Here is a 121,896-nt window from a genome sequence, read left to right as displayed (position 1 = left end):
TTTGATACATTGTATTTTACAAATGGTCCTTTTTGAAACATTTTATTTGACAAATGGTCGTATTTGCTACATTGCCTTTTATGAATGATTCTATTTGCTACATTGCATCTGACAAATGGACGTATTTCCTACATTGTATTTTACAAATGGTTCTATTTGCTATATTGCATTTCATAAATGGTAATATTGGCTAAATTGTATTTCATAAATGGTCCTATTTGCTACATTGTATTTTACAAATGGTCCTCTTTGCTATAATCTCTTTTACAAGTTGTTCTATTTGCTACATTGCCATTTACAAATACCGTATTCGACCCAATAAGCGCCCATGTCCCTATAAGCGCCCCTCCCCCTTTTTGAGGCCTCGATTTCAGTACATTAAACAAGTGAGTATAGTTCAAAGTTTGCATTTATGTTGTATTTTGTTCGAAGTGAGACTTTAACTTGAGAAACATGAACTCAACAAAAAATTCACTTACAAACAATTTTATTGCATCCCAATAGAATTTTCCAACAAAACAAAAAGAAATGAAAGATGTATGCCTTTGGCAAGCAAAAAATGAATATACAACAATTTCCTCACATATATATCTATGTAGTAATAAATGCATTGTATTAAAAACAAAAACAAAATCATTTAAAAGGATGATAATTTTGCTTTGAGCAATAGTTATTCTTTCATTGTATGAAACATTTAATAGTTATAATTTATAAGACTCTGTGTTAAACATATAACAGAATTTCTACATTTAACATACATCCACCACAAACAAACAGTCACATCTGCCTAAAATTCACACGATTCACCAGAAAATCTGTACAATAATCATTAGTATCAGCAATCTGAAGCAGTTAATTCTTAGATGTAGAAGTAAAATGATGGTTAGTCTGACGAAGACCACTACATGCATTGACGAATGAAAATCATTAGCACCTTGAATATTCCATTTATGATTTCACAATATACAAGTTAGGCATTATCCACTGTTACTAATAAATGGTGATCATTTCAAATGACTGTCACAAGATAATCACATGACTATCACATGACCAACAGAAAAGATTAATCGAACAAATCAGAAAGAATGAAAATCACAAAAACTCCTTTTGTCTTGCAAAGTTTCAATGAAATCCTTCAATTAAATTAATATTTTATTATTGTACATTTGTTATTTGATAAAATTCATTTGAATCATCTTATCTTATTTGGTATCTGTACACCCTTAGATCTATACTATAAACAGTACCATATAAAAAGGATTTTTAATAATCCCCTAACAGGTATGTCCTTAGGAGCAGGATAAATTAATAATAAGCTCGATATCAAAGATGCATACAAACACCCAAAACATGTAATTTATCAAGTATTAGTTATCAAATCAAGGGAAATAACTCTAACAAAAAGTTAAACAAGATTTACATTTCTTCTGAAGACAATCCATGTTTTTTGTAGTGTACTGATAAAAATATTTTTTAAGTCCGACAGACACATGCTGTAAAAATATGTTCCATTAAAGGAAGCTTTCTATCTTAATTAAAAAAGTACTTTGTCTCTGTTAACAAATTTCCCAAAACTTTTCATTGACTTTTTCCTACCCAGCCAAAAAATGTGACCTGTTCACATATAAAGTATTAAAACTAAATTCATAGCATCATCTAAAAACTTTTATCCATACAAATGTCTATTTACACAACTCTAATTTCAGGTGAAAAACATCAACAAATAAATTGGCCCGATCTCTGACCCTCGACCTCAAGGTCACAAGTTTAAGGCCCATTACATTTGGGAGCAGTTGACAATTACTGGCCATAATTCAATTGTTTTTTTATGGGAACTCTGGACTTTCCTTCAACACCAAAATTTTCAATCCTTTCATGGTAACGACCATTGAAATAGATAATAAAACACAAACGAACTCAACAACACAAAAGATCAGTTATTTTGGACTAGTCTGACATCAAGTCGATTTCCTTACTTCTGAGACCATCTACATGACTGAATGTAAAGTTCATACAATTCCAAGGGAGAAGAGATGTTGAATAATTAGAGATTTTGTGTAATTACTAGATTTGATGTATTTAATCAATTAAAGGTTCCATAGTAATGAGCAATGTTTATATTTAAGTGTCTAAAACATAATTTCCATACTGTGTCTAAAACCAGTGTTGTACGGGTACGTGATATATAAATCACTGCTAAAATAAATTTAATGCACCCATAAAAGTGGTCTTTCTATTGCACTAGAATTGAACCAGCTAATAAAAGTGGACTCTTTTAAGACCATTTTTTTTCTAATAGAGGCAAGATTTAGTAAGTAACACACAATTCTGTCTTTGTCTATTACAGGATTAACTCCCTTGTGGGTTGGTCTCCATTGTGATGTCATTCATAAATTTATAAGTTATTTTTAACTCAGATATGTCCTTGCGTCATCATTTTGTGAGCAAAAATTTATGTTGTTTTCATTGAAATTTTTAATTTTATACTCAGAAAAACATAACAGAACAATCAATAGCTACCCACAAGGGCAGATATCACTGTAATATGCAAATACATACCGGCGGTAATAAAGGGCAGATAACTCTACCATGCAAATACAGAATAGTCCTTGCTCCTAATCATATTAAAACCTAGATTTAATATATTCAACTCCCATAAAGAATTACAAACAATCAACAATCACTCCAAAGTTTCCCCCGATATTACACATCGCCTGGATGGGGGAAATTTAACAGTATGTTAAAAACTACATCTAGTAAGACTTAATTCAACATTTCAAACCTGATCAAGCCTCACAGATATTTAATATATCTTCTGAGAATTAAAAACAAACAATTGTTCTAATTCATAAACTCTGAATATAATATGATTTCTATTTAAAAACAAATAACAATGATCTCACAAACATACACCGGTTTTTTCTTTTTTTTTATCGTGTCGTCGTACAATATAATCTTGGCCTCTTAACAAATACAGTCATATGCTCACAGACAATATTTCAACACTACACAGACTAAAAAAACAAGATCTGATCTGAATGACCATGCAGTAGTTTAAATTTCTTTTTTTTCGTTGACTACTTTCACATAAAAAAATGGAAATTACATAAAAATGTGTTCATGCGCTTGTCCATATATTGGTATTTATAGCTTATGAACACCAGAAATGGCACTCTACTTGTAAATTCAGCTCACAGCTACAAAAAAAGCCTGTTTTAGCACCTTATAATTTTAATGTTTTCTTTCATTTAAAATAAAATTGCTATCATGAGTGTTTGTACAACATGCGTACCTATCAAACAATAATGAAATGTAGGAAAAAAAGGCTCGACGATTGCCAACTTACTGTCATTATGACTCTTTAACAATAAAATGAATAAATCTAACATACGTTGTATGTTAAATATTTCATCTTGATTTCACTAAACAAGACTGAATATGTCTGGTACAATTCAAAAGGATATTACAAGCTGCCAATAACATGAAACTCTGATAATGAATTAGCAATATTTTGATAGAAAACAGATATAAATCAAAGTTTTAAAAAAAATCATAGATCATTTTTGCTGAACCTAATGTATATCAAATGAATAGTTTTGATGTTAACTGGAAATGCTTTGTTCGTATTTTTTCCTTAATGTGTGTATGTCTCAATCCTGTCGTCTTCACAATCAAAGACAGATAAAAAAAAAACCAACAACAAACAAACATTATATTTCTTTGAATTTGCTCTTAAATATTTTTTTTAGAATGGTTTCCATTTGTTTTCTAAAATATTTTTTCAGACTTAAAGCTAATTTTGTATTTTTTTTTCTTCTTTTATTTCAAAAACAGCTTTTGTTTATTTTTTATGTTTCTGTATACGGAAAAAAGAAAACTTTGACTTCATGAGTTAATTCCCTTTGGCCATAAATCCTTTATCGGGTTCATAATAAAATTCATTTTCTTCAGAGGTTACAGTTTATTTGCCTTAAAGAGATTTTATTTAGGTCATTACCTCAAACTCTCCCTTTACAAACATATAGATGACAGAATTGGCATTTTATTGCCCCAGAAAACCTTCATCTGTGGCAGTTAACCTTGTCCCATTTTGCTAATGAAATTTTCTGACACAAATAGGATACACTCTCCTCATGCTAAATAGGAAAAAAAGTTCCAAAAGCGAGTCTCAATAATCATAAAATTATCTCCAGCAGCTGGGTTAACATTGGACCTGTCTTTTAACCTCATTTCTAATCAAGAATTATGTCTTTTACAATAATTAGTAAGATTACACACTTAAATCAATTTTACAAAAACATGGATCGATCCCCTCCTACAAAGTGATACTTTAGAAAAATCTTCACTAAACAGAAATATTTAGAACTCAGTCATTTTTGCATGTTTTCATCAAATTATATGGTACTTTAAAAGATTCAATTATTAACCTTTAAATTACACAAATCAAAATTATGTCAAATAATAATTAATGTTAAAAAAGTTTTTTGATTGATTCAGCCTTGTATCAACCTAGCTCTATTCTATGAGAATAAAAAATTACGTTAGTTTTCAGTAAAGCGATTAGCTACTCATCAGAAAAATTTTCAGTATACAGGCAAATCCCCTACATAGGACACCCCGTATATAGGACACCTGTCTATAATGAACATTTTGCTATGTCCTTTTGGTGTCCTTTATAGACAGGTTTGACTGTAATGGGAGTTGATAGTACTACAAAGCTACAATGACAGGTTCCATACATACACACAGAGGAAATATTAAAGTGAACATGGCCACGTTGTAAGTGATTGGAATGAGGAAATGGAGCGTCATTTGATGACTGAATGGGTGGGTGACGAAACAAAACACAACAAGCACTACCTGTCGTAACCCTCACAAACAACAGGATTTGTCGTAACGCACTCACATGCACGCACACAACGCCTATAAAATGTCAATCTCAATTTTCAAAGGATATTGTATACAATCTTAAAACAATATGTCTGAATTTTCATTCATTCGTTGGACTGTAGACAATAAAATAAAAACAACAGATCTTTGATGATCAAGGAATCAAACGATGTGAATTTTTTTTACAGAAGTATTCTTTCAGTAAAGATGTTTACCATGTATCCCTATATACATGTGGATGTTGTACAGTACAGGAGTATACTTTCACAAGTTGTGTGTACCCCAAGAATGAGGCAGTAGAGGTGTGCTTACAGGAGCATACTTTCAGTAGAGATATACCTACTATTATGTAATGAGTATACTCTCAATAGAGATATACACTACTGGTATGATGTAATACAGGAGTATACTTTCAGTATAGATGTATACAACTATTATGCAGTAATACAGGAGTGTACTTTCAGTAGAGATGTATACTACTATTATGCAATAGAGGAGTATACTTTCAGTAGTGATGTATACTACTATTATGTAATATAGGAGTATACTTTCAGTAGTGATGTATACTACTATTATTCAGTAATACAGGAGTATACTTTCAGTATAGGTGTGCAGTATTAGTGCAAACATGGACTTTCTAATTCAGGAATATCAGTATACTTCCAGTACAGGTGTAAACAGTAATACCCTTAGTATGATATAATACAGGAGTATACTTTCAGTACAGTTGTATCAGGAACTACCCCTAGTATGATGTGATAAAGGAGTATACATTCAGTTGCAACATATACCATGTGAATGATGCTATGCATATGAAGACATACTTTCACCCAACCCCAACCCCTTCAGTCTATAACAGACATCTGAGATATATTCCAAGTGGAAGTATGATATCAATTTTGATTCCCAAAACTTGCTTACATTCTAGAAAATGATTTTCCACTTGTTTTGATTTTTTTGATTACATCATCTTCTTTCCACAACAGAATTTCTCATGTAAATATAGGCATACAAGCTCTATGCATAACACGATCATTTGATTCATTATAATTTCAAACATGTTCTAAATCTCAGATTCATGCTAATAACTTGTTTTTGATGCTATTCAAGTACATATCTCATAAAGATTTGAAACAGTATAATACAGAAGTATTTTTACAGAAATCAGTTTGTGCTGAGTATTTATATATAGTTCCAGTATAGACAGGTATTTACTTATCTCTATTGAGTATGTATATATATATGTGAGTGTGTTCTCAGCATACAATTAACTGCAAGCAATCTCTACTGAGAGTAATCAAGCATGGGAGTATACTTTCAGCATATTACCGTGTGTATATCTCTACTGAAAATATTGAGTTGAAACAACATATGTTCAGTATATTAGGTTTATGAAGCATACTTTCAGCATGATACTAATTTTTGTAAAACAGCATATATTCAGCTGTAAACTAGTGCACACATCTCTAATGAGTTGTCACTTGTCTATAAAACTGACTGAAGTATGGTAGTATACTTTCAGTATACAGTAACCTACACAACCATATATACTACTAATGTTACTCCAGTATAAGTAGTATACATGCAGTATATATGTCCTATTATAAGACAATTACTAGTATCAGAGTATATTCCAGTATGCATTTAAACCATGTTCAACATGATTGTGCTTTGACATTTTTTCATACAATTATAAAAATCAAAAGAGATATAATATTTACACAATGACACTAATCTATCTATTGGGGTGAGACACCAATAAATCCACAGGAAAATAATCTATCTCCTAATTTTGGCAGTGTCCATCATCTGGTTACACATATACACAAATAGCACATAATTCAACAGGAATTTATCCAATATAAAATTCTTCACAATAGCACATAGCCCAGGAATAAATCCCATAAAGATATTTATAATCCTTCACAACACAAAATAAATTCCAATTTGAAATTCATAGGCTACAAATATTGAGCTCATTTAACTTCACACAGTAATCCGACGTTTTATGTTTAGTGAAAACTCAATATCATTCACATTTGATACAAATTTTACTAAAGAGATCACCTTACCATCGAGTCAGGAAAGATAATCCACATAGAATTAATCCACAGAAAGATGCTTCCCTTAGAAAATAGAAAGTCGTAATTTTCACTCAAGTTGAGTAATTTCCATGATCACACAACAATTACCTCCCTTGCCTTGTATGTTAGATATGCAAAAGTAATCTCCATTGTCTGGTAAGTAGAAACGATGAAGAGATTATCTAATGAGAGTAATGTCCCTTTGATTAGTGAAGTTCATTACGTCGAATGTTTTTGCCTGCTTGGCTCCTCGTCACCCTATCCCATACAAAGGGAAGCTGATGTCGCGCTTCAGCTCTGTTCTTAATTCCATCACATTTTAACTTTACCATCATCTTGGAATGTTTATCATCTGTTCCGTCCATTTCTGAACCGATGTCACTCTCTCCAACTTCGTTTGAGGAGATTTCCATCATATTAGACGTCTCCGAGTCGTAACTATTACTTGAGTAAGCACTAGGACTATTGACACTGCCCGGGCTCTTAGCACTAGACACAAAATCAGAACTAAGTTTTAATTGTTTGTTTGTGGTTGTAGTATCAGCAGACGACACATTATGTTTTCGTTTATTTCGATGTGAACTGAATTTTTTGTGCATGTAGCTAACATTATCCATAGAATAATCACACGATTTTTCATCACTGTTATCGAGCAGTGATCCGGACTCACTGCTGATTTGACGCTCCGTACTACTTTCGGGACTTTTTGTAATGTTACTATTATGCATCTTTGTATCCGTGATGTCAGAGTTATTCTTGGTATCGTTTTCTATGGAACTGTTTGTTGATACTTGTTTTTTCAAGACGGGCATCTGTCGGTCCTCATACGATTCTGATACTTTTGCATCCTGTATAGACTGGGGCTCACAACTACTATCAGGACTAACACTCATTGTGGCCGACTCTGCTGCAACTTTTTGGACAACAGACGGTGTTGATGACTTTATTTGAATGGTGTCTTGGCCATCGCTGTGACTACTATTGTTGTCTTGTTGTGTTTTTGTTTTGTCTGGATGAACATTTGATATATGATCTTGGAGAAAGGAACTTGTAGCGAACGGGATGTTACAGAACTTACAAACAGTGTTCATGTCCGCTCCAGCTTCCCCGCTTGAGGAGCTCAGATCACGACTGGATGAAACTTGGTCTGAAAACGAGACTTGAGCTTCATTAGCAGGGCATAGTGGTTGAGGAATCTTTGGCTGACCATGTTGCCGACAATGGCGCTTAAACAAACCGAAGTCGTTTAATTGGAATGTTTGTCCGCATTCTGGACATTCCATACGCTTACACTCCGTTGGACTTTGTGAACTATCATTTTTGATGTTATCTCGCGAACTTTCACTACCTTGACCCGACTCGATTTTAGATGTATTTTGATCGCTAGACTGTAGATTGTCTTTAACTTCTATTGGTTTCACATTGTTGTTATGTGGAGACGGGTTATCATTACCAGGCTCTGAGCTGGATGAATTGGAATCTCGGAAAGACATTCTGCTGCTTTTGTAATTGGCATTACCAGTTTCAAAGGGAGCATTTTGGGAAGATGGTTGTATGGCAGTGTTTTGGGAGTGAGGTCCAGTGACGAAAATTGCCGGCGGTCTGGGTGGCACCGGTGCTACCGACGCTGGCTCCATAGGGTGTCGTGGAGGTACTTGTTGTGGAGAGGCTGCCTGCTGCTGTATATTGTACGGGCCCACCTGTGGTGGTGCGTTCATTGTTCGTTTAGTGGCAGATATTGTCTGCACAATGGTGTGTTCAGCACGGGGCTCAAATCCATGCTGGTTTCGGAAATGTTTGCGGAATCCGTATGGACTACCATATGTCTGACCACACAGTCTGCAGATGAGATACAATATATCATTGGGCGAGTGATTACCAATGATGTTCTGGATTGGTTCATGTTTGGAAACGTTTGAACGTTTAGAACCTTGTCGTGATTGTTCGTCATTAGGCGAGGCCGTCTCCTGTCGGTTTGGTTGGACATATGGGGGTTCTGACGGTTGTGCTTGAGATACCGATGACTGATGTTGCTGCTGCTGAAGATTTGGTGAGGAATGCTGAGGATTATGATGATTTGGTTGCGAGTACGGAGACTGCTGCGAGTATGGAGTTTGCTGTGTTGGGTTACTAAGATGACTAACGTTTGGATGAGGTGGATGGGATGGATGAGGTTGATGGCGTGAGGGGGCGCCCCCTTGCATTGGGTAATGTTGTGACTTGGATTGATGAAGATGTTGGAAGTTCTGCGAAGATTGCTGTGGTCCACCGTGCAACTGTGACGAGGAAGTTCCAGTTTCTGGCTGCTGTGACACATGATGACCCCTAGGAGACAGCTCTGGCGCCCTTGGAGACTGGCTTGAGCCCTGGTATGGTCCCTGGGCATAAATTGCTGGCATCAGTGGTGGCGGTAGTTTACTGGCATTAGGGGCTACGGTCATCGGGTAAGCCCTGTCTCTGTGGTGGGGACTGTGATCAGGATGACTGTTAGCAGTATAGGAAGGGTTGGGGGCTTGTTCTAGGCCTCTAACCTGCTGAGGGAATGCTCGTTTGGGGCTTAAATGCTCCACAGAATGAGGACTTGGCTGGGGAGGATAGCTTCCCCCTTCAGAGCCCCTTCCTGGTGGCTTACGTTCCCGAATCAGTCTTTGAACACTGCTTTCTAGTTGGTGTAGAAACGTGTTACGTGATGGTGAATTGAATTTTGTATCGTTAGCTGCACTATAAGGAACACTAGTACGAAGACTACCTCGCTCACGTTCACGTGATTCCTGGTTGTCATCATACACAGATGGTGATTTTTGAGTTTTACAGGTCAGATCTAGGGGCTGATCTCCAGTAGGTTTCACTTCCTCTTTCTTCTTGACAGACAGGTCAAGGACTGGTGTTACCTCCTTGGGTTTGGACGGTGGCTCACCATGAGGACCATAGTGATTGTCATGGCTTTGGATCTCTCCTGGTTCTTTTCCCCAGGAGTTGTCTCCCCTGTTGGGGCCATCCCTTTTATGATGTGGAGGAAGTTGATGTGGATGATATGGATGAGGATGTTGAGCAGGAGGATATGGTAAAGGACTAGTTTGTTGTTGTATTTTCTGTTGGGGCATCGGTGAGAACTGTCCCGCAACAGATGGCGGTAATTGTTGTTTCAGTTCCCGCTCTGACGCTTTCCACATGCTTGGACTTCCACCTTGTGGGGACACCTGCTGAGGCATAGCACCAGGAGAATGCTGTGCCATCATGCGGCTGTATTCTCGCGGGGAAGATATAGGAGGATTTGAAGGATATAACTGTGGCATTTTGAATGGATGCTGCTGCTGCTGTTGGTGCTGCTGTGATTGATAGTAAGTTAGTGGTGGAGTAGGGCCGAGAGCCATTGCTGAAGAGATTTTAGGGTTGCCATTTTTGTCCTGTGGTTTTGCCACATGTGGAGACATCTGGTGGTCTGCCATTGGTGGCCGCATTGAAGCAGCCTGTGAATGGTAGGGCGACCCACTGGATATATGGCCAGGTTTAAGAGAGGCATATTCCGCAGAGAGTGGCGGGTATCCATCCTTTTGGTCGGGTTTACGAACTGGCTGCAGATCACAGGATGTACATTGACAATCACGCAATGATATTTGATGTCCGTTTGCTCCATGGTGGTGATGCGGATGGTGATTGTGGGATCCCGACATTAGGGGATGGCCACTGACATGTGTAGTGTTGTCTCTTAATGATACAGGTGCATGATGGGATACATGATCTCGAAGCATTGGATGGCCAATGTGATTGGCAGACTCCCGCGAAGACTGTGGGAGGCCTAGGTGATGCCCACCCTCACGGTGTGTTGCATGGTGGGAAGAGTGGCCATACATCTGGCGTGAGTCGGGTGACAACTTATTTGGCACTTGAGAAGGTGCTGAAGGAGAAGGTTGACGTGGCGAAGGTTGCTGGGGAATTGGTTGTCGTGGTGACAACTGTCGAGGTAAACTCGGAGAATGCATCATGCCAGAGTAGGGATAGTGAGAGTTGTTTGGATATTGTGGAGAAGATGGCATCATTTCCTTTGGAGGCCTATTTGGAAGTCCTGGGCCAACAGACATAGGTGCACCTGACATGGGTCCACCTGACATGGGTCCACCTGACATAGGTGCACCTGACATGGGTCCACCTGACATAGGTGCACCTGACATAGGTGCACCTGACATGGGTCCACCTGACATGGGCCCACCTGACATGGGTCCACTGTGGAATGGATGATTTGGCCTGGGTATATACGGCATACACGACTTATCTACAGGATAAGGTAGATGGGGTCGCATGTGGCGCTCTTGTGGATATCCAGGACCATAACTATGTGGTGGTTCCTGAATATCCTTCCATTCCCCTTCCCGACTTGACCTCTCTGCCATTTTACGTCCTAAGTTTGCTACAGTTTCCTGTACATGTGGTTGAAGTCTTTCCATACCTTGCATCAAAGCTTTGTTCATTTGTTCTGAGTGTCGAGCATTATCTGTACCACTATAACCTGTTTTACTTTCGGTGTCGGGTCCGATCTCACTCGGTCGTCGCAGACCACTATGTGCACTGGGACCACTATGAGCCAAATGATTGTGACCTTGGTCCTGATTAGTACTAGTTTTCTCAGCCTCACTTATCTCCCCTTTTGAAGAACTCTCCTTAGAGGGAGATAAAAGTTTGTTCACTACCTTTGTTTGGTCTATAACTGTATCAACCATTTCCTGTGCATTAAATCCATTAGAATCTACACTTTTTCCTTGGTTTGGTTGGCAGTTCTCAACCTTTGTCTCAGACTCTGAAAACTGACTTTCATCCATTTGGTTTTTACTTCGTTCACTACTGTCTGACATTTCCTTTTCATCCTTTTTCATACTACTGTTGTAACTTTTTTCTAAAACTCTTTCAATATGGTCCTTTAAGCACACTAACTTGCGTTTAGATATACTCATATCCTCAACAGTACTTGATTGGCGCTGCTGGGTTTTAGCACTAGAATCACCAAGTTCTGGTGGCGATGGGTAGTGTTCTTTGTCTGCCAAATTTATTTGAGGAGGTGGTGATTTCACACGCTTGATAGAATGATCGCTGACATCAAGAATATTTGTCTTTTCACCAACATGGTCTTTATTTAAATCCGGCAGAGAATTATTCAACACCTTCTCAATCAACGTCTGAAAGGTTGTCACATTACTATTTTGACTAGAATCTACAGAAAGGCTTTTCTTTTTGTTGCTGTCTCCAGCCTCCTCTGTTTTGATATCTCCTTTACTTGGAGGAGAGACTTTTTCACACATACTTTTGGATTCTTTTGTTGGTTGTTCTTCTGCCTTAATCTCGGGGTGCTCCTTATTTACGGCTGTAGCGGTGTCGTTGTTACTCTTCACTGATAATCCACTGTCGCTTTTCGCCTGAACAACCTCCGATATTTTCCGAACGAATGACCTTGGCGGGTCTATAGCCACACACTTTTCATTTGCTAATGTCTTCATACTAATTTCTGAATTATTATGCTTTTGTTCCTCAGAACGAGCCTCCACATCAGAATCATTTGAAGCATCATTGTCATCTCTTCCGAGAAGATAATTTTCTATTAAGTTGTCAATCTTGTCTTTCATACAGGGGCCGCCGTCAGCTGTACCAGATGCAGTGGTGCCGTCATCACTACTTCTAGCTCTGTCGGGCACACATGCATTGGTTCGTTCTTTCGTTGGCCCACAAGAGTTGCCTCCCTTAGCCACTGCTGCCCCTATCCCCTCATCTTCCATTGAAAATTGCTGCCCCATGGGTGCTGCAGACTCTATTGCAGGAGACAGCATCTGGAACATACAAAAGATTGGATTTGTGAGTAACAAGGGAAAGATAATGAAAGGTAAATTCAAGGAATTCGATAACAGCAGGCATGGATAAGTGTATCAATTGTTATACACATAAACTCATTCACCCCGAAGACACATTTAGACTCTTCTAAATCAAAGACTTGACTAGTCCATTATGAAATTTCAGGGGTGAATGAGTTAATTGTTAGTAAATTATTGGTTTATCGCCTACATAACTCTACTATTAATATATTTTGCCTTACCAACTAAAGTCCATATTCTTTTGGCATTGCATTAAATGATAAATTACAATCTGTCAATCAAACTATTTTTGTATTTGCATTTGTGTGCTGTTTATGCTCTGACAATGAATTTGCATATGTGTGCATGTGCAGACAGATGTGTTGCGTAATACCAACTGGTGATCTGGCAGTTAGGTTCAAATAGGTTATGGTGGGGACCTACGCTAAAAAATAAATAACTCTGAAAAACTAAGAAACTAAAATCCTGTGAAACAGATGTGTTCCAGACAAAACTAAATAATAAAGTAGGTATTCTATTTGGTCCCTCACTTTCTTAGCTTGTGCCAAGATTTATACAATCACTCTATTTTCTGTTTCTTATCTAGTAACAGACCATATCCTTGAACAAAATTATCATTCTCATTAAGATAAGATAGAGTGGGGTGGGGGGGTAGGGGGGAGGGGTTAATTTTCACTTTATTGTCATTTGTAATGCAAAGTTTATGTCAAACACCGTCTTTTCTAGAGCCCATTGCCCTGAAATGGTAAACATTAATTCGTGTTTGATGTTAAAAATCAAGCCAAGTCAAAGTAGCTAACCTATAAAAATTGGTTGTTAGTGCTAAAACAGATAATCCAGGAAAAAAGTGTCACAGAACGATACTATAGAGAACACTGACAGAGGAAGACAGAATTGATGGCCTTCGTATTTTAAAGAAGAATTATTCCTGAGAGTACTTATACAATAAGTAACCTTGAGAAAACCTTGTGGCGCTATCTCAAATATCACGAAAACTAGGTCTAGGGGGACACTTTAAAACATCAAATTCAAACTAGCATACCATATTCGACCCAATAAGCGCCCAGGGCGCTTAAAAAATTGAAGCAACTCAGGGGGCGCTTAATAGAGACAATTCTGGACTTGCCTTTCATAAAAATATTCTACAAAGTAATAAATAAATCAATTTGTAAAAGAAATTGGTAAGAAAAGCTTTCATATTTTCAGTTTGCATTTAATTCAAAGTAAGTGAAATTGAAGTCTAATAAACTTATTTTCAGTTTGCATTTAATTCAAAGTAAGTGAAATTGAAGTCTAATAAAAGGGGAGGGGCGCTTATAGGGATGGGGGCGCTTATTGGTTCGAATACAGTACATAATCTTGAACTGTCTTTCATAATCCACCATGGAGAATATTGAAAATTGTACATGATTTTTATTGCCCTCTTCAAAAACAATATCTTAAAACTAAATATTTATATCAAGTATGTGTTTACATTTAAAAAAACAGCAAAAACATCAAATTAAAACATGTAATAATACTGTGACAAGTGTACGTTAGTCATTTAATTGATGTTATAAGGAAGAATTTTATTTTTAAGTTATCACTCCACTTATCTCCCAAACGAAGAAAAAAAGATCATGCATTTTGAAAATATATGCAATGTTTTCCCTTTGCAGGTGTGAACGAAATATTGGGAATTTAGAGAAATGGATGCGACAAGGTATTTGGAATTTAGAGGAATTAGATGCAACAAGGTATTGGGAATTTGGAGGAATGAATGGGACAAGGTATTGGGAATTTAGAGGAAAAGACCTGATGAAATATTGGGAATTCGGAAATGTGATATGTTCCTGCCCCAGGGGTAGGGAAGCGGTTTAGGTACATCACATTCCTGGCCCAGGGGTAGGGAAGCAGTTTAGGTTCAAGTTTGGTGAATATAAACATTTTCAACACATGTCTTATTTAAATGTTATAGTTATAAAGCTAAGAGTTGAATTATGACCGTACGAAACACTGCAGTGATTTATGTGAATTTTATTTAACAGGATTCTTAACACATCATGCTAGTTATAAATATTTTACAAGGTGACATTGGAGCTACCAAAACAAAATGTCTTCCTAAAATAACCCTGGTTACTAAACACCATAACAAGTCTGCTCTAGTTCTCAAAACACACATTTTACAAGAGCTGACAAATACAACTTGAATGTGCAGTTTAAAAAAAATTCAAAACATTTAAATAGCATGAAATGTAATCAGACATGTTTGTGACAGATATATATCTGTGAACCCTCATTTCCTTACTAGATCCTATCAGCTGTAAGTCTTATGATTCACACACATGACACAGCTTTATACATAATTCATCATTTCCCTTACTACACCTAATATTACTGTAACTTTTTATAATATCAAGTTTTCTAAAACACGATATCATGGTAAACTAAGAAAGCATCACAGTTTACCTGTGAATAGGGTATCGTCTCCTAACGATATTACAATGAAGCTACAACCCTACATATACAGCCATCAAGGTGTGCTAACACGTTACATTAATTACATAATAATGTCGATCTGCCTACCTTCATCTTCAATGAAAGCCTTTCTACCGACCTCGAATCACGTCCCACATGTTTTCATACTTTATGGCGTGGATGATACACGACATATTAAAATCAGCCGTCTATTTACATACTCTTAAAACTTGCATTGTCAGGGCTATATATATACACACACAATACCGCCAATAGTGAATTGTCAACATCCTGTCTGAAAACACAGACTCCTTGCTGAATAATCTCAAAGTAATCCCCTTACACAATTTATTCGTAGGAACCCTGCATTAGGGTTAAGGTCACACAACTGTCCAATTAGAGTCACTGACCACTGAGTTAAGTACACCTGAGTCCAGTTCTAACAAAACAACAATGACAAAAATATACCTACAGTCCATAAAGCCACGTGGTCCCTATAAACTGTTGCTGGTGTATCAATATAACTGCCGGTTTTAGTCACGTTTTTGAATGAAAAACTGATTATCCCACAATATACATGTAATTATAGCGGATATGAAATGGATATAAAATGATGATTTACACATTTCCTAGTTCATACAATCTCTAAAACACGATCACTGTAAACTAACCATTCTTTGTGTGTGTGAAGAGCTTCAACAAGGGGACGAACTCCGACCATTCAAGAGTAGGAACCACATTCATGGGTAGCTTTCAATGGAATGATTTGTGAATGGGGGAACATAATCCACCGCTATTTATCCCTTTGTTATATTTACAAGCTTTGGTATTGACTGAATCATCATAAAAACCAGAAACATGTCAAGCTTCACTGGCAAAACACAACCATGAAATTTCATGCTTGAGAGAAGATTTCATTATTGCATTTTTTCTATTTTTTTTTACATAGGCCTTATCTTATCAAACACATCACGGTTGTAATAACATAGCAAGTGATTAGAACATTTTTGTGATTAATTATATCATTTTTATTCCATCAAGCTGACTAGGCTTCCTGAAGTCTCTTCCTGCTTGTAATACTTAATCCCACACTTTAGCACTTGACAAAGGTCGAGGTCACAGTTGCCCAATTTCCCGCCATATCTGCGTTTACCTAGCTTATCGGTCACCAATCCATACGACCGCCCAGTTACACGTTCAGGTGAAGGCACAATTGTTTTTACTGTCACCCTAAATTCTGTCAATTACTTCTGACAAAAGCTATCTTCCTGTATACTCAGCCATTTTTCTTGATAAACCATTTTAGCGAGAGATGAAAATTTCCTCATTATTTCTTCATGTGTATGAAATATTTCAACACTTGTGGTTTTATTTCCTGTTTTTCTTTTTAAATTGTTCCTTTAAATATGTGTCAAATTCCAGGTCTAGAGATATCTGTAGGACACAAGCCCCTGTCTCCATATATAATGGTGTTAGGACAAAATAATAACACTATATTTCACCCACATAACCACCCCTCACCCACTCCCCCCCCACCCCCACCCCACCCACATAACCAAACCCATCCCACCCCCACCCCACTCCCCACCTTCCTCCACTCCCCCCGCCTTTCATAGTGGAGGAAAACACATGACATGACTTTCTTACATATTGTTGATGAGCATGATCTCTTAATCACTTAGCTAATTCACCCTGATGGCACATTTAGACTCTTCTAAATCAAAGACTAGACCAGTCCATTATGAAATTTCAGGGGTGAATGAGTTAATTGTCCGAGTATCAACATTTACAAGAATCATTTCTATCAAACATCCTGAAGTTAACAAGTATCAACATTTACAAGAATCATTTCTATCAGATATCCTGAAGTTATCACATACAAGTTGATCAACAGGCATTTAAGAATGAGAGGTTGAAGAAATGGAAGAGAGTCAGAGTACCAGGAGAACAAATCATCAACTTATGGTCAATACCATACAACTGCTGAACCTCAGTGTTTCAAACCTCAGAGACATGAGGTAGGTGGCAGATCACAGGTAATTATGTCGGAATACCTTAGCAACTCAGCCATCACATTTTAGGCACAGTAATACTTAAGATTATAAAACCCATTAGTATCAAAACATGCTTTTTTTTAACCTTGTGAACCTGAAAAAACTCATTTAACATAAATACATGTTTATGTTTATGGAGAAAAAAATAATAACTATCAGTAAATTTATCTATTTGAATATGTCCTTAAACCATTTCTGAATCACATTCTAATCTAGGTATAATTTACAAACAGGTAAAGTACTCAATCAAAGTGGTTTTTTTATCCTTTACTACTAAAAGGTAACGTAAACAGGATCTTCAAGTTAAGAGCCACATATTTATTCTGGGTAAACTATCAATACTGTAATATATACAGTAATCTGTCATGCTTTAAGTAATACTGTTTTACAGAACAATAAATAGAAATGTTTAACTCCTATTTGCATATCACAGAGTAATCTGCCCTTGTGAGTAGATATTGATTGTGACACTTTGTGTTTGCAATGAGAAACATCATACGTGACGTGGTTCTCACTTCTAAAACAAAGGACCGCCAATAATGGATACCTACCTGCAAGGGAGATAACTCTATAACATACAGAATTTTAATTATCATACCTGGACAAGCGGCAAACATTGATTTAAATGGAATTTTCTTATTAATGTATAATATTACATTTGTCTAGTGCTGATAAGGTTCTAAAAAGAAACCTTATAAAAGAAAAGTTGGTGCCAGACTGTCGGACAGCCGGTCGCTCAAAAGATGGCATGCTATACCGTATAAGGTCACATGGTACATAAAAACGTTTGTGATTCTTGTATAAAAATAATGAATATCACATTTATCTATGTAATAAAACTTTAAAATCAATTACTAATCAAACATGGATTTATGTATAACTATATATGGGTGATAGAACCAGGTGTTTCTAGGCAGCAAGTGTTCTCTGCTTCATCAATAGCACTGGGCCCAGTTTCAAGAATACGATAATTATTATGGGGAATTTAAGTGAAGGAGTTCCTAAAAATTGAGGAATATTTGTAAAACTTGTCGTAAAAATCTTAAAAGGTGACTAGGAACCATTTCACATAGTAATGATGCATTAAACAATGTGTGGATAGGACATTTTTTTGACTCCTGTGACCTGTGACCTTGATAAAAACCAAGGTCATTCAATAGAGCAAACAATTTTCAGCTTTGCTCCCAGCATGCTACCTGCCTGATATCAGATCTCTGGGCTTATTAGCTTATGAGAGGTCAGTCTGTCGAATAGCCGACCACTCAAAAATGCTGTGCTATGGTATAAGCGGACTTGGTTATTGGGAAGGTGAGCTGATATAACACAATACTTACATCGAGGAATGTCACATTTCCAATGTACAATGCTGACTCTCAAGGTTTTTAGTTTATATGTACTGACAGATACGCAGTCTGTTCCAAGCATCTCGATCCACATGTACTAACATGACAACAAAGTTAATTCCACGTTTGACACATTGAATTGACACATAAATATACACTGTTAGATAAGAGCCACAGAGTTCACTTGGATCTCCATAACAAGAAAATGAACTGCATACTTAGTAGACATTTTCGTAACATGTAGCAGCATGGAGATTAACCTCAACTTTGCCCTAAAGATATTACAAAGTACAAAGTATACCACACTCAAAACCACACTTTTCCCTCAAGCTAGGCGGGTATTTTTCCCCTCGAAGCTAAGCTGTTTTTTTCCCCTGGCAGCTACTTGAACTAGGCTGGTTTTTTTCTTTTAATTCAGTATCGCCTATGGGATATCTAACCTATACTGACTTTTGAAATACAAACTAATTCAAAATGAAAATCACAGTTTTTTTTAAAAAAAAAACTAGGATAATTGTCCTTTAATTTACATCCATGCATATATAGATCCATAAACAAATTTTGCAATTGTGACCTAAATAAAGGTCAAGGCCAATCATTTGGAAAAAGGGACACTGTCCCTTCATCCCTATATGCTTAAGGCCCAACATCTGGTCAGCGCATCTCACAGTTATTGAATAAAAGCTGAAACTGTTACTTGTTTAGAGCTGCAAAATTGCTTTCAAAAGATTGTTATAACTATGACATCTTGATTTTTTCTTTTTAAGGAAATAGCATCTTTCACACTAACTGCTATGATAAGAAGCATCTGATTAACCAGATTTATTGAAACATGATGTATCCCTTTTGACCCGGATACCAATTTAAACTCATCCAGTTCTAAAACGGGAACAGTCCATGATGAAAATCAGGGGTGTACAGTTCAAAGTATATATTCTGATATTAAATATGTAAATTCTAAAAAGGATTAGAAATTTTTTTAATTTTTTTTTTTAAATTTTGAATTTGATGAAACTTTTTCTATTTAAGAAGAATGCAACTTCCGAAGAAAACTTTAAATCTTTAGAGAGTAAGTCTATAAACTCCAATATGAACTCCTATGGGATTTGTTCCAGAACAAAAGTACCATATTGACCCTGTCATTATGACTGAAGAGTACTCAACTGTTAAAGTTCCCATATTATGTAACTATTAGTCTGTTTTTCTTTGTTCTTTTTACCTTACAGGTAAACACTACAAAATCTATATAAAGTAGTTTTATATTCATGAAACCATTACACCTGTGTTTTTTGTGTCTTTGTATTTCATATTTCACACACAAACACAGAACAAAATCTATAAATATGTTCAATACTCCTCTTTGAACATAATATTTCACACAAAATCACAACACAATCTATATATAAGTAGTTTCTGTAAGTGTGGTATACAATTATCTGTAATGGTTTTTTTAATGTTTGAATATAAAATGTTTTCCTAGTTGATAATCATCACACCTTGAAGCCCTGACCCATAAGTCAACCGTTAACCTCCGACACTCATAGCATTTCGCGCTGTCTACAAAAGCTAATAACCTCATCATGACCTTTATTACCTTGCTTAAAATACACACCTATTTATCAAATCTTCTTGATTGAATACTCCAAAAATACATTATGTATACAAAGGCTTTGTAGATAGAGTGACATCAATTACATAGGATTTTACAATTTGCCTACCAATCTAATAACGCCATTTAATCGCAAACTTGCTTCCGCTAATCTCAATGACATTTGCACATATTTTAAGTTGAAGGTTGCTGAGTTTTGGCGAAATTTACACTTATTTATTTTTAATACCTGCCAAACCGTTGATACTATCAAATAAACAAAATAAGTATGTTACCTTAAACAAACGTAAGTATCAGTAGATTTCAGATAACTTGTGATGTATTTTATTGGTAAAAATTATAAATTCTTATATTCTTGAATTCTATTTTTTACAATACATTTCATTTTTTATATGCCATTCCTAAAGATTAAGTTTTTTTTTTTATTATTTGAATGATCAACATAAGGCCATACACCATTGCTTTATTTCAAATAGGAGTTGCTACAACTTTCCACATATGTGATTTGATCACACGTTTAAATTTGAACTGACCCGAGTTTATTTTTGAAGTTTCAAATGCTCTTTTAGAAAAACAGACATCAAAGCAGTATATTTTGGCTAAAAAATGTATACCTGCCTTTAACAGAACTATACTCCTTAATACATCTACGGCCATAATTAAGACCGATCTTGTTTCATCGAGTTTCCCACTGATAAATGTAATAACGATTACATCCAACGGCATTTAAGACAATGCCCATCTATTGTCTTGTTATTGGCGGTGACTGACCAATTAGTCAGCCTCATGCCGCTAATAGACTGGGGGAGTCTCCTGAAGTCTCATTAAACTGCGAACAAATCAGAAGGAATCTGAATATCAGAGGTTACGACCCGGTGCTAAAAAATGGACAGATGTTCATCTAGGATAACTTTCTCTTTCCTTTGGCATTTGCATTTACTGGGCTCTTAAGATGTTGATGGATATTTGGAAAATAAATGCCGTGACGATTTAAAACGTATGAGAATGATGTTAAAACTGAACATTTCTCGCTTGTCTCAGTGCTCCACTGCAGTGGCAATTTTCCTAGAAAACTACAATTTTTAATCTTTTTACTACCAAATAGATTTCATTTATCATTAATCTTGTTTTACTCAGATATTGTTTTTAAACTTTTAGAATGGATTTCAAGGATGGAGCTAGGGTAAGTGCTTTATAGATCTGATAATCTCCCCTCCAAAATTATCAACAGCTGGTGTGTTGCTTTTGTGTGAAATATGCTATGTTTTAACACATATTCATTGCTGCACAGTCTCAACTCTTGTAGTTCTCTTTTTGTTACTGTAGATGAACATCGTGGCATCGTGACAGTGAACAATACTGCAAACATTATTACATCGCAAGATAATACTATTGCAATATTTTAACTTTTTGCAGCATGCTCTAAAAACAGCACTAGATAAAGTACTAAAATGACAAGTGTACAACAAATAGCAGTATGATTGCAGCATGCTTCTCTGTAGATGAGTATTGGAGCCTCAAAGACAGTGACAATAACAGAAGGCAGCTTCGCAGTATGTATTGGATATCAAAGACAGTTATGAACTCGCAGGCCATGCTCTTGTAATTAGTTATTGCACTATGTATGCAAGACAGGTATGATTGCAGCATGCTCTTGCAGTTGATTGAATGCTCTAAAACACAGTTATGATTGCTGCATGCTCTAGATAAAGTACATGTCAAAAAACGTATGATTGCAGCATGGCATTGCGTAGTCCTCTGGATGTCAACAACAGTATGAATGCGCATGCTATTGCAATGTATTGAATGTCAAACAAGTATGATTGCAGCATGTGCTCTTGTAGTAGTATTGGATGTTAAAAGAAGGACAGTAGTAATTGAATAACAGAAGGCCCATTAGTACTGTATGTCAGTAGTATTGGATAGATCAAAGACAGTATTGGATGTTAAACACAGATGATTGCAGCATGCTCTTGCAGTAGTATTGGATGTCAAACACAGTATGATTGCAGCATGCTCTTGCAAGTAGTATTGGATGTCAAAGACAGTATGATTGCAGCATGCTCTTGCTAGTAGTATTGGATGTCAAAACACAGTATGATTGCAGCATGCTCTTGTAGTAGTATTGGATGTAAAAAGACAGTATGAATGCAGCAGGCTCTTGCAATAGTATGGATGTCAAAGACAGTATGATTGAGCATGCTATTGCAATAGTATTGGATGTCAAACAGTACGATTGCAGCATACTCAGTATGATTGCAGCATGCTCTTGTAGTAGTATTGGATGTCAAAGACAGTATGAATGCAGCATGCTCTTGCAGTAGTATTGGATGTCAAAGACAGTATGATTGCAGCATGCTCTTGCAATAGTATTGGATGTCAAAGACAGTACGATTGCAGCATGCTACGCAGTAGTATGGATTGTCAAAGACAGTATGAATTGCAGCATGCTCTTGCAGTAGTATTGGATGTCAAAGACAGTATGATTTGCAGCATGCAAGACAGTACATGAATTGCAGCATGCTCTTGCATAACAGCAAGGCCCTCAGTGGTATTGGAGGACAAAGACAGTACAATAACAGAAGGCCCTCGCAGTAGTATTGGTATGAAAAAGACAGTACAATAGAAGGCCCTCACAGTAGTATGACAAAGACAGTACAATAACAGAAGGCCCTCGCAGTAGTATTGGATGACAATGACAGTACGATAACAGAAGGCCCTTGCAGTAGTATTGGATGACAAAGACAGTACAATAACAGAAGGCCCTTGCAGTAGTATTGGATGACAAAGACAGTACAATAACAGAAGGCCCTTGCAGTAGTATTGGATGACAAAGACAGTACATTAACAGAAGGCCCTCACAGTAGTATTGGATGACAAAGACAGTACATTAACAGAAGGCCCTCACAGTAGTATTGGATGACAAAGACAGTACAATAACAGAAGGCCCTCGCAGTAGTATTGGATGACAAAGACAGTACAATAACAGAAGGCCCTCACAGTAGTATTGGATGACAAAGACAGTACAATAACAGAAGGCCCTCGCAGTAGTATTGGATGACAAAGACAGTACAATAACAGAAGGCCCTTGCAGTAGTATTGGATGACAAAGACAGTACAATAACAGAAGGCCCTCGCAGTAGTATTGGATGACAAAGACAGTACAATAACAGAAGGCCCTCCAGTAGTATTGGATGACAAAGACAGTACAATAACAGAAGGCCCTCACAGTAGTATTGGATGACAAAGACAGTACAATAACAGAAGGCCCTCGCAGTAGTATTGGATGACAAAGACAGTACAATAACAGAAGGCCCTCGCAGTAGTATTGGATGACAAAGACAGTACAATAACAGAAGGCCCTCACAGTAGTATTGGATGACAAAGACAGTACAATAACAGAAGGCCCTCACAGTAGTATTGGATGACAAAGACAGTACATTAACAGAAGGCCCTCACAGTAGTATTGGATGACAAAGACAGTACAATAACAGAAGGCCCTCGCAGTAGTATTGGATGACAATGACAGTACGATAACAGAAGGCCCTTGCAGTAGTATTGGATGACAAAGACAGTACAATAACAGAAGGCCCTCACAGTAGTATTGGATGACAAAGACAGTACAATAACAGAAGGCCCTCACAGTAGTATTGGATGACAAAGACAGTACAATAACAGAAGGCCCTCACAGTAGTATTGGATGACAAAGACAGTACAATAACAGAAGGCCCTCACAGTAGTATTGGATGACAAAGACAGTACATTAACAGAAGGCCCACACAGTAGTATTGGATGACAAAGACAGTACATTAACAGAAGGCCCTCACAGTAGTATTGGATGACAAAGACAGTACAATAACAGAAGGCCCTCACAGTAGTATTGGATGACAAAGACAGTACAATAACAGAAGGCCCTCACAGTAGTATTGGATGACAAAGACAGTACAATAACAGAAGGCCCTCCAGTAGTATTGGATGACAAAGACAGTACAATAACAGAAGGCCCTCACAGTAGTATTGGATGACAAAGACAGTACAATAAAGAAGGCCCTCAGTTATTGGATGACCAGACTAACAGAAGGCCCTCACAGTAGTATTGGATTCTGATTGACTAGTTTATCATTGTACATTTATGTCCAGCTACAACTATACCCATTGTTTGAAAGAGGTAATGTTTTTGATTGAAATCAATGACCTTTTATGAGAACATATGACATTCATGAGCTTTTCATGCATTTTTTATTATCAAATTAATCAATGTGACATCTATGAATTGAATTACAAGACATTCAATCCAAAACAAAATGTCATTGTCTTGTTGCACTTCCTTCAAAATGTCTTGTTTTCATTTCATATTCATAAACATTTACAATTTGGCACCATGCAATGCCGCTCTATAACCTGACCTTTTTGATTGAGTGCGGCTTAAATAAACATTCGTGTCTCTGTTCAATCAACAAACAAAAAGGCACAAAGACCTTTAGATTTCCTGTGGAACAGTTTTTGTTTCCAATACATTTTTATAATACAGCTTATTGAATGAAAACCGGATCTATGGACAATTACATGTTGTTTACCAGTTTAAATGTTGATTGTCTATTGACATGTTATCCAGTAACGACATCATGATCATAACAAAGACATCGCCAGACTCACAATGACTGCATTGTGTCCTTAGGTATTTGGTTTCCACTTTGAAATTGGAGTACAAAACTGGCAAACAAAGCATCTGACTGACTCTGGTCATTAAAAGAGTCTGAACGACCTTGATGCACGAACAACTTTAGACAAAAATAATTCTTAAATACCTGAGGCTATGCATTTATACATACAAATTGGTGACCTTAACTACAAGGCTGATATTGAAGGAAATCAACAGGCATAGAAATATATGACAAATCTAATACACAGTGTAAAGTACATGTTCAAGTATATTTGGGTCTAAGTTTGTGGCCTATACCACTATAACGGATAATAGCACGCATAATTTAGTGGCTATAGGTTGCTTGGTCATACCACCCTATACTTCCACTTCCTGTTTGCAAGCCACCACACACCATAGCACACCTCTATAAAGTAGACTGAATTGGTATATTTCGTATCATCATATTTATCAAAATCTGATTATAGTTTTAAATATCAGCATTGTTTGCTAAGATATGCATCATATTACCAAGGTAAAAAATCTCAATTAAATTAGATAAGATTTAGATAAACTTTGTCAAAAATTAGACTTTAACACATATTATCAAAATCTACCAAGACCTTTTCACTACAAAAATACTTGGAATTGTTCAAATGTTTTTAAAAAAAACTTAGTTCATATGTTCTGATGAATGCCAATATTAACTGAATCCTGTTTCAGTACAAATCATAAAGGCGTATCTTCCAGTCTTAATTGGGTCAAACTGAAGCCATGAACATTTTACTGGATTAGAGATAATTGGCCATCTTTTACCATGTTGGTATCCGTATAAGCATGGATGATTTTATTACCCAAATCAATATATATCCTGCTATGCTTCAGTCGCTTCAAAGGAGGCGACACTCACAAATGTTATTCAGAAAGTCATACACCAGTTCAGGTTCATTTTAATTGATAATGTTATATTTTTTTTTAAAAAGGTAAATTTGTGTTGCTATATTGGGTAGCAAATATTTATGTGTATATAAAGAACTCTTCCCACATCAAATTCTGGTAAGTAACCAGATGTCAATGACAAAGCAGTTTGAGAATGTTTTTTTTTGAAACAGATCTCTGTATGTGTAAATGTAAAGCAAAGAACAAATTCTGCATTATAAACATGGAGGTCTACACACCACCTAATGTTTTGATTTAGGAAACAACACAGAGAAACCTGAACACATGCAAAATAAAAACACTTCATATATGTAAGTATATCAAAATTCACCAGGATATCAATCTATGAAAACAAACCAAGGCAAATATCTAACAAAACCATCAGATCATGTCGGACTAAAAACTAATACAGCTTTCATTAGCTTTAAAAAGTTTTCACTTTGTTACCTCAATATGAATTGAAAAAAAAAATGTTTTTAATTAAAGATGCTCCACCGCTGACAAATGGTATTTTTTCACTATCAAAAACAGCAGCAGACGATTTAATATTTTTCTTCAGTTATAAAAGTTACTTACTTTACACCATTGCCACTCGTTGAAAAGTTTGAGCTTCTAATTTTACTTCAAGTTTGAAATATTGAAAATAATTAATTGCATCCCGAAAAAATTTTGTTGCACTATATCCTTAGTTGTCGATGGGCTGTAAAACCCAAACAAACAAACAAACAATCCTATATTGAATGATGTAGTGGTTGCGCATGCACCAAAGGCAATATAAATTATTTTCTATTATATTTTGTGTTAAATAGAGATATATATATACACGATTAAACACCAATTATTGTTCAAATTATGAATATCATTTATGCTCTGTCGGCGGTGAAGCATCTTTAATACATGATATAGAAATTGGTCAAATGGCACACAGCATAACTCCCAATGACATTCAGCAAAATTCCCAATGACATTCAGCATCGGTCCCAATGACATTTGGCATAAGTCCCAATGACATTCAGCATAAGTTCCAATTACATTCGGCATAAGTCCCAATAACATACATCATAAGCCCCTTGGACATACAACATAAACTCCTAATCAGCAAACTTGGCCAAGTCATTGATGCTTTTAACAGATGTGACAAAGTTTAAATAAATTCCATGGACATTTAAGCAATAACAGAAATATTCTTAATAAGTAATGGTCTATCTTTGAGTTTACAAAGATTTGATGATAATATTTTCATTTGACCTTTCAATTTTCCATTAAGGCCAATCATGCAACAACCCCCTCACACTCATACATATATCTCACGATTACTATCATGCACAAGTTAATAATAAATTTTATGTTTCTAGCTAATCAATAATGAATTAGGAACAAGAGAGAATCCATCACAGAAATTTGTTCCACATGGACGACTGGGAAAATAAATCCACGCTCTTCATACAAAATAGATGTTTCTTACTAAGACACAGGTGTGACACGTACAGGTACTTAATTAAATAGACATACCGTATTTTCCCTAATGAGGGCGCCAGCGCGGGTAAATGGCTGAGGGGGAGGGGGGCGGAGGCGTCATTATTTGAGACCATTTTTAGATGTTTTTTTCTGAAACAGACTATAGTCATCTTGCGTTTTGTTTCGTATTTTTCTGAAACTTACTATAACCAACTTACGTTTTGAAGTGAAGTAAGTATTGAAATTACATAATAATGAAGAAATGTATGCACCAGAAGTATTAAACATTGGTAACAGATGTCTATTTCACAGAATTTTTGCATTTCATGCTAGCCTGTTTGTTTACCTTGCGTACACAAAATGGCGGACGGTGCTTTCGATCGCTACTTTCGCTTTGTGGCAGATGGGAAATACCGACAAAAACACACTATAAAATGCTTATAAATGATAGTATTCCTGTTATTTAGGAATCTTTATCAAAAATTTACAGTAAGTATTCATAAAACCTGTCTAGACATCGCTAAAATGTTGTTGCCAGTTAGTCTTCATCCATACACGTGTGTGGGGTATTCAAGTGACACATTTTATTTAGAACATGGCGTTCTCGCTATTTCTATGTGTAAATACTTGGCAAAGATGTGCTAAGTTGTCCAATGCAATAAATTTAGTGTTTATACAAGCTGATTGGATATCTGTTAAGCATCAGATTGATGTGAAACTGTATTTCACTAGCATCTGCAAAGACAAACTGTCACAATCTGGCACAAAAATTGTATAAAATTAGTTGATTTTTTTCAGCAAAAAACGTGGGGGCGCCCTTATTAGAGGGGGCGCTCTTAATAGGGAAAATATGGTATGTATTACTGATGTGTAAAATTAACAGAAGACATCGTTGTCTGCCACAAAGGGCTCGGTCTTTCTGATTGGGTGATTATAGCTTAAGGTTCTCATCCTCATTCAAAACCACTGCCTCATGGAGAATTGGAAGGGAGACTTTGTAGCTATCCTTTTCCATTGAAAAACTTTCTACAAATTGTCAACCAGAGGGATCTTGGTGCCCACCAAAGATTGATCTATGTCTGACATATGTCAGATGGATCTATTTTATACTTTTCCAGCTTCAACAACTATCATAATCCAAAATAGCGGCCTGTCGTCCATCTTGTTGACCGATCGGTCCCCAAATGCGCAATGCACAACTTGGGCCCAACGAGAACCTACATAAGGGATTTGTGACAAAGCCTTGCTGTACTTTCTGAGAAATAGTGGTAACAAACTTCAACTATCAAAACTCAAGATGGCGACCGGTCAGCCATCTTGTTGACTGATCAGACCCAAAGGTCAGTATGCACAACTAGGGCCCAAGGGGAACCTACATGTGTTATTTGAGACAACCCCTTCAGTATTTTCTGACAAGTAGTGGTGAAAATGTTTTACTACCAAAATCCAAGATGGCAGTCTGGCTGCCATCTTGCTGACTGATTGGTTCCAAAATGCAATATGCACAACTAGGGCCCAAGGGGAACCTACATATGGAATTTGAGAATGATCCCTTCAGTACTTTCTGAGAAATAGGGATAAAAAACTTTAACTATCAAAATCCAAGATGGCTGCCTGGCAGCCATTTAAGGCAGCCATTTTGTTGACCAATTTGTCCCAAAATGCAATGATGATGGTGGGTGAATAAATATGGGTTACATTATCAAATATTCAGTATAGACAGAGAAAACATTATCAGATGTCCAGTATAGACAGAGAAAACATTATCAAATGTTCAGTATAGACAGAGATAACATTATCAATGTCCAGTATAAACAGAGATAACATTATCAAATGTCCAGTATAGACAGAGATAACATTATCAAATGTTCAGTATAGACAGAGATAACATTATCAATGTTCAGTATAGACAGAGATAACATTATCAAATGTTCAGTATAGACAGAGATAACATTATCAAATGTTCAGTATAGACAGTGATAACATTATCAAATGTTCAGTATAGACAGAGATAACATTATCAAATGTAGTTTGATAGAATCAGTATAGACAGAGATAACATTATCAAATATTCAGTATAGACAGAGATAACATTATCAAATGTTCAGTATAGACAGAGATAACATTATCAAATGTTCAGTATAGACAGAGATAACATTATCAAATGTTCAGTATAGACAGAGATAACATTATCAAATGTTCAGTATAGACAGAGATAACATTATCAATGTCCAGTATAGACAGAGATAACATTATCAAATGTTCAGTATAGACAGAGATAACATTATCAAATGTTCAGTATAGACAGAGATAACATTATCAAATGTTCAGTATAGACAGAGATAACATTATCAATGTTCAGTATAGACAGAGATAACATTATCAATGTTCAGTATAGACAGAGATAACATTATCAAATGTTCAGTATAGACAGAGATAACATTATCAAATGTTCAGTATAGACAGAGATAACATTATCAAATGTTCAGTATAGACAGTGATAACATTATCAAATGTTCAGTATAGACAGAGATAACATTATCAATGTTCAGTATAGACAGAGAAACATTATCAATGTTCAGTATAGACAGAGATAACATTATCAATGTTCAGTATAGACAGAGATAACATTATCAAATGTTCAGTATAGACAGAGATAACATTATCAAATGTCAGTATAGACAGAGATAACATTATCAATGTTCAGTATAGACAGAGATAACATTATCAAATGTTCAGTATAGACAGAGATAACATTATCAATGTTCAGTATAGACAGAGATAACATTATCAATGTTCAGTATAGACAGAGATAACATTATCAAATGTTCAGTATAGACAGAGATAACATTATCAAATGTTCAGTATAGACAGAGATAACATTATCAATGTCCAGTATAGACAGAGATAACATTATCAAATGTTCAGTATAGACAGAGATAACATTATCAAATGTTCAGTATAGACAGTGATAACATTATCAAATGTTCAGTATAGACAGAGATAACATTATCAAATGTTCAGTATAGACAGAGATAACATTATCAATGTTCAGTATAGACAGAGATAACATTATCAATGTTCAGTATAGACAGAGATAACATTATCAAATGTTCAGTATAGACAGAGATAACATTATCAAATGTTCAGTATAGACAGAGATAACATTATCAAATGTTCAGTATAGACAGAGATAACATTATCAATGTTCAGTATAGACAGAGATAACATTATCAAATGTTCAGTATAGACAGAGATAACATTATCAATGTCCAGTATAGACAGAGATAACATTATCAAATGTTCAGTATAGACAGAGATAACATTATCAATGTTCAGTATAGACAGAGATAACATTATCAAATGTTCAGTATAGACAGAGATAACATTATCAAATGTTCAGTATAGACAGAGATAACATTATCAATGTTCAGTATAGACAGAGATAACATTATCAATGTTCAGTATAGACAGAGATAACATTATCAAATGTCCAGTATAGACAGAGATAACATTATCAATGTTCAGTATAGACAGAGATAACATTATCAATGTTCAGTAAGACAGAGTATAGTCAGTATAGAGATAACATTATCAAATGTTCAGTATAGACAGAGACAGAGATAACATTATCAATGTTCAGTATAGACAGAGATAACATTATCAAATGTTCAGTATAGACAGAGATAACATTATCAAATGTTCAGTATAGACAGAGATAACATTATCAATGTTCAGTATAGACAGAGATAACATTATCAATGTTCAGTATAGACAGAGATAACATTATCAATGTTCAGTATAGACAGAGATAACATTATCAATGTTCAGTATAGACAGAGATAACATTATCAAATGTTCAGTATAGACAGAGATAACATTATCAATGTCCAGTATAGACAGAGATAACATTATCAAATGTTCAGTATAGACAGAGATAACATTATCAAATGTTCAGTATAGACAGAGATAACATTATCAATGTTCAGTATAGACAGAGATAACATTATCAAATGTTCAGTATAGACAGAGATAACATTATCAATGTCCAGTATAGACAGAGATAACATTATCAATGTCCAGTATAGACAGAGATAACATTATCAATGTTCAGTATAGACAGTGATAACATTATCAAATGTTCAGTGTATAGACAGAGATAACATTATCAATGTCCAGTATAGACAGAGATAACATTATCAATGTTCAGTATAGACAGAGATAACATTATCAATGTTCAGTATAGACAGAGATAACATTATCAATGTCAGTATAGACAGAGATAACATTATCAATGTTCAGTATAGACAGAGATAACATTATCAATGTTCAGTATAGACAGAGATAACATTATCAATGTTCAGTATAGACAGAGATAACATTATCAAATGTTCAGTATAGACAGAGATAACATTATCAATGTCCAGTATAGACAGAGATAACATTATCAATGTTCAGTATAGACAGAGATAACATTATCAAATGTTCAGTATAGACAGAGATAACATTATCAATGTTCAGTATAGACAGAGATAACATTATCAATGTTCAGTATAGACAGAGATAACATTATCAATGTTCAGTATAGACAGAGATAACATTATCAAATGTTCAGTATAGACAGAGATAACATTATCAATGTTCAGTATAGACAGAGATAACATTATCAAATGTTCAGTATAGACAGAGATAACATTATCAAATGTTCAGTATAGACAGAGATAACATTATCAATGTTCAGTATAGACAGAGATAACATTATCAATGTTCAGTATAGACAGAGATAACATTATCAAATGTTCAGTATAGACAGAGATAACATTATCAAATGTTCAGTATAGACAGAGATAACATTATCAAATGTTCAGTATAGACAGAGATAACATTATCAATGAGTACTCAGTATAGACAGAGATAACATTATCAAATGTTCAGTATAGACAGAGATAACATTATCAAATGTTCAGTATAGACAGAGATAACATTATCAATGTTCAGTATAGACAGAGATAACATTATCAAATGTTCAGTATAGACAGAGATAACATTATCAAATGTCCAGTATAGACAGAGATAACATTATCAATGTTCAGTATAGACAGAGATAACATTATCAAATGTTCAGTATAGACAGAGATAACATTATCAATGTTCAGTATAGACAGAGATAACATTCAATGTTCAGTATAGACAGAGATAACATTATCAATGTTCAGTATAGACAGAGATAACATTATCAAATGTCCAGTATAGACAGAGATAACATTATCAATGTTCAGTATAGACAGAGATAACATTATCAAATGTTCAGTATAGACAGAGATAACATTATCAAATGTCCAGTATAGACAGAGATAACATTATCAATGTTCAGTATAGACAGAGATAACATTATCAAATGTTCAGTATAGACAGAGATAACATTATCAAATGTTCAGTATAGACAGAGATAACATTATCAATGTTCAGTATAGACAGAGATAACATTATCAATGTTCAGTATAGACAGAGATAACATTATCAAATGTTCAGTATAGACAGAGATAACATTATCAATGTTCAGTATAGACAGAGATAACATTATCAATGTTCAGTATAGACAGAGATAACATTATCAAATGTTCAGTATAGACAGAGATAACATTATCAAATGTTCAGTATAGACAGAGATAACATTATCAATGTTCAGTATAGACAGAGATAACATTATCAAATGTCCAGTATAGACAGAGATAACATTATCAAATGTTCAGTATAGACAGAGATAACATTATCAATGTTCAGTATAGACAGAGATAACATTATCAAATGTTCAGTATAGACAGAGATAACATTATCAAATGTTCAGTATAGACAGAGATAACATTATCAATGTTCAGTATAGACAGAGATAACATTATCAAATGTTCAGTATAGACAGAGATAACATTATCAATGTTCAGTATAGACAGAGATAACATTATCAAATGTTCAGTATAGACAGAGATAACATTATCAAATGTTCAGTATAGACAGAGATAACATTATCAAATGTTCAGTATAGACAGAGATAACATTATCAAATGTTCAGTATAGACAGAGATAACATTATCAAATGTTAACATCAATGTTCAGTATAGACAGAGATAACATTATCAATGTTCAGTATAGACAGAGATAACATTATCAATGTTCAGTATAGACAGAGATAACATTATCAATGTTCAGTATAGACAGAGATAACATTATCAAATGTTCAGTATAGACAGAGATAACATTATCAATGTTCAGTATAGACAGAGATAACATTATCAAATGTTCAGTATAGACAGAGATAACATTATCAATGTTCAGTATAGACAGAGATAACATTATCAATGTTCAGTATAGACAGAGATAACATTATCAAATGTTCAGTATAGACAGAGATAACATTATCAATGTTCAGTATAGACAGAGATAACATTATCAATGTTCAGTATAGACAGAGATAACATTATCAAATGTTCAGTATAGACAGAGATAACATTATCAATGTTCAGTATAGACAGAGATAACATTATCAAATGTTCAGTATAGACAGAGATAACATTATCAAATGTTCAGTATAGACAGAGATAACATTATCAATGTTCAGTATAGACAGAGATAACATTATCAAATGTTCAGTATAGACAGAGATAACATTATCAATGTTCAGTATAGACAGAGATAACATTATCAAATGTTCAGTATAGACAGAGATAACATTATCAATGTTCAGTATAGACAGAGATAACATTATCAAATGTCAAGTAACATTATCAATGTCAGTATAGACAGAGATAACATTATCAATGTTCAGTATAGACAGAGATAACATTATCAAATGTTCAGTATAGACAGAGATAACATTATCAATGTCCAGTATAGACAGAGATAACATTATCAAATGTTCAGTATAGACAGAGATAACATTATCAAATGTTCAGTATAGACAGAGATAACATTATCAAATGTTCAGTATAGACAGAGATAACATTATCAATGTTCAGTATAGACAGAGATAACATTATCAAATGTAGACAGAGATAACATTATCAAATGTTCAGTATAGACAGAGATAACATTATCAATGTTCAGTATAGACAGAGATAACATTATCAAATGTTCAGTATAGACAGAGATAACATTATCAAATGTCCAGTATAGACAGAGATAACATTATCAATGTTCAGTATAGACAGAGATAACATTATCAAATGTTCAGTATAGACAGAGATAACATTATCAATGTTCAGTATAGACAGAGATAACATTATCAAATGTCCAGTATAGACAGAGATAACATTATCAAATGTCCAGTATAGACAGAGATAACATTATCAAATGTTCAGTATAGACAGAGATAACATTATCAATGTCCAGTATAGACAGAGATAACATTATCAATGTTCAGTATAGACAGAGATAACATTATCAATGTTCAGTATAGACAGAGATAACATTATCAAATGTTCCAGTATAGACAGAGATAACATTATCAATGTTCAGTATAGACAGAGATAACATTATCAATGTCCAGTATAGACAGAGATAACATTATCAATGTTCAGTATAGACAGAGATAACATTATCAATGTCCAGTATAGACAGAGATAACATTATCAAATGTTCAGTATAGACAGAGATAACATTATCAAATGTTCAGTATAGACAGAGATAACATTATCAAATGTCCAGTATAGACAGAGATAACATTATCAATGTCCAGTATAGACAGAGATAACATTATCAAATGTCCAGTATAGACAGAGATAACATTATCAAATGTCCAGTATAGACAGAGATAACATTATCAATGTTCAGTATAGACAGAGATAACATTATCAATGTCCAGTATAGACAGAGATAACATTATCAATGTTCAGTATAGACAGAGATAACATTATCAAATGTCCAGTATAGACAGAGATAACATTATCAAATGTCCAGTATAGACAGAGATAACATTATCAAATGTCCAGTATAGACAGAGATAACATTATCAAATGTCCAGTATAGACAGAGATAACATTATCAAATGTCCAGTATAGACAGAGATAACATTATCAATGTCCAGTATAGACAGATATCAATGTCAGTATAGACAGAGATAACATTATCAAATGTTCAGTATAGACAGAGATAACATTATCAATGTTCAGTATAGACAGAGATAACATTATCAATGTCCAGTATAGACAGAGATAACATTATCAATGTCCAGTATAGACAGAGATAACATTATCAATGTTCAGTATAGACAGAGATAACATTATCAATGTTCAGTATAGACAGAGATAACATTATCAATGTCCAGTATAGACAGAGATAACATTATCAATGTCCAGTATAGACAGAGATAACATTATCAAATGTTCAGTATAGACAGAGATAACATTATCAAATGTCCAGTATAGACAGAGATAACATTATCAAATGTTCAGTATAGACAGAGATAACATTATCAATGTTCAGTATAGACAGAGATAACATTATCAAATGTCAGTATAGACAGAGATAACATTATCAATGTCCAGTATAGACAGAGATAACATTATCAAATGTTCAGTATAGACAGAGATAACATTATCAATGTCCAGTATAGACAGAGATAACATTATCAAATGTCCAGTATAGACAGAGATAACATTATCAATGTCCAGTATAGACAGAGATAACATTATCAAATGTTCAGTATAGACAGAGATAACATTATCAATGTCCAGTATAGACAGAGATAACATTATCAATGTTCAGTATAGACAGAGATAACATTATCAATGTTCAGTATAGACAGAGATAACATTATCAATGTTCAGTATAGACAGAGATAACATTATCAATGTCCAGTATAGACAGAGATAACATTATCAAATGTCAGTATAGACAGAGATAACATTATCAATGTCAATGTCAGTATAGACAGAGATAACATTATCAATGTTCAGTATAGACAGAGATAACATTATCAATGTTCAGTATAGACAGAGATAACATTATCAATGTCCAGTATAGACAGAGATAACATTATCAATGTCCAGTATAGACAGAGATAACATTATCAATGTTCAGTATAGACAGAGATAACATTATCAATGTCAGTATAGACAGAGATAACATTATCAATGTTCAGTATAGACAGGGGGCATATTATCAATGTTCAGTATAGATAGGGATAACATGTTATCAATGTCAGTATAATAGAGACCAATCAAGTCATATAGATCAATGTTCAGTATATATACAGGAGTCATATCATCAATGTTCAATACAGGAAGAGACCATATTATCAATCAATGTTCAATATAGACAGGGGCCATATTATCAAATGTTCCATATAGGCAGGGGTCGCATTAACAAATGTTCAGTATTGACAGGGGCCACATTATTTACTAATGTTAAGCTCTGTTTCAACAAAATTACACAGTATGTATTCAGAGGAGATCATTCTTGATTCAACTTGCAGCGTTGTTTTTTTTTTGCAGGAAACCAGGGAATGATCCTGTTCAGAAAATTGATGTTGTCACCACGGAGACGGCTCATCAGTGCCTCAGCTAGCAGAGGCATGCGGGGAGATAGATTATTTTTCTTAACTAGGGCAGCTAATGAGACAAAATAAATTACAAAACCATCTTTCTCCAGGTCACGATTTTCTCTCACAAAGCCACACATTATATATCATAATCAAGACAACAAATTCTATTTTCATTTCAAAATTGTGCAGTGCCATTATTTTAATACTTGTTTACAAAGAATACAATGGTTTTCATTAACAAGACTTCGGTCTTACTTATGACTAACCCAAAGATTACGTAGCGATTCAGTATTTGTGCCACATAACAGACGAATTCTTGTTGTTTCCATCACCAACAACAAGTCTCATTAGCAGATTAACATTAACATACAAATTAACAGAAACTGATTTTAATATTATTATGACTTAAAGCTTACATGTTTGTACCAACCATTACAACCCACAGCTCAGACCTCGTAAGCTGTTAATTAAATGTCCGTAAAACTAGCACAATAGTCACAGATTAATTATGTAACTTGTCTATAATGTGTAATCCAACTGTATACACAAGAACAGGGCGGTCTAGAAATACAGAGTTAACATTATCAAGTTCTTACAGTATATTTAGAATCAATGAATGGTTTAGTGAAGCAGGTAGTACTCCGAGCTGTCGAGATCAATTTTCATAGCAATACCTTATCTAATTGGAATACCAACACAAACATATTTGGTTTACTATCTAGAAACATGTGACTAAAACAAATTTGTGTTCAATAAAATATGCAAAATATGGGACATCGCCATCAAATTTACCTTGTGATCTATCCTAAATTTGATTTCAGCCGCTGGGTAGAGATTAGTGTGAAAATCTTTCCATCAAAATCTGTTTCATTGCAGTGATGCATAATGGATACAGAGTTGTGTCAAAGTGCAGTTAGGTGGCATGGTCGGTCAGGCACGTTGATAATTGACCACCGACAAATTTTACTGATAGATCTTCTTTACCCATCACATCCACGTTATTTTCTCTAGTCTCTTATGTCATTCAACATAACAACAATATCTCTAAATCCGTCACACACTTCCTTTCATTCCAGTTATAAAAGATTCCATACTTCCATGATTAACATCGGAGTACAGCCTTTAAATCAAGTTAAATAGGTTTCCGAGTCAGATCCATCGTGATTGCCTCTCACTGTTGTCACACACGTATTAGTGACTACCTGGTAAGCTACAGTATAGAGATGACATTGCCAATGATACCTGACCCCTGTCACAAACTCCACAGCTGGCAATAGTCGCCACGATGACGACTTGTCGCTAACACAGGTTGTGATCCGATTCCAACATGTGCTAGTAGAAGGAATGTGTTACTATTTCCATTCCTACTATAGGAGGATATGCAGAGCCCTGTTACACAATTCCGTCAAGTTCCATACAATCCCCATTCAATATTGCTTACAAAAGCCTCCTTACACGAGCTAACTCCTATGAAGAGAAGACGTCATGGCCCAATGGTCGTGTTAAAAGCCAGTCCATAAACACTGTAAAAATATGGGGTACACCTTTGTATGGGTGCAACGAACTCACTTCTACAATCTGGGTGGGTGACCTTGAGCTTTTAAACCGAATATTGACAAAACGAGGAGTAATATTCTGAATTGCACACGATCGATTAATTGCACAACTTTGCAGGAACCGTGCGCTAAAATTTTAACCTCTTTTTCTCACGCAGTCGTTGGTTTGAGCGTGTGCAGGAGTGGGGTTGTGTGTGTGGTTGCATTCACAATTGACAACCACCGTTAATGGGTGTTGTTATTCGGAAAATATTTGTAGCACGTTTTCAATCGAGTTAGATGTAACCTACAAATGCAAAATGGATTTTTGACACGTCGGGTTATATTGAACAAGCTATTCCAGTGCACAAATTATTGTTTATTCGGCTAAACTTGACGTTTATTCCTGTTAGATGTTTTTAGAGCTGATAAATAGATCACGCCTAGGGTGATCTAAATTGTCGTTACCGTGGACAACATAACCTACTTTAATGTAATTAAAATGATAAATATTCGAGGAAGCTTTCTCTCTTTAATCTGATAAGGTCGACCATCCAGAAAAACCATTATGTAACTTCCGTGATAACACGTTATCGTTGCTTCAGACAGCATGCTTCTAGCAGATTATTACCAGCCTAATTGAACAAAAACATCATATCCCCGATTCTATTCATAGGTATATTCTTTTGTGGCTAAAAAAATCTTACTTTTGTCCAATTGATATGATAAAAAAAAATTTCACAGCATAAATTAAAAATCCTTATCTACCACAACATAAAGTTTAAACCTCGATTTTATTCATTAACCAGCACCAAATCATTGATTTTATGTCTTTGATGAGTTACAATATTTCAGTTACAGTATTTTTGTGTGATAAATGCTCTTTTCTTAAAATTTGATTAAAAAAATAAATCGAAATAGGACAAACAACTGACAAAACTGGACTAAAATATCATTAAAAAGAATTTGGAATCAAACATGTGCCTGACGTGAGTTTTGATTGAAGCTGTTTCATCAAAAATGTTTTGTAAAGAAAAGCAAATAATACTGAGAGATAAATGTGTTTGTAGCGTGCATGTTGTTGACATTTTCAAATCACCTCTAGCGTATTGAAAAACTTGTTTATAGGTAAATCAAGTCACATGACCCGGAGTCCAATGACTTGTCATGCGATCCAATACCTGTATGAACGAGAGATCTGAGGAAGTGCTTCCATGATAGAGGCATAAATGCGCAACAATGTAATGTAATCCATATCATTTTGAAGAAAATTTATCTTGATTAAAAATACCTCTGATGGAAAAAATATTTTGTTCATGGCAAGTCCACAACTTACTGGGGTTCCATTCAGAGTGATAAAGCAGTTTTCATTTTCAAAAATATTTTTCAAGAAATATTTGAAATACATGAACATCATCGAATGGTAAAGGTCAAGTGTATTAGGTAACAGTTATGATGGGTAGTAGGACAGACTGTGTATCACACCTGAAGGGAGAAAACAATGACCCACACCTAGGAATCATCAGGATGTTATTGTCATTTGACTGCGAAAATTCGCTTAACACCTGTTATTTTTGTCACCAACTGTGGCTTTATATAACTTACACAGTTACACACATCTATAAAGGAAATTTGTTCTCCAAGTTTTTTCATAATGTTTACCCTCCCGCCTACCACTCTTTCTGAATCTATAATAATCTGACTATTGATAGACACCCCGGAAATTCATGGAGTATACCTTTCCTTCAATTGCATTTTACTGCTTGTATTCTTCCCTGGTTCTATATACAAGGGATCTTGGCACCCACCAAAGAATTATCTATGTCTGACAATGGAAAAAGGGATCTTTTCCCTGCTTTTAAAACTTTTTCAAACATACTACATATAAAATTTGAGACAGATCGCTTCAGTACTTTCTGAGAAACAGTGGTAGCAAACTTCAACAATGAAATCCAAGATGGTGGCCGGTTGGTCATCTTGTTGACAGATCAGTCCAAAAGACACTATGCACAACTAGGGCCCTATGGGAACCTTTTGAAATTTAAAAAGGATATCTTCAGTTCTTTCTGAGAAATAGCCTTAACAAACTTCAATTATCTAATCCAAGATGGCGAGCTCTCAGCCATCTTGACTGATCAGTCTCAAAATGCATTATGCACAACTAGGGCTTAAAGGGAGCCTACATATGGAATTTAAGACAAATCCCTTCAGTACTTTCTAAGAAATAGCAGTAACAAATTTCAATTATCAAAATCCAAGATGGCAGCCTGTCGGCCATCTTGTTTACCGATTGGTCCGGAAATGCAATATGCACAACTAGGATCCTACGGGAGCCTGCATGTGAAATTTGAGACAGATCCCTTCAGTAAATACGACTTATCAGGATGTTCATGTTGCTTGGCTGTGAAAATTCCCAAATACCAATTGTTTTTGTCCCCAGCTATGGTTTAAAATAACGTTTATAAAAATATATGTCAATCACAAAAATAAGCCTTAACAAGAGGCCCAGAGGGCCTGTATCGCTCACCTGGTTTGTAATGCCAAATAATTTTCTGAATACAGGTTCATTGTTTCTTTTCTGAAGGAATTTTAATATTAACCTCTAAATCCCCTATTGGGCCCCACCCCTCCTGCCCCCTGGGGGTCAGAGCCAAAATTTTATACAAGTTCTGTTCCCCTTCCACAAAGTATGTTTCTGGCCAAAATTTGGTTACAATCCATGCAGAACTCTATGAGAAGTAGCGATTTAAAGGATTTACCTCTATTTCCCCTATTGGGCCCCACCTCTCCTACCCCCAGGGGATCAGAGCCAAAATTTATACAAGTTCTGTTCCTCTTCCCCCAAGGATGTTTGTGGCCAAATTTGGTTACAATCCATGCAGAACTCTAGGACAAGTAGCGATTGATAGAATTTACCTCTATTTCCCCTATTGGGCCCCGCCCCTCCTGCCCCTGAGGGTCAGAGCCAAAATTTTATCCAAGTTTACTGTTATCCTACCCCATGGATGTTTTTGGCTCACTCAAATCTAGTTACAATCTTCATAACAAAAATCTCTAGGCATATTTAAGTAAGCAATTTATAGAATTTTACATATATAATTCCCCTCATTGGCCCCGCGCCTCTGCCCGGGGACCCAGAGCCAAATATTTATACAAACTTCAGTCTTATTCCTCCCAAGGAGTATTTGTGGCCATTTGTGAAGGAATTTTAATATTATACCTCTAAAATCCGCGATTGGGCCACCAAAAAACCCCCCCTCCTGCGCCCTGGGGGGTCAGAACCAAAATTCAGAACAGTCTGGTTCCACCTTCCACTAAGTTTGTGTCTGGCCAAGATTGTGATACATTACAGCAGAACTCTATGACTAGTAGCGAATTAAAAGGATTTACCTCATATTTTTCCCCTATTGGATTGGTAGCCATCCCACCCCTCCACCCAAGTCTGCCCCCGGGGAAATCGCACTGGTCTAGCACCTACCAGCCAAGTTCAAAAATGTGTTTTCAAGATGGCGGCCTGTGGCGGCCATCTTTCCTGAGACCAAAATTTATACAACATTTTGTACGGGACCATGTCAGGATCATTTCATGCCAGTTTCAGCCTAATCGCACCTGTAGAACTTGAGAAGAAGTTCAAAATGTATTTTCAAGATGGCGGCTGTGGCGGCCATCTTGGATTTCGGATCGACCCGAAAAATAACAACACTTTGTCGGGACCATGTCAGGATCATTTCATGCAAGTTTCAGCCTAATCGCACCGGTAGAACTTGAGAAGAAGTTCAAAATGTGTTTTCAAGATGGCGGCTTTGGCGGCCATCTTGGATTTTGGATCGACCCGAAAAATAACAACACTTTGTCGGGTCCATGTCAGTATCATTTCATGCAAGTTTCAGCCAAATCGCACTGGTAGAACTTGAGAAGAAGTTCAAAATGTGTTTTCAAGATGGCGGCTGTGGCGGCCATCTTGGATTTCGGATCGACCCGAAAAGTAACAACACTTTGTCGGGACCATGTCAGGATCATTTCATGCCAGTTTCAGCCTAATTGCACCTGTAGAACTTGAGAAGAAGTTCAAAATGTATTTTTCAAGATGGCGGCTGTGGCGGCCATCTTGGATTTCGGATCGACCCGAAAAATAACAACACTTTGTCGGGACCATGTCAGGATCATTTCATGCAAGTTTCAGCCAAATCGCACTGGTAGAACTTCAGAAGAAGTTCAAAATGTGAAAAGTTAACGCACGGCGCACGGCGGACGACGACGGACGAAAACATGACGACTATATGTCATCCTGACCCTTCGGGTCAGATGAGCCTTAAAAACTTGTGAGACAAATCCTTTGAGAATTAAAAATTATATGTTATTTTCTGTACTACCTGTACTGTACCTTTGAGAAAACAAGAATAACACAATTTGCAGTTTCACATAAACTGTACCTTAGAGAATACAAGAATTACAAATAATTTTCTGTTTCACCTTTACTGTACCTTTAAGAAAACCAGAATTACAATTAATTTCATGTTTGTTTGTCTGTTTGATTAATTAACGTCCCAATATCAGGTCTCTACGCCTCATGGTTATCAAGAAGTTGTTTAAAGATTTTAGCCTATTTGACCCATGTGAACTTGAATGAACGTCAAGGTCATCAATTTGAACAAAATTGGTAGCTCTTCAACCCAGTATGTCACAGGCCCAATATCAGGTCCCTAGGCCTCTTGGTTATTATGAAGAAGTCGTTTAAGATTTCAGACAAAGTGACCGCTGTGACCTTGAATGAAAATCAACCACGGCATAAGCTCACTTGCCCTTTGGGCAGGTGAGCTAAAAATTGAAAGTAAGTTCTTAATTTTCTCCTCTTCTGAATCAGCATGCAGTTACTAAATGTTAACATTACCAACATCACTGAAAAAAACACTATACAATAAGTTAATAACTGTATTTCCAGAAACAAAATTACAAAGAAAACTCTTTTCTTTTTGTCCTGCTTAAAAAATAATGTCTCACAACAGGCTTTATATATTATAAGAGACAAATCAGTGATGCTGAGGTCAAATATTAATGTGTTTAGGTGTCAAATATTCCAGTATCATAGGTCAAACAAAGGTCAAACATTCCTGTATCAGAGGTCAAACATTTCTGTATCCAAGGTAAATGTTCCTGTATCAGAGGTCAAACATTCCTGTATCCAAGGTAAATGTTCCTGTGTCAGAGGTCAAACATTCCTGTATCCAAGGTAAATGTTCCTGTGTCAGAGGTCAAACATTCCTGTATCCAAGGTAAATGTTCCTGTGTCAGAAGTCAAACATTCCTGAATCATAGATCATATATTCTTGTTTTTAGAGGTAAAAAGTTCCTATTTTAGAGGTCAAATGTTTCCATGTTTGAAAGACAAATATTTTGTTATTTAGAGGTCAAATGTTCTTGAATTTTTGTATTTAGAGAGAGGTCAAGTATGATTTTGTTTAAAGGCGAAACATGGCAGTATTTAGTTGTCTATGCTACCACTACCTAACCATGTGATGGGTCCCTGACCAGGGAACATTGTTTACTAGGAGACAAATATAATACACCACCCCACCCTCCCCCTCCCCTCCCCCCTCTGACCAGGGGACACTGTTTACCAGGAGACAAATATAATACACCACCCCATCCTCACACTCCCCCCCACCTCTGACCAGGGGACACTGTTTACCAGGAGACAAATATAATACACCACCCCACCCTCCCCCTCCCCTCCCCCCTCTGACCAGGGGACACTGTTTACCAGGAGACAAATATAATACACCACCCCAACCTCCCCCTCCCTCCTCTGACCAGGGAAAAATGTTTACCAGGAGACGAATCTAAAACCCTCCTCTACATTACAAGCCAGGAACATGAAATCTGCATTGCATTTTCATTAAACTGAATTGAACTAATCACCTGCATTTAAGTTATTTTAGTACTCTTGTAAATCATTTTTAAAGTGCACACATGCAATGCGGATTAAACTAATGATAAAGTCCCATTAGCAGAGATTCCATTAGCTATATGTTTAAGAGTTGAATGATAATGGTTTCATCTAAATTCTAACTGTTCCCCTTATAAAAAGGATATGTGTCAGATTTTTCTGCACTTTTAAAAAATCTTCATTCAATAGAAGGCTATTATGATGTTGTATACCGGTATACCACATTTACATAAAGATCAGGTATCTTGGTGTGTTGGCGGAAACAAATCCTTTTGTTTTATTTTGTAATATTACAATTTCTGAGTAGGTTCTTTGACCAAATTAATTATTCTCGTTAAAGTTAAACATTTATTGTACGACTTCATTTGACAGAACAAAAATGCATTTTCAACTTCCGAAGTGCACAAATACCGGTAGATCAATAAATGTCAAAAGAGGGCAGCGCTAACATCATATTGACATTTCCTGTATACCTGTTCTGTGTTATATAGTATTGCACCAGAAACACACCAGGCAAAACTAATTATGGTACAAATAATGTCACCAACTGCAAGACTTCACGACTCCAATTTTAATTCCGAAATTTGATCATATAAATAAATAAGGGAATCAATTTCATGTAATATATTTCTACCAAACATAGATCAATATCGTATCATATTGACTCTTTTATCCCTGTACACTTCGATTCAGGAACACGGAAGCTAAAATTCTTAAAGATGCTCCACCGCTGACAAATGGTATTTTTTTCAATATCAAAAACAGAAGCAGACGATTTAGTATTTTTCTTCAGTTACAAAAGTTACTTACTTTACACCATTACCACCTTTGAAAAGTTTGAGCTTCTAATTTTACTTCAAGTTAAAAATATAAAAAATAATTAATTGCATCCCTAAAAAAATCTGTGGCACTATATCCTATACGGAATGAAGTACTGATTACGCATGCACCAAAGGCAAAGTAAATTATTTCATGTTATTTTTGTGTTAACTAGACATATTTATACACGATCAAACAACAATTATTGTTCAAATGATGAATATCATTTATGCACTGTCGGCGGTGGAGCATCTTTAAGGTTCAAAGATTTAAAATAGATCCTCTCTGCAAATGACTGAAATCTGAAAACAAGCATTTACATAAATCTGATCATGTTGTTGAACTCAGTTGGATGGTGGGAAATGTTCAACAGGTTGAAGTCTAGAACTCTAACCAATGGCTTATTAGATACATTGGAACTTTTCTGAACTGAACATCACATAGACCAGCATATTTGGCTGGTATAGCCAGGTTTTCAGATTATAAAGGTTTTAATTTCAATCTACTAATGATTGATTGGACATTTACCTGTTTATAGAAACCTGGTAACTATGGCAACAAAATATCAACCAAATTAATTTGACGTTTTGTAATTGTCATCTTATAAATGCTTTTTGTTTGCGATCAAACTTTCCCCACATCTCTTAGGTAAAATATCATATTAACTCCCTTGGTACATGAAGTGTTCAGGTGTTCTTCAGATAAACCGAAGTTACGTAAATGTGATCGACCACATCACGAACTACATGGCCCATTTTAAGATCAAAGATTGAATGAATAGGGCCCGATTCGTTCAGTTAGACTTTTGTTTGTGGCTGGTATCATCATAAAAAGAAGCTTTGGGTTCTCTCAACTGTTTGAGATAATGCTATTTAGTCAGGGGAGACAACTCATGATTACAAAAGGGGCTGGAACATGTCCTGGTTTACCTGTGTATAATTACAACGTACCTGTCCCCAATATTCATTCACTGTGTCAACAAATACACGGCTTCACAAAGCAACACACAATAGGCCGTTTCATCTTTCACCCTTGAATTCATATCACCGAGGGTTTCCTCTGTCAAGGTCACAGTGAAGTTGCAAGTAGATCTTTTAAATCTCCAAACATGACACCCAATATTCACATTCCTGCCATTGTCTGTGTATTTCAATCTTCACGCGGCTTTGATCATATTGTAAACAAAAATCCATTTTTATCTCACAAACCCCACCGAAACTGTCTATATATTATGTATACAAAGTCCCCTATTCATCATAACATGTGGTTTAGATTTGCGTAATCTCATCTCGTTTTTCTAGACGCCTTATACTGACAGCTAACTCTTGACATATTTTTTTACCTACAGGTAAATGACATAATATTGCATAACTTTGGTGGTATGAAAAGCCACCCCTCACGTTTACCTGTAGATATAACAAAACTGCATGTAACTTTAGCTGCGCAGGATATGTATCGCTTGGCTTGTCAATGTCAAATAAAATTCCTGTATTCATTGTGTGGCATAAAAAGCACATGTCTCACGTAAAATGCACTATTATAAGTTGGGAAATCTAATAATCCTGATAAATAACTACACAAAGCCCTTTTATATTTATTGTCATTATCATAAAATGTATCCAGGCTTGAAGATGTTCATCTACCATTAAAGCTCTATCTTTTGTTAACCTGCATGAGAAAATTAGATTTTTAAAGACTAGATTGTGATATAAGGGTGTAAAGGAAAAGTGATATAATATATCTAAATGTGGAAGATAATTTGAAAAAAGTGTGGGTGTAAAAGATGTAAAATGAAAGATAATTTGAACAAGTTGTTTGAAATCAGCAAAGCATGCCTTGAATTTATAAACAAGAGCTTTATAAAGTATATTTTGGCTCATTTTGTCTATAATTCTCAAAATCCATTGTTTCTCCCAAAAATGATTGTACATACACAACACACTAGTGATGCAACGATAAGCTTCCCCCACAATACAATAAGTATCGTGATACTTGTCTCACAATGCGATATGTTTCACAATATTTATCAAATAATTAATCAGTCAAAAAGTGTTTTTTTTTTACTCTTTCACTATCGATTTTACCCCTTTTTTCCTCAATAATACAGAATCCAAAATGCTTCCATATATGTGATTGTAAAGTTGCAGGAGGTTCTTTTAATTCTATAATGTCCCCAGGTATTTAAAGCACCGGCATTTTATAGAAACTCATTAACTGCTCAAAAATTCCGGATTTCGCCCAATCCTGAAGTTGGTGGGGTGTATCGTGATTTAATAATTAAAAAAAAAAAATATACTGTGAACCAAACCTTGTAGTTTACACCATGATATATCTTCCCAAGGTTTATTGTTGCAGCACTACAACACAGCACTTATAATCCTATACAGTATATTATTGGTGTAGAAATCAATGTCATGATGTTATGGATAACAGCATTTTATAACTTGCACCAAAATCGTAAATAAATGTGGTGATTTCAACCTATTGGGCCCTCTTGTAATTCTCTAAACCTGGCATTTCTTTGAATACCTTAATTAAAAAGTTTGTCGCTATCCAAAACCAGCTTAACGGCATTTCAAAACTTCCACCAAAGTCTTAACCTCATACTGCAGGCCCTTAGCCTCTTCATTAATTGAAAAGAAGTTATTAAAATATTTCAGCATAAAGTTAAATTCCATTAAACAATCTGGTAGCCCTTCATCCATTTTATAGGTGCAAAGACAAATCTCCAGGCTTCTTGGGTTTTGAGAAGAAGTCACTAAAAGTAAAACTTTGACCACGGGATTAAAGAACAGACCATGGTCAGATACATATGATGTACAATCTCACTTGCCCTTCAGGGGGTAGGCTACAAATTGTGTATGTAATATACGAATAAAATTTATAAATATCTGTACAATATACACCTCGTTGAAGCCAATACAAACTTCCTCATCTTCTGCCATGTTGTTGTTCATACAACTCACCGGTATTAAGCCATCAAAATATCACGATATCCCTGCCATGGAGACAGCAATCTTTGACGATTTAACATGAGCTTTGGAAAAAATTGCAAGAAAAAAAGCTTTTATCAATAATGGAATAGTTCATTCAATTTGAAGACTGTGTGTCATGACAACCCTTTACAATAATAATAGTATGAGCCAGACCAATGCTTGGCCAATTCCATCAAGAAATTTGAGGGATTTCTGGTCGCAATTGACATGTGATTTGATTTCAGGAGATCTTGACATATTACTATGCATGCTACAATTTGGATTGTACTTGTAATATGGCATGTAGTTAAGGTTCAACAATCAGTATTTCATTTACAAAGCAATTTACTTGTGAGAGGGACATTTGCTCAAAACATCCCTTGACATTTTCAACATGGCATGGAGAACTGTTTGTCAATAAAATCTAATAACTTTTTTTATAACTTAACTATTTGAAAATCTATTTAAAATCCATTGGATTTATTGAGTTAAAATCTAGAAATCTCTTGTTTGTTTATTTTCGTTAAATGATTCTTATCTTTCAATTTAATTTGATTTCTCTAAGTTTAACTTTTTCTAGTGTTAACATCATGTGATGTTTCACATACTGATTCAAAGTACATAATTTGATTGCTGTAGATCACTTTAATGTATACATTATGTAACACAAACTGTGAATGGCCGTCAGTGATGCATGACAACTCATTAAGGAAGTGTCCGATATTCTACCACTAGCCCTCCAACTCTGAACCACGGTGGTTAAGTGGTTAAGGTGTCTGACATTCTACCACTAGCCCTCCAACTCTGAACCACAGTGGTTAAGTGGTTAAGGTGTCTGACATTCTACCACTAGCCCTCCAACTCTGGACCACAGTGGTTAAGTGGTTAAGGTGTCTGACATTCTACCACTAGCCTTCCAACTCTGAACCACAGTGGTTAAGTGGTTAAGGTGTCTGACATTCTACCACTAGCCCTCCAACTCTGGACCACAGTGGTTAAGTGGTTAAGGTGTCTGACATTCTACCACTAGCCTTCCAACTCTGAACCACAGTGGTTAAGTGGTTAAGGTGTCTGACATTCTACCACTAGCCTTCCAACTCTGAACCACGGTGGTTAAGTGGTTAAGGTGTCTGACATTCTACCACTAGCCCTCCAACTCTGAACCACAGTGGTTAAGTGGTTAAGGTGTCTGACATTCTACCACTAGCTTTCCAACTCTGAACCACGGTGGTTAAGTGGTTAAGGTGTCTGACATTCTACCACTAGCCTTCCAACTCAGAACCACGGTGGTTAAGTGGTTAAGGTGTCTGACAATCTACCACTAGCCCTCCAACTCTGGACTGCGGTGGTTAAGTGGTTAAGGTGTCTGACATTCTACCACTAGCCTTCCAACTCTGAACCACGGTGGTTAAGTGGTTAAGGTGTCTGACATTCTACCACTAGCCTTCCAACTCTGAACCACGGTGGTTAAGTGGTTAAGGTGTCTGACATTCTACCACTAGCCTTCCAACTCTGAACCACGGTGGTTAAGTGGTTAAGGTGTCTGACATTCTACCACTAGCCCTCCAACTCTGGACCACAGTGGTTAAGTTGTTAAGGTGTTTGACAATCTACCACTAGCCCTCCAACTCTGGACCACAGTGGTTATAAGTAGTTAAGGTGTCTGACATTCTACCACTAGCCTTCCAACTCTGGACCACGGTGGTTAAGTGGTTAAGGTGTCTGACATTCTACCACTAGCCCTCCAACTCTGGACCACGGTGGTTTAGTGGTTAAGGTGTCTGATATTCTACCACTAGCCTTCCATCTCTGGGTCACAGTGGCCAAGTGGTTAAGGTGTCTGACATTCAACCACTAGCCCTCCAACTTTGTGACCTGAATTCTGTTTGGTTAATTAACCAGGTACTGGCAGTGGATCAGTGTTGTTTTTTTCCATTTTTTTCCAGGAACTTTCTTCTCCACTAAGTATGAACATGACCTTTAGTAACCATTTAGCTGTGAATAAGACAAACGCGTAGCATCTGACCCATTTTCTGCCAAGGTAAGACATGTGCCTCAAGTTGATGGCTGATTAATAATAACAAAATGTTGGTAGTCAGCAAAGACTTCACCTTGAAAGAAATGTCACCCAAGGCACATTTTACTACATACATATTGAATATGATGTTTCAAAAATGAGCAATACATCAAAGAGCGAGATGTTATAATTACAACCTAGCTGAATTAAATGTATATGAGCCGACTAACTGGGAATGATCACGTCAGAAGACACCTGAGTATCGACATATAATATTGGAAGCTACCAGATGATTCAGTTGCAAAATGAAGCTAGGTTTCCATCTTCTACATCTTGTACATGTAGCTGTTTATTAAGTCACCACTAAAAACAATAAGCTGTCGGAAATTTTATTGCATGCTTAATGCAAAGTAGTTACATAGTACAAAAAGGGCATACTTCATATATATGCAAATATCTTAAGTGTGAAGAAAAACAAGAGATCCCAGAGGGATCTTGGCGCCCACCAAAGAATGATCTATGTCTGATAACAGAAAGAGGGATCTTTTCCCTGCTTTTCAAACTTTTACTACATGCTATATATGAAACTTGAGAAAGATCCTTTCAGTGCTTTCTGAGATATGTTACAGTAATAAACTTCAATTATTAAAATCCAAGATGGCTACTAGTCGATCATCTTGCTGACCGATAAGTCCGAAAATGCACTAGACCCCTTCAGGAACCTGCACATGAAATTTGAGAAAGATCCCTTCAGTACTTTCTGAGAAATAGCGGTAACAAACTTTAACTATCAAAATCCAAGATGGCCGTCGGTCGGCTATCTTGTTGACCGATCGCTCCCAAAATGCAACATGCACAACTAGGGTTCAAGGGGAACATGCATATGAAATTTGAGAGAGATCCCTTTAGTACTTTCTGAGAAATAGCGTTAACAAACTTTAACTATCAAAATCCAAGATGGCCGTCGGTCAGCTATCTTGTTGACCGATCGCTCCCAAAATGCAATTTGCACAACTAGGGTTCAAGGGGAACATGCATATGAAATTTGAGAGAGATCCCTTCAGTACTTTCTGAGAAATAGCGGTAACAAACTTTAACTATCAAAATCCAAGATGGCCGTCGGTCAGCTATCTTGTTGACCGATCGCTCCCAAAATGCAATATGCACAACTAGGGTTCAAGGGGAACATGCATATGAAATTTGAGAGAGATCCCTTCAGTACTTTCTGAGAAATAGCGGTAACAAACTTTAACTATCAAAATCCAAGATGGCCGTCAGTCAGTCGGCCATCTTGTTGACTGATTGGTCCCAAAATGCAATATGCATAACTAGGGCCCTAGGGAAACCTACATATGAAATTTGAGAAAGATCCCTTCAGTACTTTCTGAGAAATAGCGGTAACAAACTTTAACTATCAAAATCCAAGATGGCCGTCAGTCAGTGGGCCATCTTGTTGACTGATTGGTCCCAAAATGCAATATGCACAACTAGGGCCCTAGGAGAACCTACATATGAAATTTGAGAAAGATCCCTTCAGTACTTTCTGAGAAATAGCGGTAACAAACTTTAACTATCAAAATCCAAGATGGCCGCCAGTCGGCCATCTTGTTGACCGATCAGTCCCAAAATGCAATATGCACAAATAGGGCCCTAGGGGAACCTACATATGAAATTTGAGAAAGATCCCTTCAGCACTTTCTGAGAAATAGCGGGTAACAAGAATTGTTAACGGACGGACGGAAGGACGGACGGAAGGACGGACGGACGGACCACGGACCACGGACGAAAGGCGATTTGAATAGCCCACCATCTGATGATGGTGGGCTAAAAAGGCAGTTAATTTTTGTATGTCATTTGTTTCTAGCTAAATTAGACTCAAAATTGAAATAGGTACAACCTGAACAAGGCGCCAAGAACACTAAGATTGAATTGCAGGAATGTCTCTAATGTTACTCTAGTGAAGTATATATATACCAGGGTACACATTTTTACCACCAATCAACAGTTTTTATCACAATATACAATGTAAATTAAGACATAGTTGAAACAAATTTCTTTAGCAAAAAACCCAATGTGTCAGCCATTCAGTGTTTTCTAATTATTTTCATGTCAGCCATTCAGTGTTTTCTAATTATTTTCATTATGTCCAGTAACTCGCGGCTACCCAGTGACAACGGACAGTAGCCCAACCAGTGACAATTAATATAATATATGTAATTAGCACATATGATATTTCCAATACAGCAAAGAACTTCAATGCTGTCATGATACAGAAATCAGCGTGAGTCAACAAGTTGTGACATAATCACAGTATTGCAGCTGTAGATATGTAGTTCATCTCAAACATCAGCAGAAATCTACATCCATGTCATCAAAATCCCAGGTTTCAAGTTTAATTTAAGGGTGTGGATTACAAAGAATATATGCAAATTACAATATGATATCATTTACAGTGAAACATTTTAGATGTTTTATTGTAATGTGTATATGTTGAATGTTATGCATGCATGATCGCATGATCAAAGTAACATGTATCTAACTCACTGCATAAAGATATATAAAATTTTGAAAAAAACATATGTAACACTTCATTGCATACATTATAGTTTAGAAAAAAAACATATATAACACCAACTTAACATATGCTTGCAAGTAAAACTAGAACTGTTGCCAGAGTGGACGACTAATACCCCCCTTGCACAAATTTAGTAAAACAGTAAAACCCCTATAACTCGAACAGCAGAGGACCAGATCAATAATTCGAGGAATACAGGTTATTCGACTCATCCGAGGTTGGTCATGATCGATCGTTGACAGTCAAAATGTACGGTCCCCTAGATGACAAACAATGCATTGCAATGACATTTTAATTACCGCAATTTCAGCATTCTGGATTTTTCAGCATTTTGGATTTTTTATTTAAGTGTTTTTTGATAGCAATATCAAGTTGAAAAAATATGTATTACATAAAATGAGGGTTTGAAAATACTGACGACAAAGTAAATCAAATGTAAACGATCGTCAAACATGGTACAATATTGGTTTGGTATATTGGTTAAAACAGACAATGTGTACAATTTTGATGATTTAATTATCAAAAATCATTTAACACATTAACAAAATATATACACACTATAAAGTTATTAACCAGCATACTTTCGAACAAACGACGATACCTATGTCTACCTTGTAAAAGCGTTAGGTTACATGTGTTCACGAGGAAAGTTACAAAAATACATTATGTGGGAAAAGATACGGAACACACTGATAAAAACGAACATGGGTCAATGTGATTTGTACTTAGCACTATCAAATTTTGGTATAATTTATATCTTTTGAAATAAAACATCACAGAAATTTAAAAAAAAATATTGAACTTATACAGGAAGTCGGACGTCAGCGATTTCTTCTGACTCTTTTGTCATTTTACAATGCATACTTTCTATTAACTTGAATCAATATCTTCCATATTTTTGTATTTAAGCGAAGATTATTACGAGAGAGACATCGATTATTTAATGCCTTTTCTGAAATATTCAAATAAAGTTTGCATCAAACAACGACTGGCGATGGTGTAGGTAGGTAATACTGACACCATTAATCCCTTAATTACCAAAAGGCTTGATACGACACCTGTAATAAACACAGGTTGTGAGCTATCATCCGTGACGGTCGGTGCAGTCAGGTGTGACACAGGTAAAAATTATCAAGGCCGAACACCTGTTTGACAAATGCATGGGTATGTATTTGCTGAAACGGGGATATATTTCTGTTCTAGGAATAAAGTGTATTCGACAAATAGCTGTTCGAGCTATCCGGGGTTTTGTTACATAGATTATATAGGGACACGGTCGGGACTGTACGACCAGTTTGACGAAAAGGGGGTATTCGAGAAATCTGGGTTCGAGTTAGAGGGGTTTTACTCTAACTCCACTAATAGGGCAAATTACAGAACCCTATATAGTTTACTTGAATCCTCTTTATGTCAGGGGTTCTGTGTACCAAATTATCAAAATCTGTACAGTATTTAGGAGGAGTTTACCGGACAATGTTTGTGTCTACAGACAGACAGATGGACAGATGGACGGACAACCGGATTCCAGCATATCCCCTTATCCTCGTTGCAGGGGGTATAATTATTTAGGTTTCAATGAAAATTTGTCTGAACATTTGCAGTTAGACAAATGACAACAATTCTGGAACTTAAAAACACCTAAACAGGCAAAAAAATGAGATTGAGATCATATCACCCTGAAGACTATACCCGTGTAATAATACCAATCTTGCTTTATATATATTTCTGTTCTCTGTTTTCCTACAAAGCGTCGTGATCCTAAGTGACAAAATCAAAGTTAATTAGCCTCTCCAAGGTGCCAAACACTACCTGAGGATAATGAAATGACCAGTAAATTTTAATGATAAAGCTAAAATTAGCATTGCACTCATGGCTTTATTTTGATAATTAAGACCATTGAACTTCTATTTTGATGGATCCAAAATTAATTTTTCAAAACTATGAGGTGAAAGAATGAAACAGAATATACAGTTATCAACCCAACAAGTGCCCCTTTCCTTACAAGTGCCCCCTTTCCCACTTCCGAGACCTCAAATTCACCCAAAATGCAGACTGAAAATATCATTAGTAATATGAGAATTTTTCTTGATTTCATAACTCATGCGAAAACTTAATTGACTTAAAATTTGCTCTCAATCAGCACCCCCTTGGGACTTCAGACACCTATTGGAATAAATGTGGTATGAGCTTATGTTTAATGACATACCAAAAAAAGATATCTTTCATCCTGAAATGGCTGAAAATACTGCCAGTTTGAGTATGACGAGTGTACTTTAAATGTGTTCATAGAGGGTATTGACTTTGTGACAGCTGTGACAGCCATTCACAGCTCACTAACATACAATAACTAGTGGACAATACCAAAACAATGGTATTACGATATGGTTTTGAACATTAGATTTATTTTTGCCAGAAATACCAATTCAATACAAATCTATTGTTAGGCCGTTGATGAGACATGTTTTTGTCATTGGGATTGTATTTTATTGATCTTTGTCAAAACATTTATCCCCCAAGGTTTACAACATATGCTAAGTACTGTCATCTTCAAACTATAAAATCTATATCATTTCTCTATACGACAAGAAAGATATAAATTTGTAGTTATCGTCACCCTTATAAAGTATACAAATCAAAGCATCATCTTGATTTAATTGAGGTGAATTTTATTCTCTTAAGAGACAAACAAGCTGGTAAAACACTAAGAGCCTATATTGTCTACGTAAGAGTTCTTCAGACAGAATTTCAGATATGATCTTAATCTATTATTTATATCTGGTGACAAGTCGTTCAACCTGGTGTATACACACAATTACATCATAAAACCTAGGTACACTGACTTTATATAGCTTCCCTCATTGTCACCGTATCCTAATATTGGTTTTTTCTTCTGATCTATTTTTAATCACGTCACCTTGTACTTCTTAACATGTTTTATTGCTTTTAAATCGTGTCAATTTCAGTTTTAATGTAATATATGGGAAAAATATATATTAGTTGCATACTGTGTGATCATAGGCAGTGAAGCTTAATTTATCAGTATAGTTACTTTTAAATATATCTAAAGGTTTGAGTACAGCATGTACCCTAGTCTGTACCGTTAGGTTCATACCCGGTAATGGTGATATACTGAAAATATACTGCACCCAAAGGCTTATGACTACATGTTGGTGATATACTGAATACATACTGCACCATCAGATTAATACTGAATACATACTGCACTCAAAGGTTTATGACTACATGTTGGTGATATACTGAATACATACTGCACCATCAGATTAATACTGAATACATACTGCACTCAAAGGTTTATGACTACATGTTGGTGATATACTGAATACATACTGCACAATCAGATTAATACTGAATACATACTGCTATCAGATCATAGCTATGTGTTGGTGATGTACTGAAAATATATACTTCTTCTGCAGCTTAAATATAATTTCATATTGTGAAATGGGTAAAATGATATAAAAATCAAAACTTTTATATCACAAATGGTAAAACCATAACAAAATGATATCACATCATGTTAGGCAACCGGTATTGTTTTAAAACCAGGTTAATAAACTCACATGAAGTCACCAAAATAGAATAATTAGAATACGATGTCAAGAAAGTTATTAATGTTCTGTGTGAGTCACAAATCATTGGTGCGCCTTTTGAACTAAACAATCTTTAAGCAAATTTCCAGGCATATATATAACAATGAGAGGTCATAATAATTTAAAGCTGTTGCAACAAGTTGGTTATAATTGTTAGAAGTGTCACTATATCCAGCTCATACACATGTATTATGTATAGGATTGTTCAGTACTGACAGGCCTATTTATCATCTGACTGACTTAATCAGAGTTATTACCTAGCTCTGAATAATTACATTAAGGTCAACCCTCCATTAAAATACACTGTCATCTGTAAAGCTGTCCTTGACCTTTGTAAAATTGTCCTTGACCTCTTCAAAGCTGTCCTTGACCTTTCTGAAGCTGTCCTTGATCTTTTTGAAGCTAGCCTTTACCTTAATGTAGCTATCCTGGACATTTGTGAACATGGCCTTGACATTAAAGAAGCTGTATTTGGCATTTATAAACCTGTCTTTATCATTTAGAAATAAGCTGATGACTTTGACCATATTATGAAGCCATATGATTTTTTTGTTGACATCTATAAAAGCAAGCTTGACATTTTGTGTCAATGATCCCTTAAAGAGTGTGCAAGGTTTGGAAAGAGCAAAGTAATAGTACCTGGGAAATATATAGCCACTGCTATACTATAATTCAATAATTTTGATAAAGAACGTGGAGTAAATCTTAACCACTCAGCCACAAATGATTAGAAATGATATTGCTCGGGAATTAAATGTAGGATCATCAACTATACTCTAGCGATGTTGCAAAGCACCAAATGATGAAAGCCAACTAGGCAACTACCAAACTTAATAAAAACAGAAGGAAATTCACAAAATACAATTAAATTGCAAGATTATTTGGTTGCTGTCTTTTAAACTCTGCAAGGATTTTCCTCACTTAAGTTGTACAGCTAATTTGTGGGGATGGGAATGGTGACATTGTGGGATCAGTTACCATGGAAACCACTTGTATCTAAAAGAGTCAATGAGTGCTAGTCGCTCGGATGAAGTTGATGAGACAGTTTATTCAGAGCTAACGCATCTAGCATCTGATTGTTGAGGTAAACGATTCCTTGGATAAAGGGGCGTCACTAAGTTCAATGTTGAATCAATTTTAACAAGTCTTAAATTACAAAGGAAACCAGTTTTATGTGTAGGTTTTGTCAATACAGAAGTTTTAATCAACTCTGCCGTAACCTAGATAGAAACACAGCCAAAAAACGTCTGACGACATGCTGTAATTATACTTCACATTTCTGACTACTCATACGTAATACACTATAGGGAACAAATGTGTAATTTTTTTTATAATTCTTAGTCTAATGACATGCTCTTTATACTTCCTATTTTTAACTAAACTAATGCATTATAGGGTACAAATGTGCAAAATTCGAGCCTAAGTTTGCCTCCTTTATATGGAAACAAAATTAAAATTCAAGTCTATAGTTCTATAATTAATATAACTATAAATAGAATCTTACACTTGTGCTTACGTCATAGGAAATTTCATTAAATAATTTGACACACCACTAGCCGAAAAGCTTGTGGCTTATCAAAATATTGAACTAATTTAATTAGAATTACATATTACAGAGCCACTCTTTTAAGATCGTGTATTTATATGGTACTCCTGAGATCAAAGTCCAATTAAGGTTGATGCCAAACAAGAAGAGGCCTGATGATCAGGTGGGATTGGGATCAGCTTGTGTAGAGGCCAATTCACAGCTAGATCTAAATTTCCATGGCAATTAAATAGGTACAAGTACAGCTAACTGAGCAGAAATTAATCACAATTTATTGTGCAAAAATTTGGTTTTGTATTGTAAAAGAACTATAAAGCAGCCAATCAGAATCCATGTGTAAGATTACATAAAGTTTAGCTATGTTTATTAGCCAGGTATCGCAGGTAGAATAGAACGAAACGACTATTTAATCCTGCCCAAAGGTCTAATCCCATCGGTTAAAGCCAACAATACCTCTGAGGCATCTTGCCACCGATATCTGATAGCACACTACATTTATAAATATATCTTTATCTCTATGTATGATAAGACGGAAATAGATCATAATAAAATGTTCGTCCGAGATCCATACATGGATAACAGGTATGACGCTGTTGTCCTGTTTTTAGGGTCACTCAATAATTCCTACATAATACACCATTGTCTTGTCCCTGTTGTTCAAACTCTGGAAGAATTGGCCACCTGACAATTTTATTTTGAAATATTATATCACTTATCGAACACACATTTATCTATAATCAGTCTACACAATGTGTCATTGTTTCAGCCATTGTCTTCACTGACAATACAGCTCAGAACACAATCTTGTAACAATTAACAGACGAGTGTTATATCATGCTTAAAACTCTCCAGAAGATGTCATTGATAGTAATAATCCCTCACCTAACTCGCAACAATGCTATTTCTACAGGTATTGTGTAGTGTGTGTCAGTCCGACAGCAAAACAATCGATTAAAGCTATATGATTTCTAAAACTTTGGAAAATGTCAATAACTATGATAAATCAAATATAGAAACTGTTGTAGGTCAATTACTTCTACATTCTCTTTCAAATGTCGTTTGAAATTTTGATTTACGTAGCGATATTTGCCAGGGTCATTTAAGGACATGACAGCTAGCCTAGTTGTTTTTTAATTTGCTACTAAGTTCGGATACTATAATCTCAGCAACAAGAACCTTTCTCCCTCTTTTTATGATAGACTAGCTACCATCACGATTAACCCCTCCACTCTTTTTGTGATAGCCTAACCCTAGCACAATTCACTCCTCCCCTCTTTTTTGTGATAGACTATTCCCCCCCCCCTCTCTCTCATCACCAGGGTTTACCCCTCCCCTCTTTTTTGTGATTGCCTTACCCACCCACCCCCCCCCTCATCATGATTTTCCCTTCCCCTCTTTTTTGTGATAGATTACTACCACCACCACCCCCTCCCCTCTATTTATGATAGACTATATATGCTACCCCCTTCTTTTTGTAATAGAATAGGTCACTCCTGATTGGTCATCATGATCAGGTGATCTTAAATCTAAATGTTAGTTTCACTTATTAATTTTTATATGATTTTCGAACACTTCTAAATAATATGATTGAAATTGGACTTACCGTAAAACTGGTTATTTTGCTTTTGTATGATGTATTTGGGACCTCACTAAAACTTCGAGTTTTGTGAAAATTCAAATAAAGTGGTTTCAAAAGTTAAAAGTTTTGCTGGGAGATTAAATTTCTTATGAAAATATACTGTTTATTGAGTGTCGTTTGAAGATTTGAATGTGTGCCTTTAAGAATGCATGATTACTTATTCAGCCATATTCAGTACCGCAGATAAACCGATTTATTGTTTGTCACTTAAAGGTATGTGCCATGTGACCAATAAGGTCAACAAAATGACGTCATTGTATCGGCTATCAGAAATCCATTGTGTATGATCTCTGAAAAGAATCCAGAAAAATAAAAAAAATAAAAAAATGTTGTTGGTTTTTTTTTAGCAAAACCACAGCTTAGCATTGATGAACAGTGCAAAATTTTATAACAGCTTGGCTTTTGTAACTACATTGATCTGGAAAGAAATATGGGAAATGGAAGGGAAATAACTCAATTATGAGGACAACCAATAATGAGGACACAATTCAGTTCATGCTGCATGAGTATTTGGAAACGATCGCTACTGATCAGGAAACCAGCACTCAGTCATGATTAGACTAAATTCTTGTTTAAAAGGGTATTATTCAGAACAGCTAGGATAAGGGATGGAAGTGTTTTTTGGTATAAAGTCAAGAAGTACATTGTACTAAAGACAAAATAGAAATCATATTCCTACATAGATAGAAATATTACTACAAAAGCTACCTGTGATATTGACATATCTACATCCAGGAAATAAATGTAAATCATTATCACTTATGGTTAAGGTGAGTTACCATGAGATTAGGGAGATGAGGGAGGGGCAAGCAATGTATTTATCAACTCGGATAATATTAAGACCTAGTTGAGCTTGAATAAAATTGTGGTAGAATTTTTCTCGAGGACTGAAAATACATAGCATTATATATCTTTTATGACCCTTGGTTGGTGTGGTTTTTCATTTTAGCTCATTATCAGGAAAGAAATTGGTAATATTGTGGTTTTTTTTTTTACTATGTTTCTATGGTTACAGAAAAAGTATCATAAGTAAAATGCAATCTGAGCAAAAATGCATGATAAGGACACTGACCTTAGAAAGTTTTGGGAAGTCCACGAAAATCATCTCGGACAGGTGCACCGACTAATGTAGGAATGAACAGAGCCTAATCAAATGTTCCTATGTTACAAGGGGATAAAATCTAAGTGCAAATAAGCTAACATAAAACTATGGTATAAGTTGTAAATAGAGTGATACAGAATAATTTGTTAAGAACAATCTTGGACAGGCTTACACAGAGTGATCGACACATATAATTTATTTAGAACTATCTTGGACAGGCTTACACAGAGTGATACAGATAGTTTATTTAGAACTATCTTGGACAGGCTTACACAGAGTGATACATATAATTTATTTAGAACTATCTTGGACAGGCTTACACAGAGTGATACATATAATTTATTTAGAACTATCTTGGACAGGCTTACACAGAGTGATACAGATAGTTTATTTAGAACTATCTTGGACAGGCTTACACAGAGTGATACATATAATTTATTTAGAACTATCTTGGACAGGCTTACACAGAGTGATACATATAATTTATTTAGAACTATCTTGGACAGGCTTACACAGAGTGATACAGATAGTTTATTTAGAACTATCTTGGACAGGCTTACACAGAGTGATACATATAATTTATTTAGAACTATCTTGGACAGGCTTACACAGAGTGATACAGATAGTTTATTTAGAACTATCTTGGACAGGCTTACACAGAGTGATACATATAATTTATTTAGAACTATCTTGGACAGGCTTACACAGAGTGATACAGATAGTTGATACAGATAGTTTATTTAGAACTATCTTGGACAGGCTTACACAGAGTGATACATATAATTTATTTAGAACTATCTTGGACAGGCTTACACAGAGTGATACATATAATTTATTTAGAACTATCTTGGACAGGCTTACACAGAGTGATACAGATAGTTTATTTAGAACTATCTTGGACAGGCTTACACAGAGTGATACATATAATTTATTTAGAACTATCTTGGACAGGCTTACACAGAGTGATACATATAATTTATTTAGAACTATCTTGGACAGGCTTACACAGAGTGATACATATAATTTATTTAGAACTATCTTGGACAGGCTTACACAGAGTGATACATATAGTTTATTTAGAACTATCTTGGACAGGCTTACATAGAGTGATACATATAATTTATTTAGAACTATCTTGGACAGGCTTACACAGAGTGATACATATAATTTATTTAGAACTATCTTGGACAGGCTTACACAGAGTGATACAGATAGTTTATTTAGAACTATCTTGGACAGGCTTACATAGAGTGATACATATAATTTATTTAGAACTATCTTGGACAGGCTTACACAGAGTGATACATATAATTTATTTAGAACTATCTTGGACAGGCTTACACAGAGTGATACATATAATTTATTTAGAACTATCTTGGACAGGCTTACACAGAGTGATACATATAATTTATTTAGAACTATCTTGGACAGGCTTACACAGAGTGATACAGATAATTTATTTAGAACTATCTTGGACAGGCTTACACAGAGTGATACAGATAATTTATTTAGAACTATCTTGGACAGGCTTACACAGAGTGATCGATACAGATAATTTATTTAGAACTATCTTGGACAGGCTTACACAGAGTGATCGATACAGATAATTTATTTAGAACTATCTTGGACAGGCTTACACAGAGTGATACATATAATTTATTTAGAACTATCTTGGACAGGCTTACACAGAGTGATACATATAATTTATTTAGAACTATCTTGGACAGGCTTACACAGAGTGATACATATAATTTATTTAGAACTATCTTGGACAGGCTTACACAGAGTGATACATATAATTTATTTAGAACTATCTTGGACAGGCTTACACAGAGTGATACAGATAGTTTATTTAGAACTATCTTGGACAGGCTTACACAGAGTGATACATATAATTTATTTAGAACTATCTTGGACAGGCTTACACAGAGTGATACAGATAGTTTATTTAGAACTATCTTGGACAGGCTTACACAGAGTGATACATATAATTTATTTAGAACTATCTTGGACAGGCTTACACAGAGTGATACAGATAGTTGATACAGATAGTTTATTTAGAACTATCTTGGACAGGCTTACACAGAGTGATACATATAATTTATTTAAAACTATCTTGGACAGGCTTACACAGAGTGATACATATAATTTATTTAGAACTATCTTGGACAGGCTTACACAGAGTGATACAGATAGTTTATTTAGAACTATCTTGGACAGGCTTACACAGAGTGATACATAATAATTTATTTAGAACTATCTTGGACAGGCTTACACAGAGTGATACATATAATTTATTTAGAACTATCTTGGACAGGCTTACACAGAGTGATACATATAATTTATTTAGAACTATCTTGGACAGGCTTACACAGAGTGATACAGATAGTTTATTTAGAACTATCTTGGACAGGCTTACATAGAGTGATACATATAATTTATTTAGAACTATCTTGGACAGGCTTACACAGAGTGATACATATAATTTATTTAGAACTATCTTGGACAGGCTTACACAGAGTGATACATATATAATTTATTTAGAACTATCTTGGACAGGCTTACACAGAGTGATACATATAATTTATTTAGAACTATCTTGGACAGGCTTACACAGAGTGATACATATAATTTATTTAGAACTATCTTGGACAGGCTTACACAGAGTGATACAGATAATTTATTTAGAACTATCTTGGACAGGCTTACACAGAGTGATCGATACAGATAATTTATTTAGAACTATCTTGGACAGGCTTACACAGAGTGATCGATACAGATAATTTATTTAGAACTATCTTGGACAGGCTTACACAGAGTGATAGTTGATACATATAATTTATTTAGAACTATCTTGGACAGGCTTACACAGAGTGATACAGATAGTTTATTTAGAACTATCTTGGACAGGCTTACACAGAGTGATACATATAATTTATTTAGAACTATCTTGGACAGGCTTACACAGAGTGATACATATAATTTATTTAGAACTATCTTGGACAGGCTTACACAGAGTGATACAGATAGTTTATTTAGAACTATCTTGGACAGGCTTACACAGAGTGATACATATAATTTATTTAGAACTATCTTGGACAGGCTTACACAGAGTGATACAGATAGTTTATTTAGAACTATCTTGGATAGGCTAGCTACACAGAGTGATACAGATAGTTTATTTAGAACTATCTTGGATAGGCTTACACAGAGTGATACAGATAGTTTATTTAGAACTATCTTGGACAGGCTTACACAGAGTGATACAGATAGTTTATTTAGAACTATCTTGGATAGGCTTATATGCTTGATTTGTGTAACCTACACAAAGTTCCTTGCAAATCTTTATGCAAAAAACAAAAGCTGTGACAAATGTATGCCAGTATATTCAAATCCGAAATAATTTATAGCATTATGCAACAACGTCAGCACATAAATAATTCAGTAACGACATGTACAGCGAATCTTGAAAACATTAACTGTCTCTTCAGATGATTTAAATCTGACTTACTTTCCAGCTTATTAAGTAGAGACAGCTCATTATGCAATGTCTGTAACTTGACTTACATCTCGAACTTGAAGCACGAATTATGGACAAAACAAGGCACTACATATAGCGTCACCTGTTGTACTGTATTCTGGCCATCATGGTTCTTATGAACGGTAATGATCAAAATTTTCATTGCAAGTTCATACCAAATGAAAAATATCTTACGTCTATATTGCCCTGGTTTGTTTTTCTTGTGTTTTGTTTGGTATTTAACTTTATAATATGTCCAGAATCCCTAATATGTCCGTCGGACCAACAAATTTCGGGATATCTGTAATGTATTTTGGAACCAAATGGACATCCATGCAAGATGGATGATAGGCTGCCATCTTGGATTTGATAGTTACCAATAAAGTTAACTGGTCATGGAATTTGAGGGAGATCAACCCAATCCAAAGTCGCTACATACTATTTGTGTACATGTTATTTGAGCCAAATTACTACATAACGTGAGTCTTAAATTCTCAGACGAGTACTGAAGAGCTATAGCAGAAGTCAAGACAGTATGAACACTTGGTTACAGCAACGTTTCGACAGAGTAAGAGACAACAAATATCATTATATATCACACAAACATTTAAACTATTTTACAAAGTTTATAATTAACCCAGTGGCAGATTCAATTATCTCAGACTGGAACAATCTACATAACTCATTCATCCCTGAAGCCACATTTGAACTCTCCTAATTCAAAGACTGGGAGAATTCATTTAGAATTTTCAGAGGTGAGTGAACTAATCGAAATTTCTTTTAAAGCAGACAATTTGCTTTTGGTTGTTTTTATAGTTATGGAGAAGATTTTGTCTACAACATATCCTCATTAATGTTTAATATTACTGATAATACTACCTCTGTGATTCCATTTGTTCAGTGGTGGGAGACCGAGTATTTCACATAAAAATAGACATGCATGACTGTTTCCTGGAATGCTGCGCAAAATGAATTTCTTAATATTTTGTAAGGATTTCAGTTTGCAGTATTTGAAACAGGTGCAGATTATGTACAGCTAGTTAAGCATAATTGTCTCCCCTGTTATATCCTAAACACATCTAAATTTAAAACCTGATGATTACTCGGAAAAACAATGAACACAATGTGATCTACCAACAAACTGTTCCACAAATAAAACACATTTCTGGTATTTATTCATAAGGTGTAAAACTAAGATCTTTGTCAAGCTGTTATGACAGATTAATAATAAAGTACTTTTAGTTCAATTGTGTTGGTTAATTCACATCAATTATGAAAATCCCAGCATCAGCAGCTGATGGCCTGTGTCTAATGGGTGTAATATATATATACAATACATTACACAGGGGTATATTTCTTTAAGCACCAAACAATTGAGATCAAATAGGAATACAAATATTCAGCGAAAAAAAACCCGTTTGATAGAATAACTGATAATCTGTTTAGGTTCCCCTTGGTGTCTAAAACCGAGTTCGTTGACCACCGATTCTGTGACGAAGCCCCGATGTTGGAAGTCCCCAACGCCACATAAGATGTTGCTGACTTTTATTGTTATGATATATATAAAACAGAGGCAGTATAATGGCCTATAGAATTTGTATTTAAAGGTGTAACCATGGTGAAGCCTGAATGCCAAGCAAGTACAGAACGACTGTAAATCAGATTGTAAAGAAAAAACTTCTACGCAAGTTGGTTTGAAATGTTGTCAACACATTAGCACTTTAAATGTGGGAAATAGAAGCCTCATACGTGTGGAAATTTGCAGGAGTGTTATTTCAACTATTGTCAATATCTGATTGAAAGTTCAATTCAATTAACAATTTTTCATCGTAAAAACATAACCAGAAGATTTGTTATTTCGAGATACAGCGAATCTGTGAAAGTAAGATTGGCATTCACAAATAACAATTCTATCAAGAGACCAATGGGAAAATTGAGGGCAGAGGTGTCTATTTTGTATAAAACTAATCGCGGACTTCTTTAGTATTGATTCCCATGGACAATATATTACTTGGAATTTTTCCTGATCTTCGAAATGTTTTACACAGGTGGACCAAGTTCCTATGATGAGGGAGCCAGATGAATCCTCAAAGAGACAATGAGGAACTGCCAACAGTGTAAAGAAAATGGTGATGATTAAGAAAATCCTTCATAAGGACTTCTACAGGCACAACAAGGGACCTAGACAAATCCCTAAATGGAATTTCTAGGGGCCAAGGGAACCTTCCAATAGTTTTAAGGGAATAAGGGAAACCTCCATAACTTGTAGGGCACATTTCTCTGGACTTGCTCAAGCATAACATCGGACCAAGAGTAAACTCTGCAGAATTTTTCCGGAACAATGGGAAATCTTAAAGAAAATACCGTACCATGTACATATTATATAATTCAGGATTAACTTGAATAGAATTTATGGAGATATAACACAAAAATCTGAGTGTATTCTAAATAAGCCGCTAAGTGATGAGAGTACACTCAGATTTTTGTGTTATATCTCCATAACATAAAAAAATTATTCAAATTAATCCTAATAGTTCAATTTACTAAAGATAGTCTCTTCAATACTCAAAATTCATTTTGGGACTCTTTTGTCTATGCAGTGATTACGCTGTCATCTCAGCCAATCAGAAGCAGCGTTACATAAGGCGTTTCCATTTTTTCCTTTATGTAAGTTTGAAGCCAATGAAAATGCTCATAACAATCAAAATTTAATTATCATGAAATATCTTTGAGTAGCTTTTTTATGGTTTAAAGCTTTGATATGGAATATGTGTGGTTAGTCAATGAAGCAACCGTGACAATAATATAAAAACAAAATTTGTTGTTTTTATATCGAAGCTTGCTGTAAATAACAAAAGTTTGCAGACATTTTTCATGTTATGCAGTATATCTGATACATATCACAGCAGTTTGTAAATCTTCAAAGAGTTGAGACAATTTTTATATCCACTTTGAACATAAAAGGTAAATGAGCCTTAAGATGTATAATAATGACAGTACATATTGACTTTTTGTCTTACCAAGTGCCAAAGTCCACAACTGCACGATGGTGCCCATTATACAGGCAGGGCTTGGCTGGGGCAAGCCCCATCATGTTGGGGGCCAGATCCTTAGGTCAGAGAGATGCTTCTTTCAGTGGTCTAGTCTGGGTGTCCAAGTAGGGGACGATTTCATTCGTGGTTCCGTCCAGAGGTCCAAATAAGGTGTGCTTCTGTGACTTATCAGGTCCACATAAGACTTGTGTGACTATTTCTTCTATACTAAGATAAGCTCCTATTGTTTTTAACACACATTTTTGATGCAACACTACTGTATTCCTACATCAATTCCTTTTACTGGGTTCAGGAAACCTGTAAATACAAATAGCATACTGATGTCATAAATTATAACTTTATATTCTATATATATACACACTATATTGCTATTCCGCTGATGGATACCTGTTATTGTCGACACGCATAATGGACACAGTTCTCAATAAGCTGATGAATAGGAAATATGTATAGAAGTTAAGTAGGGCAATCATGTTCAATATTATGTCATATGTGTCACTTTAACATCGGGAGTATATGTGTAACCAATTGCAAGATTGTATAGAGTTTCGAACAGGAATGTTACCACACACATACATTTCAGGATGAAGACTTTTGTAGCATAAAATAACAATGTGAAACACGAGAATGTCCAAGAAAAGCGAAGCAAATTTTCTACTAAACTCTAGCCAAGTTCACATCTTTTCTGTTAAAATATTCAAAATTGCCACGTACATAGAAACAATGGATTGCACAATAACACAAACAAACGAGGACACATTTACATAGTATCGTGTCATTGGTAAGTTTAAGGTCAGTTCTGGGGTTTAGTTAATGCATCGCTGTGCAATTCAAATTGGCAGACAAAAGCAATAAAATATCTCTCAAGGTACATCATAATGAATATTTATTTGACAACTTTGATAAATATACTTCATTTATATTCAATGGATGAATCAGTACATGAGTTATTTAACATTCAGTTTACATCTACAATACAATTTCAACACTTTTGACAATTAAGTATATATCAGATATATCTGTTCTTAGATTCAAATACATTTTAAGCAACATGATTCATTGATGAAATTACTTTATATCCATTAGCATTAATGGATGTTTTTATGTTAATTCATCCAAAATACATGTTTAATCATGTGATTTTAATAAAAGAAAATCAGTGTGCATATGTATCTTATAAAAATAGATTTAAATTTTCTTCAGAAGAACAAAATTATTCACATCACGCCCAAGTCAACTATCTTTATTGCCACCCTTTAAACCGCCCACAGATAATTTAACTGGAGCAGGTCACATGACAGATGGCTTTTACAATTAGTACATCTGCACTATGTTTGAACAGCTATTTTAAGATCTTATTGGCTGACGTGTATGTGTTACAGGAAACTTTGTTTTAATATTAATCCAACAGCACAAGAGAGATGTACAGTCACATTATCATCAAATTTTGTTAGAGTTGCCTCCCTTTAGTAGGAAGATAATATAATACAATCTGTTTGAGAAAAGCTACCACAATTTGGTGGTGCCAATGGTAAATTGATGTGTGTGGTAATAGTTCTTATATATATATATATATATCTAATCTGCTACCTAATTTAGTGGTGCTTAAATAATTAAAGGATGGGTGATAATGAAGGACTAGTAGAGGTCCAGCCTGTTGTCTAATCCAATTGTTAATATATATATTCTACCTTGATGTACATGAATGAATATAACACTTATGTTTATCGACAATAAAATATTTTGAAATGAAATAAAACAATAAGGTTACTTTTCCGCTGTAATGATACCCGGTAATTACACTGAAAATTTTGTGAGCATCAGACTAATAATCTATGACAAATAGATCTTAATGCAAAACTTTTAAGTCTATGTGGCTTAGCATAGGTATGCTAAGCCACATAGACTTATATATATATACAGTGGAACTCGGTTAATATGAACTTGAAGGGACCAAGATAAAACTTCGAGTTATCCGAGTTATCCGAGTGTTTGAATTAAGCAAGTTCTCATGTCTACTGACAATCTCTTTACTTAGTATACATATATATAGCTACTTGAGGTCAAATCCTACAGTAACGCCCCGGTACATGGTTATGTTGACGTGCTGACAATGTCCTCTCGCATCAAAGTCTTGTTTAGATCAGACTCACAGTTTTTATAAACAGATCTAAACACACAACTTTTAAGTCTGTGATTAAGCATTCCTAATAGATCATAAGTTTCAAAACCTCTGAATCCTACACCCAGGATCAAATTATGGTTTGCTTGAGTGCATTGAAAGGAACAAACAAAAGTTTTTGAGAAATGGATAAAAAATAAAATGCAGAACTTAAAAGTTCCACTACCTCCGAATCCTACAACACCAAAGGTGGGATCCTACAGTTAGTGGGTTTTGTCAAAGCGCTGACGATGTCTTAACTATTCTCCAAGTTTGGTTTTATGATCAAGCATTATAATTGTTATTTCATTTTTGATTTTTTAAGAATATAAGTCATACAATAAACAAATATTTACACTAGTGGCTAAACAATAAAATTTGTGACTTTTTTTTTTTTCCAAAAATAATTTACCACTTACTAAAAGACCCATGATCAATGAATATCAAATAACGGTAGTAATTAAAACATTATGAATTCCACATTGCATAGCTGGTCATGAATATTCATGTAATAAGCTTTAGTTTAATCAGTGCATAAACTTAGACATGTTTATAAGTGAAGTAAGTACGTATACTTTAACCAAACTTATTTTTGCGTTTATAAACTCGTTCGACCTTTTCCATAATAGAGACATTATTATTATATTTTTTCTTAATAATTTTTGATCTTCTGTGAGACATGCAAAATAAGTTGCTGTAAAGTCGGTTATTTTTTGGGGGCAAAATTTTCAGGATTTCAAATAAAAAATATGAAATTAAATTTTAGAGGTTTTAAATTTTCGAGATCTATCTGGATATGTATAACTCCACCATTTCTTAATATTTTGAGTATCAAATTTTTGCAGTCACAGCAATGAGCCATGAAATCGCCATAAATATACTCGGCTAACCCGTAATTCTTCACAGTAACTTCTAAGTAAAACATTTTCCAGGTATATATGATCAGACCACTAGCTGTCACCATCAGATAAACAACAATAACATTGTCATTCTTTGAAATGTTCTCATAAAGGAGAAAATTACTTAATAACACATTTTAAAACTGAATAAGACAGGGGTTGACACAAACAGTAGCCTGGCAGCCTGTGGCTGCCTGAAAAACAAATCAGGCTACCAGAATGTCAAAGTGCAGTAGTCAAGTAGGCTGCCTGTTAAATTTTAGACATGTGCATATTTAGTTGAGAAAGGAAAAATGTATGCTTTGAGATCTGCAAATTTAGTACCAATATAGAAATTGAAGTCAACCCCAAATTGAAGTCAACCCCCCCCCCCCCCCCCCCCCCCCCAACATTATATATATACTACTCATGCCTTCAGCACTTGTATCCACATAAGTACAGGCCACCCAACATAATCAGGGCTGCCAAGGATAACAACATGACAGCCCTCTGGTCTACTAAGATGAACAAGTTAGTATCTACCCCTGTAACACCACTTTTCTTGGGTACCAAATAAACCAGCTTACAAACAATTCAACCAAGTGTATTTTCTCTCTGTCCCTCATGTGAATCTTTATAGACAAGTTTGACAGTACTAACCTTTGTTAGCTCACAAAGGACATAAACTATATATGTATTCCACAAATATATATAATTCACTTAGGAATGCGAACTAGACCGTTAATTGGTATATCTATGCAACAATCAGCTACAAAAGTTATTTCATCTATATATATACAGACTCACCTGTTTTGTTCTCATTAAGTCAGGTGTGAAACTCAAGCAGCCATTAAGACAGAGGAGACATGTACATATAACTGTCTAAGATATGTGGTCATAACAGACAACGAAGACACCATTATTAGACAACAAATAAATATACATGTCCAACCTTCACCCTGACACACAAATCCTATCACTAGTTTTATTTCCATCTTTACCTTGCCCAAAACACACGTATATATACACACATATGTCACACACTACCTGTAAAAAGTAATGCACCGCTGCAATGTTTTTCTCACCACACGAGTGACAGTGCACAAAGGGCAATGGTCCGTTGATTGTATATAGACCACATACATGTACATGTATCTGCTGACTGTACATTAAGTTCTTTGTTAATTTGAAATTTAAAAACATTTCCTTATCAGACACTAAATACATATATATATATTAATATACGCATACATGTAGGTATCTGGTATGTAATTATGTAAGCCAATATTGTTACACCATCTGCTAAAATAATTAAGGGTGCATCAAATTTCCTTGACCAGCTGGTTAAACAAGTATACCATGCACACATGTACAATATTGAATTTTCAAGTGAATTGTTTGACATGAAGTATCGTATATTGATCAGAATATGTGATCTTTAGCTGGTAAACAAGAACCTCAATGACCTTCATTTTAACTGTCAGTGCCACCTGAAAGTAGGACTTTTTCTAGAATATATAAATATTGATATCTAGTTCTTATATAAAGTATTTCTTAATCGTGACAAATGGTAGTTCACAGTCAACGCAATGAACTATTTACAATAAACTATAAATTATGAAAAATTTTCTTTACACATGTATACATCACTTACAACATCTGAAAACCAATATCTACTTGAAAATACATTAATGAATCATTCATGCGTATAAATTCTACACTTCAGGGCACTCGTAATCGTGTTATTCAGTCAGCTGTCTATAATGCCAAATAGAGCGGAATGGGATCAGTGCACTGAATCTTTTACCTGTTTCTATAAACAAATCAATATTTCATTTTAATATTGTGGGTTTTTTTTTTTAATTCAACATTTTAATATTGTTGATCAGTCTATGTCAGTGAAAGTGACAACACTGTATAATCCTACAGGCTAAGTGAATTATTATAACTCTACATATCATCCATCATTCATCTCGTATATCTCATATTATGTTCTAAAATAAACAACCGCAGCTTCCGTTTTCTTATTCGAACATTGACTCTGCTAAACTAGTTTAGAATTGTCAGTGACCAATGAGATATTACCCTGATCAATAGCTCTATATGCATGATGAAAAGTTGTACCATTAGAAGCTTAGGCTGATGATCAAGGCCAGAATGACATTTAACATTACACAATACATTTAAGTCAGGTATACATATAATCTATATAGGAGAAATTGGCCCTGCAGAAAAGCTTTTGACATGAACCTATAGAAATGAGTGCTCATGTCCTTGGCAGTTTTTAGTCTGTAAGTACTTGTGTATAATTCTGCTTGTTTTCTTACTCTGGTTCCTAGTGTTATACTACTATTGTACACTTCTGCCACCTGGTCCAAAAACTGAACAAGGTCTGATCAGATTTGCAGGTTATTTTAGGAAATTATTATATCAGGATTATGAGTCGCATCTGTATACAAGCCACAAAAGTGTTTTTTACAATTTTTTCTTCAGTTTTTGTACAGGTGGCGCTGCACCGCTGCACCTGTGTACAAGCCTCAACCAGCACTGACTGTAATCTGTCAGCAATATGAAGATGTCTTTCGTCTTTCTCTCCCCCCCCCCAGAACAACTGTAAATAAATCTTATTGGGGGGGAATAATTCAGATCGTTTAAGACAGAATGTCGTTGAATTCAGAAGGTCGCTAATTAATTATATTAGGCAGTTTTGACTGTATCGAGATATTGATTGATTTATTCACTTTCAATCGATCATTAAATGTTGGTCAAAATATAAAAACACTAAGATGTACCTGGAAATGTCACTGAGCGAAATAGATACCCTTATTCATCAAATATAAACCCTATATCAGTAACAGCATTGTAAATATTGGTGAAACCCAGTAAGTGGAAGGTTTCTGACCTCCGAAAAAACACAAAAGGAAGAGCAAGACGGCCAGACGGCTTTTACTTTGTAAAAAAATTCTCAAATGTGGCAGTTACTTTTTTTACATAGTCTCCAGAGTATTTCTATGCACCCTTCTCTATACAAATGCTCGCTAAACTGTGACTTCATTTATAATGCATAGCATATCCACATTTAATTATAAGTTTATTTTTAAATATTGAGGAGTCAATTCCTTAAAGATACTCCCCCGCCGACAGAGCATAAATGATATTCATCATTTGAACAATAATTGGTGTTTAATCGTATATATATGTATGCCTAATTAACACAAAAAAAATAATATAAAATAATTTATTTCGCCTTTGGTGCATGCGCAATCAGTACTTCATTCCATATAGGATATAGTGTCACGGAATTTTTTCCAGGATGCAATTAATTATATTTCATGTTTTTAACTTAAAGTAAAATTAGAAGCTCAAATTTTTCAATGGTGGTAATGGTGTAAAGTAACTTTTGTAACTGAAGAAAAATATTAAATCGTCTGCTCCTGTTTTTGATAGTGAAAAATTACCATTTGTCAGCGGTGGAGCATCTTTAAAACGGAAATCAAACTGTATTGATCGAATACAGTTAGTCTGAAGTAGCAGAAAGTTCAGAAACTATGGCAATATTTCTTTTCTATATATGATATATCATGGATAAAATTTCAGAATTAGGTTACATGATGATAAACAGAAATTTATATTTTTGTAACTATTAAAAACCTTTCAAATTTTGTCGAAGTATGTACACAAAAAAAGATTGTAATGTGCATAACATCATACTTTTTCTGAGAAAATGACATGAATTGTTAATACTAATGATGTCACAATGCGTAACTACCTGCAAGGGAGCTTACTCTATAATATGCAAAGACGGAGATGGCATTTTGCATATGCCGTGCGCGTAGATCGGTGAATTTCGCAAAAAAATAGATTGCAAAAATCTTATTTTTAGAATTTCGTATAGGGCACTTATTGGGTTGAATACAGTATTCCAAATGAAAGACTGGGGTCTCCTGGCCATCTCTTTTGGGATTATTCCCAAAATACAACTGGATCAAGAAGGACCTCAGAAAATTCAGGAAGATCCTTCAGTACTTTCTGAGAAAGAGTGCTAATTTTAATTGTAAAATCAATCATGGCCCTTTGTTGGCCATATTGTTTTCAGATCAGTCCCAAAAGGCAATTGGCACAACCATATAAAGGGCACAAGAAATACCTATACATAAAATTTCAGACAGATCCCATTAGAAGTATCCAAGAAACTGTGATAATTAACCTAAATTACCAAAATCAAAGAAAGCTGCCTGTTGGCCATCTAGTTTTGGGATTAAATTGAAATTTCAATAGCCACAAGAGACAAAGGGAAAATACATACATGACATTTCAGACTCCAGAACTCTTAGAAAATTAAAAGTGATAAGAATTATTTATGGAAGCCGGATGCTGGAAAACAGAGATTAAATGTGATGTGGACATCCACCATCTGATGATGATGGGCTAAAAATAGGTAAACCCTCGAAGAGCTACTTAGAATTTATCACCTAGATATATATTTACAGTCTACAGATACAAAGTGTTTAAATGCTAATATGACCTGCCGAAAGCTAAACATTAAATAACTAATGAATCCTGAAACCTGATTGGTCTTTAAATAAGCCAATGGAATTATTGCACATAAACCACATGTGTTGCACTGTAGCTTTTATCAGGTGTTGGAATTGTTTACCATTAAATTATTTGTTATGTGTAAGAAATATAAAATGTTTGTGGTGACAGTACTCAAATCGCCGAACAAGGATTTTATTCAAGCAATAGTACTTATAGTAGATACGTGATTATGGTTTAACTAATTCGTATTTTTTCTTATATAGCATGCAAATGTGTGTTTGAACTAGAAAAATAAACATACAAAACACTAACATATAAAAATCAAGAACATTAACACACTGAAGACACTAATTAACCATTTCTGTTTTTCTTCGTGATTTTCTTGATTTTCTTTGTAATACAAAGAAAATAACAGCTAATGACTTAAATGAATTCGGCACCTCATAAAAAAACTGTAACAGGTGTCATGAAGTCAATGGCTGTCAGTCTGTAAACAAGTGTCGTTTTTATATATACCTGGAAATAATCAAAGTTGAATACAATCTCAGAATAGAATTTCCTTGAAAGATCTTTTTAAGTGCAACATGTTCACACATTCTTTATAAGTTTAATGTATTCAAACACTTCATTTCTCTTTTTTCTTTTTTTTTTCAAATTTGGAGTGCACTTCAGTACGAGTTCTATATACATTGATAGACTAATTTTTTTATCTAGTTCGATCCTCAAACTCATGTTTTGTTTAAATATAACCTCTATAGATATTTCAAGGCATTGCAATTACATACGTTTAAAAAACAAATGGGCATAATAGATCTCCTCTGTGGAAGTATATTATATGTAAACCTATTGATCCAATCGATACCTCGGCCATAGAAATCATTAACCAATGAGACGCTTCGTCTCACAGAATACGGTCTTCCACAAAGAAGAATTGCTATGGTGATAAGATCAATGACCTTGCTAAAGATCGAGACTATTTTTGTTGTGTTTAGTTGTAATACGGTATTAAAAGGAAACTTGTCGCAATCAATACCAGGAATGGCATCCATTAGACACCTTCCACGACAGCCATTGTGTGTAAAGGACAAGGTCAGTCGGAGATGAAACTGGACTACCAGGTGTATATATGGTTGTGTATAGGCCTTGCATGCCTTCCTATATATAGGTTAAAATTATAATCTTTAGGTTATTTGGTGCCGCCATGTCCTGACCGACCAATAAAAACACAATAAAATACCAATTATGTCCATTTGCTTTGAAGGGAAACTGGATTGGTAAAAATCTTGCCACTGACTTTCTTGGGGCAGAAAGGGTGGGACCCAAATAGGGAAAAAGAGGTATAGTTTATAACATACCAGGTGAGCGATACAGGCCCTCTGAGTCTCTTGTCATTGAATTTACTTAATTCATAGGCTGAAAAAAAATTTGCATGATACCATATTTTCCCTTTAAAGGGCGCTGTGGAAGGCACCGTTATTTGACACCATTTTTAGATTTTTTTTTTTTCTGAAAGAGACTTTCATATTCGTATTTTTCTGAAACTTACTATAACCAATTTACGTTTTAAGTAAAGTTAGCATTGAAATTACATTATTATGAAGAAATGTATGCACTGGAAGTATTTAATATTGGGTAAATGTGTCTGTTTCACAAAATGGCAGATGGTGCTATCGATCGCTACTTTCATTTTGTGGCAGATATATGAAATACTGACAAAAGCACACAATAAAACGCTTAGAAATGATAACATTCTTGTTATTTGGGAACCTTTATCATAGAGATATATACAGTAAGTATTCATAAAACCTGTATAGACATCACTAAAATGTTGTTGCCAGTTAGTCTTCATCCATACACGTGTGTGTGGGACATTCAAGTGACACGTTTTGTTTTGAACATGTAAGATGGCCAACAGGCGGCCATGTTGGATTTTGTTAGGTTAAGTTTATAAGAGCTATTTTTCTCACATCTGTTATTTGTTACAGTTATTGTTTCACAATTTCAGTTTTGAGATTGGATGGAAATACAAAAGAAAAGATAAATAGCTATCTTGGAATTGAAAACTTTGATTGTGATTGAACTTACCAATTTATTTTCTCTAAGTGGCTAATATGCATAATTCATGTGCACAGTACTAGTCATTATTTTAATTTTACCTGTCTCATCAAATTATGGTAAATAGCTAATCAAAACAAATTATATAAGAGCTCGAGGGAATGTGTGACATTAGTGTACCATTACACACATTCAGCAGATGCTCCAAAAAATTAACGAAGACATTTTTTTACTTATAAATATACATGCATACTTGGCATATGTATCATGGTATATTTTGTTACAAAATTTGTACATGTATTTCATTAATTAACACCTATCAAATGACCGTTATCGTCAATATAACCCAGTAACAAGAGATCCAAGAGGGATCTTGGCGCCCACCAAAGAATGTTCTACATCTGACAATGGAAAGAGGGATCTTTTCTCTGCTTTTACATCTGACAATGGAAAGATGGATCTTTTCTCTGCTTTTCAAACTAACATATTACTACATATGAAATTTGAGAAAGATCCTTTCAGTACTTTCTGCGATATATAACAGTAACAAACTTCAATTATCAAAATCCAAGATGGCGGCCTGTCGACAATCTTGTTGACCAATTGGTCCAAAAATGCAATATGCACAACTAAGGCCATAGGGGAAAACTGATCATAAAATTTGAGATAGATCACCTTAGTACTTTCTGAGGAATAGCAGTAACAAACTTTAATTGTAAAAATCCAAGGTGGCGGCCTGTCAGCAATCTTGTTCACCGATCGGTACCAAAATGCAATATGCACAAGATATAAAGGGCCCTAGGGGAACTTACATGTGAAATTTTAGAGAGATCACTTCAGTACTTTCTGACAAATAGCAGTTACAAACTTTAACTATCAAAATCGAATATCATCCCACTTATAGCAGTGAAATATTGGGTACAGATATTGATTGCTGATTACATTCCAGTGTAAAGCTATACCTATATCAAATTGTGACTTATGTAAAAACTTATTTTTAAAGTGATTTATATTTCCTTTTTCATTTATTCCTTAAATATATACCTCTAATCGTTTTCTTTATCTTTGTGTAACTTTAACAGTGAACTACATTTTAGTTCTAAAAATAAGTTGGCATATTAATTAATTGTCACTGTGTTCAATAATGGACGACAAAATCAATTTTCGGACTCTATTTGATTATCATAATCTAATGCTAACTTCTCTAAACAGAAATGCTGTGGTATTTTTATGCTAAATGCGGGGAAATAAGTATGCATATCCTTAAAGAACAATGAAGTGTAGATTTCTTTGTGTGGGTTATATTACCTTCCAGGTGACCTTAATGTACTTGTGTATAGAACATTGTCCAGGACCTTATGACCCAATCAAGTACACAATGAGCTGAGTACAGTTAGGTCGATGAACTACTGACTTAGATTTATCAGTCCGTTTCTTAGGGTTAGGGTTATGGGTGTACTCTGTGCTAGGTCTTTTTATTATCCGGGGTCATTTGAGGACATGCCAGTATATAGAAGGAACTAAGAAGGCTGGAGTACTGGGAGACAAAATCACTGACCTTCATTTCATACCCAACTTCTCCACTGGGTTTCCAACTTGTTACTCAGAAGTAGAGGGCTAGTAGTTATATGTCAGAACACATTAATCACTCAACTACCTCAGCCTCCAGTAGCTATACCCAGAGGTAGAGGGTTAGCAGTAATATGTCAGAACACATTAATCACTCAACTACCACAGCCTCCAGTAGCTACCAAGACATAGAGGGCTAGAGGTTATATGAAAAAACATCTTAACCATTCCACTACCTCAGCCTCTATTTGCTACCAAGAGGTAGAGGGTTAGCGGTAATATGTCAGAACACATTAATCACTCCGCTACCTCAGCCTCCAGTAGCTACCCAAAAATAGAGGGCTAGCAGTTATATGTCAGAACACATCAATCACTCCACTACCTCAGCCTAGAAATATCTGAAGACAACACCAAAATCAACACCTAAGATTGATCTGTCTGACAATTGTCAGATGGATCTTTTATTTACTTTTCAAACTTCAACTATCAAAATCCAAGATGGCAGCCTGTCAGCCATCTTGTTGACCGATCGGTTCCAATATGCACAATATGCACAACTAGGGTCCAAGGATAACCTATATATGGAGTTTGAGAAAGATCCTTGCAGTACTCTCTAAGAAATAGTGGAAACAAACTTCAACTATCAAAATTCAAGATGAAGGCTGGGCAGCAATCTTGTTGACCGATCAGGCCCAAAGGTTAGTATGCACAACTAGGGCCCTAGGGGAATCTACATATGAAATTTGAGAATGATCCCTTCAGTACTTTCTGAGAAAGAGCGAAAGCAAACTTTAACAATAAAAATTCAAGATGGCTTCTTGGCTGCTATCTTGCTTACTGATTGGTCCCAAAATGCAATATGCACATCTAGGGCCCTAGGGGACCTAAATATGAAATTTGAGAAAAATCCCTTCTGTACATAGGAACAGATATAACAAACTTTAACTATCAAAATCCAAGATGACTGCCTGGCGGCCATCTTGTTGACCGATCGGAACCAAAATGAAATATACACAACTAGTGCCCTAGGGGAACCTATGTAAGAAATTTGAGAATGATTCCTCCGGTACCTTTTGAGAAATAGCGATAATAAACTTTAACTATCAAAATCCAAGATAACTGCCTGGCGGCCATCTTGATGACCAATTTGTCCCAAAATGCAATATGCAAAACTAAGGCCCTTGGGGACTCTACATATGAAATTTAAGAAATATTCCTTCAGAACTTTCAGAGAAAAAAGCGATAACAAGAATTGTTAACAGACAGACGGACGGTAGGACAGACCATGGACATAAGGCGATTTGAATAGCCCATAGCCCACCATCTGATGATGGTGGGCTAAAACTGCATCGCGAAAACCCCATTTCTATTTGAGAACTGCAAAAATATCAAGTAATGATTATAATAATATGAACAGTTGGTGAAATGGTTATTGCTTGTTTATCTGGCGAACTGTCAATGCTGGAAGTCAGCAGATGTGCAGGCATCAACCGGTGATGGGTGCAACAAGCACCTATCTTAATAAAGCCACTTGGCTCAGCCATTTATAGCTTTAAACATGAAAAGGTGCTTAATAAGACAAAATTACTACAAACCTATACAGTTTTGGTCTTTATTTATGCCAGGGCAATTAAAACTGAGGCCTCAAAAGAGGGAGGAATGCTGATAGGAACTGGGCGCTTATTGGGTCGATTACGATACATATAGAATAGACAAGGTACCTGGAAAATTAATAGTGCAGAACAACTTTTGAACCGAAACTCTGGAGTACACAAAGCTTTTGTGGTGATACAAAAGTTCTGAAATGTGGCATTTAGTTTGTACATGACAATTGTATACTTACCAGACAAATGTGGTTGACAGATGTTACACCATCTATTTTGTCCACCAGAGAACAATGTTCCGCGGTAGTTTTCCAAAGTTATGAGTCGTCATTGATCCATCTGATTGTGTCAAAATTACCCTGTAATGAGACATAAATAACATTCTAATTACACAAGCAAATGTTTACAAAAAAAGTTTTTCTTCAAACTCATGCTTGATGAACTAGAATAATTAACATGTATACTAAATTGCAAACTTAATTATATGAATTTAAGGCTGGATTCCAAGATATAAATGAAGTAGGTTGAAATGACGTCATCTTAGCCTTCATTATCATATACCCATGTATGTTTACTAGCAGATTCAACGTCCTAATACATATTTAAAGTCAGTGGTAAATTGATAATATAATAATATAATACCCCGTTGATTTCAACCAAAGGCTACACAACTTTATTTCTCAATAGATTGTGTATGCTAAGCTACTGCTGCAAGATATGAAATATTACACTGACTATATGTTGTTTTCATGCGAGTAAATATTTGTCATTGTCAATGTTAGTCTACATACAAAGTTTCATTTAGCTCATTTTGTATTTACTCAAGCTATCGCGTTCCCAAGGTCCTGTATTAATTATTAGTGTAAAGGGCAATAACTCTGTCTATTACTGTCAAAGCACGCTGATTTTTGAATTCATCTTTCTAATATTAGTCTACATACAAAGTTTCATTAAAGATGCTCCACCGCTGACAAATGGTATTTTTTCACTATCAAAAACAGGAACAGATGATTTATTATTTTTCTTTAGTACAAAAGTTACTTACTTTACACCATTACCACCATTGAAAAGTTTGAGCTTCAAGTTAAAAATATGAAAAATAATTACCTGTTAATTGCATCCGGAAAAAATTTCATGGCGTTATATCTTATATGGGATGAAGTAATGATTGCGCATGCACCAAAAGTGAACTAAATTATTTTATGTTATTTTTTTGTGCTAATTAGGCATATATATACACGATTAAACGCCAATTATTGTTCAAATGATGAATTTCATTTATGCTCTGTTGGCGGTGGAGCATCTTTAAGATCTCTGCATATTTACTAAAGTTGTCGTGTGCACAACGTCCAATAATAATTATTAGTACAAAGGGCTCTGTAAATTACTATCAAATCAAACTGGGTTTTTTTTAACTTGTCTGAGATCTTTCCAATGTTGGTCTACATAAAAAGTGTTATTAAGCTCGTTTTAAATACCAACTCAAATTATAACGTCAACAAGGAAATGTTAACAGATGTTGCACGACAGACTGCGACGAACAAAAGACTATCGCAATGGGTCACCATGATCTATGGTCAGGTGACCTAATAAAAACATGTAAAACACATTCATCTAGCGCTAGTTATAGGACATACAGTATTTTATAACTGAACATATCTTTTACTTATATGTGGTGCACTTATTTCGTAATTATCGGAAGTGATCCAAAAACAAGAAATACTGCCGCTATGATCATGAAAAATTGACTAGAGACTTGGCATAATATTGAAGGCAAAACAACAAGCAATACGTGACAACAAAGCACAGAGAGCTTACAAAAATGTTCAAGTTTATGTCAGAACAAGGCCACATAACAATCAATTAAATATCCTACATACATATCAAATTCATATTTGACATGTACACTGTGTAACGGCCAATCGCAGCAAGTTTTCAATAATTTGAATTCATCATCACAAAGCCGAAGTTAAAAACTTCCTGTTTGAAGCACAATAAAATGAGGCCTAGGTAGAGATCTGACAGGCCATGAACATACATGTTGATGTACCATCTTAGCACTGATGTGGAATTAATGATAGCTAATGTAGAACAGTGTCATTGATGACATATATATGTAGCCTAAATATATATATATGTAGTGAATATTTAAAGCAACCCTAAAACTTATGCTACATTACATGTATTTAACATAAACAAATAACTGTACAGCGCTAAATTTACATAAAGATAATGAACAGCGTAAATTGTATGCACAAAATCAGAATAATTGTAGATGCAATTTTTGCAGAGCCATCACTTTATATCCCTCGATCTAGCCCATGACAATAATATTTAATCACCCATAAAAATAATACTTGATTCCTTATTATAATTACACTCTATTCCTCATATAACACTTTTTATCCACTTTTGTCATCAATAGTGAACGTTTTGCTCATGTGCATATGATACAAGTGCTGTTTGCGTTGTCATATATTGATGCCAGATATAAATTTATATCTACATTTTCACTGCAGCCCTATAGAGGTACTGTAGTTACCAAGAGCAATGGACATTCACCAGTCTATGAACTGCCATCCGCTTATTAAATGATGTCATTATCATGATGACATCACCATTGTCATGTCAGCAATCACAAAAAATGGCTGTTGAAATGGTTGTTCCATCTTTGATGATAATGATTTCTTTATTCTTAAAGATGCTACACCACCTAGGCATAAATAATACTCATGTTTTGAACAATAAGTGAAGTTTAATCATGTTAATATACGAGTCTTATTAACACAAAAATGCATATAACTAATTAAAATTTATTTTGCTTTGGTGCATAGTGCCACAGACTTTTTTCGGGACACAATTAATTTTTTTTTTATATTTCTACACAAAAAAGCTCAAACTTTTCAATGATAATAATACATAGTGTAAAGTAAGTAATATTTGTAACTAAAGAAAAATACGACTTTGTCTGTTCCTTATGTTGATAGAGAAAAAATAACATTCTTTAATAGATACAAACCCTCTTAGGATTTCAACATAAATTGTAGTCAAATGTAAATATAAGCATTGAATGTCTTTCAGTTGACATTCATAGCCAGTATGAATGCCAACTGGACAGGCAAATTCAACACTCTTCATGGAATTTGCCTCTTTGCAGTTGGCATTCATATTGACCGTCTGAAAGATGTTCATCGATCAATGCTGAAATGACGTCAAAATTTGACATCAGCTCAGGCTGATATGAGTTATCAGCCCGGGATGATATTACATCATCAGTGTTTATCACTCAGGATTAGTGTATTTTGTTGCTGCTTCAATGTAGTTACCGGTGCAAGATGATAACATCTTTTAAAATTTGGACAACAGATAAAACTTTTTATTTTAAAGTAGCTTGTATAAAGAAAGTTCCCACGCATCAGAAAGATTTGACGGGAGACTTTTGTCTTAAAAGTTATGATCAGGAACAAACCAGTCTTATCCATATCACATTAATTCCAGTTCGTATAAAACTTACCATTCTCAAATGAACATGCTTGCCAGAATTTTTTGTTATCTATTTTGGTAAATTGATTGTTATTGTAAACCAACTGTCTTTCGCCTGCAATTTAGCTTCGCGTTTCGCGTGCAATTTAGTTTCGCGGCCCAAATTGATTCGCGAATGTGCATTTCTATGAACAAATATCTTCTTTTATATCGAAAGAAATGATAGAATCATATTTCATAGCTATAAGTGGTCAGGTCAGTATGTCTTAATCAAGGTCTTTAATTGGTAATTTCTTTTTGCTTCAAAAAGTTTGATAGCAAGGTTATGATATAAAAATTTTGGTATCGCATCTTTTATCAGTCCTTAACTAGATATCATGGTCTCTGGCTGATAAAGGGGTCGGATATCAAAATTGTCATATAATAATCTCTAAATCACTATTATGATAGCATTTCCACCTCATTAAAATTATAACACTATCAATATCCCTATAATCTTTATCCCTCATTATAACAACACTACCGGTTATTATCCCAGTATAATGATGAATCCCCAGTTTGGGTTTCAGAGGCTGACAATTCAACAAATAGTTCAAGGGACATAACTCCCACAAAACGATATAAATACATACACATCCATAGTGATTTTTCAGGGTATTTTGGGAAAACAGTTTTTGTAACAAAGGAGTAGATATGATAGGACCAGTATTTGGCCTTAATTTTTAAGGCCAAAAAATATTAACTCTGATCCACATCAATTTCACATCAATAAATACTCTCATACTTGCCATTCATCAAAACATAACTTTTTATAACCATGTACACGATGTGCTCCACCTATGACATGATCAAATTGATGATTTTCCTCTTCTCGCCAAATTTTGCTAGAAACTCATCATCTTTAGGTTAGAAAAGGCTTGAAATGGATTTGGCTGCAACCTTGGAGCAACTTTATATTTTGTATGGATAGCCGTAAATACACAATACACAACGTGTGAAAATCTCTTTCTGCTACACGAATGCGGGATATTTTCGGGATGTAATGTGTTAGCAAATGCATTCAACTGATCATGATATATGGCAAAATATGTTGTTCTTTACTGGAGAATTAATTTTGGAGCCATATTCGAGTCTTAACGTACCTTCTCCTTTGGAATTTCTATTCGGGAAAAGAGCAGTTTTGGGAAAAAATTACCCATTACTGAACATGGTATTATAGGTGATATGATATTGTAAATAAATGTTTCTTTTTATCAAAAGGTGATAACCATCACGAAAGTTTCAGAGTAGTTTGTTTATAGATTAAATAACAAGGGGAGAAATTTCAGGGTTTGATTTGTTTTTCAGCGATTTGATTTGGGAATTTTTCATTGTAATTGGGAAAAAAATAAGGGGGTTAGGCATTGGGAATGGGGTCGTTTACCATCCTCAGTAATATAGATTTCACAACAGTACCGGTAATATATATAATGATTCAAAACCTATAGCTAAATGAAATATATAATAACATAAAAATAAAAGGTCATTGTTGATCAAACAGACTTGACCATGTCCCATAACTCAATTATTGTCTGTAATGTAATACTGCAAAAACACATCACTCTGATTCTGATCAATTTCTATATTAAATTTCTGCATTCTAGTGAATTTTGGTACCGAATTTGCAGATCTCAAAGTATACATGTTTTCCTTCTCAATTAAACATGCACATGTCTGAAATATAACAGGCAGTCTGCAGGGCTACTGCACTTTGACATTGTGGCAGCCCAATTTTTTCTCAGGCATCCCTGGGCTGCCGGACTACTGTTAGTGTTGACCCCTATACAACATAAATAACTAGATAGTAATGATCAACCAACTTGGCCATGGTAAAATTATAAGAATGGATCACATATATGGCAATGATTAACCATGTCCCATCCATGATAAGTTACCTCCCTTGGTAGGTATCCATTGGATTTTTTTTACGAAAATATGAAAAGTATGATGTTACCATGGTAAGTTACCTCCCTTGGCAGATATTCATCGACTTCTTGAGCGAAACTCACATAATTTTCTCTGAAAAGTATGATGTTACCACAATAATAAAGTTACCTCCCTTGGCAGATATTCATCGACTTCTTGAGCGAAACTCACTAATTTTCTCTGAAAGTATGAGTTTAACAAAAGTATGATGTTAACACACACTTGTAAATAAAAATACCTACCAGCAAGGGCAGATTACTCTGTAATACAGAATACCAATGTGAATAGCCTGTAGCTTCATTCTCCATCTAAATTTGTATACGAACCATCTATTCTAATGCATATGTATATGCCCCTGGACTAGGTTCACTGTACGCCATTTAGTCATTACTGTTTTCTTTGTATTTTGCTACTATCCAATAATTGTTGGTGTAGTACACTACAGGTAACAGACATAAAAAGAGAAAGGTGTTGATGTGAATTACCTTGGAATAATGACTTTCCAGGTGAGATATATATATAGATATATATATATAACACCTTTGATGTACTACAATGAATTAATCAGCCAAAAATACCTTTTCTGTTTTTCATAGCAATCAATCAAATGTCGCAGGAAAATACGATTCAGTTGACGCATATAGAAATTCATCAGATAGATAAATCCTTTTCCCTTCTAATTTCATCATTAGTGCCTCCTATTTCAAAACGAGTTGATATATAGGGTATATATTTAGAATATATATATAAATACAAATGTCGATCAACACAATGAATGAAATATCAATCACCATATCCTGATTTTTACATGTATAATGTAGCGATATCTGTTCAAATTTTTCATGCTGGGTGGTAATATATATAATATATAATACACTGATGACATATGTTTGCCTTTTGTCAAAGATGACCATATGAATAAATAGTAAATAGCAGATTAGGCACATACAAGTATAATTTTAGGTGATTGGATGCTGACATGCATGATTTTCTAGATAAGGGCAGATAACTTTGTAATACAGCTAATACCACGCAGGTATAGCGTATTATATAGCATTACTGCTGGAGTCACAATAACGCGAAACAAAGTATTTATCAGTAATGACTTGAAGAATAATGTTAATTGGAATAATAAAGTTTCCAGCTTTTTAAAAAGGCCTCAGTGTTTACAGTGTCCTGATATTTCCCAGCCCTCCCTTTTTCAATTATTCCCCCATCTCCTCTAAGTCGCAGTCGCAAGATACAAACGATAACATTAATTTCTTGTCGTAAACTGCCAGGGTACTATCCATCATTGTAGTTCAAGAGCTTTTCTCTATGTTTTCTGACTTTCGTTTCCTCTGTTCAATATTTACTAATTACTTGCCTGCTCTGACTTGTCCTTAATTGAATTACCCTGGATACATATTAATTAAGATAAATAAGACGGAAAACAAACTTCATTTGTAGCTATAAATTACAACAACATCTTTTAGACCTCACTAATACTAGTTTGCAATTGGAATGACAATTTTAACAGCGGTCACTATAAGCACCTGTTCTTGGGTGATCAGGTGGTGTAGTGGTTAAGCCATGCCACTCGCTTTTCACCTATAGTTGGCCAGGGCTCGACCCCTGGCACGGACGTAAAAAGGTCAGGGGTCACCTTAGCTGCAATATTGTAGCTAAAAAGACTTTTAGACAAAAAATGGTGTTGTCTTTAGAGCTACAATTAATGCCTATTACTGCTAATGGAACAAACTAATGATTATGCAAACCATTATAAAACGTTTGTTTGCATTTTCTTGTACTTGTTTGATATCGCTAACTAACCTACTAGGCAATAAAACTGAACCACATAAAATATGAAATTCTCATCGAAGCATTATATTTTTACATAATACATATGAAGGGCTTTCTGAAGGGAATTTAAACGGCAAGTCCACAAATTGTGAATTTGACATCGTGTGAGCAGTACGGTAGATATTAAGAATGGTAGTTATGTTTGTTTTGGACAAAAATAATATGTAAATGCATGTATATGCGTAAAATAGTTGGAAACCTACAATAAAGTATAAAAAAAAACTGTGCCCCAGTGATTTTCAGAGGCAGTGCTCCACTACGACACATAGGGACCAATTCGTACCCGGCCGAAAAGTATAGTAGGCCGGGTACGTATATTCGTTCTAGGGTCACCTGTCCAATCTTGTTGGTTTTCTCCAGGCATTCCACTTTCCTCCCACTCTAAGATCCCTTGCACACTTTCATCCAGGTCATCAAAAATAAATTGTATGTACAACTTGTTTCACAATCAATGTAAAATAAATAAAGTTTATTTTATATAAGCACCTGTTACAACAGTCATAGACATAACATTGACGTCCATTTGCATTTATGTTGATGTATAATTACAACTTAAACTTATCATGATACTGTATGCAAATTAATTTTTTTGTTTTTTTGTCTCTGATATATACTGTCCAAATGCTTAAAATATTGTGGCTTAATCAAGATGACATTTTTTTAGATGGGAGAAAAGGGACTGGTTACATATGCCTACTAGATATATCATATTTAATATTCTGTGCAATCTTTAGACATTTACCTTTAAGCATTATAATTGTAGAAGAATAATTTCAAAAATATGTACTATGATAACTCTTTAGAAGATAATATCAAATAGTCTTAATAATGCATTCAATTGGTAAGTGTAAGATGTAAACTAATCCTAAACGTATATTTATAAATCTGTTGACAGGAACAAAAAATCATTATTATGCAATATGCATATGCATCTACGAATGCCTAGCTATTGCTATGTAAAATCTTGTTGGCATCCGTCAGTTCCACAAGCCCGCTCCAATTTATTGCTTCACAAAAGATATCTCACATGTATCATCATTTTAAATTACATGATGAAATACTACGGTCTGACAGACACAGACACACATACATGTCGGGGTGAACGTTCGCTCCATTTGCAGACATGTGCTTACGATAATGTCCCGGATATGCTGGAAGTAATACCAATGGACGACATTAGCGCAGACAGCACTTGTTTCTTCTCTAATAACAAATTATTTTGTAAATATATCGTAAAATGACCGATATTAATCTACCATAGCCATGTTTGTATGTACACAAAGACAGGTTACTATTTTTACAGGAGGTAAACAAACCTGAATCCTCTTGATGCAATCCTCAGGCGATGAAGGCCGCCATCTTGAAACTCGTCACAGGCGTGATATCAAACTCACTGGTTCGAGAGTACCAAAGCAGACGAATCTATTATGACAGTAGGGGTGTTTTGTATTACGTGTATTCATATAGGACATTCCCCAGTATTCCTATCATAAATACATACCCTTGACCTTAAAATACGGGATCAAATTATTTATAGACAACTCAACACAACGGTATCATCAGTTCCGCTTGACGTAGTAGGCCTATTATGGTAAAATATATCACCGAGTCTGTGTTAAGATAGGTAATGTACATTGTAGGACGGGTTATAACTTATTCACTGAAGTGACGAAGGAAACTACTTTATGATATTTGACCTAATTAATAGTGTAATTTTACCTGCCAATCAGCTGGATATTATATCATTTTTTTACCTGTACACTCGGTTTGTAAAGTAGCAACATCTAGTTACAACATGTGTATTGCAATAACTTGAGCGATGGCCTGCAAATCTGTTGCTGCATGCTTGCAGGTATCCTCGATATTCCAGGGGTTCCGTTCACTTACGATCTCTACACCCCTGGACTATCTCATAGTGAAATTGAAGGCAGCTCAGCGGAAAACATTTGACCAATCACAGGCTAGCAAAGATTTCCTTTGAAGACTACAGAGAGAGCGACGCCTAACATCAAAGCTACACAGCCAACCACAGTGTACCGTTATACGGCTCTACCTGTTCTATTCTGTTGGCTCCAGTTTTACTATGAGATAGTCCAGGGGTGTAGAGATCGTAAGTGATCGGAACCCCTGGAGTATCGAGGATGGCTTGCAGGTAGATCATTAAAAGAATGGCAATGGAATGAAAGAAATGTCTTTTTTGTTGTTTTTGTTGTTGTTGTTGTTGTTGTTCTTCTTCTTCTTCTTCTTCTTCTTCTTCTTCTTCTTCTTCTTCTTCTTCTTCTTTTTACATCAAGGCTAATATATATGCGATTGAAAGAAGGTGTTTGTCTTATGCCCTCTCTTCCCTATCTTCATAAAGTATCCCACGTACGGAACACAGGTTGTGATAGATACAATGACAAGTTCACAAGAGACAAAAACAACTTACAGTTGCCAAAGCACAATTAAATAATTGAAATAAAGCAAGACAATCTATACGCATATGTTACAAGAAAAAGGAAACGGGTGTCTTCCAGTATGAGGGTGGGTGCCAGTTCGAGCATGCATGGTGGTGTGGCTGAAAACATTGATAGGAAGGTACTAACTTGCATTGGTGATATCTTATACTCGACACTCCATTTATAACTATGATAATATCCACTACTGGAATTGTGAAAGCAGTCTCTTCATTTATGTTTCTTTTACGCGTACGTTCCTTTATATGTTTGACGGAACTAGCTAGTGTCGGTCTAGACCTTAGATGGAGTTTGTCGAGACCATTGAAGTCCTTTTTGGTTATCCACAATTACATGTATAGCTTCATCTATCATACAACTGTCGCACGACCATGTCATAATATCGTAAGAAACGGTGGACAGGGACGTCAAACAGAGTCTGCAAGCTTCGTTACATATTTTGATTATGATGTCATTATCAACTGTGACGTCAAAATGGTTTCGTCTGTATTTTCATTAACACTTGCTTGCGATAAATATAACTTTACACTCGTGGCTAAGAGGCAGGGTGACTTTCTTTCTCTTATCCTGTTTACAACTTTAATTCTACAATTGTTAAGCACATGCAAAGACCTATAGCTTTTATCCTAGGATGAGATAGAAAAATCTCACACAAGTAAGATATCCCTGTCCAGGATAAAGGAAGCAGGTCGACCCACAGTATCTACAAGTCGACCCACAGTATCTACAAGTCGACCCACAGTATCTACAAGTCGACCCACAATATCCACAGGTCTTGTCGACCAACACTCTCCACAGGTCTTGTCGACCCACAGTATCAACAGGTCTTGTCGACCCACAACATCCACATTTCTTGTCGACCCACATTATGCATAGGTCTTGTGGACTCACAGTATCCACAGGTCTGGTCGACCCACAGTATGAACAAGTCTGGTCGACCCACAGTATCAACAGGTCTTGTCGACCCCAACATCCACATTTCTTGTCGACTCCACATTATGCATAGGTCTTGTGGACTCACAGTATCCACAGGTCTGGTCGACCCACAGTATGAACAAGTCTGGTCGGCCCACAGTATCAACAGGTCTTGTCGACCCACAACATCCACATTTCTTGTCGACTCACATTATGCATAGGTCTTGTGGACTCACAGTATCCACAGGTCTGGTCGACCGACAGTATGAACAGGTCTGGTCGACCCACATATCCACAGGTCTGGTCGACCCACAGTATCAACAGGTCTGGTCGACCCACTGTATCCACTGGTCTTGTCGACCCACAGTATCCACAGGTCGTGTTGACCCACAGTATCCACAGGTCTTGCTTTTGCCAAAAAAAAAGTCATCCCCGAACAGACATGGTTGAAGACGGAAATGGTCTTTTGTGGAGATGGGGAATAATAATAGTGAAAGGGCATCTCCTTTGGGTGTCCCGATGTTGCTTTGGGTTTCTTTGACTGTTATTAACTTAGTATCCCTTTTGACTTCTAATTCAATTGAATGCATTTCCTGGGATATTTTAATGTACAACTTTGTGGAACACATTTAAGTAGACAAAGAGCAGCCTATTGATATTGTTGTCGTTTAGACTCATCCATATTTCCCCTACACAATAGAAAACTGCTCTGACTCTTACCTCAACACTCATGCAAGGTTTAAGTGGGTCAACAGTCATCAAACCTCGTGCTGATCAGGCATAATGTTCCACTCGGATAGAGATATCTCTTAATTGACAGACCACTTCTTTTGAACAAAACAACTTTCCGTAATTCTACTTTTTTACTCTAGCAAGCCTTGAAACAAATTGTAAAGCGTATTTATATACAGTGTATCATGTGAACAAGTTTTCTTGTGAATATTTCTAACCTCAGGAAAGGTCCAAATGTTTATGAAAATTGTGGTGACTGACACTGCATTATCATTTGCACGCAAAGGAAATGACTTCCGAACGAAACTTACAGATTGCTTTCGTTGAAATTTCAAGGAAAACTTTGACAACAGACAAATGAAATATCAACTTTACCTATGATCCATAGATACTTTTTGACCAATGATAAACTGTTCTTTTTAATACAGCTTTAGGGGAGATATGAAGGATAGGGATATTCTACCCGAGGGTCACAAAATGTAGTAAACCCCGAGGCTTGCTGAGGGTTTTGCAACATTTTGTGATCCCGAGGGTAGAATATCCCTATCCTTTATATCCACTTCTGAAAGAGTATTTTACTTCGACGTTTTATTGCAATTTTACAATTATAATATCCCGCCATTTTGAAATAAATTCGAAGAAATCCACGGCTGAAAGTCAATTTTTACGTGATATTTTCAACAAAAATTCTGTTGTTTGCATATTTTATAGTAAAACCAGTCAAGTTTATGGGAAAAAAAAAATAAAAATTTTGTTGGCGCTGTGACGTCACGAGGCTATATTGCATGGTAGCTATGCAATATAGCCTTATGCGGCATGAATGTATTGCCCTAGACCACCCGTAGGTATGAAAGAAATACCTTTATTTACCTTAGATATACCTCATATCACTTATTTATATACGTCTCTTATGTATTTATCTTTATGACCGCGTATTGGGTACCGAGTTATGACACCCGAGGTTCAGAACATTAGGGTCACTTATATGTGTTGAAGCGGTGTATATATACAGGACCTTTTGGCCCGCGTCTAAGGACATACACACTAACGACAGACGCGGTTGTAATCTAAACAAGTTTGTGGTACACCTAATTGGCTTTTATCAAAATACACGTATACAAATTATAATTGGCTTGCGTCAGTATCTTTTAATCGGATTTTTGTTGAAGTTGACACTTTAAAATGATAAATATTAAGACTCAAATATCACTGAAAACACACTTAAATGCTAATCTAAAGGCAAAAGCCATTTAGTTTAAAAGTTAATCCAAAAGGCGGTCTTGTCCAAAAGGTAGTCCAAAAAAATACTGTTCCAGTGACTGTCCGAAGTGTAGTTCAAAAACAGTCCTACATGTAGTTCAACATTATATAAGTTAAAATGTTGTCCAAAAACTAGTTCAAATTATCTTTGTAAAAACTGTTAAAAGAATATTCAAATGTATGTTTATTTTTTCCGTGACAAAGGGGTATACTCTTAGTATGCAACGGTTTTTAGCCATGTCGTTCCGTCTAAAATGACAATAGGACTGTGTAGTGGTTGGATGGTTATGGATAATAAAAAAAATGGCTTCACTGATGTGTGACGTGTATATAGGTGTGGTGAGTACGTCTGTACTGACACCGTCAAGAACAACGCACCAACCGGTATATTCCATATTTACATCATCATCGATACTCAAGGGATTACTATCATTGTAGTCTTATCCACCCATGGACCACCCTCGATATTTCAGGGGTTACTGTCGTTGTATTCATCCCTGGATTCAGTTGGAATTTGTCACAGGGAAACTGAATTTATCTCATGTGAAATAAAATGACCAATTACTGGCCTACAGAGACTTCCTTTGATGAAAGCCAGTGTGTACCGTTATTCGATTTTCTTGATATACACCGAAGGACCAGACTACCTGCTTCAGCTGTTGTCTTCAGTTTTGTTATGAAATATTCCAGGGGTGGATATGACGACAATGATAGTAACTCCTTGCATACCGAGGACGTAAATACATGTCACCGTATGTGAACGTTTAGCAAGAACAGACACTGCGAATTTTAGACTCTGATGACATATGTCTCGGTCAGGGGGTAAAATCCAACGTCTTTTTCACAGGAGTATGACGGTGACAAGTCATGTAGGAAGAAAACAATTAAAATATATTCATATTAATCCCTATACATATAATTCAATCTACTATAGATTCAGGTTTTTTTCTATGAAATCTTTACGCTTTTACATCAGCCAATCAGAAGCGACGTTACAAATGGTAACGCCATTTTTCCCTCTATGTGCTGATAAAGTAATTTTTTAGCCTATGAAAACGCTTGTTACAACGAAGATTGAATTATAAGATAATATCACCAATTTAGTCACCTTTCAGAATCGTGCAATGGAGGTATCGCCAGTGATACGAATTCTATGGGCGTGAGGCACTGGGGCATGAAATACAGTTGGACCTTCCCATATAGGTCATCGTGATTCTATGAAACGTTTTAGGAGGAATGTCTAACTGAAGAAATTATCACATCCCTCTGTTGTAAAATAGCCATTAGCATGGCAAAAATTGAAAATGACAAAGAAAATGCAAGTACACTTAATGTACCAATCAACCTTTTTTCTTGCTTTGAAGGCCCACTACCTTTCAGAAACGGCTTTTGATTTTTACAATGGGAATGCATTTTAACGAGATTGATGATTTTGTAGGGTAACAAAAGTTATTAACTTACGTTTAATACTACAAGTATCATCACCTCCTGAACAATTTAGTTTAAATAAATTAATTGAAAATTTTCATAACGCGGGTCGTCTTATGTTTCCAGCCGTCGTTCTAATGTACCGCGCGTTAGTTGACTTTCACTGCGCCAGACGGCAAAACAGCTATATGAATATTCAATGTTAACATATATTACGCAGGAGATATTGCATTTGTTTGTTGTTGTAACCTCATCTTAAGCCATCAAAATACATTTTCTTATGTTTTATTGTTTAAAAAAACCCACTGTTGTTCTGAAAGGTTGTGGACCTTTAAAACAGAAAGGTTTACACCAACAGTTCGTACGACTTTCGGAAGAGTTTGAGATATACCATTAAATAAAGTAAAGCCTAAATATTTTTGTATTGAATAATGATATTAAACGTTTCTACTACAAGTCAAATATTTATCATAGCAAATCGCTTAATCAAATTGCCGTAAACATAGGTTAGTTGACAGTATTCAATTGTATGGACAAAGTAAATTTGGTAAAACCCAACCACACATAAAGAACTAAATCTGTTTCAAACAACCTCATGGACACGAACCAAACAACCCTAAATGCTAGTACAGTAATCATGACCTTTACCTAAGCGCCACAAACTGATAAGTGATTTAATTTCCAAATTTCGACTGTAGAGTGATATTTTTTTCTATAATTTTTAGGATTTTTCAGCACACCATACCATGAGCACACATTTAATGTTACATAGTCAGCATTATGTTGCATTCTTTGAAGCGCCGGTCATGTTAATCGAGTAAGGCTATTGACAAAATTCAATTCCATGTCAATTGTTATTGTAATTTGATCACCATTATGTTTATTAGAAATGTACATAACCATATATAATAAAAAACAATACATTACTATTTCTGTAAAATTAAAGATTCGAGGTTAAATGTACTTTTTGATTGTGTTGACGAGACTATCGAGAAGGTCGAATTGGACTATATATAGTGACATTGTCCCGATGAAGGTACGTACGTACATATCGGCCCAGATAAAGCTACTATCTTTATCTACCGTTTTACCTACTTCACAAATAAAGTGCATCTGGTCACAAAAACTGGTTCAACTGGTTCAATGACCAAGTGCTGAAATTATTAAAAAGAAATATTTTTCAGTCGTCTCCGTTTTAAAATTTTGAATTTATGAGGCCGCGCTGATCAAATGGCGAGATGTCCCGACATATTACCACAAGGTCGTAAAACTAAACAAATCAGACCGATATTTAACTACCCGACTTCATTTATCGAAATCACTAGGCCATCAATAACTGGCAGCGGTATTTTAATACATGAACCACAGCTGGTCGTTTCTAATATAAGTATATGTATTATATTTATACTTATATAAGAAACTACCACCTCTGCACATACATGTACTTTATTATTGCTAACATATGTATTCAAAGAGCATGTCAAATGATATAAAGGTATCAAATATGCTCCATCGCCGACAGAGCACAAATGATATTCATCATTTGAACAATAATTAGTGTTTAATCGTGTATATATATGTCTAATTAACACAAAAAATAATTTAAAATAATATAGTTTGCCTTTGGTGCTTGCGTATAAGTGCTTCATTCAATATAGGTTTCGGGATGCAATTAATTATTTTGCATATTTTTAACTTGAAGTAAAATTAGAAGCTCAAACTTTTCAATGGTGGTAATGGTGTAAAGTAAGTAACTTTGGTAGCTGAAGAAAAATACTAAATCGTCTGCTCCTGTTTTTGAAAGTGAAAATATACCATTTGTCAGCGGGTAAAGCATAAGATGAAAATGTACAGGTAACTATTGACAATGTGGGTAAAGCTTAAGCTGGAAAGGTACAGGTAACTATTGGCAATGTGTGTAAAGCTTAAGATGGAAAGGTACAGGTAACTATTGGCAATATGGGTAAAGCTTAAGCTGAAAAGGTACAGGTAACTATTGGCAATGTGTGTAAAGCTTAAGATCGAAATGTAATTTAACTATTGGCGATGTGGGTAAAGCTTAAGATGAAATGTACAGGTAACTATTGACAATGTGTGTAAAGCTTAAGATGAAATGTACAGGTAACTATTGGCAATGTGGTTAAAGCTTGAAGATGGAAATGTACAGGTAACTATTGGCAATGTGAGTAAAGCTTCAGATGGAAATGTACAGGTAACTATTGACAATGTGGGTAAAGCTGAAGATGGAAATGTACAGGTAACTATTGTCAATGTGGGTAAAGCTTAAGATGGAAATGAACAGGTAACTATTGGCGATGCGGGTAAAGCTTAAGATGGAAATGTACAGGTAACTATTGGCAATGTGGGTAAAGCATAAGATGGAAATGTACAGATAACTATTTGCGATGTGGGTAAAGCTTAAGATGAAAAGGTACAGGTAACTATTGGCGATGTGGGAAAAGCTTAAGATGGAAATGTACAGGTAACTATTGGCAATGTGGGTAAAGCTTAAGATGGAAATGTACAGGTAACTATTGTGAATGTGGGTAAAGCTTAAGATGAAAATGTACAGGTAAATATTGGTGATGTTGGTAAAGCTTAAGTGGAAAGGTACAGGTAACTATTGGCAATGTGGGTAAAGCTTAAGATGGAAATTTACAGGTAACTATTGGCAATGTGGGTAAAGCTTAAGATGGAAAGGTACAGGTAACTATTGGCAATGTGGGTAAAGCTTAAAATGGAAATGTACAGGTAACTATTGGCAATGTGGGTAAAGCTTAAGATGGAAATGTACAGGTAACTATTGGCGATGTGGGTAAAGCTTAAGATGGAAATGTACAGGTAACTATTGGCGATGTGGGTAAAGCTTAAGATGGAAATGTACAGGTAACTATTGGCAATGTGGGTAAAGCTTAAGATGGAAATGTACAGGTAACTATTGGCAATGTGGGTAAAGCTTAAGATGGAAATGTACAGGTAACTATTGGCAATGTGGGTAAAGCTTAAGATGGAAATGTACAGGTAACTATTGGCAATGTGGGTAAAGCTTAAGATGGAAATGTACAGGTAACTATTGGCAATGTGGGTAAAGCTTGAGAGGAAATGTACGGGTAACTATTGGCAATGTGGGTAAAGCTTAAGATGAAAATGTACAAGTAACTATTGGCAATGTGGGTAAAGCTTAAGATGGAAATGTACAGGTAACTATTGGCAATGCGGGTAAAGCTTATAAGATGGAAAGGTGCAGGTAACTATTGGCAATGTGGGTAAAGCTCAAGATGGAAATGTACAGGTAACTATTGGCAATGCGGGTAAAGCTTATAAGATGGAAATGTACAGGTAACTATTGGCAATGCGGGTAAAGCTTATAAGATGGAAATGTACAGGTAACTATTGGCAATGCGGGTAAAGCTTATAAGATGGAAATGTACAGGTAACTATTGGCAAAATGGGGACAACCGAATATGTTAGAACATTTACAGGAAACCATTATATTACATACGACCACTGATAGGTCTACCCAAATCACGATGACACGGCTGATGATGGAAAAGTTAATATAATTAAAGATGAAGTGAAACAACCAGTAAATTGACGTTACATAGATGACCGTGGCAATGTCAATCAGTGTTGATTAAGCGAGCGTGTAAACATGTAAGATGTCCCGGCAGATTACCAAATGATTCTCCACATCGGGGTCGCGAGTTCAAATTCAATATGAGGCAGTTGCTATGTACTGACCGTGAATTGTCGATGGCTTTTCACTGGGTACCCAGGCTTTCCCTGCCATTTGAACCTGGTACCTCCTTAAATGACCTTGGCTTTCAATAAGACGGTAAAACAACCAAACTAAACCACCCACCTGTCACCCATCAGTAAGGGGCTCGATCCCCGGCAAGGACATGTCAGGGGTCACCTGCCTGATCACGTGAGTGTTCTCCGGGTACGGGAACTATGGTTTTCTACCACTTTGATAAACCTTATGCGCATACACATAAGGTCACTGAAATTGGTTTGAATAAGCTGTATTACACAAATTGTACTTGTTTCGCAATCGATGTAAAATAAATATGTAACAGGTTATCGATCAATTGATTTCGATAGGTTTTTATAGTGATACAATAATGATTTTTTACCATTGATATTATCAATAAAATGTCAAGGAAAGCCCAAACCTTCTGTAGTGAATTTGTCAGCAATTCCAACTGATATAAACACTCAAACTCGAGTACGAGTTGCCGAATGATTCTATTGTTTTATCAAGTATTGTTTGAACATACTCGACCTATCAAACGACATCTACATACAATCGTTAATTTCTTTACCCGTCAAGTGTATACATACAGCGTATTAGTTATACTGAATTACCATATGTTACATAAATCAAAGCTGTTTCCATATATCACAACATTCTCTTTATCAATTACATATTAGAATTTTACATAACAATCCCGCCTGTCTTCTGTGTCAATATAGCTTATTTTAGAAACATTATCTACATGATCGAACGACGTTTTCTTCATTTCCTCTTTTTGTCTGTATTTGATGGGGTTAAAGTAATCCATTAATATACAGAACCCCAAGACGAGGCTCTAAAGCTCACGAAACAAGCCAGAGAGGACAAAGCCCTTGCCAAAGGAGAACCTTTTGACACGAGATAATGACGCATGCATTGGCCTGAATGTCTCAATGTCATTTCATAAAAAAACACATTTACCAGGTAACCAATACATTGTATTTTTGTCGTACGTTCTGTTGTGACATAATAACAGTGATGTACACCTTTATGTGCTGTTGTAGTCAAACGTAAAGTGTTTCCTTCTCAAATATACCAATTTCTGTGTACTCAGTTTCTTTTGCACATTTCACCCGACGTCGTGATTTGAAATTTAAACTGATGTTTTTTTTTCTTGGATTCGCGTTTTCGTAACAAATGGATTATGCTGACGTCTGAAATGTTCAGTCTGCCCTTCCACTAAACAATACGTCTATCCCTGTTATCTGTCCATCATGTTGATGTGTCCGTCATGAAAACTGATGAGCTAATAAACTCAACATAATGTATCACTTGTGGACATGTTCTATATAAAGTTCTAACTGTGTTGGTATTGTGTACTTCCTGTCTGTATGTGTTGGTATTATGTACTTCCTGTCTGTATGTGTTGGTATTGTGTACTTCCTGTCTGTATGTGTTGGTATTGTGTACTTCCTGTGTGTATGTGTTTGTATTGTGTACTTCCTGTCTGTATGTACAATTGGTATTGTGTACTATCTGTGTATATGTGTTTGGTTTAATTGTGTACTTCCTGTGTATGTGGTGGTGCTGTACTTCCTGTGTATGGTGGTTTATGTGTACTTCCTGTCATGTATGTGTTAAGTAAGTGTGTACTTTCTGTCTGTATGTGTTAGAATTGTGTATTCCTGTCTGTATGTGTTGGTATTGTGTACTTCCTGTCTGTATGTGTTGGTATTGTGTACTTCCTGTCTGTATGTGTTGGTATTGTGTACTTCCTGTGTGTATGTGTTTGTAATGTGTACTTTCTGTGTGTATGTGTTAGAATTGTGTACTTCCTGTCGGTATGTGTTGGTATTGTGTACTTCCTGTCTGTATGTGTTGGTAATGTGTACTTCCTGTCTGTATGTGTTGGTATTGTGTACTTCCTGTGTGTATGTGTTGGTATTGTGTACTTTCCTGTCTGTATGTGTTGGGTATTGTGTACTTCCTGTCTGTATGTGTTGGTATTGTGTACTTCCTGTGTGTATGTGTTTAGTAATGTAGTACTTCCTGTGTGTATGTGTTGGTATTGTGTACATCCTGTCTGTATGTGTTGGTATTGTGTACTTCCTGTCTGTATGTGTTGGTATTGTGTACTTCCTGTGTGTATGTGTTGGTATTGTGTACTTCCTGTGAATGTGTACTTCCTGTGTGTATGTGTTTGGTATTGTGTACTTCCTGTGTGTATGTGTTAGTATTGTGTACTTCCTGTGTATGTGTATTACTCCTTTTTATGTGTTGGTATTGTGTACATCTTCTGTCCTGTATGTGTTGGTATTGTGTACTTCCTGTCTGTATGTTGTTTGTGTATTGTGTACTTCCTGTGTTGGTATTGTGTTCTTCCTGTGTATGTGTTGGTATTGTGTACTTCCTGTCTGTATGTGTTGGTATGTGTTACTGTCTTCCTGTGTTTGTGTATGTGTTGCGTATTGTGTGTACTTCCTGTCTGTATGTGTTTGGTAATATGTACGTACCTGTCTGTGTATGTGTTTGGTATTGTGTACTTCCTGTCTGTATGTGTTGGTATTGTGTACTTCCTGTGTGTATGTGTTGGTATTGTGTACTTCCTGTGTTTGTATTGTGTCTGTATGTACCCCTGTGTTGGTATGTGTGGTACTTCCTGTCTGTGTGTAATGTGTACTTCCTGTGTGTATGTGTTGGTATTGTGTACTTCCTGTGTGTATGTGTTGGTATTGTGTACTTCCTGTGTGTATGTGTTGGTATTGTGTACTTCCTGTGTGTATGTGTTGGTATTGTGTACTTCCTGTGTGTATGTGTTGGTATTGTGTACTTCCTGTGTGTACTTTTGGTATTGTGTACTTCCTGTCTGTTTGTGTGTAGTATTGTCTGTACGTCCACACTTGTATGTGTTTCCTGGTAATATGTACTTCCTGTGTGTATGTGTTGGAATTAATGTAGTACTTCCTGTCTGTATGTGTTGGCATTGTGTACTTCCTGTCTGTATGTGTTGGTATTGTGTACTTCCTGTCTGTATGTGTTGGTATTGTGTACTTCCTGTCTGTATGTGTTGGTATTGTGTACTTCCTGTCTGTATGTGTTGGTATTGTGTACTTCCTGTCTGTATGTGTTGGTATTGTGTACTTCCTGTGTGTATGTGTTGGTATATGTGTATGTGTTGAAATGTACTTCCTGTTTATGTACTTCCTGTGTGTATGTGTTGGTATTGTGTACTTCCTGTGTGTATGTGTAGGTATTGTGTACTTCCTGTCTGTACTTCCTGTGTGTATGTGTTGGTATTGCATACTTCCTGTGTGTATGTGTAGGTATTGTGTACTTCCTGTTTGTATGTGTTGGTATTGCGTACTTCCTATCAAAAGATTTTGTGGCCTTTTTTTTTACTCTCTGTGAAGAAGAATCCGTGACTTCCGCTTAAGTATGTTAATTTTTCTACAACGAAATCCTATAAATTGAAACCTCCGCCGTTCTATAAGTTCATTAATCGTGTCCGATATCGACCTATGACCTTTAGGTCAAGTCTAAAAGGATCTTATCACAATGTGATACGCGTTATCTTTGTATATCATAAACCCAGTAAGTATATTAAGCAGTTTGAATTATTGGTTATATAATATCTTTTGGGTGTTGAACTTGATCGTATCTACCTATATATAACTACACGTTAAGGCAACGATCGGATTTTTTTCTATCTCTCTCTTTTGGGCCTAACAACACTTACAAGAGAGTATATCATGTATAATGCACTTTAAATTTTCCCACAGATTGAGAAGTCTTATATTACATGTATAATAACATTATAATACTTCTTGCCTTTGCCGTTTTTATGCAACCGATGAAATAGACTATGCCATTTTATTTTTACCTGGGAGATCCATAATGTCACATGATATTTTACCTGTAGTGTATTTTTAGCTAGGTCGTGGCAAGCTGAAAATGATATAATCTTTCGTGCCGATATGTAGGACTATAAAAGTTACACATTTTCAAAATGCCATGTGCGTTTCACAATACATTACATGATGGTATTATAAACCCATGTACGATGACACATTGGAAGACAGCTCCATGATAGCGTACTTACCACCATAAAAACGTAAAACCTTACAATATTCGTGTATGGTATATAGCATGATATAATACTGTCTTAAAGCAAGAACCTAAAAGGGTTATTAAACGTGATAAAAAAGGAGAGAGAGAGAGAAAGAGAGAAAGTCATACAATAGAAAAAATGCACATTTTTACAAATTTCTTACAAGTTTAACCTATTGTATTTTTGATTGTGGAATTATACAAGTTTAACTTTTTTCCTATGCCCGTTTGAAAAAGAACACTCTTGATTTGGAATGTATTTAATTGATGTTTGTAATACTGTTAATTTACATTATGCAAATGATATCAGTCTTGACATCTTTTCTGCCACGTATCACCAAGGATATCTCGCACTGCAGTTAATGGCATGTATTACGAAATAATTACGTAATAAATGCAAATTTAAAATAATATTTATGCATTTCACGATAGATTTATGAATATGTATATATGCGAATAGATGCACAATAAAAATTTGGAACACAGCTGGTATATAAATTATTATCTTTCAGATATCTATCTTTTATAAACATACATTATTGGGCTGTGTAGAAGTTGTTATACATAAAATACCAGTATTGCATAATAGTTATTTTATGTAAATGACATACTGAAAACGAAAAAAAAAATGATAGTGTAAAGTTTACCGTCAAAGCCTGTAGATATATATAATTATTATCAATATCTAGCATTTGTAACCAAAATAGTTTTATGGGTTATGCCCCTTTAATTCAGAGTCGTGTCCCTTTGACTATTTTATATAAACATCCCTTTTGTTTCTGAGTTATGTCCCTTTAATGTCGAGTTTTTTGCATTTTGCCTTTATTTGAGCTATCATTTTTATCTATTAAAAAAAAAACAAAAAAAAAACATTTTGGTCATTTGTATGTCGACAGAAATTTAGTTTAGATGTTACATGATTATGCGCATCCGGTTTACGGTTTACTTTCAGATTTAGGTATGGTATTATTACGAATGGTTCGGCAGTCTGGGTAGAGTATTCACAGTCATTTTGACATTAACCAGGTATTTGGTTCTTCTTCGGTTACTCCAGCTTTTACTCTTAACTTCTCCACATAATGTCCGTACGTCAAACATTAGAAAGTCCTGAACCAATAGATAAGTCGAGGATCTGACAGTAATGGCGAATAGCGATGAGTAGCAAAATCGTTAAGACTTTTTATCAACACCATGACCGACAACACTTATATATGTATCTACAAGAAAAAAAAGATAATTATTTCACATTTATGTAAGTCTGTGCCCAACACTTACTAGACATGTGTTGTCGGGAATAGAATTAACCAGCGCGTGACTTCTCCAATCTGTACGAACTCTTACATTAATATTATTTTTTTTTACAGAAGTCGTAAATCTCTCAGAGATGCCTTCTCATGCCTTCTCACCGAGACGTGAAACGAGTCTTTTTTAAAAATAATATTTTATTACCTAATTAATTCTAAAAGGCAATATTCTTGAGAGAAGACAGCTACATTTTTAAAAATTCGAATGAGTTGCTACATGTGGTATAAATCTAGTGAAAAAGGATGTCAGTCAGGAAAATGGATCACTACCCCATCCTATATCATGCAGATGGTATCGACGGAATATTGATTATTCCGATAACGTATACATTAGCTTTGTAATTAGGACACATAAGTTTACCTTAATAGGTGGATAAGAGTTTTTATTGATAAAAAAAACAACAATCCAGCTATGTACTATATACAGATGATTTTATATACGTGTAGTGCAGGTGTGAAAAGGTCTTATAAATTATACAATATGACAAGGTCAATAGCTGCCATGGTACACTAAACGTGATCCTCCCGGGAGGACCATTAAACCACCAGAGCATGTGACGTCGTTACATGGTTATGGCCAACAGTATGGCCTCAGAGAAATGTTTACTCCGCCAGCATTCAACCTTCGTGTCTTTTCTGTACTGATGGGTAGGAACTAGATTGTCTGCGTCATTGTTTTATGAGCATAACGTCATAATTTTCTGTGAAAAGACGTCGATGTCTTAGTAATGTTGTGACAATGGATACCTGCACAAAAGGGAGATAACTATGAAATATCCAAAGATGGATTGAGTGTTGTTAGATCGCTTTTTTTCGCAAAACTACACGAAGCATGTGCGAGCTATGATTGTTAGTTACACGACAAAAATGCCGCTCAATTAATAATTACAAATGCAGTTCCTCCCCAAAGTTAATTCTTTATAATGTTCACCTAATCAGTCTCTGCATATTTGAGTTTTCTCCCCTGCAAGAATGTATGACATGATACGACATTATATTGTAAGAGAAACTCGCGCCATTTTTTTCATAAAACATGTGACGTTTCAGTCACATATAAATGACGTCGCCACCAACATCTGATCCTCACAAGGTGCAGATAACATTTGATAAGCATTTTTTTCTTGAAAATTGGTCGTGTCCTTATCGCCTTGACATTCAAACCATGGATATCAATAATGTTGCTCGTGCAATCTCACAGGTATTGACCTGTTTTTACAAATTAACCTGAAATTGTCTTTTCTAACCAGTAATTAACATTTAAAAGTAATAATGCGTTCCGTTCATGCCATTTTGTCCAGAACCAGCTCGCTGGATCGAGACATATTTACTTGGAATTAATTCATATCATTCAGTAAGTGTTTTGCATGTGTACACGTGAATAGCGTGTTCGGATAACGAAGTAAGTGGATTAGTAGTTTTCAATTTGGTCCAGAGAGTTTCGATTTAACATATAATGTAAAATCTGTCATTAAAAGCTGTCTGATGACATTTATTGTTACTATTGGCTTTGAAGATTGGAACTTTCTTCCCTTTTTAGTGTTGATCGCATTGTTGTTTTGTATCATAAGCAATTTTGGTTTTATAAGATTTCTTTCACATGTTCCATGCAGTCATTCAAATCAATATGCACATCCACTTGATGAACCGTTATCGATTGGAAATGTCTTCGGAATGTTCGGTACATTCAGTAAATCTACGTGCAAGGTCAAGGTAGGAAAATCCGACTTCAGGCTAGAAAGGTAGTGTGTATAGATAGCTGTGACGTCATACAGCGTTGTGTGGGGGAGGCGGCAGTCACGCAAATCTGTAATACGATTAATCTGCACGTGAGCTCTATCACTCTCACAAAACATCCCACCACTCACCTTGTTTATGGAGTGGTTATCCACAGGGCCATGAGAACTAGTCACAGTTTATACATAGTTTAACCCTAAACAGGGTCCATAGACCAGTTTAAGACGTTTTAGGGGGCACTGTGGTGGGTCCAGAATATATCAACTGTAACTAGTTCTCAGATCCCTGTGAATCAAAGTATGTTGTATAGATAAAATTAGGACAACCATGTTTAAGGCATTACGGCGGATATCTGAACAGATCGTCATATTTGCTTATAGAACAGATCTCACGTCCACTCTAAAGTTGCTTTAATGTTACGTTAAAATAAAAAAACTCTTTGCACAAAAACAGTTACTTTTGTCCTAATCGAAAAATACAATTATGTAAAGGTCGGCTTCATATTTTGATTTCGTTTATATAAACTCAATGTTGTCAGTGGCTATAGTTAATACAGTGACACAATTGAAACATTTTGCTATAGTTATTTTACATACCATGTCATCTCTTTAAAGAGACAATTCACTCAGGTTATTTCTTTTACATAATCAATGAAGCAAACTGATGACATAAATGTATTGTTCTCCTTTCTTATGAAATTTTATAGACACAAAAATATTGACAAATTCCACGTCAATGTTTAGTATTTTAATAGATACCGTTGTAATTTACTAATCGTTGATCAATACGATTTAAGCAGGTACAATATGTACGCTTTAACTGCTTAAAACCGAGCCAAAGTCACGACGTTAAACAAATGAACTACATATTAAACCAATAAGGAGGTGATGAAATGATTTTGAGGCAAGATAATTCACCTAATATAGGTAAAAAAAACCTAATAAGGGTTCGGCATACAAGATGTTCGACCCACAATATGTAATGGGTGGATAGCGCTGCCGCGATTTGAATATTTCACCACCATGGGCTTTTCTGGCATATCACAGTAAAAAACCGACTCTGATCCTAAATTTCCATTAGAACAGGGGTGTTTCCGGATATTTGTAAAAATTTTAATGTTCTCTTAGACTGAATTGTCCCTTTGAATTGTTATTCCTAACGTCATTTTGTAATCAATCTTATCAAGATTTCATATAATGGCACAAAACCTTGTTTTTTTTTTTTTGTTTGTTTTTTTTTTTGTTTTTTTTTTTTTGCATTTTTTATAAATTATCTAATATGCCAGTATTCATCGAAAATTTGATCTCATTTGTAGACATGTAATTTTATTACACCAATTTACTATAGACAAGACAAAGAAAGAAAAGGCGGCGTCACCAAATATTGTTTGGATATAATCGCTTACAACACGGGACGTATTGCAACGGAATAACCGTTTTCATTATTTCAAAATAAACGCTAGGTAACTAGCTTTTATGTTGTCAACTTTGAAGTTTTAACGTTTGCAGTTAATTTCTAGAGATGAGTTTTGAAAAAAATTTAAATTACTAAAAATGGTATAGTAAATAAACCCAAACACTTGCGGACTGTATTATGACCACTGACTGTACTCTCTTGACCTAACAGAGTAGTTTATCGGCGTGGAGATTACATGTACGTCACCAGGGAGAAGTTTATCGGCGTGGTCTGGAGATAAAGATATGATTTTAATCTGAGTGCCCTTGAAACGACGACACATCACATTCATAATAAACCCGATATAAATAAAAGATTGTTATGTTCTCTTCATGCCTTGCCGTGCGTCAACAAAAACGAACTAATCCCTCCCAGGAGAAAGGGTAAAACGAACCATAAAAACCTGTCTTCAATTCGTTCCTGCCATCATCTGTCGGACAACCTTCCGCGGCGTAGAGCTACACTATCGCAACCGCCTGTGGTGACAATGTTATTATCTGAACGAGGTCAATTGATGGTTAATGCTTGTTTTTTAGTATGAATTCACAATTGAATAAAACATCGAAAGTGTTTACGAGCTTCTCGTCTCTTAGAAAGTGGCAGCCCAACCGACTTTTTCGCGGTATAAAAACTCATAAAAAAAACTTTTTTAAGTAAAAACTGGAAGCCCTGTAAATCAATCCTTGCCGGCTTCATAACTGAATATTTTCAAGCCATTTTAAAGTGAATTACTTTACTTTACCGCGCAGTTGTTCCTATACTCACACGCATAGCTCAAGCAAAGCAAAGGTCTTATGGTAAGTTAGACACAGTTTTTCCAAGTTATTGATTTACTCTTTTAGAATTAGTTTTATAGTTTTTTTTTTTAGTTTTTGTTCTTCATATTGGTATCTTTTAATGAATTGATAAAATAGCAACCTACCTACCCACAAATACAAAAGTTACCGAGACTATCGATTTATGACATCAGATTTTCATCGTGATTACTTGATTGAAGTGCCTCTACTTTTCCGAAAAAAGGGAAATTTCTTCATTTCGCCGTTTCAGTGCCGTCTGGCGCAGTGATAATCAACTAAGGACGATTGCTTGAAACATAATACGATCCGTGTTATGAAAATTAACATTCAATTTATTTAAATTAAATTCTTAAGGAAGTGATGATACGTGTAGTAATAACGTAAACTTAATAATTTTTTGCGACTCTAAAAAAATATCAATCTCGTTTTACGTTTTAAAAATCAAAAAGCCATTTCAGACAGGTTGTGGACATTTAACACGACAAAAAAAAAAAAAAAAAAAAAAAAATCCCAACAAAAAAAATGAAAAAAAAAGACGGAAAAGAATGAAAATGAGAACGGATGTATGTTAGATCAGTCTTTCCCTCTATCTTTTTTTTGCTCCTGCTTGGCGCTCAGCATACAGGGAGCGGGACGACTGGTTGGTCCGTTGTCAGTATAATGTGACCGGGTGGGATGTGTTGCTTGGTGTCTTTGGCGACATGCTTCAGTGATATAGCACTATACAAAGGGCTAGAGTTCCACTATACAAGAAGACACAATACAAACATACAGCAGTCTCCCAAACACGCACCTCGCACTTCACACACGCTACACACTGCATGCATGGGAGGCCGTCTTTACATGACCATAGTTGTTAATAGGACGTTAATTAATCAAACAAACAATCCCTCTATCTTGGATTTACAAACGAACAAAGAGGGATAACTCGTACAATATTAGATCGATCCCCTCGGAGAAATTGAAGGAAATAACTCCGAGATGTCGCGGTTGGCAATCAAGAGATAAAAAGACTGATTCTAGAAGAAAATCACCGACCTTTTACCAATAACTGGCTTACTGCCAAGAGCGTGTAATCTTAGAAATCGAGTCAATTTTATTGATAAAACGGCGTTGCAAATGTTTTTGCAGTCACTGGGCAGCCGTTGATATTATATTTAAGATAAATTGATCTTGTTTACAGTCACAACTACGCACAGCAAGACTCAGCTACGTTTGTATTAAAGACTTCCTTTATTTCTTACTTTTTTTTGCGACTCGATACAACAGAAATTAAAAGGGTTTTTTTTGTGGGGGGGGGGGGGGGGGGGAGGAGAGGGGGAGAAAAAAAGAAGGAAGAAACAGGAGGAATGAAAGAGGGTAAAAGATGAAGAGTTATTGATTATATGAACATAATAAGTCAAAAGTGCATATGTTACATAAATGTATATAATTAATAAATAGTTTAGAAATGTATATAATTATGTAGTTTGTAAATGTATTTAAGCATTGATGTCACTATTTTCAATTTTATCGGGGTATGAAAAAAAAAATGTTTGCAAACTTTTGTGAGAATCAAAAGTTTGCAAACAATTTTTTTTTCATACCCCGATAAAATTAAAAAAATAGTGACATCAATACTTATAATTAATTTTATACTCTATTTGATAAAATGAAGTATGTTTAAATGTAACATTATAGTGGCTTTTCAAGGGATTTTTTTTTTTTTCCGAATCAATACGCAACGTCAATGTCTCTATTGTGACATCACGATAACATCGGGGTTTCGCGCCATTCTCGGATTTTTTTCCATAGTGGTATGCAAAATAAAAATATTGGCCAATCAGAAAGCCAGATTTGGTATGAAAACAAAGAAAAAAAATAATTATATGATTATATTGTTTACAAATATATTTTGACCTGCCAGAGTGTTCATAGAATATTTTAAAATCTTATGGGTCTAAAACGTCAAAAAAGTGGTCTTTGGACATCCATTGTAGACCCAAATACATATAAACTAAATTCAAAACGATAATATCCTATAAGTAACTCGGGTTTCATGGTCAAGTACATTGTAGTTTGACCGAAATCGGCTTTGACCTACTTCGATACGATAACTGTCCGAGTCGCGCCTAAATGCTGCCCGGGACACGTAAAAATCGGGGTAAGATCGTCCGTATTGTCGCCAGATTCTGCCGAAATTCTGCTTTATTTCATTGGTATTACATGTTTCTCCAAGCAATTTTTGTCCTTCTATTTAACCGTCGGTTCATACATTATAACACAGCTAGCAAGTTGACAAGTTTATATTTCTCATTTATGTCTATTCTCACTAGGAAGTACATTCTAATGTACATGTCTATTCATGAAATGTATTTTGATAATTCAATTTATTTATATCTTATAATTAAATGTATTGTTTTTATAACTTGGTATAATTTTTTCGAAGGGAACCTATTAATTTTTATCTTATAATTAAATGTCTTGTTTTTGAAATTTGGCATGATTGTCAAAAAGAACATAATTTACAATTTGTGAAATAATATAAACTGTCTCAATACTACGAATGTATTTAATAATTCAAACAATCGGCTGTATCCACTTGAAGATTTATTAATTATCACGATGTCGATTTCAATTATTGTTCTTTACTTTTTTACAATATAGTGCTCACTTTCATTTTTTATTTTCAAATCTTATCTTATCTTATTTCCTGAGATATGTCATCTAGTACTTAAGATTATGAAAATCTATAAATAAACATAAACCGAGTTGAAACTATATCAACAAAACATAACATATAATTCACAAATCTTGTTTATATGTTGTATTTAGAAATAGTTTTGTTTATTTATAACTAGTTGCATGAGTTTCGATATTTCTGTTGTTAAAAACATGAGAAGAATAAATGGTGTTTAGATTCTATATCATTTTTACAAAAATAACACTTCTTATTTGAAAGTCCCATTTTCATAAGTCTGTAGTTTTTTTTTTTTTTTTTTAACTCCCGAGTGGTTTTGAGTTTGGAGATTGGTCACCGGTTTTGAGTTTGGTTGTTTGATATCAGCTGTGCAATATTGTATAAGATTATAGGAGTTACTCCCCTTTAAATTAAACTCTCCGCCACATAGCAACTTCTTGAGACATTTCATATTTAATTATCGTTTTTTTTCAATGTTTTTTAATACATGCAATAATAATAAAAAAAAAAATAAAAAAAAAAACACCACGTATTGAAAAGATTTGGTTGAAAAAGGTTTGTAATAATAGAAAATCACGTGATTTCTTTAAAACAGAGCTTCTGATCATCGTTTAGAAGCCTTAAAATGACGATGATGCACAGGCTTGTGACTCTATAGATATACGGACACCTCTATATGTGTAATACCAGTATAACACATATATTTCTGTCAAAAGTCTGTGACTATACAGTTCCACACCAGTATTACACAAACATTAGTGTCAAAAGTCTGTGACGATACAGTTCCACACCAGTATTACACATTTATTAGTGTCAAAAGTCTGTGACGATACAGTACACTAGCGTAGGAGTTTACAACTTTACATGTGTTCTTGCAATAATTTTATCACTAATAATATATCATCAAACAATCTCTTCACATGATCACAAGATATTTACATGTTTTTAAAAATTCTTTTCAGTTGCTGATAAAATGAAAACCAAATGCTGCCGAACAGCACATGTGTTAATCTGGTTGCTGGTATTCGTGGACCTTTGTCGGAGCTTCGACATCAACGACCCTAGAACGAACCTCGAGTCATTCGTACGTGTATCCGGGTCGCTATTCTCCGGAAATAGCACTATCAGTAGTATCAACGGGACAGTATACTCTAGAATTCCCGGGGGGCGGGCAAAGAAAATATTTTACTTTGAAGGCTATAACATCAATCGTAAAATTGCTCAGAAGGACGCTTTTCTGTCCCTTTCAGCAGAGTTTGTTGTCTACAGAGACCCGATGACGTCAGAGATCCTGAAAGTATGGATGAACCCTATGACGTCAAAGCCAAACGAAGTATTCCACGTGCAGAACGATCCGGTCAATGGCGATCTTCAGCTTGGTTATCTATTCAATACGGTTCGATCTTCTTTAGATCAGATCGCATTCGAATTGAACATTGACCTTTCATATCCAAACGTCCTTGACCCAGTAAAATATCCGAAGTTTTCCGCGGGTGATACATACAATGGGACAGAATTATTTACCTACTTTACGAACTACAGCGGGTTATCGACCGGACACTCGGTTAGTGTTCCGTTCTTCGGGACTTGGCAGAGGAGCAGTCAGTTCCTACCCTGGATGGAGATGGGGGAGACGCCAGGCCACCTTATATTCAACACTTTCTTTTGGAAGTGTTACCGAGGTTTGGACTGCATAGCAGACGACATACTAGCTCTGATACGCTCGAAAGGACTTCTTAAGTTTCTAGATGCTCCCGTTTCGTACGAAGTCCCCAACGAAACTTCTTGGTCGGTTTTCAAACATGTCATCGATACCAGACGTGCTGCAAATATGTCGGACATCATCATTCCAATGGTCAATTCAAGCGTTCTTCCGACTGTTAAACTACCGGAAGTAGATTCCAAACTTATTTCTTTGCTTGAACGCCAGGAAAAGATTCCATTTCGATTCAACGGCTCGATTTTAACCTCATTTAACGGAGAACAGAATGACTTGTATCGGTTGGTAGGGAACGGAACGGCAACAGTCTCATTTGATCCGTCCGCATCACGAGATGGGTCCTATATGACGTTGAAGTATCGATACATCGGAAGCTATGAAAATATATATCTACCGGTGACGTCATAAAAACCTGGACCAATCCATTGACAAACAGAACCATTACCCTACCAGACGTTCGTGGTTCCGAAGTAATATCCTTCAACAGAAATGACGTGTATACAAATGACATAGATGACCTTGATGTCATGGGTTTGATTGGTGTAAGCTCCACGACTGAAGGTCAAAGTTCACCGGATGTTGAAATCTGGAGTGTGAGCATGCCCGTATTTGCATTTCCGCGGACAGATGGTCTCCAGTTCTTTGGCACATGGACTACATTCTCTAACTACCCTGATTGGATGGGGTTGGGAGATACACAGGGTTTTCTAAAATCGAAACTGATAGTATCATGTCAGACAGATGAGTCAACCCATCCCCCTGATAGGCGTAAGTTCCTCCTGGTGGCAATACAACAGGTAAAATGCCGGAACTCATTGGCAATAAATATTACTAAGGTCAGTAGGTCGGAAGGATTTTGTTTTTGTGTTTTTTACACTCTTAAATAATGGCGGAACCGGAGTCTGAGATCGAAATCCCGACTTAAAAAAAAATTCCTTGAAAAGACGGGTAAAAATTAGGGTCGGTCGGTAACCCACAGGGACTTGTAACGTAGGTTGTGAAAAGTCTGTTGTGTATACATGTGTACTATATACTATATAACCTTTTATATAGTGTTGTGAGAAAGTCTGTTGTGTATACATGTGTACTATATACTATTTAACCTTTTATATAGTGTTGTGAGAAAGTCTGTTGTGTATTACATGTATACTATATACTATAATTATTTAACATTTTATATAGTGTTGTGAGAAAGTCTGTTGTGTATACATGTGTACTATATACTATTTAACCTTTTATATGATAGTATATAGTACACATGTATACACAACAGACTTTCTCACAACCTACGTTACAAGTCCCTGTGGGGTAAACCCTAAACAGACATATTATTTTTTTGGGCTTATAAAAACGATAGAGTTATTATAATATTCTATTAAAAAATCCAGATAAATTGAAATTTTATTCTGATTTTGCTAGTGTTCGAATAATTAATTTTGTGACGTTGATCTTGAAATAATTGGAATTTGCTATTGATATTATTCAGTTGTTTAGTTATTATTATATTTAAATATAAAGAAGAAGTATTTTCACTCTAAGACCATAAGGAAATTCCATATTACACTTTGTTTCAACCCTAGCTACACCCTTAGTCGGACCTTATTTCTATAACGTCAATTAATTGTTTCCAGGATCGCAATGAACATTTTTTGAAACTTCCATAATATTAGTCCCCATACCTCTGAATCACTGGCTGCGTTAATAGCAACATCAGGGAGACAGTTCCGAAGATTGCCAAAAAAGTTGCGTTTGTCTCTCGCTGTCCACGCTTTGTTAGAGTTTATCTCTCTTTAGCCTCTATTCCTGAAATTCGATTACACGTACCATTTTTTCTGTAAAATTGCTATCATTTTCATAATTAAAGTAATTATAAAGACAGACAAATAAATATTGAATATTTCAAGTGTTTGATAGTTTCGCTATTAAATTATCTAGACAATGAAATACATGACACCAGGGAACACTAGGATATAACATTGATTTCATATTTATTTTAGAAGGCAATGCCGTTGTATGTAGGATTTTATCATTTAATGTTAGAATGTTATAACACAAACTTCAGCCTGTTACATAGCAAATCAAATGCATCCTTGGTTGCCTTTTGTACACGGCAGAGCTTTTGTCGTGTAACAGATATACTAATTCCAAGATACACTAAAGCACTATGAAGATTTTTTTTATTCCAAAATATTTCATGGATAATACAAGAAATATAAACATAATTAAAATATAAATTATAAAATGGTAAAGTATTAACAAATTGATCAGGCAACAGGCAATGTTTCAAATAGAAATCTTTTCCGGAATTTATCTATCGTCGCATATTGTATAACCAGATATCATTACTGCGATAAATAAAGTAAAAGATGTTAGATGTTACATAACAGATGTATTCAATTATGTAAAGTTGTGTAATTAGAAAATATAAAAGTAATTAGAATAGAAATTATGAAACTAGCTAGAAGTTCATCAAATAGTTAATATAACTCACGAGTTGTTATCGTGTTTGTAGGTACTGTAAGGCCTAGAGTCAATTACTATATATAAACTAGGTTTTAACTATGTGACATGTTAGATGAACCATTATAACATTTAATTAATTCTAAATAACCTCGGAAACTTGGTGGAGGTTGAAATTACACAGCTAGGTGGAGGGAATCAGAGTTAAAGACCCACTATCTTTATTATTATATTTTAATGGGAATGTAAAAAGATATTGATAATTTCGTAGAGTCGCAAAAGTTACTAGGTAACCGTTAATACTACACTCAAAATCACCTTCTGAATTATTTAATTAAAATGAAAAAAAAAATCATTAAAATTAAAATGTTAATTTTCATAACGCGGGTCATCCTACTATCATGTCGCGCGTTAGTTGACTACATGTATCAGTGCGCCCGACAGCAAACCAACAAAATAAATCTAACTCTACACCACTACTTTTCCGGAGCAAAATTAAAAGGTTTCTTAAAACCATTAATAACAACAGAAAATATATGTTGATGGCTTAAGATGGTTTCAACACCAAGCATATGCAAGATTTCCTGCGTAAAATACGATAACAGTGGAAATTTATTTCGCCGTTTTGCCGTCTGGCGCAGTGATAGTCAACTACCGTGCGACGACGACGGGAAACATAAAACGACCTGCGTTATGAAAATTCACATTTTATATATATTTTTTAATTAAACTGTTCAGAAGGTGATGATAAATGTGCTAGTGACGTAAAGTCAATAACTTTTGCGACTCTACAAAATTAACGTTAGATTACGCAGGGAAATTTGCAGTTGTTTGGTGTTACAACTTCATCTAAGGTCACCGATATCCATTTTCTCATGTTATCATTGTTTTTGGGATTTTATTTGATTTTGTTTCGAAAGGTATAGTGGTTCTTTACAAGTCATCTTTGAAAATTTTATTTGTTCAACAAAATGGACGAATGTTGCATAACAGATGTCATCATTTATATATAGTTATGTGATTATAAAATTAGTTCATAGTTTAAAGCCACACTATACGCAGCTATCAACAAAAAATCAAGTTAAATTCGACTTCGATATTGTTAGTATTTTAGATGTAGTTTAAATTAGGATATATTAAAGAATATGTATAATGTATTTAAATAACTTTGGTACGGCAGTTGTTGAAAGTCGATACATGTAAACATGCCTTCATTTTAAACTGGTCGCCATAGAGGTAGCAAACCAGAGAAGAACAGCCTGGCCACAGTCTATATTTTTATTAAGTGGGGAGCCCCTGTTTTGAGCCATGCATAAACAATTAAAAATAAAATATATTCTGAAATTGGTACATCCAATATGGAGGGTTTGATATAAGTTTCATTTTTTTCAAAAATAAACATAACAAAAATGGGTTAGAGATTACAATTCTGGGCTCCTCCGGAAGTGCGTCTTGACCGGAAATGCTAGCTTTACTTGAAGGAAAATCCATGGCGCGGGTTTAGGCAAAAATATTGAAAAATCCACCTAATCGACCTATGAAATAAATTGGCTTATTTTGCCATTGTGATAGAAGTGCTCAATTTAAGGTAGGTCTTAAGAAAAAAATTGAGTACAATTTTCTGCAATTTTGGGCTAAAAATCATGATATTTTGCAATTTTTCAGGTATTTTTTTGTTGTTACCATGGTATTCACATGCATGAATAAGCACAGAATATGGCCAAATCTGTATCAAAATATCAAATTGTAATTGCAAAAGTTGTGCTGATTAATTATATATATACTTTTGTACAGGTATTTTTTACAGTTAAATGACTATATCTATATTTCTAAGGCATGCGCCTTAATTTCATAGATTGTCCAAATCTACTGTTTTCTGCTACCAGAAGTTACGAGTATTGCCGAATGGAAGTCGGAAATTAAAGTTCATGACCCGTTTTCGGAAGAGTTCGGACAGACGTTACGTAGTTACGGTAGTCACGTGACGTTCTCGGCTACGACGTTACAATGTCGGCTAACTTCGGCTTGTTTGACTAAGTGGGACCCACCTAGTGATGTATAATTTTTATTTGATTTTTTATCAAAATATTCCGAATCATAATTGCTCATCTTCACTTCGATTTAGTCCTGTCTCTGCATGATTTACAACAGGATTTTTTTTCAACATTCTTCTAAATCTATTGGGTCTTTAACAAATAATTAAATTACCGAACAAGGGGGGGGGCATAGGGCGAAATATATCGACTTATCGATTAGTTGAGATGTCTATTTGTCGTTAGATTCAATGCCCATAAAATTATAATTAAGCAGCTTTCTATATCCACTATAAGAATAGCTAACTTATATTTTATGATCGGGGAGTCCAGCTCAGAACCGAGACAGGTGAGAGTAAGCTCTGACCAAGTTCAACCTTCATCAGGCCGACCACGGCTTGATTTCAACTTTGGTGTTTTAATAAAGCTATTGAAATGAATATTGAAATCCACGGCCGCCGTAACTGTGTAACACAAACATTGTAACATGTAAAGTTACACACCAACTACACTTTTGACTTTCTAAGATCGGATATAGTCGTTGATACTAAGTACCCTTTACGACATTAAAAAACAAGAACTGAGAACATCACCTTGCATTACGCCTTCAAATGTTTAAAATCACGCGTTGTTGATTTGTCATTTGGCCTTATTGCACGCGTTGTTGCTGCGATTCAGGTACAAGACAACTGATATACGTTTAAAATATATCTTGGCTTCGAACGAAAATCATTGAAAAAATCGTTCTTTTCTATCTTACGATCAAGGTCACAATGGTAAACCAGATGGATTATATATCAGAGAAACCGACTCGATATTTTAAACATCTCATGTAATAACAAATATAGAGACTAAAAGGAGACAATTCAATTTACTGGAAAATGTGATATGATAACGCTTTATTCCTTTTGTCAAACCAAGCTAACGGTAAAAAATTAAATGCCATCCCTTTCTTAGAACCTCATCGAATTGTCCATTTTGCTCCGTCTGTATCAATTTACACCAAGCAGTTGGTCTAGGTTGAAATACTGTGTAATTTCTCTCCGTAACTTGCTATTTTGTCCTGCCTAATTAGAGGCTGAAATTAGGAAAACGATTTTATGATCTCGAGCCTCGGTTGTATTGTCTACTGGTATAAAAGGTATGTAACTGAGACATATAACTACACACGAAAAATCGGCGAGGCTGAAACATTGGGTCGGCAGCTACAGTTTACCGACAATATGCACAAACGGTTTCAATTTCATCTGTATTGCAAGAAATGATAGAGGATACAGTTTTAGAGAATATGTTTATTTGGAAATCTCGTGATGTGGCGTCAGATTTCGATGTAATTATGGTTTATCTGTTTTTATGAAATCAACAATGAAACCAATATCAGGCGCGTTTGATTAGGACAATAAAACGCAACAGCAATTTTAATCGAGGCTACGGGACGAATCTCCCCCGTTCTATTGTTAACAGTCCACCCTAATGTTGTGAGTGGTATATTAGGCCTTGATTTGTATCATTATCCAGTTAATTTTTATATCCCGTTTATAAAAGGTTGTAATTATACACAAAATATCGGAAATTGAATTTCGTGGCAAGAGAGTTTACCGAGAGTCTTCATAAGTTACCTCCGTGGAAATACCCCACCTGGGAAACGGTACTTCCCACAGACGAAGGCTCCACGGATTTGTTTCCAGCGGAAAAGGGGAAGGATTGAAGCGATTCTGTGTATTAAATAACCATAAATTTATTCCTTATGAATGGCCAGACAGGAGTCAATGACAGTCATTATCTCGATAAATCCTTTCCCAGCACGTTGTAGTAAATTGTATTACCAGTGACTCACAGCCTTTGTCTATAGGCTGTCTTGTTTTTTTTTATAATATAGAACTTGATTTTAAATCATCAATTTAGGTTTTAATGTCTTACTATATAAGATACACGTAAGGTCTAATGCTATTCTTCATTTCTAGCCGGAGTCACTGATAATGATTTTCTGTCTAACTATTATGGGTATAGAGTAAATAAAAAAAAATCAGTCGAAACATGATGTTTACAAATGTTTTAGGTAGAGACTTGTTTGAAAATCACTTCACCGTTTAAACTTGCATACTCCGACATCCCTGCAAGACTTCCCATTTATTTATCCAGCTTGATATACTTACTCTCTATCCCACATGCTAGCCTTTACCTATATCCCACGTGTTAGACTACCCCTCTATCCCACCTGTTAGCCTCACCCTTAATCCTACATGCTAGCCCCCTCTATCCCACATGCTAGACCCTTCTATCCCATATGCAAGCATCCCTCTCTATCCTACGTGCTAGCATCCCCCTCTATTCCACATGCTAGCCCCTTCTATCCCATATGCAAGCATCCCTCTCTATCCCACGTGCTAGCATCCCCCTCTATTCCACATGCTAGCCCTGTTTATCCCTCATGCAAGCATCCCTCTCTATCCTACGTGCTAGCCTTCACCTCTATTCCACGTGCTAGCATTGCCCTCTATCCAACTTGCTAGCATCTACATCTATCCCATAGTCTAGCATCCCCCTCTATCCCACGTGCTAGCCTTCACCTCTATTCTACGTGCTAGCATCCCCCTCTATCCCACATGCTAGCCATCGCCTCTATCCCACATGCTAGCCATCGCCTCTATCCCACATGATACCACCCCACTCTATCCCACTTGCTAGCCCCCTCTATCCCATATGCAAGCATCCCTCTATATCATACGTGCTAGCATCCCCCTCTATCCAACAATGCTAGCATCCCCCTCTATCCCATAGGCTAGCACCCCCTCTATCCCACGTGCTTGCCTTCACCTCTATTCCACGTACTAGCATTCCCCTCTGACCCAAATGCTAGCCTTTACCTCTATCCCACATGCTAGCCTGTCTCTAAATCCCATATGGTATCACCCCTAATCCCTTATGCTTGCACCAAATCTATCCCACATTCTAGCCTTCCCCTTGATCCAACATGCTAGCCTCATCCTCCGTTCCGCATGCTAGCCTCACCCTCAATCTCACATGATGGCATCCCCCTATATCCCATTTGCTAGCATCCCCCTCTATCCCACGTGCTAGCCTTCACATCCATTCCACGTGCTAGCACCCTCCTCTATCCCTCATGCTAGCCATCGCCTCTATCCCACATGCTCCACCCCACTCTATCCCACTCTATCCCACCCCCCTCTCTCCCACATGCTATCATCCCACATGCTAGCATCCCCCTCTATCCCACATGCTAGCACCTCTATCCCTCATGCTAGCCATCGCCTCTATCCCACATGCTACCACCCCACTCTATCCCACTTGCTATCCCACCCCCCTCTCTCCCACATGCTATCAACTCCCTCTATCCCACATGCTAGCATCCCCCTCTATCCCACATGCTAGCCTTCACCTCTATCACACGTACTAGCCTTCACCTATTTTCTAAGTACTAGCATTCCCATGTATACCACATGCTAGCACCCCCTCTACCCACATACTAGCCTTCAATTATTTGAGGTTGGTAATTGCTATATATATATGTATTTATGAAATGATATACAGAATCGCACGGAGTTCCATATAAAGCAATGCTACCCAAACGATTACTATGGTAGATACCCCCCCCCCCGTCCCCCTAGCTCAATTCCACAACTGCTATATAAAAATAACAGAGGTTTAACCTCGTCCAGACGTTATAACATCTGTGAGGTGTTAAATTGGACCTAAGAAAGGTAGCAATTTCATCATTAACAAAGCAAAATGTCACAGACACAATGGCTTCACACCTGCGACACGTTTACGTTACTTTAAATTGAAACAATTAATGAGAACAAATTTCAGAGAATAATTGTTATTTTCAATTAAGAATACGTAAATTATCACCAAACATCTGTATGACCAGAATCATTACACGGGTACCTCATAAGGTCATAACCTTTCAGCACGTGCATGGCGGCGGGCGCATTCGTTTTGACAGTCGCTGAACAAATGTCGGCGTAACGGAAATCACGTGACTAACATTACTAACCCTTTCTTGAAAAACTATGAGTATTTGTGAGAAAGCGTGTTATGTTTCTCGTCAAGGCACTTGCATGAATTCGGAATAACACATCATTTTAACACCTCTGTCCGGCGTAAGACGTTCGAGGATTGGGGTAGTATTGAATTCAATCGAGTACAAACAGTAACGTGCGTTTTGTGTGGATTCCTCAGATTGTGTTGCCCGCTATCCTCAGCAGAGCGTGTTTTTGAGTAGTAGATGCGATCAGTAGCTCTGGGTTATGTTTTAATGAGGGCCAAAGAAGGCTTCAAACCGACCAGGTCACCCCCAGCTTAGGCCAGGTGAGGACGCTGGCACAAAGCCGAAACAAAGACCTATTATGGCATCACGGGCTACAATTCAAAACGGAGGTTCTCTATCGCCTTCGTTCGATTCTTTGATTGTTAATTGCCATAATGTAACACAATAGGCCTATCGACTATATTCCGAGACACGATACAAGCAACCTAGAAACTTGACGTCGAATCTGTGTAGATCCTGTACACTGACAGTCATACAAATTGTTTTTCCTTCAGTATTCAGATTACATGTCTTACATAAATGAATTTTTAAAATAATATTTCCGTACAATATATTCGAAAAAATAAAGCTTTCAAGATACAGTGTAAATTGATAGTGATTTTATATTAACAATAATATGATCGCGTAAGGTATGGTGCCAATGTACTTTCTACGACAGGTCAAACATATTTCTATGTTTCTATTCTATGAAACGCAAATATTTGGTAATAATTTGCTACTATTTCTTTTTAATATTTTCATTTCATTGTCTATTTAATCGTTCAGTGAATAGCTATAGGATTATTCTAATTTTATGCTATTGTAATTGAAATGTATTGTGATTTCATAATGTTTGACGCTAAATATTATTGTATTGTATTCTATTATTTATTAAAACCTCTTCTACTTGGTGTACCTGCTGGCTACCTGACTCGAAAAAGTCTTACGGAATTACCACGCTGTCCAATATACAGATCGTTTAGCTTTCTGTATGGATTTATTGATATAAAAGCTAAAAAGTAAGTCTTTCGAGCTATTTCACTCTATTCCCTATTTTATTTTTTATTTTGTAACCTGCATTATGCAGGCTGAAAAATTAGAACATAATTTAACTATTCTCAGGTGAGCGCCAAGGCCCGTAATCGGGAATAGCGAATCGCCTTTCGTCCGTCGTCTATGAAGTTACAGCGTTTCAATAAATCATTATAAAAAAATTAAAGTGAATATTTTATATGCGGAAATATTGCGCTTTTAGTCTTAATTCGTGTATGATAATATTTCATATTCAATCGAAAATATGATTCGGCTTTATAGATAAGATAATTATTCATCTACTTTATAATTACGATAAAACAAATCATTTGGAAATTATTCATGTTATTTAGATTTTTCGACTTTAATGGAAGGGGCGATTACTCTAAATTCAATAATCTGTATCATGAAACTAAGTAAGTGATGATACTAAATTATTTTGTTTCATATAATGTATCATAGTACAAAACTAATGCATATGAATATCGATGTTTTGATAATACGAACAATGAAACGTTCAAATGAATTTTTGGTGCATTCTTATTTGTTTTTACTCATAATAGATACATGCACACAAAAATATCTGACATTGTCAGTTACATAAATTATAATAATATAATAATGTATCTATATGTACACATTTAAAAGCAAAGTCGAAACGCCCGTATAAAAACATTGGATACACGTTT

General features: G+C 35.4%; 1 protein-coding gene and 1 pseudogene across 7 annotated transcripts; one reads left to right on the top strand and one right to left on the bottom strand.

Annotated features, from left to right (window-relative positions):
• Positions 1-3,059: 3,059 nt before the first annotated feature.
• LOC138321706 (filaggrin-like) lies at positions 3,060-88,715 on the bottom strand. 7 transcript variants are annotated; one of them, XM_069265599.1, is made up of 4 exons: positions 88,624-88,715; positions 80,257-80,376; positions 67,179-67,508; positions 3,060-12,790 (listed from the first exon to the last, which is right to left on the bottom strand). In XM_069265599.1, the coding sequence occupies exon 4, from the start codon at positions 12,788-12,790 to the stop codon at positions 7,181-7,183; it is 5,610 nt and encodes a 1,869-aa protein (XP_069121700.1). In that variant the 5' UTR covers positions 67,179-67,508; positions 80,257-80,376; positions 88,624-88,715; the 3' UTR covers positions 3,060-7,180. The 7 variants fall into 7 exon arrangements, with proteins under 7 accessions (XP_069121700.1, XP_069121701.1, XP_069121705.1 ...); XM_069265600.1 differs by lacking the exons at positions 80,257-80,376; positions 88,624-88,715 and adding an exon at positions 71,058-71,162; XM_069265604.1 differs by lacking the exons at positions 67,179-67,508; positions 80,257-80,376; positions 88,624-88,715 and adding an exon at positions 15,398-15,708 and having other exon boundaries at positions 3,060-11,109; positions 11,140-12,790.
• Positions 88,716-109,339: 20,624 nt separating this feature from the next.
• LOC138321705 (uncharacterized) lies at positions 109,340-112,725 on the top strand (annotated as a pseudogene).
• Positions 112,726-121,896: the final 9,171 nt, after the last annotated feature.

The sequence above is a fragment of the Argopecten irradians genome, chromosome 4 (genome assembly GCF_041381155.1).
Source record: "Argopecten irradians isolate NY chromosome 4, Ai_NY, whole genome shotgun sequence".
Lineage (NCBI taxonomy): Eukaryota > Metazoa > Mollusca > Bivalvia > Pectinida > Pectinidae > Argopecten > Argopecten irradians.
The sequence above is the reverse complement of the archived record's forward strand: the minus strand, read 5'-3'. Positions and strand labels throughout refer to the sequence as shown.